Genomic DNA, 120,132 nt, shown 5'->3' on the forward strand with positions numbered 1-120,132 from the left:
ACTTAAACCCGTAAAGCGGGGTAAGTTTAAGCCCGTTTCAAGAAGCGAGGTAATCGAAACTCAGAGTCAGTTACTTTGGCAACTGACTCTGTGAACCAAACCTGGTCGGGAGCAGGTTTTATTTGGGAAACCCAGAATTTCCTTCGGTCTCCGTCCCTTTTTAAAGTGAACAGTGTTTAAATACCTCGTTTAATCTTTCAGTTCATTCATAGATTTCACCTGTTTCCTTCGCGCAGAGACCAAAATGTCCGTTTCTAGAGGATCCTGTAGATGATGACGCTGTATTAATTCACATGGCATTGAATTTAGGCCGCAAGAGGATTTTGACGCCACGAGTTAATTTTCTCTCATATCGCCATGCATATTTATTTGAGCGGTACCGTATGTTTTTCTCGAGACTCCATACATATATTAATAATCTTATTCACCCATACGTCAAACACATCACCCATCGTGACCGCGCTTTTACATCCGGGGAGATTCTTTGTGTTGCGTTACGTTTTTTTTTGCAAACGGTGGTTTTCTTTATAACATTGGAGATGCTGAGCACATTAGTGAAGTCACTGTATGTAGAAAGGTTCGACCTCAAGCACGTTCCTTGACACAAACTCCTTAAAGCCATTAAAGAGGAGTTTCACAGGATTGCAGGTATGTGGTAATTTGTTTCATTGAGGCTAATCTGAAAAATGATGATCAGTTAATAATATCTTGCTGTGATCTGAAATAAACTGATAAATGTGCAGGTTCACTGACTACTCTTTCTAATGGTCACTGTAACTGACGTATCATTGTTTACATCACCAAGATCATATGTGATGCTGCACATATCATAAACGTGAACTCATGAATATATCGTGAGTCAACCCTAAATAACAGCCTGCACTGGGGTAAGTACATGTATGTCCTATACACTTATTTCAATGCATCCACTCACACTCACAGGAACACTTCTATGCAGCACTAAACTAATGTGAACTTTCTTCTAGGAGAGATTGACGGCTTTCTGCTGGAGATAAGGGTTAATGGCAGCCCACACTACTGACCCCTCACCCAGAACCTGAAGCAGGCCCCCAGCAGCGCTTTAATGTGGCACTGCAGAACAAGAGCCCGGGTGGAAATGACCTATGGCCTGTTGAAAGCATGTCTTCAGTGCCTACGTCACCTCAGGGAAACACCTGAGAGGTGATGTGAGAGGAGATGTGTTGTTCTCCACATTATTGCAGTTATTAGAGAGGAGCAACAGCCTGCCCTACAAATACAGGACCCTGAGGAGACTCCTTCCATCACAGTGATCTGCAGAGTGGATGGACAGATTTGCTTTAATGTCTTAATCAACCATCACCACCACCAATAAAATAAACTGAATAGATGTAAATCATAATTTATTTGTTTTTTTTTCATTTCCTACAAATACAAAGGCAATTGTTAGATTTTATGATTCTTCCAATAATTCATACAATTCACCTTTAACTATACACTCATCTCCAGCTTGTGTTTGGGAATTTCAATTTCTAGATCTGGCTTTTCAATCTTGTGGTACAAGTATAACATTTCCTTGAGATTACGTTTATACAACTCTGTAACCGGTAACTTAAAATACAGAAGATTTAGAGTTACATGACATCTTGACATGACATGTTCCTCATTACTCTTACAGAATTGAACTCTGGCATTTACTGAACATCACTGAACTGTGTGCATCTGTGCAGCAGAATGTGACGGACCTCCTCCTGCTGTTCTTCCACACTCTGGGGCAGAGGGGAGATAATAATGTCACTATACTTGGAGATCAAGTTACATCCTTTAAGCTACGCAACACAAACATCAGAAATCATGTGATGTGTATAAACTCTATTAATATTACACTTTATGATACTGCTTATCATAATTTAAGCTTTATTTAGTAGTATACTTACAACATCCTGGGCTTCTGTTGTGACAGGAGGATTCATATATTACCATCAGAATCTGTTAAGACCAACAAAGAACCCAACCCAGACTCTAAGAAAAGTAAAAGAAACTAAAAAATGGATATATCAAAAGTAGCCTATGTAAAAAATCAAATATATAGGTAGACCTCTTACATTTTACACATGCACTTGTATCCTGGGGAGTGACGGGTTCTGATGAATTCCTTCAGCCTCTGCTTTCCAGTGTTCAGGCTGAGTGCCTTCTCCTCTGCATGCGTCAGAGGTGGAGGTGCAGGTCCTCCACCAGTTGTTCTAGCCTCTGCCTTCTTTCTGTTGGCTGAGTAGAAGTCAAATGTTTAACTGTGTGAAAACATTATAGCCATGTTGAAAATGCTGCTGCACTGCTATACTCTGCATGCTATTTAGTTATTTAATATGTCAAATATTGTAAAGTCAGGTAGTCTACACCCATGACATGATGGTGCCTTATACCTGTTTGAATTATGTTTTTACATTCCATTTTTAGCCACGTTCTTCTATGTCTGCAGGATTGCGCCTACATAAAAACTGAAATTAAATTCTTATATTATTACGTGCTTTGGGTAACTTTTAAAAACCTAATTAGATTAATGTAATAATTTCTCTCCATAAAACGTATTGGATTATTAAATTATCATTACTTTACAAATCCCACATCAACCACAACAGGAATTTTAAAAATGCATAGACATAACACTGCACTTTTAATTCATATAAACATCGGTATTTTATGCAATTAATGAAGTAACTCCTTAGATGAGTGAAAAATTACTTTACAAGTCCTTACTTTACGAGTGAAATATAACAACAATACAAAAATTATTTAGTATTTAGTTACTCTGAACACTGTATGATTAAAATGTAAACTTACGCATTGACTCAAGGAGCTATTTTCTTCCAAGCTAATTCTTTCTCTTTCACCGCTGCAGCCGTGTTGCTTTTTCTACGGAATATAGACTCATAGTCGTTACATGCGACTATGAGTCGCATGTAACGACTATGAGGTATCATATCCATTTCCGGATGTACAGTATTTCGTTGTCCTGTTGCCATGGTGACTCGTAATATCTTCACTCCATTGATCAGGGCTTTGTATCGTCGCGGTGCACGCGCTTAACTCTGAGTCAGTCAACTCAGAGTTGCTTAAACCAACTCTTTTCAGCTGTTCTGGAACCGAAAACTCCAGGTTTGCAAACTCAGAGTAAATCAACTCAGAGTTTCGTTTTAACTCAGAGTTTGTTAAACCTCCTTCTTGAAGCGGGCCCCTGATCTGAAGAAAACAAACTTTTAGCAACATGTTTTCAAATAATTAGGCCATTGTTTTATATGTTTCTATGCTGATAGATAATATTACATTTTACATGTTCTATAAAGTTCAGCCTTGATGTTGAAGATTTTGTGAGTTGGCAGATTCAAACTTGGTAAATAAACATTGGTTAAAAAACATATGGGCAGTTCTGACTACAAATGTTTTGTGAAAAAAAAGGACTGCTGCTTTACTTGTCAGGCTTTTGCAGATATCAGACCCACATGCACAGCGCGGACAGGTTGGTGGTTTAAGAGGTGACAGTCTTTATTACGTAACTTAAGGCAAGGCAAGCAGAGTTATACACAGGTGCTCTCAGACGTGAACACCAAAGGAGCAGGCTCTAATCTTGGTCAAACGGTCAGGTACGTTACCAGTCTTTCCACGGCAAAAGTACAGGCAAGGAGCAGGCAGGCTTAGATAGATAGATAGATAGAATACCTTTATTGTCCCGCGATGGGGAAATTACCATGATGCACAGAGACATATAGACATATATACAGAAGAAATAACACAATAATAATTATAAGAAATTAGTGTTATGGCAAAAATTGTCTCTTCCTTATTTCTATGTCTCTTCCTTATTTCTATGCAGTTATTATACGAGTTATGACTTATGTTCTGCAATTAATATCTTATGTTTTGTCTTACTGTATGCATTTGACATTTCACCTAGATTGTTCAATGGTTGTCTCTGCCTGATAGACTCTCAACTCTAGCTCCCAAACCCAAGGTCGGGGAGTTGTGTCTCTGTCTGTTGAGACTTGGTGCTCCTTTCTCACAGATAGTTGGACGTCAGCGATGCAGGTGTGAGAAAGTAAAAATCTTCACACACACTGCGACAGGGAGGAGATGGTGCATGTAATTTGATTGGGTTAGAAAGACATTCCACCCTAGTCGGACAGAGAAGCTAAAAGGCAGAAGCAACTTGAGGATCGTGGGCTCTTTGCATCACACCTTCGTGGTGTGTGCACTGATCTCCCCAGCTGGTTTTTGGTTTGTTGATGTGCACGATCAACATCCATGCTTTTTATTTGCTTTCCCCATTATTTTTATTTTCTTTATTATTTTAATAAATCGCACAAAAGGACAACTCTCTCTCATCTACTTCTTTATGGAAAATTTCCACCACAGAAATTGGCGTTGTCGGCAGGATCCCGCGGCAGGTCGTCTGGACGGTGTGACCAGGGACGATAGTCCTGAGGACTAGGGTCGCTCAGCCTCCAAACCTCTACAGACATTCAGAGCTGGGAGGACTGCTCATCCGTCTGGATCGCCTCTGACGAGATCCTTGAACTCAGATTCAAACTCAAATCCTAATTTGGCTCGGCTCGGTGAGAGAGATTCCTTTGATTTGTGAAAAACAAAAAGATTGGAACTTTTTTTTTAAATTTAGCTGAAACATTTCAATTGGTTGAAAAAAAAAGAAAAAGAAAAGAAATCTTCTATTTGGTTGAAACACTAAATTTGATTAGGAAAATTAATTAGATCGAGAAAAAAAATCCCAATATTACATGTTCTTAATTAGGTGAAAGTCTGCTCTGGGTGGTGAGACGTCGGTTGCTAAGGGTTGGCTCGTGGAACCGAGCTTCCGTCTGTACTGAGGATACAGACATGTTTTTTTGATCTGTGCGTGGTCCACACGTGGGGGACTGAGTATAAAAGACGGCTTCTGAAAGAGGGAGCGCGTTTGCAGAGTGAAGTATTTTCAAGATACGAGGGACCCGGGCCTAGAGGGGCCTAACGTTGAGGAAATACTTCGTGAAAGGCTCTGTCGCCAGATCAGGTTGGTTCCCTTTTTACGGAGACGTCCGATAAAAAGGCATTTTGGGAAGGTTCCGGCCGGAACACACAAAAAATCTAAGGCAGGAAACCGCCGGACTCTGAAAGACGGGTTCGGGGCAATTTGAGTCTTCACCACCAGACAGAAACCGTACAAAACTAAACGTAATTAAAGTAAATATGGTTATTAGTGCGTTTCATGTTTCCATGAGTGGGAAACTGGTTATGGGTTCAAAAGGAGAATCGCTTTGTGTAAGGACATACGCACCTTAAAAGAAAAATTAGAGACAAAAGAAAATACTTGAAAAAGCAAAACTATCAACACTAAAGCCCTAAAAGAAACAAAAGAGAGATGAGAGTAACAGGAAAAAAGGAGATAACAACTCTGGGGAAGAATTGTTTGCACTCTGCCACACACACACCACACACACACGTCATGTCAAGAGCAAATGCTCCCATTGTTTCTGCTCTCTATTCTAATGCAGAACTGAGCGGGATGAGGGTAAATCCGGATCTGGACTCCTTTCCCACCATCAGCAGAAGAACCGAAGGAGAAGAAGCGCCAACCAACAACCAGAACAGGGTGGAAGCTCTGACACCACAGCAGCTGGAGGACACAGACCACAGCATGGACGCCTCAGCGACTCCCACAACGCCTGCAGCCATCACGTTCTGGGCTCATCAGATGAACCAGCTACTACAAGCATGTGTGTCTGACACAGACACCTGCTTATGACAATCAGCAAAGGAAAACAAGCACAGAGCAACAGCAGAGAAGACGTGCTCTGACACAGACACTGGTTGAAACAACAGGAGAGGCTTCAGACGTGATCGGCACAAAAGAGCTGCATCCGAGCATCCAGGAAAGGTCTGTCATCGAGGAACAACTGTCCCATTGAAAGGCTTCACCCACTGGCGCTCACATCAGACTGATGGTTGGGGAAGGAGGAAGGTGACGGTTCCTTTTCACGTGACGTACAAGACGGTACCGCAAACACACACACACATTCATACACGCAATGAAGAAACACGCTTACAGCTGATACACGCTCAAATTCATGTTCATGCTTATCTGCTCGCAATGAAGAATCGCTTTTTGCTTAAAAAAATCCCACAGAGTGATTTTACAATGATGACAAACAGCTAAATGACAACTGCTGCATGACTTTGCAGTCTGATGGGTTCAAACTATTTTAACTTGCAACAAATTCAGTAATAAAATCCTTCATGTTTCTAAAAATACTTGTGCACAATATAGGTTTGTCTGGCCAGACTGTAGAAAAACAAAAAAACAGACTATAGAAAAACAAAACCAGATTGTAGAAAAACAAAACAGACTATAGGAAGACTGAAACTGACTGAAACAGACTATTAATGACTATTAAAGGGAAGACGACTATTAGAGAGAAGTAATAATTACTGTACGTACCAGACTATTAAAGAAAAACCTATTCTTTCACTGTCTTGTGCAACATCTGACAGCAAGACACCTTAACATTCATCTTTGCTTTCAAACTTGTGCCCAGTTAAATTTTTAGGAAGAGATCTCATGTAGTTTAGATATTTGATTGATTTCCACTCCAGACGGAGTGCAGGTTACATCTACAGACATTCTAAATAATCCCTCTTTTGTTGGTGTTAACTTCAGCTCAGCTGTGCTCTTATCATTGGCTGCTGAGGGGGGGCTGTAACTGAGGCCCTCACACAGGCTGCATCACAGCTTGTTTATGATTTCACACACACACACAAACTGACCTCAACTTCCCTCTTTTGGGATGAACACAGGTCTGCGCTTGCGATTTCTTTTACTAACGAACAAAAAGATTTTGATGTTTATTCTACAGCTCCACACGTCCCTCTGTGAAAACATGATGGAGACAGATGCAGGACGTGGGTCCTTTCGTGAACAGATGTGAACGGGGTGGAGACTGGTGAACGACTTCTGACCCCATGTGACGTATTCACCTACTTTGCATACTTTAAAAAAAAAAAAAAACTTTTTTTTATTCTGCCTGTCATGCACAACAAGCAGTGAACCTCCACATTCTAATGACACACTACATGTTTTTATTTTCATTTTTCAGAGGACGCTCTGACCCAACACTCAGCCTTACAGGAAGCCCTGCTTCCCTGTGGCTCACACACAGACATGATGTAGGTTCGATCAGAGGATGTGAACCAGTGGTCATCACACCTAAATCTGACCACAGACCATGTAAACAACAACACCCTCTTAAAGGAAGCCATAGATGGTGTTACTGCAGACACCACTAAGCTACTGAAACATTGGATGCTACAGGCCACAAAGAGAGCCTGTCTAAATTACACTTTGTTCAGACAAAGGTTATTTTCTGGGTCATTGTAATTACAGCTGATGGCAAATCCATCTCACCCAACAGAGTTGAAGCAATTTGAAACCTGCCTAAACCGTGCACGTATAAACAGCTGATGTCTTTTCTAGGTCTTTGTTCTTATTGTAGGACTTTCGTTCCTAACTTTACTGTCTTTGAGGCCCCACTCAGGGTTCTGATGCAGACGTCTTCATCGTCCACTTCTTGTCTCACGTGGACGTCTGAGGCTGAACAACGTTCACCGACCTCATGCTTGCTCTTCAGTCGACTCCTACTTTGGGTCTTCCTGATCTGACCCTATGCGACCTTTCACTCAAACAGTGGATGAGAGATCAGGTTGTACGACTTCTGTTCTTTGTCCTCATACTGTGTCTTTGATTCTTTTGGAAAACATCACATCTTTCCACAGCTCGACGGCTTAGATACAACACCACCTTACTCAACATGCTGAAAATTACTATCAAGAGTCCGTCGTGAAGTCTGGCGCTTTGCTAAGACACTACTCTGCTCAGGCTGCAGAGTTGATTGTGTTGACTGAAGCTAGTAAACTAGCAGAAGGAGAGTCTGTTACCATCTACACAGACTCACAGACGCTCTGTGGAAGCATAGGAAGCTTTTGAAGTCTGATTGCAAACCTATCTCACTTCATGATTAGGTTCTGCTTTGCTGGACGCTGTCCTGCTGCCTACAGCTAATGCTGTTTGTAACTGTCCGACTCTGACACTGACACCATCAGTGACGACTTTGTTTCTGCCGACATGCAGCTGCAGACGCTGCTGCGAAGGTCGCTGCCCAACAACCCCTCCCTCTCCTGATCCTCGTTTCCTCTTGTTCCCTCTCCAACTCTCTCTATCCTTTCCTTCCTCATCTCCCTGTGCTTTAAACATTTTGTACCTCACAGGAACGCAGACTCTGGCTGACGAATGGTTCCACCTGTAGCCATGGAGTCTGGTTTGGGCCTGATGGCAGCCGTGCCGCCCAAACACCTTTTCCCCACAATTCAGGTTTCCAACAGGTGAAAACAGGCGACAGGACCATTACACCATTCAACCAGGGGACTGAGCGATCGTTAAGGAGTTCAGGAGGAAACACTGGAACTCCAAACGGTGGCGAGGCCCCTTCCACGTCCTTCTGACGACCAACACGGCTGTGAAGATCGCAGAAAGAGCGACTTGGATCAACTCCATCCAGGAAGGTCCCGGATCCAACAGACGACCCTCCATCTACACCACACGAGAAAGCCACCACTGACGAAAAGAACTGAGAAGGACGACCCTTGCTGTGCTCACACACGCACTGCGGCGAGGCTGCGTTGACCGTTCAGCTAAAGGTGGGAGCCAAGCGCCGCCTGAAGCTGCGCCGGTGAATCACACTATCAGACCAACATCTACACACACGCTCCTGAGAAAACACACACACGAGCAGCCTTGAGTTGCCAACGCTGGACGACGTGTAGACTCTTCACATCACGGGGAGTGACAGTGACTCAGACGACATTGGGAGGAAACCTGGCGGTGATAACGAATCCCAAATGTCTCTGTGATCAGCTGATCACAACCTGAAGAACTCCAACGAACTGTCAATACTTCAACACACAGGTTGGAAACAATCTAACGCTACTGTTCAACAGGAAGAAGCAGATTGTTACGAGACATCAATTGTAAACATGCTTTGTTAGACTTCATTTTATGTTACTTGGATTATTGCCTTTAGCATATGATGTTTCTATGTAACTTTACACACTACTTTTGAATGAGAAAATTCACAACAACAACAACACTGAGTTTAAATATCCTGAAGTTGACTTGGTGTTTAATTTGCTCACAATCACTTTATTCACTGCTACAATTAGTTCTATCCTTCATCTACAGATGAAAGACAACAGAAGCGGAAATATGCATCATCATTCTGGTTAAATCCCTGAATCTCCTATTCGCTCTAGACGCAAATGTACAATTAAAGATCCGAAAGCATTAAATCTATCTTAAGAATATATGAAACAGAACCCCACCGGAAACGTATGGCTATCATACATTAATTGTCTTTATTACATTACAATTGAATGGCCGTAGACACGTTGTTAGCAGAGAAAAGAGGCGTTTGTGTTATGTTTGGAGAGGCATGTTGTACTTACATCCTGAATAACACTGATTCTAATGGTATTGTGGCGAAGGCGCTACACGGCCTTCAGAATCTCAGCTAACTCTGGTATAGATTCTTCCTCTTGGAATTGGCTAGACGAAATGTCTGGAAAATGGAAATCTGTTCTCATGTCCACAGCTGTTTCCTTTATAATTGAGATGGCTGTGATTCTCTTGTTTGGTTTTTGCGTTATCCCACTGGTTAGAGGTCTCATCATGCGTGCGACCTCAGCAACACTCTCGTATGAGATGGCACAATGCACTATGTTCAAAAACCCCAACTCTAATTTACTTAATGACTTTGACGATGGTCTTAGGCTATCTGACCACAAAATATAATATGATACAAATATGATAATGAGCTTATTTTCTTCACATGCCAATACAGAAGTTATTCTTGTATAACTACCCACCAAAAACAGCTCCCAACCTTTTGTCCCTTAGTTACTTCCATTTTATGTGAAGGTGTATTTTGAATCTTGATGAGTTAATACCCTTATTGTTTCATTTGCAAGGATCTTTTATTATTACAGAATGTGATGTTGACAATTTCTCTTCTTAGTGGTTGATTAATGTGTAATCAAAAGGGGGGAGTGTTATGGCAAAAATTGTCTCTTCCTTATTTCTATGTCTCTTCCTTATTTCTATGCAGTTATTATACGAGTTATGACTTATGTTCTGCAATTAATATCTTATGTTTTGTCTTACTGTATGCATTTGACATTTCACCTAGATTGTTCAATGGTTGTCTCTGCCTGATAGACTCTCAACTCTAGCTCCCAAACCCAAGGTCGGGGAGTTGTGTCTCTGTCTGTTGAGACTTGGTGCTCCTTTCTCACAGATAGTTGGACGTCAGCGATGCAGGTGTGAGAAAGTAAAAATCTTCACACACACTGCGACAGGGAGGAGATGGTGCATGTAATTTGATTGGGTTAGAAAGACATTCCACCCTAGTCGGACAGAGAAGCTAAAAGGCAGAAGCAACTTGAGGATCGTGGGCTCTTTGCATCACACCTTCGTGGTGTGTGCACTGATCTCCCCAGCTGGTTTTTGGTTTGTTGATGTGCACGATCAACATCCATGCTTTTTATTTGCTTTCCCCATTATTTTTATTTTCTTTATTATTTTAATAAATCGCACAAAAGGACAACTCTCTCTCATCTACTTCTTTATGGAAAATTTCCACCACATTAGAACATCATGTACAAATAACAATGAGGTAAGGTGACTGCACCAAACAAAGTGAGCGATATATTAAAGTGACTGGTGCCATTGCTCTGGAGATGTAGCGTGTGTGCGGCAGTGTGGTAGAAATGTGCACCATGTTATAATTGTTCGTTATAACGTCTGACAGAAGCAGGAAGGAAAGACCTGCGGAATCTCTCCTTCCCACAGCGAAGGTGGATCAGTCTGTCACTAAATCTGCTCTCCAGGGCAGACAGTGTGTCCTGCAGTGGGTGGGACTCGTGGTCCAGCATGGATGTGAATTTTGCCAGAACTCTTCTGTTTCCCACCTCTCTCACTGACTCCAGAGTGCAGCCCAGGACAGAGCTGGACTTCTTAATGACCTTATCCAGCTTCTTCCTCCCCTCTCTGTGATGCTGCTGCTCCAGCAGACCACACTGTACAGGACGGCTGATGGCACCACAGAGTCATAGAAAGTCCTCAGGAGTGTCCCCTTCACTCCAAACGACCTCAGCCTTCTTAGTAGGTAGAGTCTGCTCTGACCCTTCCTGTATAGTGTGTCTGTGTTGTTAGTCCAGTCTAGTTTGTTGTTAAGGTGAACACCCAGGTACAGTCCAATTTCTCTGAATGTTCATTCCCTGAATGTTCACTGGAGGAGGGGGTGTAGACTGACATCTGTGGAAGTCCACCACCATCTCCTTGGTCTTCCCTGCATTGGTTAGAAGGTGGTTCTGCTGACACTAGTCCACAAAGTTCTTTGTCAGTTCTCTGTACTCCAGGTACCAGGTCCAACAGTTGCAGAGTCGTCAGAGAACTTCTGCAGCACACAGCCAGATGAGTTGTGTCTGAAGTCTGCAGTGAAGAGGGTGAAGATGAAGGGGGCCAGGACAGTGCCCTGGGGGGCTCCCACACTGCAGGTCAGAGTGTCCGACACCAGTCCTGGACCCCAGTTTGTGAGGTAGTCCAGTATCCACTCTGTCAGGTAATTGTCCACACCAGCTGACTCCAATTTGTCCATTAAAAGAGATACCTATATGGTATTAAAGGCACTGGAGAAGTCAAAGAACAGAATCCTCACAGTGCCGTTGGGCTTCTCAAAGTGGGCCAGGGAACGATGGAGCAGGAAGATGATGGTGTCCTCTACTCTGATGCCAGGCTGGTAGGCAGAACCATTGCTTAGCTCACCATGCAGCGCAGTTGATGTAGAACCAGTCTCTCAGGTATGATGACTACTAAAGCAATACTGAAGGTACTGTAGGTGGTGCAAAATAAAAAGATCCTCTGGAGGCACTCATCTGCTCTGTACATACAGTAACACCTTGATGTTGCGTAACGGATCATCTGATCACACACACTTTGCCACAGAATCTGCCTCACAAAGATGATGCGATGCACATTAGGGCAGTCATGGCTCACAATGAGTTCAATTATTGTGAGGCAGGTTGAGTGGCTGTTATTCTCCCGCAGGTAAAGCAGGCTCTGAGACAGGAAGTCTAATGATGGAGCATGTCTAAACAGTCACAATAAACTGTAATAAATCACTGTTTAGAATACTTGCAAAGATCGGCACAACATTAGAGCGTCTTCCTGGGCATAAGAGCATCAACCGGCCAAGCAGGAGGACGCGATTTCAGTCTCACCATAAACTGAAAATCACCGGAACACCGCAGATGCGCTAAATTCTTCCTCATCAGGTGTCGACAAGGTCGTGATGTTGCTGCAGTCTAATGAAGTAGGATGCACAGAAAACCTAGCTTTGTTAGCAGGTGGTTCTGTAAGTCACCCGACGGTGGCGAGCTGACTGACCTGTCATTCCTTTAGCAAACGCAATGTGTCAAACTTTGTTCTGTATTCAAGGTGGGACCATTGGTCTTTCTGGTTGGTCATGCGCGTCAGATGCACCTGATCTACTTCTGTTTTTAAGCCCTGTGTTTCCTCCTATATGTTCTGTGTTTTGTTGAATCCCTAGTTTCTGGCTGCTCATTTAACAGGTACTGTGCTGTATGCCACCTGCTTGCATTTGTAGGGATTTTCCAAGTTTGTACTTTTAATGTTTACTGTTTTTAAGGTATTTGTGAGTGCAGAAGGAACTGATTCTAAAATATTCAGAAACTTACCAGAATAAACTAAAACACACACACTCTAGTGTAAAGCAGGTAGAATACAAAGACAGTTAAATGGTCTGCACTTCCAGCACTTCACTATCTTGTCTTTACTGCTTTTATAGTGAGGCTCATTCAACCTTCCACTCACACAAGAACACACATACTGTACCTGTGACACTTTTAGGAGTTAGTGTCTTGATTAAAGATGATTCGGCACATGGGGATTAATTTGATTGGCGTCAAACCAATCTGAAGAAGTTGTACAGATTTGACTGTGGATAAAGTAGCTGGTTTGTTTTTCCTATCAGTCTTAGTGTCAGGCCCCACCTCGTTCATTGGCCACTTACAGCATGTGTTACCCAATAATGACCTGTAGGTGGAGATCAGCCCATGTTAGCCCTACTACCACATGCATACATCTAGAAACTGATGCACTAAGGACAATTAATGATAATCAAGACTGGAGTTCTAAATATGACTAACTTTGCACCCAAATCAAAGCTAAATGAAAGCTGGGATAAGTTCCAGCACAGATGCCCATGTGACACAAAGTGGGTCTCTGTATTTTTGTGATGTGACCTACACAGTCTGGGACACTGCTGTGGGTAAGAGGGTGGTGCTGATTAAAAGTGTTCGGTCTATGTCAACGCTCTGCATGATGGTCAGGTTCACAGCAATGGAACAATCAATACGGTCCAGTGGCTGCATGGTGCCAGTGAGGCACTTTACTTTTTTACTTTTGTTCATGAGTTATTCTGTGAAATTTAATTTATAAAATCACAGGCATCACATACATATGTGATAAGTGGATCATTTTTGTTTCAGTGTTTCAGGTTTTTAAACAGCAGTAAAGATGTAAGTATGAACCTCTGAGATGCAGCATCTCTAGTCCACATCCTCTAGCCCGAACACTTTCTGGAAACACTTGGAATTACAAGAAACAATCAACACGTCCTTGAGCAAGGCATCAATTTGTCAGTGAACAGTGAAACTGCTTCTTGAGATGCCAGCAGTCACTATAGCAACCACTGCACAGAAAAGCAGCTATTCTTCTTCCAATGCTTTCATAGCAAATCCATATCCAAACGGTGGACAGAGCACTTCTGGTTCAGAGCTTACTGACACTATACAGCAGGATTAGATTGATGAAGGAGGCCAGAACTGAAAAATACACACATGTCAAGTGAGAACATAGCAGGAAAAGTCACTTTGGAAGTTTGTTTTAAATGTAAAGTTTCAGCAGGAATGAAAAACGTCTTACTTTTATGGCAACTTGTTAATGTAAACATTAGTTGAGTTAGCTGAAGCTCAGCTAATATAACAACAACAACAACAACAACAACAATAATAATAATAATAATAATAATAATAATAATAATAATAATAATAATAATAATAATAATAATAATAATAATAATAATAATAATAATAATAATAGCAGTAGTTCTTATTTTTGTTGATAAAATTTATTACTGCATTTGAGCCATTCCAGTGAGGAAGCAGTGGGCTGTGATGTTGAGTGAACGCCAATTCATCTCGTCACACTACTCACAACGGCCTTTATTTTGACAGCGACCGGAAATGTGTGTAAGTGAACGTAACTTGACACTGTTCCGTTTCTTGTGCGGAAAACGCCGAAGACGAGAAAGCAGTGAAGCAGGGGGTCGTACACCCACCGTGGAGGACTTTTCTGCTCCGTATCCGCGTTTGGCTGAGGTGAACTATTTGAGCCTGCCTTGTGACATCCACCTCTGCGCGAAGGGAAAGGAGAACAGACCTGAATGGACGCGGACGCGGATCAGTAACGTTGCACCGAATATTCTATTGAAGATGGTATCACCAAAGAGCATAAGTAATAGGTAGCTTCGTTCCAGCGATAGGGGATCAACAACGTGTTGAGTGGACAGCAAGGAGCCTAGAGACGCCACAACCGCCGTGTGAACAAGCTTGTCGGATGCTGGTGTGTATTAGCTGACACTTCTGGACCTGAGGTGCAACATGTAGCTAGTGAGGCCTGCAGCACACACTGGACTCCAACATGTAGTCTAGCTTCACCTGGCAAACCTCTAAATTTCACCGAGGAACAGTCGTTCGTTGGTATGCCAGAGCAGCTGTCAGCCAACTTCAATCCTTGAGTTGTCAGTTAGGGAGAAGTGGGCATTGAACTGGCTGCTGGCCTACTACTAGAACTGTACCTGTCCTAAAAATCAGCGTCTCTGACAGTGCATGTGTCTTCCCTTCTCCCCTCTGTGTCCCCCCTTACATCCAGGCTACGTGACACAGCAGTCCAAACCTGTGAAACGATGGAGACCAGAATGGGCTCATCCGGAGCACTGATCAGGAAATCACCTGCGGTGTTCCATCCCAACCAATGGAACGCATCTGTGGACGACCAAGGAGGGAAGGAGCTGGTGCAGCAGTGACGTTTCTGACACCACATGACAGCAAAAGATAGATCACGTTGGTGAACGAGAGTCAGTGTCTCTTGTCTGTGACCACGGCCACAGTTATGTAAGATAACTGGCAGTGCACAGGTCCTGACAATCACACTGTGGTCATACTGGACTGTGGCGGGGAAACATGCTTGTGCATCAGAAAATCGTGCAGAGGATGTTTTCCTGAGCATCCTTGCTGTCCAGGCTTCCCCTGCAGGACCAAAAGGGCTGTTTTTTTTTTAAAGAAACTAAGTGAGGAAAGAGTTCCCAATGGCGCGGAACCGAACCTTTTCTGAGCCAGAGTACTCTGCCGAGTATTCGGCGGACTGTTCGGTGACACTGCCCTCTGACCCCGGCCAGGCAGTGGGGCGAACGCATGAGATCACGGTCCGGAGCTCAGGATGCTGCCTCTGCCTGCCGCGGTTCATGCGCCTCACCTTTGCACCCGAGTCCTTGGAAAACCTGTACCAGACCTACTTCAGACGACAAAGACACGAGACCCTGCTGGTTCTTGTGGTCTTCGCAGCCCTCTTTGACAGCTACATCATTGTCATGTGTGCAGTGGTCTTCACCACTGACAAACTGGCTTCTGTCTTGGTAGCATCAGTTGGACTGGCAGCCGATGTCGTCCTCTACCTGCTCTGCCGCTTCAGCCTGCTGCCAGACCGCGTCTCCAGACGGGTGGTGCCCTATGCCCTGTGGGTGCTAATAGCAGCCCAGATATTCTGCTACCTGGGTCTGAACTATGCCCGCTTCCACCAGGCCAGTGACACAGTGGGGTGGCAGGCTTTCTTCAGCTTCTCCTTTTTTCTGACTCTGCCTTTAAGACTGACACCCATTGTGCTCATCACTACTGTGTCCTGTGCGGTCCACACCCTGGTTCTGGGGGTCACCATTGCCCAGCAGCAGCAGGAGGACATTCAGGGAGCAGCACTTGGCAGAAAGGTAAATATGGGGAGTTATTATTGCTGAACTGTCTGCACAAAGGAAGGCTGGAAAAAAGTATTTGTGATGCACAAAACAGCATTTGAGGTGTTCAGGACATTTTGTCATTGTGACATGTCAGCGGTTTGTAAGGGGTCATTAAAAGAGGGTTAACTCACTACTTTGCAGGAGCTGCTGTGACAAATGAAATGCTCAAGTTAATTGAAAAGTGATTCTATGCTTTTACAAAATTTCTAATGTAAACTAATTTCATGTGTCTTCATTCAATACAAGGGCTTTTCTATAACGTATAGCAACTGAAGTTAATTTCTGGTGGTAACTTTCTATGGTGAGCATGAGAGAATCGGGGTTGTGCAGAATGGTGTATAATCTTTAAACTAGAGGTGCTCACACTTGGCGAGTCTTTTATTACTGGTTTAAATACAAAGGAGATGACTTTTTTGTATCACACATCACAAATATTAGAGTTTAGCTTTCTATATAAGCTAAACTAAGCAGGTGCAGGGAGTCAGAACATCATTAGGGTTTGTCGTTTCTGTTTAACTGTTTAGTACCTTGATAATGAAAACAACTCTTTTCTGTCAGTTCATACTGATCGTTCAGTTAGACCGAGGGATGCCAACATCTTTGTTTGGTTTTCCACTGTTATACCGTTATGGTTTCTTCAAAACCAAAGGTGTCACAACTAGCTCATATCTATAGATCGGCCTCTGAGCCAGATAAAAGCAGCAGCAGAGAAAGTGGGATGTCAGTAAACATACAGTAACACAGTTGGCCAACGCGAGTGCAGATTAGAGCTGAGCCTCTGATGTCAACGAGTACGCTGCTGCCTCCACCCATCCATGAGATTAACGACTCGAACTTGAAAAATCTGAATACTCAAAGGAAAGCTGTCCCAACTTCACATAGTTCAGAATGAGAAACTGGATGGATACTGAAAAACAGACGAGAGAAAGGACCAGAAAGAGCAAACAGTGAAGAACTGTGACAGGACATTAACCAGCTTCTGTTACCTGTTAGTATCAGGCTCCGTCATATACTACACACTGGCTACTTATGTCATCACACAGCATGTGTCACACAGCGTGTGTCACATGTGTTACATCACAGTGACATGTAGGTGGTGATGAGCTACATTCAGCCAACTATGCTAACAAGAGCTGGATAAACAGACAGAGGAAGTAAAACACTGAATGTGGATGGATATTTGCCCAGGTTTTCTGTTTTGGGTTTTACTGCGTTGTCCACAAACCATTATAAAGTACTGTGGTCATGTTTTCTCAACATATTCCAGCCAATAAATAACAATAGTCACTTGTTTCTATTGTTTCCTGATCATTTGTATTGGTTATTACCATGAATGACACCAGAGCCACACAGACACAGCTACCTGTGACACAAACTGTCAGATGATACAGCTCCTTCTGACTCCTTTCTCCCACACAGCATCACACACTGTACTACATAATAGGGTTTGTTTGCTGTATGAGCCATGGTGCTGCAGCATCAGGTTGCTACAGGAAACTGGTGACAATTAGTGGTTATAATGAGAGTTGCATCTAGATTGTTTTTTTTTATTGGGCCTGATTTAAAATAGTTAATCGTTTAAGCGAAGGTGACGTCAGGGTTTTGCATGCGTACAGCAGTAAAGCGTGACAAGTTAAGTGAACAAAGCCAAAACGTGCTTATAATTAACTCAAATATTGAAATTAAGCCCGGTGTTGGTGTTCACAAACTGAAGATGATAAGGCAATCTTTGTAGGTTGACATACTCCTTACAGTGTCTCTCTTTGGCTTTATACATTTCACACTAATCCATCCATCCATCCATCCATCCATCCATCCATCCATCCATCCATCCATCCATCCATCCATCCATTTTCTACCACTTAGTCCCATGCGGGGTCGCCGGGATACAGAAGCCTATCCCAGCTATCTATGGCCGAGAGGCAGGGTACACCCTGGACAGGTCGCCAGTCCACACTAATTCATTTTTATTTATTTATTTTCATTTAAGAATTATCCAGTAGCAATGAGGTAGCATTTCATGTGAAGGTTTTCATTCATCGTATCATGTTTAGCCTGTGGTAACTGTAAAGCCTTTTCCTAATTGAAGGTGTTTCACTCTCTTTGGAGAAGATAAGAAGGCTCATTGTCTATCAGTTTTGCACCCTATTAATCTAAGTTATTAATTGGTTACATGAAAAGCTTTTTTCTTCCTCTATCCTCTTCCTCTCAATTATTAACAGGGTATCATTTGTCATGTTACCATCTATGCCTTCCGTTTGTAGTCCAACTCCAACTCCTGCATTCTGCTTCCTGTTTTAAAGCTGCTGGCCAACATTGTGATCTACGTTTGTGCCATTACCGTTGGTGTCATGTCATATTACATGGCTGACCGGAAGCATCGCAAGGCCTTTTTGGAGGCAAGACAGTCCCTGGAAGTCAAACTCAACCTGGAGGAACAAAGCCAGCAGCAGGTCAGTTTGGTGCACCTTGTCATCCAAAGGTGATCGTGTTTACTACATGAGTGTCCCTGCTTCAATCCAACTGAGAACATTTGGTTCCACTTCCTCACCAACACTAGCAAACAACCTTTGTTGTGAATTGTGGCCTGGAAATAACTGCACTAAAGAAACAGAAAAGTAGAAAAAATTGTGCTCTTAAGATGGTGACATTCTGGCAAGAAACTAATCATTCTAGCAGCTGCAAGAGTGGTGGTGTTGCAGCTCTGATGTTGGAATGAGGCGATTGGTGTCCGGATGCTGTCTAGGCCTGAGCCACACAGCAGTGGAGGTCAACAGGCTTGGACAGTACATACAACATTTATAACCACTTCACTGTAATCTGCACAACATGAAGACCACCCAAACATGACCACTTACCAGAATAAATAAACTTTTCAAAAGTTTTTTAACAAATCACATGATGCTGCTGGCAGTATTGATTTAGCGTAAGGTATCACCTGTGCACTGTAGGTTGTGTTAATTGGTATTTGTCACAGTTTCTGGTCCTGCTCCTTGTTTTATTTTGAAGTCCTTCCCATTGGTAATGTTGTGGGTCTACTTCTGCTATTATTTTGAAAGGACTTCCTGTTAATGTCATGTCACAGCTGTTCCCTGCCATTACCGGTCATTATCCACACCTGCAGCTCATCAGTAATCAGTCACCTAGGATTTAAGCACCACCTCTCACCCCAGTACCTTGCCAGATTGTTGTGTGATTTCCACCACCTTCAACCGTCCTGTATTCCTGTCTAGCCTTGTTATCTTGGACCTTGCTACTGACCACCAGCACCGATTCTGTCTAGCCCCTGTCTGCTCCTTACGCCTTAGATCTTGATCCTGTCTGGTAACGACCCTGCACGCTAGCTTGACGACGACCCTGCCTCTGACAGAACGGTTCTGTAATACTGAGCTCTTTCGTTAACAAACCCTGCCTGTCCACGACATGGATTCTGTCTGATCCTATTTACTACTCAGTATTGCCTACCTGTGTATGACCCTGCATGATCTGAACTTTGTCTCTTGGAATAAATCCTCATTTACCTTCGCCAAGTGTGCCTGAGCTGTGCATGTGGGTCCAGCGTCTAGTATAACCTCACAGAACAATCTGGCCAGAATTGGACCTAGCCGGCTTTCAGGCAAAGACTCAGTTTGGGGATTTTTTCGCTTTTGCTTTTTCGCGTTTGGAGGAGGATTTTGCCATGAAGTTTACATGCGCCGAGTTACCCAGCGATCTCCGCAATTATTTTAAAATTCTTGCGGCGGATTATCAGAGGGCGCCCGACCCGGCGGCCCAGCGGAGTGCCATGGAGGTGGCGGTGTGCACCTTGGAGGACGAGGACAGCGTGCTAGAACGCCCCAGTGTCCGTCGCCTCTACGAGCGAATGTGTGCGCGACTCGGAGAATTAGACAGCGCGCTCCGCACCACACCAGCCCCCACGCCGTCCGCTCGGATTACGCCAGCCCTGGTCGCATCCCTGATGCCCCCGGATATAGCTGACTCCTCTGCTCCTCCTCCTACACCAGGTCAGTCCGCGGTCCCGGTTTCAGTTTCCTTCCCCCAGCCCCGTCTGACCGTTGCTACTGCACTAGCCTGCCCAGCTCCAGTTTTACTCCACTGGAAGGACTTCCTGCACTCGTGCGATCCCCCGTCTCATGCCCCCGCTCTCGCCACAGAATCACAGACAGCTCCAGTCCAGTCGTGTTTCGCTCAGGTTCCAGTCCAGTCGTGTTTCCTTCAGGTTCCAGCCCAGTCGTGCTTCGCTTAGGTTCCAGCTCAGTCGGGTGCCGCTCAGGCTCCCGCTCAGTCGGGTGCCGCTCAGGCTCCCGCTCAGTCGGGTGCCGCTCAGGCTCCAGTCCAGTCGTGTTCCGCTCAGGTTCTGGCCCAGTCGTGTTCCGCTCAGGTTCCGGTCCAGCCGTGCTCCGCTCAGTTTCCGGTCCAACCGTGCTCCGCTCAGGCCCCAGTCCAGCCGTGCTCCGCTCAGGCCCCAGTCGAGCCGTGTCACGTCGCGCTCCAGTCAGATCACGTCACGCTCACACTCCATTCTTGCCCCAGCCAGGTGGCACAACACGCCGGTCAAGCCTGGCTCTAGCCCAGTTGGGTTCGGCGCCCGTCCCGTCAAGCTCAAAGGTCGTAAGCAGCCCTGCCGGCTCCAGAGAGGAGACCGCACGCAGCCCTGCCGGCTCCATAGAGGAGCCCACCGCTGGTCCAGGAGAGACCAGTCTGGTCCTTGTCGGGGTCGTTCCTGTCAGTGTCGGCCTCCAGGCGGGGGTCGTTCTAGTTCCTGTCGGCTCCACCGAGGACGCCGTTCTAGTTCCTGTCGGCTCCACCGAGGACGCCGTTCTAGTTCCTGTCGGCTCCATGCCCGGCTGAGCTGTGCATGTGGGTCCAGAGTCTAGTATAACCTAACAGAAATGAGTGGGTGATAGAGGAAGGCCTATGCTACGTTACTGTATGCCTTTCTCTGCCTTATTGAACACTTTTCTGATTGCCTTAATTCCCTGAACATGTTGGTGTATTTAACGCTGTATTGGAAGCTTTACACCATGGCACAGAATAAAGGAACTCTAGGTACCAGAACCTAGTTTAAAGATTATTTAGACGGCTCACAAGAGAACTTCCTCTATTTAGCTGCTTAGTGACTTAAAGTAATGCTTAATTGGTAACCAATAAAGTTATTTTCATTATATTACAAGTTTTACATTTAGTATGGTTTTCTTGTGATCACGCAAGCACAAATCAATACAAAGATGCCTGCATGTTACAAATACAAGACTTAACTTAATGTTTATATGCTGGAACTGATGGAACTGAACATGAACAGGACAGTGGGACCAGTAGCTTAACACAGGCCAGATAGTGGGAACAGTAACAGAACACAGACAGGACGTTGGGATCAGTAACTGAACACAGACTGGATGTTAGGACCAGTAACTGAACAGAGACCAAGCTGGACGGTGGGACCAGCAACTGGACACAAACTGGACGGCAGGACTAGCAACTGGACACAGACAGGTCGTTGGGACCAGTAACTGGACACAGACAGGTCGTTGGGACCAGTAACTGGACACAGACAGGTCGTTGGGACAAGTAACTGGACACGGAAAGTGGGATAGTGGGACTAGCAACTGGACATAAGCTGGACAGTGGGACTAACAACTGGACACAGACCGGGCGATGGGACCAGTAACTGAACACAAGCAGGACATTGGGATCAGTTACTGAAAACAGACAGGACGTTGGGATCAGTAACTGGACACAGACCGGATGGTGGGACAAGTACCTGGACACGGTCCGGATGTTGGGACCAGCAAATGGACACAGACAGGTCGTTGGGACCAGCAACTGAACACAAAAAGGATGAATAACAGAACAGGCTCGGATAGAACCACATCTAAACTTGAGCTATGTATTGTACACCGCTACAAAGTAGGTGCTGATGTTCAAAATAATTTTCCATAAAGACGTTACACACTGATTTCTAGTAGTACTCACTAGATTAGTACTAGTGTACTAGTGATCATACTGTACATGAGAGTATTGTCTATGTGTGTCTGCAGGAACGTTTGCTGCTCTCCATCCTCCCAAAGCACATCGCTGATGAGATGCTTCAGGACATGAAGAAGGAGCCCAGTCAAAAAGAGATGCAGCAGTTCAACACCATGTACATGTACAGACATGAAAATGTCAGGTACTATGTGGCAGTCTGTCAGTTTTCTAAACATGCTGACAGTTTCCGCCTCTGGAAACGGTTAAAGCAAAAATCAGACACAGGTGAATTCAATCTAGTCATTTTCTTGCTAAGTGGCAGGTAGTAGCAGAATGGGTTCACACACACACAACACACAAGCCGCATTAGTTGTTTTGAAGTACTTGTGCTGCATGTGATGTGACCTCTTTCTGGTCTTTCGCAGTATTTTATTTGCAGACATTGTGGGCTTTACCCAGCTGTCGTCCTCCTGCAGTGCCCAGGAGTTGGTCAAACTGCTCAATGAGCTGTTTGCTCGCTTTGACAAGCTGGCTGCAGTGAGTTTGTCATTTTACAACAGTTATGCCGAACCTAAAATAGCATGGGTATCTGTTAATGGGTTGTTCTTATTGCTAGCATGCCAAAGATTGTACACTATCTATTTTCAGAATTAAACATCTACAGTTACAATTATTTTCTTGACTGGAAACTATGACATGCGTCTAATGTAAAATATAACTTAATTTGAATATTTGAATTGTTTTTAGTTTATATATAATAGTGTAGAAAACTTTTGTGTGCATTTTTTGATTCAACTGTGTCTGATTAAACCTTTAGAAATATCACCAGCTAAGGATAAAGATCCTAGGTGACTGCTACTACTGTATATGTGGGCTGCCAGACTACAGGGAGGACCACGCTGCCTGCTCCATCATGATGGGCTTGGCTATGGTGGACGCCATTTCGTGAGTATTGGACGAGGGGCTCAGCACTTGGCATCTGCATTTTGTCATGATCTGCCAATGGGTTAATCACAGTGTGATCATTCTGATGGACTATAATCCACAGCTGTCAAACTAAATGAGGTTATGAAGCTTGAAGTGATCCTAGATACCTAGATCTGCGTCTTACCTTCTAAATGAGCTATATATTGAACCAGGACCTAGTTTGGGCTGGTCTAGCTTTTTATGTAATGTGGCTACTTTGTAAACACACAGGTATGTGAGGGAGAAAACCCAGACAGATGTTGACATGCGGGTTGGAGTGCACAGCGGTACAGTCCTGGGTGGAGTGCTGGGTCAGAAGCGCTGGCAGTATGATGTCTGGTCCACTGACGTCACTGTGGCCAACAAGATGGAGGCTGGAGGAATACCGGGGTAATATCACGCTTTCCACATACACAGGCTTGAATCCACTCTTGGCACATTTTGTTCCAGCTTTCCTGATGTTTATTCTATTGTCACACAAATCTGGGATCACTGCTTGACCTGTGGTAACTGAAACTGTTTCCACAACTGGTCAACTACTCATTGCCAGCATATACATGGGCGCAACAAAGCATAACCCACTTCCCAAAACTACCAAACATGTTTTATTTTATTTCACTAATGATTTGACTAAAATATCACAGAAAAGAATCAAATAGTCAAAAAAATGGTGTAATTGCTCTTTGTATATAACTGCAGTGATATATTACTGATGTCTGTGGGCTGGAACAACCTCCAGTAGCACTTCCTGAACTGTGCTGTGTTGTTGGCCCTGAAAGATTAGATGGGAGTGGTGGGGGGTTCTGCTAGAAGTCAAAGTATTTTGATTGGTCAAAACAGAAAAGAACAGTGATGATAGTAGGGGGAAGGAGAAGCACAGATAGCAAAGAATAAAGACACAGACTTAATAACATGCAGTATGATGGTGGCACGTTAGTGGATAAAAAGAGGAAAGACGAGGAAAATGGAGAAGTGAATGAAGCCTGGTCTGAATGTAGACCCTGAACTGAAGCTCCTCCCTCACTGTATGTAAGCTGAGCTTAAAGAATACTGATCATACTTTTCATGTTAAAGAATATTGGATGTAAATGTCTGAGTAAGGTAAATTTTCATTCCATAAAACCATTTAGATCATTTATACACACCCCTTTTAATGTGTGTTTTCAGTCTCCCATCAGTAAAAGGTCTGTTTTACAGGCGTGTCACAAGCGAAGCTGCTCGTCACACCTCTATGCGGAAGCGCATACCTTTTTTTTTTTTCTTGGCTTCATGGATGCGAGCCACCGCAGTGTTAGGATATGATAGGTGTCAGTAGTGCGACATTGAGGATGCAATCCACCGCAATCCTCCACAGAAGAAGACCCACTACAGGACTCACGGCATGCATTCTAACAGAATCCAAACCACATTTCGACTGATGACGTGTCTCAATGGTAATGTCGCATTCACTTGATTCATGTAATTTGCAAAATGACTAGCAGTTGCTAATGCTCACACTTATGCTAAATGACCAATGCAGCTTGAATATTCATAACATGACTTACCTGGAAAACGCTGGTTAATAGAAAACTGCTTTAGCTTACATTATACAAATAAATAAAGGTTTAAATAATATAAATACATTTTACTAACTTTTGTCTTACTTGTGCTGCTGCTCTGACATAATTTTATTAAACAATTGTGCATTAATATTCAGAGCAGAAATGTTATTTGATCATTCTTGATAAACCTCACAGTAATATGTCTCTGTATCTGAAGTAGTTACAGGTATCTAGTCTACAGAGGCTAGTGAGCTGGTGCTGGGGATTCCTGGGTGGAAGAATCTAAGTTGTTAGATCAAGGCAGAGTTCCCTGATGGATAAAACACTCACTGTATGTATGTTTAGACCAACTGTGGAATAACACATTTACCATTTGAGTAGAAATGTGGTTTTTGTGTGTGCAATACTCATTAAAAATTAAATTATTTTTTAAAATCTAAAAATTCTTAATTTATATTTACAAATGCTATTTTTTTAATTGTTGGTTCACCTTTATAGCTTACCATATTAGAAAGAGAAAAACATCTAATTTCAAAACTTTGATTTCCTAAATAAAAGTGTTTTCCCCTAATAAAAACAGAGTTTAGTGAAATATGTAGTAGTTAAAGCCAACTTTATTGCCAAACAGAAAATGACCCACTACTCCAAAGATGGAACAAACTGCAGCTGTCCTCCCAATCAAAGGTACTACAATCAGAATTGTAGATTAGTGAAATGTTTAGTATTATGTAAGTCACAACCTTCTCTAATGTAACAATACACAATACCAGACAAAAAACTAAACAAGGGGACAGGCCTGCCTGTGCTAAAACAACAGATAAACAGTTGTTACAATTCAAATATAAAATCTAAACAGTCTATAACAAATAAAATTAAGATCTTCTATTGCCTTACTGTTTGTAAATGTACATACCTTCATTCCTGAGCTGAGCAGCAGATGTCTGTACCAACTGTCTGCAATGATTTCTCTGTTTAACAACCACCTTGCATGTGGGTAACTGCTACAGTGTAGAAAAAGACTATATTACATTTACTGTAAATTGTGTTATTGTTATAGTCCTACAAATATAATGGCTATGGTAAACAAGCTATAGGTAACTGACCAAATAAGCAGCAGTTATTGTAGAGATGTGACTAATTGGCAACTACAGTCGTAGCACTTAAAGGTGTCAGCCTTTATGGCAATCAGCTTTCATTTGCAGCATCGCAGTATCGCCTGGTTTTTAGCGCGTTGGAGATGTGTTACGTCTTGGGCCTATAGGTGGCGATCAGCCCCCACACTGGCCTTTATGACGCTGTCTTATACTCATGTTATGTAGGCCCATGTAGAGTTTCGCATCAACGCGAAATGCTTTGTGTATTGTTAATGCTTTGTGTATTGTTAAACAGCCTTGATGTGTCAATTTGTTGTCCTGGGTTCAAATCTCGGTGGAAGCAGAAGTTGTAATTACTGAACATTTTTATATTTTGGCATACAAGATAATAACAAATGATTAAAAGGGCTGTCTGCCTGTATTATTTAGCAGAGCTACAGCCATGTTCCCAAGAGTTTCACCAGCCGCTTTCGGCAGTGAGTCATAGACGGACGTTGTTCTGCCTTTGCTGTCATGTAAACACGGAACTCTTCACAGTTTTTTCAAATGTAGATTTTCTTAGTTTCGTTTTTCATTTACAACAACATGCAAATGCTAAAAATTACTGAAAAGATGACAGTACACCCATCAAGTTTTAACAAATGTGCAATAAAAAATATGAACAGAAAACGCTTGAAAGCATTTCCGTTTTATATTTTCGTTTCTTTCATTATTTTCCCTTTCACCTGTACCACATAAAGTCATTGCAGAGCTACAGCCATGTTCCCAAGAGGTTCACCAGCCACTTTCAGCGGTGACACACGCATGGACGTTGTTCTGCCCGCTTTCATGTAGACACAAAACTCATCAAAGTAAAAGAGCTCAGAGCAGCATTTGCAATTACATGTATATGAATAACAAAATAAACAGAATGTAAAGTAAAATGCTTTATAGAGTTTTGTGTCTACATAAAAGCGGCTGGTCAACTTTGTCAACATGTGGCACCAATAAGTGGGGGAATAACGGCCCAAAGCAACAGGCTGAAAGAGAAGGCTGTAGCAGAGGAACACAGGTCTTTGTCCTGTATGTTGATGCGCCCAGCCCCACAGTCAGCGCTTACCTTTGCTACGGGACTGATAGCCCCGCCCACTTTTATTTATTAGACAGATATGAAAGTGGGAATAACAAAATATACGGAATGTAAAGTAAAATGCTTTCAAGAGTTTTGTCTACATAAAAGCGGGCAAATCACATCTAAACATTTAAAAAAAATTTTGTAAATAAAAATAATGTTTGCCCTGTTCAAACCTGGGGAATAAAAACGATTCTGATTCTGAAAGCAGCTGATCAACTTCGTAGGAACACATTTCATACGGTACAGGTGAAAGGGACACTAACAACCCAACGCAGCCGAGGCTGTAGCAGCAGAGAAACGCAGATCTTTGTCCTGCGTGTTGATGCGTGTTTCCCCTTCCCCCAGTGTCCCTGCTCTGGGACGTGGATGGCCCCGCCCACTTTCATTCACCAGACGGACATGAAAGAGGGAATAACGAAATAAACAGCTGGTTAACTTCGTAGGAACACGGCTGTAGCTCTGCAATGACTTTATGTGGTACAGGTGAAAGGAGTAATAACGAAATAAACGGAATATAAAACGGAAACGCTTTCAAGCATTTTCTGTTTATATTTTTTATTGCACATTTGTTAAAACTTGATGGGTGTCTCTCTTTTGAGTTTTGTTTTCGGCTAAATAAGTGTAAAACAGTCCTTATTACTCATGCAGAATCAATATATGCAGAACAAACAACTTGCTGCATTAATGAGTTGGAGATCTACTGAGTCCTGGCGTTCTGGCACACCACAGAGAGAGTTTATTACAATTTATTTATTTTTATTATATGATATTCTCTACAAGTTAGCAGAGGTAGTCTGCCAGACCTGTGTGAAATACCATAAGAAGAGCGTTTAAAAAAGTCAAGTGAAAGGTTTTGGCGTCTCACAGCTACGTAGGTGCAGCTGATCACGCGCCCGATCTCCCATGGAGTTTTTTCTTTGTCTCGGAGCTAAAGTATTTTACACCTATTGGCTGAGTGGAGACCATAACTATGTTAATGTCTCTGTGCCAATACGGAGTTAGGGGGATGGGATGTGAAGTTTGCTTTTGCAACTGAATCAACATCAGACGCCGTGTTTACGGCGCAGAGCGAGTTCCAAATCCACTGTGTTGCCTGTGAAATAAAAGTTTGTTTTTCTGCAAATATTGTAGTAAATGTCATTACGGTAAAGTATAATGTTACAGCCTCCGTTTAAAGGACACATTGACTATGTCTTACTGGTTTACCTGTTTAACTTGACCACCTTAAAAGTGGCCAAAGTGGTTTATGCTGCAGAGCAGGAGTTATTTTCGTTTTCATTCAGTAAAAAACGTTAACATTTATCGTGCGTAATAAGCACATGTAAAACAAACAAGCTGCTGCATTAATGCGTTGTTGATCTGCTGAGTCCTGACGTTCTGACGCGCCAGAGAGAAAGATTTAATACAATGTATTTATTTATATTAAATAAAATCCTCTTACAGATTTTATGTGAAAGTCCATAAGAACGGCGTTTAAAAGCAGTGAAGTGAAAGGTTTTTAATGTCAGTAGTATAAGAAAAAGACCATTGGTTTTAGAAGCCAGATGTTGTTTAATTAGTAGGAGATCAGATCAGGGGACTCTGCCGGTGTGCGCACCCAGCTGATTCATTCCGCCTCCAGACAGGCTCTTGCAGCGATATGTTTGGGGTCATTGTCCTGGAAAAACCGATGCCGTGTTTCAATATACTTTCTAATATATGGCCCCACTGCGCGTTTCATTATGGACTCCTCGAAAAACTGTCTATCCATAATCCCCTCGAAAATAATCATCGGTCCTGGTCCCCACCTAGAAATCATTCCCTTAAACGTGGAGTTTGAGGGGATGCTTAGGTCGCTGTTTGGAAACCAAGTGTCCTTTCTCTGCGAAGCTCATTCTGGCAAAATGCTCCAATGCTACAGACGATTCGTTTTTCCCCGAAACGATAAAACGGGAAACGGCTTTAAATCCATTAATGTGTCTGGTTTTGAAAACACAGTTTTAAGCTTGTTTATTCGTTTTTAACACACTGCTTTAAATAAATGCCGTTTGTCCTTTTTAAACAAGATGGTGGGGGTCTCTCGTTACAATATGAAGTTACTGGACTTACTGGGAGCGTGTCCAGACACATTAACAGGTTCTCCAGGTTTAAAACGTTCTAAAACTACGTGTTTTCTCGTCTTCCCAGCTTTTATTCTGGAGGGGGAAATCAAACCGTTAAAACGTACACGGACCCGACACTTAAACACGAGGGCATAAAGACAGCAGCAACATCAGCAATTGACAACAAACACTAGACAATTTGATCCAAGTCATCTGCCTATGAATAAGTGGCTCCTCAGCACCATCGTTGGAACGTCACATCACAGTCTGCTTCAGACGGTGACGCCACTTCCTGATTCTCTTGTTGTCTGCATTTGACAAGCATACATTTCTGGTTAAGCTCTACCTGGACACATCATCTGTCATTCGGGCTCTTACGTTTCATTCAGAATCAGAGCAAACTATAGGTCATTGCGGTCTGAGTAAATTTTAAAAGTTTGGTTAAACTTAAAAGCTGCTATAACGAGAGAACGACTTAGTTTTTCGTTCTCTGTTTTTTTCTCAAAACGAAAAATCAGCTTTAAATCCAACTCCGTGCCTTGTGTCAAAAAAACAACAACACTTGAATTCCGTTTGTTGCTCATATCAGGAGAGGATGAAACAAAAAAAAATCCAGTTTGTTTTGTGTTTTTTCCTCATGATCAACAAACCAGAAGACAAGTACAGATATACACATAAAATACATTTATAACACAGATTGATGAATAAATATAGATTCCTATTTTATGTTATTATACGTATATTAATATATTGGATTGACTGGAGGAGGGACTGTGTCTCTCGGCTGGCCTGGGAACTGTGTAAAAACATCAGCAGCTTCGGCAATTGACAACAAACACTAGCCCACACTAGCGAGCAAAGACGCATAATATTCTATAATATTTAAAAATGAACTACTCTACATTTAATGATACAATAAACATGACATTGTTTTTTGTGCTTAATGTGCAGACACAGAAATAAACAGTCGGACCTCACATCCTTGCGCCACCTGGTGGATAAATTGAGACTAGCACCCTGTTTTTTTTCAGCTTGCTGCAGGATTAAAAATCCTTAGTCAGGGACGCACCCGTTGCGCGCTGGCAATGCGCATGTACTGCAGTAAAAAAGGTGGTCGCTTTGGAGTGCTACGACTGTAAGCTTGCAAAACAACACAGTTACCGTATAATAATAGACATAACCATATTCATCTGCAATTTCGTGTTGTAGTGATCACCCAGCTGTAGCTCTAAAGTGCAAAGAGCTAACGGCATGCTAGCGGCAGCACATTTCCATGGGACAAAAGCTCTTCAAGCATGTACTTACTACAGCGAGCTAGATCCACCGCTCCCTGCCTGTAGTTGCTCGAAGGCCAATAGCCATAAGCTTTTCTCCACACAGGTGTTTGATTGGAGCAGCCCACAGCAGCACATTTCAAGGGGAAAAAGGCTTGGTCAACTGGCTGTATCTGTTAGCATAGCTAGCTTTTAGCTTGCCTGACACATGGTTACTACATTTTAAACAGACAAACTGACATATTAAGACATCATAAGTATGAAGATTGTACTTACTACAGCGAGTAGATGACGGATTGTAGGAACAGATCCTTTCTTTAATCGGAGCAATGAAGCAAACCCAGCATTGTAGTACCTTTGTTCTCTAAGCAGTCTGAGGTGAAATGAAGTCTACATACATGCAAATGCTCAGGCAGTGTTGCCGGCGCTGGTCTGTTTAAAATAAAAGTAACCCACAAAGTCCTCACTAGTTGATCCCTTGGTAGAGTGAATAGACTTTTAATTGAAACATCCAAGAACGGAACACTTTCTATGGTAGGAATTGGGCACTGCCATGTTCGTCTTCTCACAGTGACTGAGAGGGGGAAAATGTCAGAAGTCCATTTTTTTCAGAACAGAAGAAGCATGTTTGTCTCCATTGGATAGTCACAAAATGTGAAAAAGGGAGAAAGTGCACTTCTCACACCGTGCTCAATGTGTGTAAACGTGACCCATAGAGTCATAGGAACGCTCCAGAATGTCTAAAAGGTGGATTAGCAGCTTGTTGGATAAAGGCACCATGAAGGATTTAGTGGTAGTAAAGGCTCTGATTCAGACAAGCTCACCTGGATGACTGAGACTATTCTATTCTTTGAATAGTCTCAGGAGACTGAGATGTAAAGACTGTGATGGCTCAATTTAACCAAATGATCACAGAACCTCCCCCAGTAGCTTTGTTTCAACATTTAATAGACAGGTTCGCTACCAAATTTAAAAGGTATTTGTTGATAGGGTTGTAGCAGCCCCTAAATAACTGGCATCTATAAAAAGCCTGTCTGGCTTTGCTGTTCCTTTTGGTCTACCAGCCAGTGTTGGGGATTTAATCGACTTTTGGCTTCACCACAAGATCCCCGTTTCTCATTAAAACTCTTTAGTAAGAAAAACAAATTAAATTCCAAACAGAGCTTTTATGTCTTTTCCTCCGTAGGCATGACTTTAACCTTGAGCGCTTTTGAAGTATTGCATTTGATTAATGATCAAGTGAGACTGCTCATCTAGAGACATTCGATGATTCAGTGACCTGTCTAACTTTTGTGTATGGATTAGCCGAGTCCACATCTCGCAGAGCACCATGGAGTGTCTCCATGGTGAGTTTGAAGTGGAGCCGGGCAATGGAGGGGACCGGTGTGACTACCTGAGGGAGCGCGGCATTGAGACCTACCTGGTGGTGGTTCCTAAAGCGTCCATGAGGAAGAATGGCATCAACGGAGTAGTGAGTCAAACCTGTGTCTGACCCTGCAGATAGTTGTCTCATAGCAGCAGAGTAATGCACATTAGGAATTCTTAGGTTTCAGCTTCAATAATTTCATTTTAATCAGCAATGTGTTTTCAAACATGAAAAATTCTTGTGTTTTGAACTGTGACCCTGATTTCACCTCCTCTGGTTCAAACCCAGGTACTGGTACTGACCATCCAAAGTCACGCTGTTACATAGGTGCCTGTACCGATAATTATAACTGTATAACTTTATATAATTTAAATATTATAAAATAATAACGAGTGCGTAGTTCTAAAGTGAACATTTGTGTATACTGTATGTAATATATTGTATAAGTTGTGAATATTTTTCGCTTTTAATAATGTTGTCCTAATTTACTGTAGACTACGCTATAAACCGTGTGCCAGTCAGCGTGTGTGTCCCTTAACAGGAATCAAAGGGTCTGTGTTAATAAACAGTCAGACTTTGTGCAGTAAGGATGTTGATCTCTCTTTCTGCTTGTTTGATGTTAGAAGCTCTCTGTAACCTCGTCCAATGGTAGCTCTCCGCTGCTAGTCAACACCACTGAGTTTAACGGTAACATCAACACCGCCTGCACTACACCGGAGGATCCAGAGGAGCTGGATACAAGGGTAACCAATAACTATAGTACCGTGTTCTGTACGAACAATAGAACTAACTATAGCCTAGGAAAAATCAGGAGCGATGGTCCAGTCGAACAAAAGAACATTTATTTAACAACAAGCAACCTCAGAAATACAACAAACTGTGAAATTGCACAAGGCAAAATATGACTATTAGAGCACAGAACAAAACTAACTACCAAACCAAAAAAGGAAAAACAGAAGCTTAAATTTGGGGTTTCTAACAAAAAAAGGGAACAAAACAAAACAAAAGCTAAAGCATTAAATAATAAATGGCACTGGAGAAATAACTTAGTGACTTCATAAAACCAATGATCAAATGAGACTGAGGGTCTCAGTAATGAAAAGACCACCAATGCCCCAGCAGCTGAAGGAACGACAAGCCAACACCAGGGCAACAAGATGCAATAAAAAACAGATGATAAAACACACATTAACCTGTGTTTTGTTACTAACAAAAATAGTAGAGATGTAAAATATTCTGTGGAAAAAGATATTTGACTTTGATTAAATAGTCTCTACTGAATTTGATGCTTTGACTAAGTGTAGAAGCAAAAGGTGCCAACAGTATTTTTTTTCATTAATTTTCATTTAAGCTAATAATAAAGCTTTGGCGACACCATGTTCAGAGAACAGAGGAGTGTAGCTCTGAAATGGTTATGTTTCCTGTTCCACTTCCTGCACCAGGCAGAGGAGCAGGGGACCATGAAATCCCAGCTTTCTATTACTTACTGGTCATGCGTCAAAACAAACAAGTGGACTTTTCTTTGATCTAAATCCTACTGAACAATTGTAGAAAGAGCTGAGACATTTAAACCCTGGACAGCTGCTGCCAGAAACCTCAGTGGCAGTTACAGGAATCACTTGGTTGTAGTGACTACCTCCTCATCACATTGTTGGAGTTTGTGAGCAGCATATTAGTTCAGGCCAGTTTCAGTAGTTTGTTTTTCTGTTGACCCACATTTTAGATGCTCAGATTGTCCATTAGTTCATTTTGAGCATTGACCTAACGGGGTTAGCTGGTTCTAATTGATTTCCAAAAATAAGTTCTCCACCTATGCAGTTGTGGAATGTGTTCAGTGATGATGGTTATAGAACATGTTCCTGAATCCATGCAGCAGTTTCCATTGTTTTCCTACTGACTGTATGTGATTCCAATGAACTGTCCCCAAAAGTGAGTGAGTGTCTGTGTCCTGTGCAGGGCGTTGGCCCCACCTTCACCCCATGACAGCCAGTGATGGCCGCTTTGGACAATGGCTGCATTAAAGAATGCCAAAATAATAGTTTAAATAGCTTCAAAGTGTAGATTTTATTAAAGTTTTCATGTGTAAGACCATCAGAATAGCATTAATAATGTAGGTATTGTAAGGCTACAAGTCGGAATATGCAGCAGATTGCATATGGCAAATATTGACCCACTGCTCTGACATATGAACATGTGCCCAGTAAATTCTAAACCATTAAAACCAGTAAACCACTAGCTGCTGCATAGTTGTATTCCATTTGTGCCTTTCTCTGTTGCTGGTGAAACAAGATAATAGGTCATGTTGTCATCTGTTGGGCCTAAGGTGGTCAATCCCTCTTTCCCAAACCCACGGAGGAGGCTACGGCTACGCGACCTGGCTGAGCGGGTGATTGATGCTCAGGAGAATGAACAGGAGCTCAACAAACTTCTCAACGAGGCTCTGTTGGAGAGAGAGACTGTCCAGGCGTAAGGGAGCTCAGAGTGATTGTTAACTTCTGCCAGAGGACCTGATACACGTCAGTGTTGTTGGTTGTGACCTACTGCAGAAAGATTATTCAAAGAAACAAGAGCATGGTGGAAACATCTGCACCACATTGCTTCCTTAGCAGTAGTTCCCCCAGCTTAATGTTTCATCTACAGATGATTGTACTGCTACTTGTAATGCTACAGCAAATAAGATAAGAGGAACTTTATCCTCCCACAAAGGGGATATTCAACATATGTACAACTCACACACACAGTACTCATTTCTGCAGAATTAAAAACATGTAACAGCTCTTCATCTCACACATATACAGTAGTACAGTACATAAAGTAGGCTCTACAGTACCTCTCATTCCTACATTGGGGATGGATCAGTCTGACATTGAAAGAATTGAAGGAGGCTCGCAGACTACACTGTCTGATGCAGTGGATGAGAGGAATTGAATTAAAGGAAATAAAATATTCCATATTCATGTGGTTATTGTGATTACTGAGCAATTGGCACTCTGTTCCGGTAATATAATGTGTTAAAACCCATAAAAACATCAGAATATGAGACAAATGTCCTCTACTCTGACTGCTGCCAGGTTCTTCTTGGCCATGGATGTACTGCTAATAAAATAGGCCCAGATGCGTTCAGCATCCTTTCTGTCCTGTATATACTCCATATATTCATATATCCTTGATTATTAATTCTGCTTCTGTGTAACACCCTTAGTTTGAAGGGGAAGTACACCAACAGGCTGTCCCTGAGGTTTGTGGATCCAGATCTGGAGACCCGTTACTCGGTGGAGAAGGAGAAACAGAGTGGAGCTGCATTCTGCTGCTCCTGTGTTGTGCTGCTCTTCACAGCAGTGATGGAGGCTCTTATAGACCCCTGGTAGGTTCACCACCATCTTCCCTCCCTCGCATTAAGAAATAGAAGAAAAGAAAATACATAGGGGCGGCACGGTGGTGCAATGGGTAGGACCGTCGCCTCACAGCGAGAGTAATAACTGTGCAACATTGTTCAATCGTGAAACATTACTAATAGTACAAAGCTTATGATTAAACGAAATACTAACAACAATTTGCCACTTACTGTATAAACAGACTTCTAATAACAAATTTCTTCTATATACAGCATTATAAATAATTGTGCAAGAACAGGGTATTATGTGCCCTACATATTCACTGTGGCAGATAAAAACACTGTCATGTGGATGAATGAGACCTGAGACACTACACAACAATGGATTGTGACAATTTTGTCTCACTGCAGTGATGCATTGTAGAGTCTTATAGTAGTAGTACTTCTTGCACTGTAGGTGTAACAGTCTTGTGCTGAAGGAGCTGGTCAGAGGCTCTACAGTGTGGTGCAGGGGGTGGGAGGGGTGATTTATGATGGATGTTAGTTTAGCCAACATCCTTCTGTCCGCCACCCCTTCAATGGACTTCAGTTTGCTGGTGCTTAGAAACAGGTTGTTGTCCTCACACCAGCCCACTTGAAGTCCGATGTGTATAGTGTCAACAGGAAAGGGGAGATCACTGTTCCTTGAGGTGGCCCCGTGCTGCAGACTACCACATCAGACACACAGTCACGCAGCCTCACAAGCTGTGGCCTGTCTGTAAGGTGGTGATGGTTCAAGCAGCCAGATGTTGGTCCACACCTGCCACCTCCAGTTTCCTCCTCGGCAGTGATGGCTGAATGGTATTGAAAGCACTGGTGACATAAAAAAATAGTTCCAAGTGAGACAGGGCCTGATGCTGCAGGTAGATGATGTCGTCATCCACCCCGGTTGCCTGGTTGATATGCAAACTGCAGTGGATCCAGTGTTGAGCTCACCTGGGTGCGCAGGTGACTGAGGGTGATCCCCTCCATAGTCTTCATCAGGTGGGAGGTTAAGGGAACGGGTCTGAAGTTTTAGAAAGTTCTTTCTAGTTTTAGAACTGGAACCAGGCAGGAAGTCCTCACAGAGCTGGTCTGCACACTCCCTGAGGAGCCAGGAGCCAATGTTATCAGGGTCTGTTGCCTAAATGTTGACTTAATGTTGTTTACATGTTTCAGAATAATCGAGGAATAATTAATAATCAAAATAATCATTAATTGCAGCCCCCCTAATGCACAGCCCCATGTTGGGATCTGTACATGATTCCTGAAGCTGAAAGCGTCTCAGTTCTCAGTTCAGGAGCTGTGGCTTGTGGGCCATTTGTTGCGGTCTGAGGAAGGGCAGAGGTGGTACTGAGTTCTGAAGAGGTGTGAAGAGGAAGCCGTGTGGATGGAGACTGGAGGCTGAGCAGAATCAAATCTGTTCAAGAACATCTCCTTAATTCATCTTTTTAGATTTGTGTTTTTAGCCTTTGCTATACTGAAAACATATGCTATTTTATAAATGCCAGTTTTCCAGTCACTGTTGTTCATGTTCTGTATGTTTGTGTCTTAAACAGGTTGATTGCAAACTATTTCACTTTTGCAGTGGGAGAGGTCTTGCTCCTCGTTCTGACTGTCTGTTCCCTGGCTGCCATATTTCCTAGAGTAAGTTTAAACTATTTGTACATTGATGGAACTGAAATGTGATTGTGGCTCACAGTAATTGCAAAAAAAGAAAACTACAATGACATAAGAATACAGTTGCAAGAAAAAGTATCTGAACCCTTTGGGATTACGTAGATTGCTGCATAAATCTGTGATAAAATGTGTTCTGATTTTCATCTAAGTCACAACAATAGGAAAAAACAGTTTGCTTAAAATAATACTGCACAAACATTATATGTTTTTATGTTTTTATTGAACATATGAGGGCGGTCCGATAAGTGCTTAGCCTCACCGCACGATGGTGCCACTATCGCAAGAAAAAATTACTTTCAGGTAGTACATTCTCTTAGATGGCTACTGTTGAAATTCTAGCCGAATCGGACTCGTACTTTTGTTTTGACAGCGTCTGGAAGTGGGTGTGTCCGTGGATTTTAGAAAAATGGAAAATGAGCAATATTGGTCGGTGATCCGATTCTTTTTTTTTTGGAGGGGAAATTGCGCAGCAAATGCAAAAAGCGATTGGATGCTGTGTACGGTGACTCCTTCAAAAATTGGTTCAACAACAACAACAACAAACAACATTTCAATGTGGTCGCAAAATCCACGATCTCACATTGGCAGACCGCCGATTGAAGGTGCGTAAGATAACTGAGACAGTATGCATCTCAAAAGACCGCGTGGGTCATATCCTGCATGAAATGTTGGGCATGAGAAAGCTGTCGGCGCGATGGGTGCCACGTTTGCTCACTCCGGACAACAAGTGCAACCTTGACCACTTCAGAGCAGTGTTTGACGCTGTTTTGTGACTGTTGACGAACCATTGATCCGCTGGTACACACCGAGAGACCAAGGAACAGTCTAAACAGTGGACTTCATCCGGCTAAGACTGTCCTATCGGCCGGAAAGGTGATGGCCACTGTTTTCTGGGACTCACATGCTGTGATCTACATCGAGTACCTGAAGAAGGGCAAAACAGTCACAGGGCTATACTATGCCAACTTATTGCTCGGATTTGACGCCGAATTGCAGAAAAAACTGCCCCATTTGTCGAAGAAAAAAGTGCTCTTTCACCATGACGATGCGCCGGCTCACACCTCCGCCCTCGCCGTGGCCAAATTGGTCGAATTGGGCTACGAACTGCTGCCCCATTCATCATACTCTCCAGATTTGTCCCTGGAAGACTTCTTTTTGTTTCCAAACTTGAAAAAATCACTCGCTGGGCAGAAATTTGAGTCGAATGAGGAAGTTATTGCCGCCACGGAAGCCTACTTTGCAGACCTCGAGAAAACATATTTTTCTGACGGGTTAAAGAAGTTGGAGCATCACTGGGTCAAGTGTATCAAACTAAAAGGAGACTATATTGAAAAATATATTTTCCAAAAACTGTGTGTTTTTTTTGTAGGCAATGTAAGAAATGTATAAATGCTTATATTAATTTTCACATTAATTTTTCTATTTTTTTAAAGAAATATGAACCGGGTGTGTCTTAACTGTGTCACTGCACAGTCGTTTGTCAATTTCTAAAGCGTTTCCTGATCAATTCCTCTCGTCTAGACCCTGGGTGAATGCCACAGCAATGCATCAGCAGCTACAGTTTGTTGCCCTGGGGTCGAAGTTGCTGTAAATGAGATGTGAGCATACGCAAACAACCAATAGTATTACACAGAAACCTCTGTTCTGTGCATCAAACCCATGGGGATCAAGCTTGTCAAGTCAATCTGCCACTTTTCGCAAGAGCTCAGAAGCTGAGCAACGTTCTGCCATCACGCAAACAAGCACGAATCTACAGCGTTAGCGCAAGTGGGTTCATCTACGTCCTTCAGGGTGATTCGATCGCTTTTGACGAAAGAGCAAAAACACGCCCCATTATTAGCACATGGTCAGTGAAATAGAAATAGAAATAAATGTGGAAATAAAGAAAATTATATATGCGTGTGTGTGTGTGTGTGTGTGTGTGTGTGTGTGTGTGTGTGTGTGTGTGTGTGTGTGTGTGTGTGTGTGTGTGTACTCATATTGTGTATACAGGGGTCCCCGGTACGTATCCCCGTTAGGGCGAATAGGCATCCAGTGTGGGTCTTTGGGCAAGACCCTTCAAGCTACTGCCTACCTCATAATGATGAGAGACAATGAACCACATGAGATACCGGCCCAGACGTCGCCTGGTCTAACAAGGTCTGCGTCAGGTGTTGGGGAACCAGAGCACTTGACGAGAAGTGGGCTACTGGAACAATAAAGAAATGGCTAAGATGCAAGAACAAGGCTCTGTTGGTGTTGGGTCTGAAAATACCACAACAGCACTAATACACACAGAGGCGTGAACAATATAGCACACTGAGAGCCAACCAGAGATTTTACTTGGCCAAGGGGAGCTCGCCTGAGATCTTAGCGTTGTAAGCGCTTCACTCAGAGACCAACCTACTCCAACGAACTTCCCCAAAGCACAACATTTTATTGAAGCTTGTACACGCCTTCATCATCACATCATTGCTGAACATGTGGAAACACACACATTAGGCATAGCAATACTCCTCCAACCCCTCTTGTGGTTTATTGATTATTTAAATCATGTGTGGATCTCGTGGGGTGGTCTGTTAAACTCTTTGGGAGTTCTAAAGACTTTGTCAGGGTGGCTAGGTCTACGGGGGCACTGTCTAGCGTAGTGCCCTGGCTGGTCGCAGATGAAGCATCTGCCTATTGTTCGGAGGCGCATCCTACCCTTCTCCTGTTCTCACCCATCTTTCTCTTGTGGAACTGCTTTCCACGTACTGAGTTCTGATAGTGTTGAACTCTTCTCCTTTGCCTTCATCTGACCTCCCAAACAACCCAAACACGGCTTCTTTGGCTTTCTGTTTCTTTCTTTTGATGATTTTAGACGCATGGTGGGCATAGTTCATGTTATTGGGGACATGTGCGGTGGTTTATGCCATGCTTTCGAATGAAATCAGCTATGGTGTGGTGAAAACCCGCCATCAGCGCTTGTTTGAGCTGCTGCTGATAGGGTGAGTCATCAGCGGTGTCCTCGGTTAAACCGCTGTGGTTTCGGAACACTTCCTCTAACCGCGCTCTGTACTCAATTACATCTTCACCTTCTTTTTCTGTCTGTGTTTTTTTTTCCACAGCCTTTTCATGTTTTCATGCACCATCTCTTCTTGGTGTTTCAATGCACTGCTTTTAGCTGGAAGATTTGTGTCACGTACATCTTTTCTAGTAAAGTCACCTTTCACTCTGCCCCAGTTGAAGTCAGAGACTTTATGAAAGTTTGATCAACTTCCCAGCCATTGAGTCCAAATGAATCAATGAACTGGCGATGTTTATCAACCCAGGCATCCACATCTAATTTTGGATCACCTAAGCTTTTGCACGCTTCAGTGCAGTCTGCTTCGGTCCAGGGTCGGAAGACATAAATTGTCTCTCTGTCATCATGTGCACCTGTGGCTGTTGTTGCCTCATAATGCGGGTTTGCAACTTCTACGAGGGGGTAGAATTCTCCATGTGCTCCCCCTGGGATGGGTGGATTGGGAGCTGGATTTCAGATTTTCGATCTGATCTTTGTCTTCTCTCTCCACTAATTCTCGCACCTTCACTAGCACAGACGGTTTCTTCGTCTGGCTTCACCACAACAGCTGCCTGCAGGGCAAGCCGTTCACGCTTCATATTTAATTTTTTCTGAATATCCTGTCTCTGCTTAAACGCTAGCTCTCGCCACTTCACAGCCTCCAACAATTGCAGGTGTTTTTCTTTGTTTGGAGCTCTGCGAGTGTTAAGAGCTTCAACCTTGAATCTCTCAACTAGTTTCTCACACGGACCGTACATCAGTTTGCCCTCAAACCCGTACTTCTTTTCCCACAGTTTCAAAAATCTAGTACTCCCAGGTAAAAATTTCTCCATGTTTTTAGAGTCACCCTCCATGGTGGCAGGTTTGCTTTTCCCGTTACCCATTCTGAATAATCTTTTTGACATTCAAGTGTAAACTGGTCAGGATCAACGATCGGTCACAGTGTCTGCAAGGATCATCGACTACACTAGGCTTCTGCAGAAACTAGTTTTCTGCGGATGTAGCAGTCCCAACGAGCCAACCTCTCAACTTTGGTCAAGCGTAGAGTTTGCGTTAGCACCGTTAGGTTTCCACTCTACATAGACCCATTCACACAATCATTCACACGTTTTGTTAACGTCTTAACAAGTACGCTGGAATTACGGCTCCAGTCAACCCAGTCGATCCAACACGACTCTGGAATAGTCGATCCAACACGACTCTGGAATTACGACACTTAGTCAACCTTCAGTTATTTATCCTGGAATTACTGGCCCAGTCAACCCCTACTTATTTATCCTGGAATTCCGGGCCCAGTCAACCCCAATCATGGCATTACGGACACTCACTTATTGTTGCTGTATTGCTCGTCTCCTGGAACTCGTCATCAACGCCGCTGGAGGGAAGATCAGGATCTATTTCACCGACCCAGCGACGAATTCACGCCCCAGGATTTTGTGTCGGACGAGTAGATGTCCGGCTGCCGGCAGGCTTCGGTGTTCCATCACCCTCCTCCCACGACATGGACTGTTGAGATCCGGCTCGAAGGACCAAATTATGTTGGGTCTGAAAATACCACAACAGCACTGATACACACAGAGACGAGAACAATATAGCACACTGAGGGCCAACCAGAGATTTAGATAGGAGCACAGAGCAAATGGCAAATGTGACAAAATTGTTCTTCGTATATGACAATACTTGAAAACATGTGGTTAGAAGTCTGTGCACCTGTCAATGGGGTTATAAGGCACAGCAAATGCAAACCATAAATGGAAAATGTAAAAAGGTAAATGATACATATAAATGATTAGATGAATATAATAAATGAGATGAATAATAGGTGAAAATATATTTTCTCCAACAGTTGGAATGCTCAGTTGTGATAGCAACTGCTATCACAACTTAAGATTGACGGGATACAACACAAAGGGGGAGCCAGGACGCCAGGTCAGAAAATTGGGTACGAAGCCCCAATGAGCACAGATACGCTGAGCGAGGCAGCGACTGACCTGAATGATAAGATCATGGCGAGATTGAACAGGCAACCCCGAACCCCACTACAACGACTAAGTGAAGTACCATCAGAAAGTCTCATGGAAGATGTGAATGCAGCATTGAGAGCGATCCCTACCACAACAATCACAGAAACCAATGAGCTGATATACGCTTCAGCATGAGTGATCCTAGAGGTGTTTGGCTATAAGAGCAACCATGGGAGCCATGAGAAACAATACCCACCACGGAAACAAAGGTTGGAGGCAAAAATCAAGGCAGCTCGGAGGGAAGTGAGCCAAATGACAGAGGCCCAGAGAGGTGCAATGAAAAGACCGATGCCCAAGAGGTACCGCCAGATGACCATACCTGAAGCACTCGAAACTGCCAAGCAAAGGCTACAAGCCTTGGCCAGCCGCATAAAGAGATACACCAGAGACAACGAAGCCAGGCGAATAAACCGGCTGTTCGCAACACAACCTGCGAAAGTGTACTCTCAATGGCAGGGTAATAACAGCAGAGCAGACCCACCAAGGCTGGAAACTGAACAGTACTGGAAAGGTATATGGGAGAGGGAGGCGTCACACAACAGTGATGCACAGTGGCTGGTGGATCTGAGGGAAGACCACAGCAACCTCCCTGAACAGAATCCAGTGACTATCACAGTGGCAGACATCCAACAAAGAGTCTCATATATGAAAAACTGGACAGCACCCGGCCCTGACATGATCTATGCCTACTGGCTAAAGAAGCTCACTGCAATCCATGACAACCTGGCAGCACAAATGAACCAGCTGCTAAGGGATGGGACTCACCCTGAATGGCTAACCGAAGGGCGAACGATCCTGATAATGAAGGATCCCTCAAAGGGTACAGTCCCATCCAACTACCATTCAATAATCTGCCTCTCCACAACATGGGAGCTCATGTCAGGCATCATCGCACATAAGATAAATGGGCACATGGGTCAATACATGAGCGAAGCACAGAAGGGCATTGTTAAGGATACCAGAGGAGCCAAACACCAACTCCTGGTTGACAGAACAGTCGCCCAAGACTGCAGAGTGCGACACACCAACCTGTGCACAGCCTGGATCGACTACAAGAAAGCCTATGACTCAATGCCACACACATGGATCACTGAATGCTTGGAGCCGTACAACATCAACAGAACTCTAAGGGCCTTCATTGCAAACTCGATGAGGTTATGGAGAACCACCCTTGAAGCCAATGGGAAGCCACTTGCCCAAGTATCCATCAAATGCGGCATATACCAAGGAGATGCACTGTCCCCACTGCTGTTCTAAATAGGTCTGAACCCCCTCAGCCAAATAATAAACAAGACTGGCTATGGATACCGACTCCGGAACGGGGCCAACATAAGTCACCTCCTCTACATGGATGACATCAAGCTGTACGCCAAGAGCGAGCGAGACATCGACTCACTGATCCACACCACCAGGATCTACAGCTCGGACATTGGGATGTCATTGGGACTCGAGAAATGTGGGAGGATGGTGACAAAGAGAGGCAAGGTTATCCACACAGAAGGGGTCTCACTCCCAGAAGGAACAATAGCAGACATTGAGGACAATTACAAGTACCTTGGAATACCACAGGCAAACAGCAACCTTGAACAGGCAACAAGGAATGCGGCAACAGCCAAATACCTCCAACGAGTAAGGCAAGTCCTAAGAAGCCAGCTCAATGGCAAGAACAAATCCCGGGCAATAAACAGCTACGCTCTGCCAGTGATCAGATACCCTGCGGGAATAATAAGGTGGCCAAAGGAAGAGATACAGACCACAGATGTTAAGACACGAAAGCTCCTCACCATGCATGGAGGGTTCCACCCCAAATCCAGCACCCTGAGACTGTACGCTAGCTGCAAAGAAGGAGGCCAAGGACTAGTGAGCGTGAGAGCCACTGGATGAAACATCCAAGATCCATAAGTACATCAAGGATAAGGCCCCGACAGATGATGTGCTGAGTGAATGTCTCAAGCAGTGGAGAACAGAGGATGAGATGCTGGAAGAGGGACCATCATGGGAGGACACCCCAAATCCAGCACCCTGAGACTGTACGCTAGCCGCAGGGAAGGAGGCCGAGGACTAGTGAGCGTGAGAGCCACTATCCGGGATGAAACATCCAAGATCCATAAGTACATCAAGGATAAGGCCCCGACAGATGACGTGCTGAGTGAATGTCTCAGGCAGTGGAGAACAGAGGATGAGAGTCCTCCCATGATGGCCCCTCTTCCAGAGGGGCCATCATGGGAGGACAAGCCCTTACATGGGATGTACCACCCGAACATAACTGAAGTGGCTGATCTCAGCAAATCCTACCAATGGCTTGAAAGGGCCGGCCTGAAGGACAGCACAGAGGCACTCATCCTGGCTGCACAGGAGCAGGCCCTGAGCACCAGAGACCCAGATCTACCACACCAGACAAGACCCAAGGTGTAGACTGTGCAAAGAGGCCCCTGAGACGGTCCAGCACATAACTGCAGGGTGTAAGATGCTGGCAGGGAAAGCATACATGGAACGCCATAACCAAGTGGCTGGCATAGTATACAGGAACATCTGCGCAGAGTATGGACTGGAAACCCCACGGTCAAAGTGGGAAACACCTCCCAAGGTGGTACCTGACAGAATGGTAACATCAGGAAAAAGGAACATGAGAAACTAGAGAAATACCAAGGGCTCAGAGAAGAACTGGAGAAGGCTTGGAAGGTGAAGGCCACAGTGGTGCCTGTGGTGATCGGAGCACTGGGGGCAGTAACCACCCGCAGAGGGTGAGAATAGTGTGTGTGTGTGTGTGTGTGTGTGTGTGTGTGTGTGTGTGTGTGTGTGTGTGTGTGTGTGTGTGTGTGTGTGTGTGTAATGTAATGTAATGTGTATATAATGTGAATGCCACCCCTATTTTTTGTTCCTTTGTCTATCTATCTCTTCTCTATCTATCTCTCTCTATCTATCTCTATATCTCTCTCTAAGTCTTTCTTTATTTCCTTTTTCCTTTATATTTGATTATGGCAGTTTCGGTTCTCCATAAACAATGTTTAAACGTTCACCGTGCAAGGTAGAAAAAGTATGTGAACCTTTCGACTAACCTCAACCAAATGTTTCCTGTAGTTGCATATCAGACCTGCACAACTATCTGTAATTTTAGATCACTTCTCTTCACAAAACTGTTTCAGTGTAGCAATGTTCTTGGGATGTCTGGTGTGAATTACTTTTGGGCTTGGGTTGTTGTCCTGTTGCATTACTTATCCTCTATGGAGCTCTAGTTGGCGAGCAGATGGTCTTAAATTAAATAAACTTAAACTTTGGAATTCATCTTTCCATCAGTGACAACAATTCGTCCAGGCCCTGAGGTTGCAGAGCAGCCCCACATCCAAGGTGCTCTTTTGCAGACTTCAAGCTTGCAGCTCTAATGCACGGCCCCAAGTAGGGCCTCATGTTGGGATCTGTACATAATTCCTGAAGCTGAAAGCATCTCAGTTCTTTAATGCCAAGCATCCTCATCGGACATGTTACCACCCATGGAGTGTGTTTGGATGCTCTGGCTCAACATATAATGTTGAGCCAGCCAACACTATAATTGCTTGTTCCACTTCCTGCCAATATCCAGCCACATGGAACAGCCTTTGAAGAAGTGGACCGAGATTTAACAACCTGGTCAACTCTATGTTTTGAAAAAGTCTTAGACTTGTTTTGTTCAGTGTCCAAACCCTGGAGGGTATTGTGTTAAATGTGTACAGGCTGCTCTCTGCGTTACTTGTGTGTGTGTGTGTGGCATGGAAAACACTGACGCACTTGCTCATTGCTCATGGAAAGTCAGATGTATTGACATGCAGGAGATAGAACAGGATCGACTGCTGCTGTCAGTCAGCTATAGGCACACGCCGATTGACTCAGGACTAATCAATATTACTGTAGTACTTTTTCCACTGGTCGGTCCAAAAATAGACACGTGTGTACGGTTGTGCGTGTTAGACGGTTAGTTTCCATCTACTGTATGAGGCAACTACAGATGGAGCCAGCACAGAACAGAGGAAAGCCGTAGTGGTGGATGTGGCAATACCAAGCGATGGCAACTATATATATATATATATATATATATATATATATATATATATATATATATATATATATATATATATATATACACATACACACACACACTCTCACTCTATTCTCACCCTCCGCGGGTGGTCTCATCCACTTTCCAAGCTCGGGTCCTCTACCAGAGGCCAGGGAGCTTGAGGGTTCTGCGCAGTATCCTTGCTGTTCCTAGGACTGCAATTTTCTGGACTGAGATGTCGGATGTTTTTCCAGGGATCTGTTGTAGCCACTCCTCCAATTTGGGGGTCACTGCCCCCAGTGCTCCAATCACCACAGGCACCACTGTGGCCTTCACCTTCCAAGCCTTCTCCAGTTCTTCTCTGAGCCCTTGGTATTTCTCTAGTTTCTCATGTTCCTTTTTCCTGATGTTGCCATCGCTTGGTATTGCCACATCCACCACTACAGCTTTCCTCTGCTCTTTGTCCACCACCACAATGTCTGGTTGGTTCGCCATTACCATTCTGTCAGTCTGGATCTGGAAGTCCCACAGGATCTTGTCTCGCTCGTTCTCTACCACCTTGGGAGGTGTTTCCCACTTTAACCTTGGGGTTTCCAGTCCATACTCCACGCAGATGTTCCTGTATACTATGCCAGCCTCTTGGTTATGGCGTTCCATGTTTGCTTTCCCTGCCAGCATCTTACACCCTGCAGTTTTGTGCTGGATCGTCTCAGGGGCCTCTTTGCACAGTCTACACCTTGGGTCTTGTCTGATGTGGTAGATCTGGGCCTCTATGGCTCTGGTGCTCAGGGTCTGCTCCTGTGCAGCCAGGATGAGTGCCTCTGTGCTGTCCTTCAGCCCAGCCCTTTCAAGCCATTGGTAGAATTTGTTGAGATCAGCCACTTCAGTTATGTTCGGGTGGTACATCCCATGTAAGGGCTTGTCCTCCCATGATGGCCCCTCTGGAAGAGGGGCCATCATGGGAGGACTCTCATCCTCTGTTCTCCACTGCCTGAGACATTCACTCAGCACGTCATCTGTCGGGGCCTTATCCTTGATGTACTTATGGATCTTGGATGTTTCATCCCGGATAGTGGCTCTCACGCTCACTAGTCCTCGGCCTCCTTCCCTGCGGCTAGCGTACAGTCTCAGGGTGCTGGATTTGGGGTGTCTTAACATCTGTGGTCTGTATCTCTTCCTTTGGCCACCTTATTATTCCTGCAGGGTATCTGATCACTGGCAGGGCGTAGCTGTTTATTGCCCGGGATTTGTTCTTGCCATTAAGCTGGCTTCTTAGGACTTGCCCTACTCGTTGGAGGTATTTGGCTGTTGCCGCATTCCTTGTTGCCTGTTCAAGGTTGCTGTTTGCCTGTGGTATTCCAAGGTACTTGTAATTGTCCTCAATGTCTGCTATTGTTCCTTCTGGCAGTGAGACCCCTTCTGTGTGGATTACCTTGCCGCTCTTTGTCACCATCCTCCCACATTTCTCGAGCCCGAATGACATCCCGATGTCCGAGCTGTAGATCCTGGTGGTGTGGATCAGCGAGTCGATGTCTCGCTCACTCTGGGCGTACAGCTTGATGTCATCCATGTAGAGGAGGTGACTTATGGTGGCCCCCTTCCGGAGTCGGTATCCATAGCCAGTCTTGTTTATTATTTGGCTGAGGGGGTTCAGACCTATGCAGAACAGCAGTGGGGACAGTGCATCTCCTTGGTATATGCCACATTTGATGGATACTTGGGCAAGTGGCTTCCCATTGGCTTCAAGGGTGGTTCTCCACAACCTCATCGAGTTTGCAATAAAGGCCCTTAGAGTTCTGTTGATGTTGTACAGCTCCAAGCATTCAGTGATCCATGTGTGTGGCATTGAGTCATAGGGTTATATAGTAGTAGTATCATCATCCACAATATCCAGCAATAAAAGGACATCTGAATACATATATGTGTTACCAGAGCTATGCCAGCTGATATTCTTTCAGTTCTGTGTCATTTCAATCTTTGATTGTGACGGTTAACTCACAGACCTTTCTTAAAGTAAAAACATTACCAAAAGTGCAGGAACCTTCAGTCTGAGTAAAGTTACGCATTATCCTCGATTTACAATAGGCTTCCCTTCACACCTGTAAAGAACTGGCTCATCAATTGAACAAAGGACTGTGAGAAGGTGTGAAGACCACGTCACCCATGAAGGACGTATTATGTAGAAGCTTGAGAAACATTTCTGCTCGAAAAGAATGTAGGTGCAATGACCCAACTTCCAGACAACCTAGTTTAGAAAATGGTCAAATGAACTGGATGTTTATCAAATCTGTAAATAAAACTTGTTAAAAAGAAAGCGTTAAGTTTATGGCTTCAGGATATAAAAGTTTCTTATATTAACTCACCAACTAACAAAAACGGTTTGTTTAAAAACTGTGGGTGGGAAGTTGTGTGCTTTAACCACTAGGTTTGAAGTGATGGATCTCTAAAGAATCTTCTGTTTAAGTAGTTCACAAATGAATCTGGTTACATCACATCAGGTAACAGCACTGCAGGACTCTGATGCTTTGGGGAGAAGGGGATGGTGTGAAACCAGTCTAACTAGTGCTGTCGATTGGTCGTTTTGTCTGAAAAGAGGCTTTCTATTGTTATGTTCATCTAAGCTTGATTAGAATATTCAAATGCTCTTATTTTAATTCTCCCAAAGCAGACAAACTGACACACACTACATCCAAGTGAATATGGCTGAATATATAGAATGAGAATTTAAGAATTCCATTAGGTACATTTGTAAAGTCCAATTCAACCTAATACAGCCAGTAACTCATAAACCTCCAGAAGGTAGTTTGGCAGCTGTGGCAGCGTGAGCTGCCGATGCTTATCTAGATCTTATCTACAACATTCAACTCTGACATGAAGTCAACTTTTCAAGTTTTCTCAACTTTTTACTTGACTGTTTAGTCAGACTATTGTCTGTCTGTCTGTCTGTCTGTCTGTCTGTCTGTCTGTCTGTCTGCCCTAGCAAATAGTGTAGAACTGACATTATCGGATCTATGTCCTGTTCTCAGAACTGTGCCTATACTTACAGATATAGATACTAAAGCGCCACCTTTTGGTCTTACCCTGGAATTGCGCCTTTGGTGCTAAAAATGGGCATGGCCTCATGAACATTTTTAACACCTTCCCCAGACAGACCAAGGAGGGGGACTGCTGACAATCGGCTCATGAGGGTGTGATGAGTGTGTGATCAGCGCCGGAAAGGGCACTGAGAGTCGACTGAAATCAATGAAAACGAACCACTCCATCTGTAGGCCGAAGGTCCTTATTTAACAACATGAGCCAACATGGACACCTTGCTCTCTCACTCCTCCCTGTTTCCTCCTTGGTGTTTGTGTTAGGTCTTTCCCAAGAAGCTGGTGTCCTTTTCCACCTGGATCGATCACACCCGCTGGGCTCGTAACACCTGGGCTATGGCGGCCATCTTCATCCTCATTCTGGCTGATATCCTGGATATGGTAGGCTGCTGTTCCACAACCAGGTGACATACATGGACACATATACTAGTTCTAAGCTGTTGTCTGTAGTATTAGTGGAATGGAGGCATGATATGGATGTTATATAAGGCTGTTTTCTGTAACACTTCTTTAGGCCCCAGCTCTCCCCAATTTGGGAGAGATGGTCCAGACTGGGTCCCTTTGACTGACTAAAGACATGCCTAATATCAAATTAAAAAGTAGAGCCTGGGCTACAGCACGGTATAAATGCCTTTAGGTGTATCAAACACAGCCTTAGTAAAAAACAAAAACTTCACTCAATAACAACATAAGAACATTCAGCATTTGCAATTGTTAGCCAACATCTGGCTCTACCGCTGTGATACTTTATCCAAACCTAATGGCTCTTTGGCTCAACTGAAAGCTAGGATTCTAAGGACTCTAAAGATTTGTGCCAAAGAATGCTAAACAGTACAGGTGGTGGGTTATGAGCAACGAATGATGAATGCTAAGCATATCGCTTACTAAATAAACAATGTAAACATTCAAATATTGTCAAAAAAGTTCATATTACTGGCAAACCAACACCATGTTTGTTATTACCATGTTCTGGTAATAACCCAATCACTCTGTGACTTTCTAGCCCTCCCGCAGAGCTTGTCTGGAGTGATTTATTGGTCCGCCATTGGGTGGTTCTCACTGGCTGGCAGTCCTGTCAATCTTGGGTTGGTGTTTTTAGGCCAATTGCATAACTTCTAATGAGTAAAAATGACAAGCATTGAATAAAGTCAGTTTGTTGCTAGGCACCCAACAATGCACATGAAAAAGATAGTGTCTGATTTTCAACCATTGTCTGTTTGAGCAGTTTGTTCAGTGACCAAAATGTGACTGTTGCCACTGACCTTAAGGTTCCAAATATTAAAAGGAAAAAACTGCAGTGTCATCATTGACCTAATGCACATATAAGGTGGTAGAATTAGAACTAGCACACTGTTGTTGGCCTCCAATCTTCAGATGCTACCACTTCTACTTCCGCCTCTCGAGGAGTGCAGACGTGTTTTCTCTCTGCTCCCACTCTGCTTCTGCTTGCAGTGTCCTTGTCTTGTCTTTTTCTGAGCACCCTGATCTGCTATTCTGGAATAACATTTTTGAACATGGAGCTAATCAACTGGTCACTCAGCGCATTGGACAAAATGTTTTCACAAAGGAAAGAATCTCCGGGAGAACCACTCTGCCCCTTGGGGACTTTTGCCTCCGGCTACGTGTGGGACGCGTGGGATTCCTGGTGCCCCCTGTGTCTGGAGCCTCTGTCCATCGAGGATGCAGAGGATCTATTCATATTTTGGACGTTGATAACTGGGCTACTCATGATTGGCTTTGGTGGTGCCCTGCTTTATCGGAAGATTGGAAAGATTGGAAAATCTGTGGCCGGCTCATTGGCGTGTCCACCGGCTGTGGAGCTGCAAACGCCGACGGGGGCCATGGTTACTCGGCTGACGGAATTACACCAGAGGATTGCCCGGATTGAAGGACTGATCTGTAACATCTCAGCCCGTTCGGATGCCCGGATTACAGGACTGACTAATAAGATCTCAGCCCGTACGGAGGAAGACAAGAGACTGAGGGATAACATCTGCAGACAGACTGAACACTTGGTGAATATGGTGACAGCCTTGTCTGACAGGCTTGAGGAGATGTCACGGGTGACCATGGTCCCACAAGAGGCGAAGAAGCCCTGAGTTCTGACCGATTGGAGTATTGATCTAGACAAATTAGTCATGGATTGTTAAAATGTATTAAATTTGGCTGTGTATTACTCTGTCCCTTCTCCCTCACCCCCCTCCCTTCCCGGGTCCAATCTAGCTCACCAGCTGTGCCTCTATCTATCCTCTTCCCCTTATTGTGACTCCCTTCAAGGACAACTGTTGGACTGACCTGTAAACATCTTGGTCGGCCTCGGTCATACTTCTATAAACAACACTTCACTACACTGATTCAGATACACCCCCCCCCTCCCCTCCTTACAGTCTCACTGTCTGCTCTCCGACCTTATCTATCTGTCCTGATGAACCCAAGGAAAAAATTCCAGCAAGGTTTCCACTTGTACTGTGTGATACTGTATGTGTGTGCGTTTTATTACTGTTTGTACTGCAATTTGCTTCCACTGTCGGACTAGCGCCGGGTAACCTGGCTGCTGATGGGAATTTCCCCGCTGTGGGACTAATAAAGGCATTCTTAATCTTAATCTTAATCTTAATCTTATTAGCTTGTTAGGACGTCAATGTTAAATCGTGAAAAGCCAAAGGAAACCGCTAGAGTGATAACATTCTCTCCTCTGCATTTTATAGTTGAGTTGTTCACTTCTGGTCCGAGACTCAAGCACCACCACAGCAGCTCCCTCTTCCTCTTCTTCCTCCACTAAGTGGTCTGGTTGCATGGAGAATCCTAAATACTACAGCTACATCGCTGTGCTGGCTCTGATGGCCACCACCATGCTGGTTCAGGTTAGTCACATGGTCAAGCTCACGCTCATGTTGGTGATCACTGTGGCCACTGGCATCGTGAACATCTACAGCTGGAGGGAGATTTTTGACCACTACGACATGGCACGCTTCCAGAACTACAGGTGAGGCAGAGGAGCAGCAGCTTGATGTTTGGTAGCAGCATCCGCTAAATGAAGTGACATGTCCCAGTGTTGTTCTTTGCAGGTCGTATCTGGTGCCATCCAAGTTCACAATGACAATTATGATCTTCATTATGATGACCAGCTTCTATTATTTCTCCCGACACGTAGGTTTGCTTTTCACTTAAAAAGCAGAAACACTGAACACTGTCATGTTTGATAATGATATGAAGATGAAAATGATGATGATGATCATGATCATGATGAAGAACTTTATTGTTTGATTGGTCAAATTCTTTGTTGTTCAGCAGCAGAGTAGTAATCACAGTGATTGCTTCCAACTACAGAAACCATTTAAATATCAAAGTACTCCTGTCCTGTGGGACTTTTTGAGGAGACGACTGCTATTACTTTTTCACTTATACTTTTTCATATATTTCATATTTTTTTAAATACTATGCTTTTTTCAACTTTTTGCCCCATTGCAATGAATACAAAAAGCTTTTCAAATCCTGTTCAGCTTTGTCTTTTTTCAGTTTAATCATGTATTAAGTTACAGACACCATTTATACTACAAAACAACCTTCAACTCTTTCAATTTATTGTTGTTGTGGTTTTTGGGAAATTCTCAGCTTTTCTGTTGTGTGTATTGCATGATCTAGAATGAGTGATGTCACAGCTAAAGTGTGAGGACATGTTTTTATAACAATAATATTGCTATTAAAGCTAATTATTTTGCTTGGTGCTTTTATTTTGAAAGGATTTATAGGAAGTGTGTGCTTAATTACTACACAATCCAATAGTGTAGTTGACTAATCTGTAATAAGCATGGAACTGCTGTCTACACTGAGCATCAGCAGTTTGACCTGTCAGTCAAATCTGCAGCTGCGCCATCGCCATGGAGATGAAAGGCGGGAAAATCAGGCTCACTTTGAAGTGAAGTCATTTATGTCATAACTAGTATGGTTTTACAGGAATAAGCCTATTTATTAGCGTTGAAACTCACAGAGCAGAGTGTGACTGATTTCCCCCGCCTTTTGTCTCCACGGCAACGGCGCAACTGCAGATTTGACTGACAGGTCAAACTCCTGATGCTCAGTGTAGTAACTCTATGTATATTACTGATGAGTATTCATTACACTGTTTGATTGTTTAATAATTAATCACACGCTTCCTTTAAATCCTTTCAAAATAAAAACACCAATCCATTTTTTTATAGCGGCCAATGACAACAAGGTTATCTCAAGGCACTTTACATGGTATAGCTCCTGTTCCAAATTTTGAGCTTTAATAGCACTATTTTTGCTTTTGAATATGTAATTGTGACTAGGCAATGAGACTATGTTACAGTTTAGCAATTACCTGCACATGCTTCCTTTCAAAATGAAAGGATCAATTCAGATCTTCAGCTAAAAATAGATATATTTCTGTGTTCAACTGATTTATTCTGACTAGTTAATAAGACTATTTTGCTGTTTAGCAATTACCTACACATGCTTCCTTCATAACCTTTCAAAATAAGAGCACCACATTTTTTGCTTTACTACCACTATCTGTCTAACTGAATGTTTAATTATGACTAATTAATGACACTATTTTATTGCTTAGCAATTTCCTGAACGTTCCCTTCAAAGCGCCAACTTTTCTCAATTTGAAATTCAACCACTTCCTTCACAGCTAATAAAGCTATATTGTATATTTTAACAACTTTAAGCTATTCTTTCAGCTCTTGAACTCAAAACATTTTAATTATAAAAATTTTAATACATTAACCTCCATCCAACTAAGCAAACCTTTATACACTTTTTTTTTTTTTCAAGGAAATGCTTTATCTAGTCATTCTTATTATTTTGCCAGTTTTTCGGTCACTTTCATCGTCTCAACGCTTCTTCGTAGAATTGTCGTCTAACTTTCTAAATGTGTGTCATCTTTAGGAGATGCAGGCTATTACTTTTTACATTTGTAGCTTTTTAACTTGTGACGTTATTCAATGTTTTTTGTCGTTTTTTTAACAGTTGTCTTTGGGAACCATTGTTCAACTTTTTGTCAACTTCCTTCTTTTCATCCTCATCTGTCATCATCATACTTTGGCGTAGAAACGTCATTTCAACTTCAAATTCTAATGTAAATCAGCGCCGTCGTAGCTTCCATAGTTTTCAACTTGTAATTTAAATATCGGAAATTATTTGTTAAATTTCCAGTTCTTCTATTAGTGTGTATTGTGTAAGCTAGAGTGCGTGATGTCAGAGCTAGAGTGTGAGAGATCATTTTTTAAGCTAGAAATTCTGTCTTAAACTGGCCACTACAGCCACAATTTTCTCTATATCAACTTTTCACTAAATTGTAGTGATACTTGTCTTCTTTCTAATGATGTGTCTAGCTAAGCCCTCAGACCTATACTTTATCAACCTCAAAGCTCAGAAAGATCCTGAATTTTCCCCTTAGACTCTAATGATAATTTTTGGCAGACATTTGGAAGAAACGCAAAAAGACACACATTTTGAAATCACGACTGTGGCTACAATCTTTTGTCTTCAAACATAGATCTCACACCAGTCGTTCAGTGAAGCCTTGGGATTCATAAAATGGAAATATTTTTGTGATAACTATTAAATTAATTATTTTGCACACTTTGATCGCTGTCATAGATGGAGATACACACAAGAAGGAAGGGAGATTAAAGATAAGAACGCTAACACATCTACACAACACATCTACACACACTCACATCTAGTCTAATTACTATTGTATAATTACATCTAATTACTAGATAAAGGTTTATTATATATGTAATTGCATGGATGAAGTTCAACCCTTACAGAGAGAGGAGGAATTGTACAGGCTGATGGCCACCGGTGGGAAGGATCTCTGGTGGCGTTCTGTGGATCACCTAATACTGATGAGCCTCTGGCTGAAGGTGCTCCTCTGTCCAGCCAGCACACTGTGTAGGTGGTGGGAGGTGTTGTCTAGGATAAAGAGTAGTTTGACCAGCATCCTCCTCTCAGCTACAGCATGTAGGGGGTCCAGCTCCACCCCCAGAACAGAACCAGCCCTCCTGATAACTTTGTCCAGTCTGTTACTGTCTGCTACATTCATGCTGCTGCCCCAGCAGACAACAGCGTAAAACACTGGACCCACAGACTCATAGAACATCCTCAGTATGGAGCTGCAGACGTTAAAGGCCTCCTCAGGAAGTGCATCCTGCTATGATCCTTCTTTTTTCAGTTTATTGTCCAAATACCACCTCCACCTCTTCATTTTTAATAGTGAGAGGGGTGACAGTACTTACAGATTTCCTAAAGTCTACCACCAGCTCCTTAGTTTTGATGTTCAGTTGGAGGTGGTTCTGTCCACACCAGTCCACAAAGCTGTCCACCACTCCCTGGTACTCTGCTACTGTAGGACGTATCCAGGGTGGTGACGTCACAGAGTCATCAGAGAACTTCTGGAGATGACAGGACTCTGAGTTGTACCTGAAGTCTGAGCTGTAGAGGGTGAAGGAGAAGGGAGACAGGACTGTCCCCTGTGGAGCTCCCACGGTGTCAGACACACAGTTCTGCAGGCGTAGGTACTGGGGGCAGTTGGTGACGTAGTCCATGATCCATGAGATCGGGGGGGGGGGGGCTCAACCTGCATGCTTTTTAGTTTCTCTCCCAGCACCTCAGGCTGGATGGTGTTAAATGCACTGGAGAAATCAAATGATCCTCACTGAGGCGCCAGGCTTGTCCAGGTGGTTGTAGGTGCGATGGAGCAGATGTATGATGACGTCATCCACTTCTAGTTGTGGTTGATATGCAAACTGGAGGGGTCGACTGAGGGTTTGACCAGAGAAGGCATGGAGTCCAGGATCAGCCTCTCAAAAGCCTTTATGATGTGAGAGGTCAGAGCCACGGGTCTGTAGTCGTTGAGGACTCTGGGACATGGCATCTTATTCACGGGTACAATGCATGACTTTTTCCACCAAAGAGGAACAGCTGCAGACTCAGCATGTGTTGGAGGACACCACAAAGCAGGGGAGCACAGACTTTCAGCACCTTTGGGCTGATTCCATTCGGTCCTGCAGCCTTTGTTGGATGAAGATTGTTCAGCTCCTTTCTCACCTGATCTGCTGTGATTGTTTGAGGTGGGGGTGGATGAGCCCTGTGGGTGATGTGTACTGGGGTCTGTCATAAGCAGGTGGGTTTTTGGGCCCAACCTGGAATCTGTTAAAGTTATTAAGTTTGTTGGCCCTGTCCACAGACCCCTCGGTCACCTGGCTGCTGGACTTGTAGCCAGTGATGGTCCTCATGCCCTTCCACACTTCCCTGGTGTTGTTCTAAAGTCTGTGGTCCAGTCTCCTCCTGTAAGCCTCCTTCTCCTCCCTGATTTTGACTGACAGCACTCTCTGGACGCTCCTAGCTGCCTCCATGCCCCCGGACCTGAATCCTTTCTTCTTTTCATTCAGGGTGGCTTTTGTGTCACGAGTGACCCATGATTTGTTGTTAGGAAAGCAGCGAAAAGTTTTATCAGGTACATGGATGTCCAGGCAGAAATTAATGTAATCTGTGATGCAGTCTGTCAGTCCATCAATGTCCTCACAATGAGGTCCACAGAGAGTCTCCCAGTCAGTGAGTGCAGAGCAACACAGCCCTCATCTGTGTACCTTTTAACAGTTTTAATGGTGGCAGGCTGCCTTTGACCCTGAGGTGTGTATTGTGGCAGCAGATGAATCAAATTGTGATCTGATTTTGGGGGGGGGGAGTGGAAGAGTAGGCATCCTTAACATTAGTTTACATCAGATCCAAAGCCTTCTCACCTCTTGGGACAGCTCACAAACTGGGTGAATGTAGGAAGTGACTTGTCGAGGCTGGTGTGATTAAAGTCACCGGAGATCATAAAGAAATGTAAAGAAAAGTATGACATAGCGATCAAAGCGTGCTGCAACAGGGTTTGCACCTGCGCACTGTAAATAGTAACATTTTTTGGTTCTGACTGGTTAATTATAACTATTTAATAAACTATTACACAGTTAAGCAATTAATTACAAATACATTCTTCAAATCCTTTCAAATTAAAAATCTAGTCAGCTTCATATCATGATTGTTAACAATGCACCTTGGTCACCTTTTGAACCGTTGTCATCTTTTTAATCTTGTCATCGTTTTACCTTGGTCATCTTTTTAATCGTCATCTTTTTTTTCAGTGTCATCGTTTTAACCTTGTCAGCATTTTGTCATTTTAATGGTTATATATTACACTTCAATTTAATATTGGCTGAAAAGATAAAGGTAAGCTTTTTTGTGTGTACAACAGCTCCCTGACAGCTGTGTGGAAGATGATTCCACACAATGGCTGTTGGCTAGACACACACACAAACATGTCCTGCTATTTGAATCCTAACCTCTTCTGCCTGAAGGTGGAGAAGCTTGCCCGCACCCTGTTCCTGTGGAAACTTGAGGTCCACGAGCAGAAGGAGAAAGTATATGAGATGAGGCGCTGGAATGAAGCACTGGTGACCAACATGCTCCCTGAACACGTGGCACGACATTTCCTAGGCTCCAAAAAAAGGGATGAGGTAACATTGAGTGCTTAGATCCACAGATATGTAACTTTGATTCCAAAGGTTTGGGGGTTTTTTTGTTAAATTTTGTGAGTTGTTAGCACAGTCAGTACGATCTTCTCAAACCTTCTGATGTTTTGTTCTGATCTTTTGTTTACAGGAACTGTACAGTCAATCCTACGATGAGATCGGAGTCATGTTTGCTTCAATACCCAACTTCTCTGACTTTTACACAGAGGAGAGTATTAACAATGGAGGAATTGAATGCTTACGTTTCCTCAATGAGATCATCTCTGACTTTGACAGTGTAAGCTGCTTGACTCCTGCTTTTGTGTGTTAGCAGCAGCCTGAAGGCAAACAAAGACACAAAGACAAAACAAAGATTTCCTACTGCCAGGATGAGCCTTCTTCTCCTCATGTACAGGTATGTATGTACCCTCAGGCTCCTAAAAATCACTTTTCCTCTTTTCCTTGTCAGTTGCTTGATGAGCCTCAGTTCCGTTGCATCACAAAAATCAAGACCATAGGCAGCACCTACATGGCAGCATCTGGTGTCACCCCAGACGTCAACAACGGATACACCTGCATCAAGGTCAGAGTGGTTTCAGTACTTGTCTCCTCATTACACCGTGTAGCAATCAGGTTTCTGCCGTAATTGAGCTTTGACCTGATGTATTTGTGTCCAGCAGAAGGAAGATCAGTCCGACAAAGAGCGGTGGCAGCACCTGGCAGACCTGGCAGACTTTGCTCTGGCCATGAAGGTCACACTCATGAATATTAACTACCAGTCATTTAACAACTTCATGCTACGCATTGGTAGGTACCTTGTCTTTAGGTGTCTCTGTTAGTGTTGTTTTACTTCCTCAAAACCAAGAATTAGTGAAAATCCTCACTACGTCTGGACAGATGCTGTTTAACCATGATGTAAGCCTAAAATGTGAGGTTGGTGGAGCAGTGGTGTGCGGTGAGGTTCATGGCTGGTGAGGCACAACGTCCTCTGGAGTCCGATTATACAATCATAATACCTTAAAAGAGTGTATTTTTAGCTATTTAATTGTCAGAATGCGTATTAATACTGGCCAAATTTCACATTTTATCATCATTCCTACCTCATCAAAAGGAGCATATTTGGTCTTGAAGGGACATATATTTTATAAAAGAAAGAGACCTGAGCTGTAACCTCCATGATATATCACAATTCATACTCATTCTAAAGTATAGAGAGGTGTAAATTTAAAATCTTGACCCTCGGTGAGGATTTAGGTTGTTTTTAAAACTTTAAATATTGCGTTAATCAGTTTTACAGGTTTGCTCTTCATTAGGATAACATAGAATACTTCAATCAAGGTTCAAATTTACGTCTCAAGCACTTGAATTGTTTTACTTAGTGTCATTCAGTAAGTCTTTTTAGAAAATTGAAAACCATTCATGGGGATACCCTGCTTTAAAGGATGGTAGCAGCGCCCACTTCTGGATGAGATGCAGGCCTGTCCAGCCTCCCCTTGCGATCAAAACAGTTACCACATCACAAAAACATTGATAAACAAATTAAGCAGGTTGTACAAAGTCATGGTGTAGATTAATTTTGTCGGAAGGCTACAAACATTACAGATGGAGCGGTTTGTTTTCGCTGATTTCAGTCGACTGTCATTGCCCTTTTCAGCGCTGATCGCACACTCATTACACCCTCGTGAGCCGACTGTCAGCAGCCCCCCTCTCTGGTCTGTCTGGGGAAGGTGTTAAAAATGTTAATGAGGCCACCCCCATTTTAGCACCAAAGATGCAATTCTAGGGTAAAACCAATAGGTGGAGTTTTAGTATCTGACCTGTATAGTTATGGTCAAATACCAAGTATAGGCACATTTCTGAGAACAGGACATAGATCTGATAATGACAGACAGACAGACAGACAGAGACAGACAGAGACAGACAGAGACAGACAGACAGACAGACAGACAGACAGACAGACAGACAGACAGACAGACAGACAGACAGACAGACAGACAGACAGGCAATAGTTTGCCTAAACTGGATTGGTGTAGGGGGGCTTAGTGGAATGGTACCTAAGTCATGCTAATGTCATGAAGAGATCAGCATGAAAATCCGGCAGGAGCGAGGCAGCAAAAATTTGCCACTCCAATCTGTATACTGGAGACAAAAGTGTGAAACAGAAACGGATTACACCTTGTATCAGCCCATTTATGGATTTCAGCATCAGGGCTGAGGCTCCCCCCGCTGAAGTCTCACTTCCAGTTTTTCGACATATTAGATCAGAAAATGCGCAGATTTAGTGATTTAGATTTTTACTCAGGAAAAATTCAAGAAAATCCAAGAAATTAAATTATAGAAATACATATTTTATCGTTTTTTTGTCATGGTATTTGTCATGGTATGGTATTGTCTGCCTGCCCCGACCGCATGTTATTGCGGGGGAGGTACATGCTCAGATGTTGAGACTCTCTGAGACTCTACTGTTTGCTGTGCCAGCTCCTTGATCAGACAAGCCAGTTTCTCCTTCATGGGCTTAGCAATGCTGTGATGGGTTTACATGGGCTCAGCATGTGGCCTGCCATCTTATGTATGATGACTTACCAAATTAATAGATAATTTTCAACCTTCTCTGATTTTCATACTTTGGTTCAACTGCTGTACTTTCAGCAACACTTCAGAACTAAATTCAACATTACAGTATCATCATCTGGCTCAATAATCCTTTAAGAAATGTTTATGTTATAGCATATATTACACTTAAATTAATATTGGCTAAAAGGATAGAGGTACAACTTCTCCCTTGCAGCTGTGTGGAAGATGCTTTCACAGAATGGCTGTTAGTTACACACACACACAAACATGTCCTGCTATTTAAATCCTAACCTCTGCTGCCTGAAGGTGGAGATGCTTGCCCGCACCCTGTTCCTGTGATGGGTTTACATGGGTAATCATCCCATTAACGGCTAACTAAATTTGCTTAGACATCCCTCAACTGTAGTCTTTCTGCCTTACCTACAAATCAAGATTATTATTCAGTTGTTCTTTGCCATCATACATGTTCTTCAGGTTCAGCGTTAATTTTGTTTTTTTCTGGTACAGGTCTGAATAAAGGTGGTGTATTAGCAGGAGTGATTGGTGCTAGAAAACCCCACTTTGATATATGGGGCAACACTGTGAATGTGGCCAGTCGCATGGAGTCTACCGGGGTTATGGGAAACGTTCAGGTACAACCTAAAATTCACTTGACAACACTTTATAGAACAACTCAGTGCTCTTTTTATCACTATAAAACTCTATCTGCTCCAATAAATAGTTAATACAGTTTGACTTTTGTATGCATAGTATGAACCGCCATCAGCAGAATATCCTTAGGGGTATTAGGGGGGAGTGATGTGAGACAAAGATCAGTGAGTAATAACCGACGTGACTAGTTCAAAGGACAAACAGCATTGTAACATATACTACTTATTGACTCCTGGTGAATTCACAGTCACCCATAGCATGCATGTTTTCTCATTGTGGTCTTGTTGCCCCAGGTGGTGGAGGACTGCTACAACATCCTGAAGGAGTACAGCTTCCGCTTTGTGAGGAGAGGGCCCATCTTTGTGAAGGGGAAGGGGGAGCTGCTCACATACTTTCTGAAGGGGAGAGACAAACAGGGCTCATTCATTAACGGCTCCTCTGTCACTCTGCCACACCAGGTGGTGGACAACTAAGGACCATGCAAGTGCCTCCTTGTACTTGCATTGAAGTGAGGACCTCCACTGACATAATGCCTTCCCTAGCCCCTTACCCTAACCCTAACCATCAAAACTAAAGGCAGACATCTAACCCTTGCCCTAATTCTAACCAAGTATATTCTAACCTCAGCCCTAAAATCACATCTTAACCCTCAAACAGGCCTCCAAAAAGTGAGGATTGGCCAAAATGTCCCCACTTTGTCAAAATGTCCTCACTTTTTAGGTTATAACTGATACAAGTACAAGCACACACACACACACACAGACACACACTGGACTGTTTCCATTAGAGTGAAATGTCCAGAGTTTGTCCATCACACATCAAGGTGTTCTTGTAAATCAGATACTCACTGAGCACTAAGTGACGGTATTACATTGCCTTGTAGAATTTGAGGACACATCCTGAGTTCTAAATTTAAAACCGGATGTGACTACTTGCACGTGTTCTGTCTTCATATTCTGGCGAAACCTCCACACACTTACTTGGTGTCTGTTGTTGGTTGTAGCAGGTCAGTGTGATGCTTGTGTGGGAATAGCTACGTAGGTAGGTTTTCCCTTCCGCGTGTAGCTCAAAGATGAAACGACCTGCAGACTAGAGGCAGGTGAGATGCTTCACCCAGGACAAGTAGAAATCAGTTAAACCACTGGCTTTCTGTTGCATGCGTAGAAGCAGACACAACATAAATAAAGACCTTAATTCTGGTGAAACATTGTGTAATTTGTGAAGAATCCAGTCATGAACTTGATTTTAACTTGAACCACAGTGTTTTTCTTACTGCGGTACAGTGGAGAAGTGTGGTCACCACGTCTGGACAGAACAGCCTTTTGTACATTAGTAACTCTTTGATTCAAACAAACCTTTTGAAAAACATTTTCTACAGTTGACATTGCTAAAATTTACTTTCATTTCTTTAAGAGTGTTTCAACATGAAAGAGGACTAATTCATACTTTCCATATATACACACACAGGGTTTAGTGACATCTCCAAATCTTAAGGCTGGGTTTGTCATCACATTAATCAATGGTAATTTAATCTGACCTAATATTCTGTCTGTGGCCTGAGAGTGGCTCCTTCCTCTGCTGATTATAAACCCATTAGTGTCTCTGTAAAATTGGATTAAAGTGCAATAGTGTCTTCAACAAGCGTGACAAAGTCCTCTTTTAATTGCTTCCCCTTTAATTTCTGTTTGTATGATGTAATGTTTTATTTTAGGGGTGTTCCTTCTTGTACCTGTACATACATAGAAGTTAGACTGTGTTACTGTTCAGATTGGTTTTGTTATTTCTAACATGGATGTGAAAGTGCGAATTATAAATTATGGTTTCAGATGTGAGGCTACCACAGTGATCAGAATTACTCTGATTTGTACTTTAAAAGAAACTCAGGCTTGAGTTAGCACTTTGTTTAAGTGCTGTTAAACTCTGTTTGTGATTCTAGTTTAGTTGCAGTTTTGTGCTACCACAACAGTAAATGCTGTCCTGAAGCCAACGCTACCAAGGCAACAATAAGTAAAACTCTTTCAATCCACTGGCTCTAGTTATTATTGCTGTTCAGATTTTGATTCCAAGGTTTTGTTTGTCAGGTTTCATATATTTACTTACAAACCCGCGAGGTCTACTTCTTTGTTCTGTGCACACTTCATCTCCATTTTATTTCTGTGGACCCTCTTATCTAAGGCAAGTTGAATAAACTGATCTGATAAAGACAAACCTCTGTGCCCTGATTATGGTAAAACCGCATCACAGCATGTCTAAAGGGAAAAGCACCCAAACTGATGTTTTAATACATTTAATACAATTTGTTATATGTTGATGTTTTACATTGGGACACAACTTGAACTGATCCTGAATTGAGTGATATTGAGTGCATTAATAAAATGCAAACTGTGAAGATAAATAGGGTTCATGACAGCAGACGTGATTCAACCCGTGCTCTGTGTAGAGCAAAAGAAAATGCGCAAAAGAAAATGAAAAGGATAGTTAACTGTGGCTTACATTTGCAGAGCAGTGTCTGCAGCTCTTCTGAATCACACGTGTTTACAGACTGCATGTCTTACACTAGCTACACTAGGAGGACGCTGCCACTCAGCTGACAGCTGACAATAATTGAACCTGGGGCCTCATGTACAACAGGTACTTACACACAAAAACATGGTGTACTGTATATAAGTCCATATCTACGCAGATGTACAGATGTACTGTATCAATAGCTATGTGACCATGAAAATGTGTGTAGATCTACGGTAGCTCCCTGGCTGGTTTAAGTACTTTTCTAAAGTTATTGGTCTGTTGGTGATACTAAGAGGTGAAACTGAAAAACTGTTAATCATGTAAAGATGATCATTACACCAGAGAAAAACAATAAACAGTTAATACAGATACGTATCGGAGAATATAGAGAATATAAAAACAGTGCAATACAACAATGCAAAACAGATCTCAGCAAAACAGTCCCATTGTTTACACCAGGGACGACGCATCTTATCTATAACAATGACTCTAGCGCTGTTAGAGGATCAGGTAGAGGCATCCAGAGGGAGCTGCAGACCTGTGGAAATACAGTATGCCTGTGGACCCTGTTGTTGTTGCTTGTTTTCTCTCTCTCTCTCTCTCCCCTCACCCCAACCGGTCGAGGCAGATGGCCACCCACATCCAGCCTGATTCTGCTGGAGATTTTTATATATCTCCAGCAGATAGATATATATATATATATATATATAATAATAAAAGGAAAAAGGAAAAAAAAACATCAGCATTAGTTATTTATAGCAAAAGGATGATTTTTATTTTAAATTTCGTTGATCTCAGTTCCTAATTCTAAAATGTTTTCATTACTTTGTATTAAGTGATTGGCATTGTGTAAATATTGTTACTTTTTCATACATATCAAGACAGTATATATATATATATATATATATATATATATATATATATATATATATAGGTCTATAGTCCAATATAGGTGCCTTGTCCCTCAGGAAACACTGCCCTGATCCAGAACAGGAAACACTGCCCTGATCCAGACCAGGGAAGATGGGATGACAACTTGGACTCTTCAACCTAGACGTCCCCAGCACAAGCTAACAACACTTCTCTAGGCTAGATACCTGCAACTACTTGAGATACACACAGACATAGTACTGTCAAATTTACGAAGAAAAAAATAACTACATTTCTAATATATATTAGCACTTGATATATCATACACCTTACTAAAAGCAATAAAAATATATTAGGGTCAATATGTATTTAGAACCAAAACTATGTTTGTAAACCAGAGTTCCCAGGTATGTTATGATTAATCTGTAAATAGTAAAATGTTCTAAAATTGTTTAATTTCTCAGATACTGATTTATTCCATGCATGTGTAATTGTCTGATATACTGTATATTAAATGTGTTCTGTAATGAATACACATTCAATCATACTGGCTCCAGTCCTGGATCATCAACCATACATGACAGTAGGTTTGGCAACTGGTTCAGACGTCTTGAGGTAAGATTTATCGAAATTTTAATTTAATTAATTAATAAAAGTAATAAACACATGCAATATCTTGACAGCAATACAGTAGTTACTGTCACACCATGCTTCTGTATGAAAAGTTACAGACACCTTACTGAGACATCAAGGTCCAATTATTTAGCATTGTGGAGCATGAAAAAGGCGTGTGCATGGACCTTTAATATTGACGAGCTGATTAAAGGTAGAACATCTAAAAGACAAGTGGACGACTTGGAAGAGTTGATTATTGAGGTTAACTCCATATGAGTTATGCAGCAAGAAGGTCCTGGGTTGGATTCTCGGAGGCACCCCAGGTGCCTTTCTGTGTGGAGTTTTTGAGGTTGATTGGCCTCTCTCCATTGCCCATAGGCGCAAGTGCATGTGTGCATGATTGTTTGTCTATGTGTTGCCCTGCGATGGACTGGCGACCTGTCCAGGGTGTACCCCGCCTCTCGCCCATAGCCAGCTGGGATAGGCTCCAGCCCCCCTGCGTATGGGATCAAGCGGTATGGAAGATGGATGGATGGAGTGATGGGGAAGAAGCTGTCTAGGTAAGACAGAAGATTTGGTAAATTAAAAGTTCATGGATCTAGACAGTGCTTTCTGTCATTCGGAGGAAGTCGCTAATAAATGTCTTAGTAAAGTAGTTCATAAAGTCATTGCTGCTGAGATTTAAGGGGATAGTAGACTCAACACAGCTATGACTTTTAGTCAGCCTGGCTACAGTGCTGAAAAGAAACCTAGGGTGTTTTTTGTTTTCCTCAATTAGGGCGGAATAATATGTTTTTCTAGCAGCACAAAGTGCTTTTTTATATATTATTAGACTGTCCTTCCATGCAATGCAGTTTACATTTATTTTGTTGGAACGCCACTGTCTTTCTAGTTGTCTGGTCCTGTGCTTTAGGCTGCGGATTTCTGAGTTATACTGTATCTATCTGTCCTGAAAAAAATAAATAAATTCCATTTTCAAAAAGTTTTCCATTTGTACTGTGTACCACTGTATGTGCGTGTGTTTTTTTTGTATTGTACTGCAACTTGCTTCCACTGTCGGATTAGCGCCGGTCAAGCTGGCTGCTGATAAAATTTCCCCGCTGTGGGACTAATAAAGGTCTAACTCTACAGGTCAGATACGAAAGCTCCACCTTTTGGTTTTACCTTGGAATTGCGTCTTTGGTGCTAAAATGGGGGTGGCCTCATTAACATTTTCAACACCTTCCCCAGACAGACCAAGGAGCTGCTGACAGTCTGCTCATGAGGGTGTGATAAGTGTGTGATCAGTGTCAGAAAGGGCACTGACAGTCGACTGAAATCAGCGAAAACGAACTACTCTATCTGTACATACTACTGGAAAAGTGACAGTTTCTAAAATTTCTTTATCTATAATGTAGATTACTAATATATTATATAGAAGTATAGTACATGTATATAGTAATATCACAATCCGAGATTTTGTGTGCTTGTATTTCCTGTTTTATTTTGTAGTTTCCAGTTTTTTGTTTCACTAGGTCCTGTGCTCACTTTACTGCCGCTCATTAGTCCCAGCTGCTGTTCATCATTACCTTCGACTTGAAGGTAAAGTACTGTAGGCACGGCGGTCACCACACTCACCCTCAACCCTTTGTCGCTAAATGCTTCAATGGTCGCTGCAAGCTTAAACAATTAACACACGTTTCTTCCTCTTTTAACAGCTTATTAACAACAACATAACACGCTGAAGAACCTATATTTACTATAACTGGACATTAGCGTGGTGGACTGAATATGCATACATATCATTTGACTGTTCCATGTGGATCAAAGAATAGGACATAGCTCCCAAGGCCAGGGAGTTGTGTCTCTGTCTATTCAGACTTAGTGCTCCTTCCTCTCTGATAGTTAGACGTCAGCGATGTAGGTGTGAAAATGTAAACACCTCCACACATACATGGCGACAGTAATAAAACAGTGCATGCAGTCTGATTAGGCCACACAGACGTTCCACTGTAGTCAGACAGAGAGGTTAAAAGGCAAAAGCAACTTGAGGATCGTGGGCTCTTTGCCTCGCACCTTCGTGGTGTGTGCACTGATCTCCCCAGCTGGTTTTTGGTTTGTTGATGTGCACGATTAACATCCATGTTTTTGATTTGCTTTCCCATTATTCTTATTTTCCTTTATCTTTATAATAAATTACACAAAAGACAACTCTCTCATCTGCCTCTTTATGGGACATTTCCACCACATTGCTCAGTTTCGAGCTCTAGCTTATCCTGCTAGAATTTTAAACCTGGGCTTGAATGAAATCAGGGCCATTCTCACACATAGTGACCGCTGGAAAAGAGGATCTAGAATCTGGTACAGGTGTCTGTTCTTGGATCGAGATGATTGAGTGAGAAGATGCACAGCCAGCGCACATCCAGTGGCCCCTGAGCCGAGCCAGCTCAGTGGGATGCAATTATCCATGTCAGCCAAGCATCATATCTCCATACAACGGTTGATCAGGGCAACATTAAAGCGCAGTTTGCAGCGAGAGCAAGTTTACCTAATGTGATTTGACTCATTGACTGAACACATTGCTGTAAAAGCACCGTCACAGGAGTCAACAAGAAACATTTTTATTTCATCAGTGTACAAATAATAAGTGACACACAAATTTAGCTACAGTCAGCAACATTGTAGCAAGGTGTCTGGTTTAATGATGATCTATTCATCATATCAGATTTGAAGCTGGTACCAGATCGGTGGCTTCATGGTCAGTAAATAATTTAATGGCTTTAATATTGATTCCATTTGTGCATAGAACCTGTGCGCAACCAAAGTAGATCCTGTCTTCAGCATCAGCATTAGTCGGTGGTTTAATGTAGAGAATTTATATTAGTAGCTGAACACAGTGTCTTCTCCTTCACTTCTGCCTGTTTTAGTGACGCTTTGGTAGTAAACTTTGCTTCACATCCACCTTCATGTCAGACCACTTTTATTTTTTTATTTCCGTTCCTGTGCGGAACCTGCAGCATTAACACACGGTCCCGTTTGGCTACTGCGCAGATGCAAACCGTCCTTTAAATAAATTAACATGTTTATATGTAGGCGTGACACGGGCGGAGTCTGCTACTCATTCACCTGCGCTCAATTCTACGTTGATTGGTAAGTACGAAGGAAACATGCGTAGATCCGTACTTAGGGGACATTGATACATCTGTACTTATGCCAGATTTAGTAGGAAATCTGTGCAAGTCTTTGTACATGAGGCGCCAGATCTTTCGCTGAAAATAGTAATATTTCTGTTTCTTAGTAGTTTCTTATGACTAGTTAATAAATAACACTATTTTATAGTTTAGTAATTGCCAACATAAAAAAAAAACAATCCAACTGTTTAGGCTAAATAGCACTTTTTTTCTGCCTTCTGCTGACCAGTTAATTATGAGAAGTTAATGAGACTGTTTTACTGTTTAGCAATTACACACACACACGCTTCTTTGAAAGCTCCAACTTTTCTCGATTTAAATGAATAGAAAACCATTTTCAAATAGTCTTCAGCTTTGTCTTATTTCAGCTTTAATTACTTCAGCATACTTTAAGATACAGACACCATTCAAACTTTAAAACAATCTTCAACTATTCAACTATTTATCTTCCGTTCAGCCTTTTAATATCTTTAATTCTGATTTATAGCAGTTTAAGTATTGTGTGGTTTTTGAGGAATTCTCGGCCTTTCCATTAGTGTGTATTGCATGAGCTAGAGTGCGTGATGTCACAGCTAGAGTGTGAGGGTGTTTAGCAGGGGTGCAACTCTGCTTGAGAATGAATCTGCTTTTCCCGCCCCTTTGTCTCCATGACAACGATGCAGCTGCAGCTTTGACTGACAGGTTAAACTCCTGAAGCTTAGCATAGCAGCTCTATGCATAGTACTTGTAACATGGGTATTAAAAGCATTAATATGTTATAAGTTAAATAAATATAATTCATTTATTAAGAAATGTGTTTAAAAGACTTTCAGAGCACCTGAGAATAGGTTAAAAGCTGTACGATGTGTATTGCTGTCGATGCATTTTAAATTTGTTTATTTGGAAAGTCCACAGGAAGTGCGGTGTGTGTGTGTGGGGAGAAGGATAGAGCGGGGAAGAAATGAAGAGGGCATGCGGTCGAGAGCGCTAGGTTAACATCGAGAACTGCGACCGTGTCTGGTCAATTCAGTAGTGAAAATAAGTTTCTGGACTTTAACTCCACTGTCCGCGAAGGAGGCTTGTTTGCATACGTTTTGGAGCATGTGTGGACAGTTTTCAGCCCGAAGACGGACACACAGATAAGTTTACAAGTTAGTTAGCTCAGCCTAGCAACCACTGGCTAAGTGGCTGCTGCGGCATTGGACTGAAGCGAAGTTAAATCAGCTTGCTAGAGATTCCTGTTGCTCATGTTCTCGGCTTGAGACGTGACTATTTTAGTTTGAGGAGCTAACAGACAGTGACAGATAATTCGGGGATTTCTCGACGGTTGCTTGCCGGAACGAGAGTACGGAGAAGCAAGAAGATCAGTGGATGTGACCGCGCCAGCCTGGAACAGCACAGTGAGGACCCGGACACGCGCCGCTATCGTGGGACACACCAGGGGTTTTCAGATGTGGGAGTATTACACATCCAAACCAGGTACCTGTTGATATTTTATTTGTTGGCTCGGAGAGTGAAGTGGCCAGTAAGTTTCAGGCCTCCCCGCTCACAAGCAACGCTCAGGCCTGCATCGTAAGGGTTAATGCAGTACAGATATAAGGTCTGTGAGTGTTTAGTTAGTGGGCCCACTTTACTTGGTACATTATTTCAAACACTGTGGAAAGCATTTGTGGAATGTCATCTGTTTGTTTAATGGAAGTTTGCTAACCCAGTAAATTTGGCATTTTCTACTTTTCCCTGGTTTTATTATTTCTTACTGTAAGTGTGATATTAAATGTGGTATTAGGTAGTGAATAGGAGCCCTAGAATTTGTGCAGTGAGTATCTAACTTCTATTAGTTTGGTTGTAGTTTCAGTAGAGAAAAGAACTCAGGGCCCTTACCTTTTCACGGGGTTTAGGAGGGCTACATAAATGGAGGCACCGCTGGGATAGATCTTATTTACTTACTGCATCTTGAGTGTGGGTAATCACACTTCGTCACATTCAGAGCTTTATCACACATTCGCAGGTTAGCACCAAACATGGCAAACACGCTAGTTGATAAGCTGAAGAAGTGGTGTCGTGGAGAAGCTCTGGATGAGAACCACGCCCTGCTTACAGTCGTCCCTGAAAATACAGAGGTAGCCCTTATTGAAGAAACTTTGCAGAGTATCAAGTGTCTGGAACGTGTCCATGTTAGAGGACGTAAGCTGAGCGACACCGATGATAAAGTTCTTGTGCTGTGTGAATGCCGAGGGAAAGTAGCAGGTGAGAACGTTCCACCGGAAGCGTTGGCATCTGAAGGCTCAACCAGATGGCCAATAATCACAGCTTTTAACTCACCCCCTCCAGAAGACGACTTCCATGTGAAACTGAAAGCTCTTCTATGGGCAGAAGGAAAATCACTTGATGATGTGCAGGCATTGTTTACAGAGTCGCAACCACCTACATCCTCTTCTGCAGAGTCACTCATTCGAGCTGTCACAGATCTACTGGACAAGACAAGCAAACCTGCTGCAGAGGGTGGAGGCTATCGTCGCCTGCGCATCTTTTCTGGTATTGTGCCTACTCCAGCTGGAGAGGAACAGTTCGACCACTGGCTAGAACAAGCGTACCTGATGGTTGAAGAAAGTGACGGATCTGACAAAGACAAAAGGAGAAGGATTATGGAAAGTTTGAAAGGTCCAGCCTTAGAACTGATCAAAGCAATACGCCTTTCTGATGCCGACATAACTGCAGACAAGTGCCTAGGAGCCCTTGAAAGTGCTTTCGGTGTATCAGAGTCTGGTGATGACCTATATTTCTCCTTTAGATTGTTACAGCAGTCACCTGGCGAAAAGTTATCAGACTTCTTGAGAAGACTCGAGCGTTCCCTGGCCAGAGTGGTACAGTGTGGTGGCCTGTCAGCCAGAGACATGGACAGAAACAGAGTGGAACAGTTACTCAAAGGCGCAGTAAATGCTGACTTAATGCTGCTGCAGCTCAGACTAAGAGAAAGAAAAGCCAACCCTCCAACTTTTCTAGAGCTACTAAAAGAAATCCGGAAAGAAGAAGAGTACGAGGCTTCCAAAGTAAGGCTCAGCCAGTCAGTCCACGCTGTCCATGCCAAAGTTCAAGCGGAAAGCAAACCCCCCCGAAATCCAAAATCTGAGAGCTGAAATAAAAGAAGTCAAGTCTATGTTTGCAGCTCTTGCAACTCCAACTCAACCTGAAGTGGGAACTTCGGAAAAGTACCCAACCTGGTCTGAAACAGCTGCAATTGGTGATCCTGAAGTACAGGCGTTGAAAAAACAAGTCAAACACCTACAACAAAAGGTGAACGCAAAGACAAACAAATGTCAAAGTCCCAGTCAAACTACAGTGATGGCAGTAAACGCCCCTGTGAGATCTTCAAGTGAAACTGAAGAACGTTTCTGTTACCGCTGTGGTGAAAATGGTCACTTGGCTGGAAAATGCAACAGACCAGAAAACCAGACCAAAGTTATCCAAAGACTTCTTCAAGCACTCAAGAGAGCCAAGACCAACAGTCCCCAGCCCAATGCTGAAAAGTCATCACAAGACCCTGCTTGCACAGTGAGGAAAAGTGCTGTTGACGTCACGCTGTTAGCAGGCATACCTGAAGGCTTAATTGGCCCGTCTTCAATCGAGCCAATAAATGTGAATGGACACCTATGTGATGCACTATTAGACAGTGGTTCTCGAGTGAGCATTATCTTTGAATCCTGGTACAGAAAATATCTCACAAGCACTCCCATCTACCCTGTAGCCAAACTTGACATTTGGGGTCTCAGTGACTCAAGCTACCCCTATCTTGGCTATGTAGTTGTGGACATGGAGTTCCCAAAGAAGGTGGCTGGAGCCCCGACGACCATGTCTGTTTTGGCCTTGATCTGTCCAGACCCGCCGGGTCCTGACCAAACACCAGTCATTATAGGGACTAACGCGAAAGCCAGTCTATCAAAGAGATTGTCTCAACTATGCACCGACACACCAGGTGTTCCTGCTCATGCCTTTGGTGTACAAGGGTTTTGCTCAAAGAAAGAGACAAGTGTCCTCAGTCTCACGCAAGAAGAAGAAGATGAGGGAATTGGATTTGTGAAATGGGAAGGCCCTGGACCTCTAACACTGCCAGCTGGTTCCAGTCTCAAAGTAAACTGTACCGTCGTTCTGGATCAGCCACTCCCACAAGAAATCCTCGTGGTCGAGGCGTCGACAACCAATCCACTTCCGGCAGAGGTTTTGCTCCAACCCATGGTCATACCAAGCCATGCCATTGAACACAGTCAATGCACAGTTTTGGTCCAGAATGAAGCTCTCAAGAATGTGACACTACCGGTTGGCACCATCATTGGCCGTCTCTACAGTGCTGATGTTGTCACTTCCATCGCTGGCCAGGAATCCAAGCCAGAGGCTTTTAACGTAAACCAGATTGACTTCGGAGAGTCGCCTGTGCCTGAAACCTGGAAGGCCAGACTAGGCCAGAAACTAGCAGAAAGAGCATCTGTATTCTCCCTCAACGAGTTGGATGTGGGGCTGGCTAAAGGAGTGGAGCACAGTATACGCATGTCAGATACAAGACCTTTCCGTGAACGCTCACGACGCATTGCTCCTGCCGACATTGATGACGTGCGTCGCCACATTCAAGAACTGTTAGCCGCAGGCATTATCAAAGAGTCCAGGAGTCCTTATGCATCTCCAATAGTGATTGTAAGGAAGAAGAATGGTGGCGTCAGGATGTGCATTGACTACCGCACTCTCAATAGTCGCACTATTCCTGATCAATATACCACCCCTCGTATTGATGAAGCCCTCGACAGTCTCTCTGGTAGCAAGTGGTTCTCTGTCCTCGACCTGAGAAGTGGCTACTACCAGATTGCAATGAACGAAGAGGACAAAGAAAAGACAGCCTTTATCTGTCCCCTGGGGTTCTATCAGTTCGAAAGAATGCCCCAAGGCATCACTGGCGCCCCCGCAACCTTCCAACGCTTGATGGAGAAAGCGGTTGGTGACATGAACCTCCTTCAAGTTCTGGTTTATCTAGATGACTTGATAGTGTTTGGAAGAACACTGGAGGAACACGAGGAGAGGTTGTTAAAGGTTCTCGATCGGCTTCGGGAAGTTGGGTTGAAAATCTCGCTTGATAAGTGTCAGTTCTGCCAGACCAGAGTCAGGTATGTGGGTCACATAGTCTCCGCAGATGGCATTTCGGCTGACCCAGCAAAGATAGAGGCCGTCACCAATTGGCCCAGACCCCACAACCTGAAGACCCTCAGATCTTTCCTCGGGTTCTGTGGGTACTATCGACGCTTTATCAAGAGCTACTCGTCGATTGTACGCCCACTCACAGACCTCACCAAAGGCTATCCACCCAAGCAAAAAGGGAAGAGCCCGACTAAACTACAAAGGACTACCTACCTTGATGAGCGAGAGCCCTTTGGATCACGAGTCCTGCACTGAGGCATTTGAAAGAATCAAGCATTGCCTGACTAATGCCCCAGTGTTGGCTTTTGCCGATCTAAACAAGCCATATGTGTTGCACGTAGATGCAAGTCTAAGTGGAGTCGGGGCTGTCCTTTACCAAGACCATCCGGAAGGACTAAGGCCAGTGGCATTTGCAAGTCGCAAACTGAGCTCATCAGAAAGAAACTACCCCATCCATCAGTTGGAATTTCTCTCTCTCAAGTGGGCCATAGTGGAAAAATTCCATGACTATTTATATGGGGCATGGTTTACGGTCCGCACTGACAATAACCCGCTGACATACGTTCTTACCACGGCAAAACTTAACGCAACTGGACACCGTTGGCTGTCGGACCTGTCAGTGTATGACTTTGACATCATCTATCGCCCTGGACGAAACAACAATGATGCTGATCTGATGTCAAGGATGGAGCTTGGAGAAGATCCTGTGTGGCAGAGTATCTCACACTCTGGTGTCAAGTCAATCTGCCAGCGTGTTGGTGCTCTTGATTCCCCCAAAGAATCTCCCAAATACGTGGAACAACTTGGAGCCCCTCCTGAATGTGTTCCTGAAGTGTATGTTTACCCAACACGCATGCAAATAAACTCGCTCAGTCAACTGTCAAGACAAGAGCTAGTAGCCGCACAAAGTCAAGACACAGTGATCCGGACAGTCGTGCAGGCAATGAAATTTGGCAAATGGCCTGAAGATGTCAAATCGAAACCTGACATGCTGGCCATGAAACGAGACATTGGAAAGCTAGTCATGAAAGATGGGCTGCTTCATCGTGTGACTACAAGCCATACTGGAAAACAGGTCAACCAACTTGTATTACCTGCTGAGTTTCAGTTGGCTGTGCTCAAGTCTCTACATGATGACCTTGGTCACCTTGGAGTGGAAAGAACTACCGATGCGCTCAGAAGTCGGTTCTTTTGGCCAAAAATGGCTACAGATGTGGAACAGTACATAAAGAACTGTGGGGAATGTGTTCTACGGAAAACTCCAAGTCATAGAGCAGCACCATTGCACCAGATTGTGAGTACAGGCCCTATGGATCTTGTGTGCATAGACTTCCTTTCCATGGAACCTGACTCGAAAGGGATCAGCAATGTGCTAGTGGTAACTGACCACTTTACACGCTATGCTCAGGCCTTTCCCACCAAGAATCAAACTGCTCTCACTGTCGCCAAGATCTTAGTAGAGAAGTACTTTATTCACTATGGCTTGCCTACACGCATTCACTCGGATCAAGGCAGAGACTTCGAGTCCAGACTTATAAAAGAGTTGCTGAAGATTCTGGGGATACGCAAGTCTCGCACAACCCCCTATCACCCTCAGGGCGACCCTCAGCCTGAGAGGTTTAATCGTACATTACTATCAATGCTGGGTACGCTAAGTCAAGAGAAGAAAAGACAATGGAGTCAGCATGTTACACATCTTGTGCATGCTTACAATAGTACAAAATGTGACTCTACTGGATACTCCCCATACTTCCTAATGTTCGGGCGAGAAGCAAAGCTCCCTGTTGATCTATGCTTTGGCACAAGTTGTGACAACAATGGGGAAGCACAGCACTCAGCGTATGTCATGAAGCTGAAAAACGACCTTCAACGTGCTTACAAAATGGCAGCTGAAGTCTTGAGCAAGACACATCTGAAGAACAAAAAAGCCTACGATAAAAGAGTGGGATATCAGAATCTTGAACCAGGAGACAAAGTCCTGGTAAAGAACCTTGGATTGAGAGGCAAACACAAGCTTGAGAATCGGTGGTGTGAGATTCCTTACGTCATACTTCAGCAACTGCCTAATCTTCCTGTTTACAAATTGAAACCTCAAAACGGCAATGGCAAAGTTAAGACATTACACAGAGACAATCTATTGCCAATTGGGGATCTCGTGAGGATTCCTATGCGAGATGAAGGGGAAACAGTGCAAAGAAAGCCTTGCACCAGAAGCAGTGTAAGAAGGAGGCGAAGTCACGACTCTCACTCGACACAAGCAGAAAGTAAACTGTCATCGGAGTCTTCAGATTCTGAGTATGTCCAACCTCGAAGATCCTACAGAACTTACCTGGAACAAGTGTTGAGACAGAGACAAGAGACAAGTCGTGACATACCTGGACAAACAGATGAAAACGATACTGTTCCAGAGGAACCTCTACCCGATAATGTCCCTGAATCAGAATCGGATCCAGAACCCACCTCAAGCGACGAGGATGCTAGACAGAGTCCTCCGAACATGGCACTGATGCAGACACATAGGGCGAGACGAACAGTTAAACCTGTTGTCAGACTGACTTATGATCAACCAGGCAGATCTAAAGATCAACCTCTTACAATAGTTCATAGAGGTGTTACCATACGTATTGGTAAAAGTTAATTGCACCCTACACATACTCTTGTATTGTCCGATGAGGACATCAGACGTTTGGAAGGGGAGGGTGTAACATGGGTATTAAAAGCATTAATATGTTATAAGTTAAATAAATATAATTCATTTATTAAGAAATGTGTTTAAAAGAGTTTCAGAGCACCTGAGAATAGGTTAAAAGCTGTACGATGTGTATTGCTGTCGATGCATTTTAAATTTGTTTATTTGGAAAATCCACAGGAAGTGCGGTGTGTGTGTGTGTGTGGCTAGAAGGATCGAGCGGGGAAGAAATGAAAAGGGCATGCGGTCGAGAGCGCTAGGTTAACATCGAGAACTGAGACGTGTCTGGTCAATTCAGTAGTGAAAATAAGTTTCTGGACTTTAACTCAATTGTCCGCGAAGGAGGCTTGTTTGCATGCGTTTTGGAGCATGTGTGGACAGTTTTCAGCCCGAAGACGGACATACAGATAAGTTACAAGTTAGTTAGCTCAGCCTAGCAACCACTGGCTAAGTGGCTGCTGCGGTATTGGATTGAAGCGAAGTTAAATCAGCTTGCTAGAAATTCCTGTTACTCATGTTCTTGGCTTGAGACGTGACTATTTTAGTTTGAGGAGCTAACAGACAGTGACAGATAATTCGGGGATTTCTCGACGGTTGCTTGCTGGACCGAGAGTACGGAGAAGCAAGAAGATCAGTGGATGTGACCGCGCCAGCCTGGAACAGCACAGTGAGGACCCGGACACGCGCCGCTATCGTGGGACACACCAGGGGTTTTCAGATGTGGGAGTATTACACATCCAAACCAGGTACCTGTTGATATTTTATTTGTTGGCTCGGAGAGTGAAGTGGCCAGTAAGTTTCAGGCCTCCCCGCTCACAAGCAACGCTCAGGCCTGCATCGTAAGGGTTAATGCAGTACAGATATAAGGTTTGTGAGTGTTTAGTGAGTGGGCCCACTTTACTTGGTACACTATTTCAAACACTGTGGAAAGCATTTGTGGAATGTCATCTGTTTGTTTAATGGAAGTTTGCTAACCCAGTAAATTTGGCATTTTCTACTTTTCCCTGGTTTTATTATTTCTTACTGTAAGTGTGATATTAAATGTGGTATTAGGTAGTGAATAGGAGCCCTAGAATTTGTGCAGTGAGTATCTAACTTCTATTAGTTTGGTTGTAGTTTCAGTAGAGAAAAGAACTCAGGGCCCTTACCTTTTCACGGGGTTTAGGAGGGCTACATACTGATTAGTTCTTTACCGATTTACTGATTAGTTCAGCACACATGTTTTTTTCCAAATATTTTCAAAATAAAATTCAAAACAAATCAAATCCTTAGCTTTAATAACAATATTTCTGCTTTCAATTGGTTATTTTTATAACTAGTTAAGGCTATTTTAAATTTAGCAATTACCCAGACACTGACTCAATATCCTTTCAAAATAAAAGCACCAATTCAATTTATTAACTTTTTTTCATAATTTTAAAGCCTCTGAATAGTTAATTCTGACTAGGTAATAAGACGTTTTTATTGTTTAGCAATTGTCCATACACCTTCTCCAAATCCATTCAAAATAAAAGCACCAATCCAAAGCTAACTTTTATAGCAAGATTTTGGGTTTTGTGTGGTTTATTGTAAGTTGTTAGACTAATATTAATATAAAATAGTCTTATTAGACTAAGACTATTTTACTGTTTAGCAATTGTTCTCACACTTCCTCTTAATCCTTTCAAAATATCCTTTCGAATACTTTATAGTTTAGTAATTATCTGCACGTTTCGTCCATATCTTTTCAAAATAAGAGCACCAATCAGGTGGACAATCAGTTGGTGGTCGACAGTCGGTTTGATTGATATGTGGATTGATTCGTGGACATTCTCTACAATGGTTCTATTGTTTGTTCTCACACTTTATAAGTAAACATGCGTAACTGTTTGAGTTCCGCACGTTAGCTAATGTAAGCTAGTCTAAGATAGTACTACTGTACTTATACTGTATTTGTACTGTGTTATATGTTCACAGAAGACCAGACAACATGAACACAATTAAAGTCCGTCATTCTTTAAAGGGAGTGGTTGTACTGTATGGATGGGATATTCCAGCGTTAATTATTAGCACATACAGTCCATCTAAATGTATAACAAATACAATCATCTGTGCTTTACATGCTTCAGCTATTTTCAGCTGTCTTAAATGTTTTAGCTACTTTCAGCAATTCTCCAGGAATACATTTACCATGGCAGCATTCACTGTACATTTCCTATGGAAATGCTTTATCTAGTATTAATACTGAAATATTATATAAAAATATGCAACATAATTATTTCCTCATAAAAATGTCTGTACCCTGTGAAGGAGATGTAGATAAACACTTTGGAGCAGGTTTTTGACCAGTAGGTCCTATGGTTTGGTCACTATTAAATTATTAATTTCTTGAAAATCTGAAAAGATTATCAACAGTCCCTAATTCATCGTCCTCACATGCAGAGCGGTCCAATATGCATTTTGAAAATGCATTCTGCAAATGGAAATGCATTGTTAAAAAGTGTTGATACAATACCCAGTTTCATTAATTAAACATTTAAATAAAGACTTAATCAATTGCATTTCATTTTCTAGTGGTTTACAGGTGTCTTTATTCCAGTGCGACAGCAGACAGTTGGAATGCATTGAATGATCTGTGAACACCTAGCAGAGCTCCTTGAACTTAAAATCAGAGAGAAAGAAGTTTTCAGTAAATAGATATTGGCTTAAAACTGTCAGACTCGGGCAGGCGGCGGACCCACATGCACAGCGCACAGGCAAGGTGATGATTAAACACAGGTTTATTTTGAAATGCGGGGTCAGACGGTCCAGGTCAAACACAAGGCTTGGTAATGAAGCACAAAAGGGAGCAGGCAATCTCAAGTCCAGTAAGCAGGCAAGGTTCGGTACACATGAGGTCTCGGTAAAGGTACAGGCAAGGGCTAAGCAAACTCACGGTCAGTTGTTCAGTCAAGGTTCTTTCTTAGGCGACGGTACAGAAAAGGTTCAGGCAGGATACGACGGTCAAGGTAATCAGGAACGAAACACGAGGGACTAGACATGAAACACGGGAATGAGGTATAGAACTAAACAATCTGGCAAGAGACTATGGGAACAGGTGGTGGCTAAATACTGGTAGGTGATTACTTAATTACTGACAGGTGTGGATACTGAGAACCGGTAAGTGAACAGCTGACTGAAACAGGAAGTAACAAAATAAAACAGGACATGGCGTGACAACAAGACATGGCGTGAAACATGACAAAAACCAGCATGCTGCTGGTTCTACTGGTCTTAGGCAGGAGCAGACAAAGATCAGATGGACTGGATATTTATTACATCTATAAAAATACATCTACATCTATAAAAATAACAAACAGAAACAATTTTATACTTTGTAAAGTTTAAGTTAAGTGCACTGCAGTTCACGCTGCCTGCGCTGAGAGGAGGAGCCAGGTTACCGCAGCATGTGTGGCTGATGGCATTTTGTTTTATTGATGACAATACAAAGACCAGTGAGACAACAAGGTTGCCAGTGTCTTCTCTGCAGCAGCGCTGCTAATCTGAACACAACGCAGACTACGTATTAGACCACGTCACGAGTGTGTGTACAGGTAGTGGTCGGCTACAGTATACAGCCGTTACAATGGTTCCCGTGACCTTTTCAAGGATTCAATTGAGTACAACGCCAGTTTGTCCACCGTGGGAAGCTGCAACGACTAACGGTGGAGGTACTTTTTTGGACTGCCCACAAGCCACTTTTCACCAGGACAGTTTCTGACTTTTTTTTTCTGCACTACTGCTGTACACAGAACTGTGTTTGGTTTTCTTTTATTGCTCATAGACTTGTAGTGGAGTAATTTGATTTTTTTTCCTTTATCTATTTGTTGTGAGGTCGAATCTCATACTGTTAAACAGTACACAGTCAATCCTGCTACGTTATTGTCTGTGGGATGTGTCTTTCTGTTTTCCTTGCAGACTGATTTTGAATGCAGATAGTGACAATATGGCAGAGGGCAGGACCTATTCTGTTGGAAACATGGGGGATGATTCCTTCCAGTTACAATTTGGTATGGGGGCATTAGACACCCCCAGTTCTGACCTCCAAACATTATGCGGAGCCAGCTATACATGGTCAAGATGAGCAAAGTAATCAAAGCCTGGCTCACACATTACACAGTTAGCTGATAAAATAGGACAGTCCATTTTGGAGAAGCTCCATTTTGAAGGGAATACGCACATGGGTGATAGCCCACAAAGACCCGTGGAGAGGACATTACCTGATGTGAAACTCATCACGCAGTCTGATGCTAAGGAACCCCCAATTTTTAAAGGTGACAGCTCAGACAAATTCACAGTGCATGAATGAGAGAGTCTGATGACTTTGTACTTAAAGAAGCGCACCATCCCACTCTCTGAACAGTCACAGCAGATTATGGATAGACTGATGGGCAAAGCAGGGGATGTTGTGAGGATAAAACTGCGCAATGACAAATCGATTGACCATTTTCAGCACCCTCATGTGATTTTTGACATCTTAAAACAACATTTCAGTCAGCTGAAATACTCAAATATGCCTCTAGCTGACTTTTACAACACACTACCCGTGCCTGGAGAGGATGCTGTAGAATACTGGATCAGGCTTAACAAGACTATGGATGTTGTGTGTGAGTGCCTGAAGAGACAGGGACGTAACATTGATGATTCCAGCCATGAGGTCACTTTGATGTTTGTTAAACATTGTCCAGATCAGTGTCTTGCAGGTGCATTCAAGTTTAAGTCCGCAGAGAAATGGTCAGCATCAGAAATCCAGGAAAGACTTGATGAGCATGCACGAGAGACTTAAAGTTGCACTCATTTCACAACAATCTTGCACCGCTGAATACAAGTCCCACTCCCAGAGTTTTCAACCACGGCTTAAGGATGCATCAGAGACATCGGGTGCTCCGCCTTCGGTGCACGACAAAGAACCCACAGTCCATTCCAGCTTGGATAATGATTGCCTTAGGAGCTTGGTGACCTTGTTGGGTCGCTTGGTCACACAACAAAACCAGGTGCCAGCATCTGGTGGCAGACAACCCGTGTACTCACAGCCTCATCGCAGGGTGTGTGCAGTCTGTCATGCTCCTAATCATTCAACTGTGTCTCATTGCAGAAGAGAGAATAGATATATAAAATGCCTTGCTCCTGGTCACTGGACGAAAGACTGCCCCCAAAATCAGCACTTTCCTCAGACTGATGTCAACATAGCGACAGTTAAACTAGGTGTCCCACATCTGGAGAGAGGAGGTGTGGGTGATGCAATTGATTCCCTCACTGTAAATACTGATCTGGCCCAGTTGTATGAGAAATGTTGTGCTAAGGCTCCAAAAGGTAGCAAAGTAGTTATTCAGGCGGTTGAGAAAGTGGAAGCCACGGGCGAGCTCTTCATGTCCCAGTTCTTGTTAATCGTCATGAGACACTTAGAGGTATGTTAGACTCTGAATCAATGGCTTGCACCATTAGCAGCAGAGCTGAAACAAGGCTTAATGCCGCTGGTGTTCTACCAAGAAAACAACAACCAAGGGAGAACATTATCTTGGTTGGCTGTGGGGGACTACGGACCCAACCTGAAGGCTTCTATGATTTTGAAATGGGACTCTTCGGCATGTCCTATGTTGTGCCGACGTTGGTTGTGCCCGGGCAACAGGATGATCTGATATTGGGCTCAAACCTCATCAAACAGCTGATCCACACTCTCAAGGGAGATGACCTTTACTGGAACATAGCATCTCGACACGACTATCAGTGTAGCCCCGACGTCGACACATTTCTGTCAATGTTTACTAATGTGCAGCGTTGGAGAGGGGATAAAGTTCCAGATAAAATAAGGACTGTTAAACTCACTCAAGCAGTCACACTTTTGCCTAGACATGAACACCTGATCAGGGGGCGACGCCCCTCCAGAGTCCAGGTGTCGTTTCGTAGTACTGTGGTAGTTGAGCCCACTATTTCAAAAGCAAGACCAAGGGATGTTTTGGTTGGTCGCCTCGTCACACCTCTTTGGGGCAACAGGTGGGTTCCTATGACAGTGGTGAACCTCTCAAACAAACCTGTCACATTGAGGAGAAACATCAAGTTGCCCGATGTGTATCCATGCCTTGCCATTGAGGACTTGGATGTTTTTCAGGGCTTGCAGTCTGTTTTAAGGACACCACCAACAGCCAAACCACAAGACCCCAGTCATGCCCTCGATCCAGTCAAGGCTTTATCTGACTTGGGGTTGGATGACATCAAGATTGACCCATGTCAGGTTAGCGATGCTTATAAGTCAAAGCTAGTCCAATTGTTGACGGACTACCAGGACACGTTTTCAAGACATTCATTAGACTGTGGGGAAGCCAAGGGACACATGCACCGCATTCATCTCACTGATGAACGCCCCTTTCGCTTACCATACAGGAGGGTCCCCTCAGGCCATTACCAGAAGCTGAGGCAGGTTCTTTCTGACATGGAGGAGAGAGACATCATCCAAAAGTCGTCGAGTGACTATGCATCTCCCTTAGTGATGGTGTGGAAGTGTCATGAACCAGGCTGTTCCGGTGTCTTCTAGGTGGTAATGTTCATTTCCTGTCTTATTTTGTTGTTCCCGGGCTTGGTTCCTGTCTGCTTTAGGTTTGGTTCACCAGTCATGTGTTTACTTCCTGTTTTATTTTTATGCACTTCCGGTTCTGTCCTGTCTTGTCTAGTTCACCTTTGTCTCCTGTCACGTCATCACCAGCTGTGTCTCATTATCAATCACCTCCCCGCATTTAAGCACCTGCACGTTCCTTTGTTCTCTGTCAGTTAGTTGTTCGTCGTGTGCTCAGTTGTCACGAATGCCCGTGAGGAGGTGGTGGCACTTCTTCGGAGGATTCCTGTACTTAGGGAGGCACTGGACAATACAACACCGTAGCCTGCCCCAGCACTGCAGCCAGCAGTCACACCAGGCCCTAATTCGCAGCTAGCTCAGCCTCGCCACGCTCCGGTTCCAACTCAGCCTCGCCACGCTCCGGTTCCAGCTCTGCCTCGTCACGCTCCGGTTCCAGCTCTGCCTTGTCACTCTCAGGACCCAGACCAGTCAGGCCCGACGTCTACTCAGTCGAGCTCGGCAGCTGCAAGTAGCCCTGCCAGCTCCGGAGAGGACGCCGTCCCTATCCCTGTTGGCTCCAGTGAGGAGTCACAAGCGGAGTCAGCCCCTGTGCTCCAGCCTGCGTCAGCCCCTGTGCTCCAGCCTACAGGCACCACAGGCTCTTCACCTGCCTTGACCTCTGTTGCTGCCCGGTCAAGCCCAGCTCCGGCCCAATCTAGCCCGGCTTCTGCCCCGTTGAGCTGTGCTGCCGCCCAGCCAAACCAGGTCTCGACCCCTTTTCCTGTCGGTCCGGGGAGAGACACTCCTGTCGATCCAGTGAGGAGGCTGTTCCTGTTGGCTTCAGAGAGGACGCCATTCCTGCACTTGTTGGCTCCAGAGAGGGCGCCATTCCGGCCCCTGTCGACCCTGTAGAGGTCGTTCCAGTTCCCGTTGACCCTGTAGAGGTCGTTCTAGTTCCTGTTCCTGTCGGCCCCTGTGAGGGTGCCGTTCTAGCTCCTGGCCCTGTCGGCCTCTGTGAGGACGCAGTTTCTGTTCCTGTCGGCTCCACGGTGGATGCCGCTCGAGTTCCTGTCAGCCTCGGAGGGGCCATCCCCGCTGCAGCCCCTGGTGCGCGTCTTGCCGACCTCCAGGAGGAGGTCACGCCTGTCGCGGTTCCCGCTGCGGTTCCCGACGATCTCCAGGAGGAGGACGCGCCTGTCACAGTCCCCGCTGACCTCCAGGAGAAGGTCGCGCCAGCTGGAGCTTCTGCCGCAGTCCCCGCCGACCTCCAGGAAAAGGTCGCGCCGGCTGCGTTTCCTGCCGCGGTCCCCGACAACCTCCAGGAGGAGGTCGCGCCTGCCGCAGTTCCTGCGGCGGTTCCCGACGGCTTCCAGGAGGGGGTCGTTTTTGTGGCAGTTTCCGCTGCAGTTCCTGCCGGCCTCCAGGAGGAGGTCGTTCCTGTTGCAGCTTCCGCTGCAGTTCCTGTCGGCCTCCAGGAGGAGGTCGTTCCTGCTGCAGTTCCTAGTGGTCCTGGCGGCTTGGCGTCTCCCACATCTACATCCGTTCCTGGTGATCTGGCACAGATCACATCTGCCTCAGCTCCTGGTGGTCCGACCGTGTCTGCCTCAGTTCCTGGTGGTCCGACCGCGTCTGCCTCAGTTCTTAGTGGTGATCTGGCACAGATCACGTCTGCCTCGGCTCCTGGTGGTCCGGTCCCGGCCACGCCCGTCTCAGCTCCTGGTGGCCCGGTCCCGGTCACGCTCGTCTCAGCTCCTGGTGGCCCGGTCCCGGTCACGCTCGTCTCAGCTCCTGGTGGCCAGGTCCCGGTCACGCTCATCTCAGCTCCTGGTGGCCCGGCTCCGGCCGCGCCTGCATCGGTTCCTGGTGGCCCGGCCCCGGCCACGTCGCCACGTCTGTCCTCGTCTCCGGTACTGGTTTCGGCTTCTCGTCCGCCATTGTCTCTGGTTCCGGCTCATCGCCGGCTCTCATGGCGTCCGACTGACTGGTGGTCTCGTCTTTGGCGCAGCCTGCCGCAGGGGTGGCGCTGCCTCCTGCGTCGTCGGCCACCTCGGTGGTCCAGCGTCTGGGGCAACTCACCGCCTGGAGGACACAGTCGCCTGCCGCGACGGTGGTACGGTATCCACCGTCACCAGCCACCTCGACCCCTTGGCCTACGGATGCCTCGACCGCCTGGAGGACGTCGTTGGTCATGTTGGGTCATGGGAGGCATCTGGGGATGTCAACTTCCTGGGACGCTAGCCCAGTCTTCAAGCACTGGGTGGGCCGCTCTGCCCCAGCGGCTGCTGGGCAGGGTCTCTCTGTGCCGCCTTCCCCTGTGAGAGGACTGTTTGGACCTTGTCTTTCATATACTGTGGACTTGTGTTGGTCTGAGTTATGTTTTGTGGTCGGGTGGGTTTTTCTGGTCTGTCTGTGTTGAGCGTAATTTTCTGTTTTTGTGGGGAGTTTGTTGGTTGTGCTCTCCTCCAGTCCGCCCTGCACCCGCCCCGTTGATGTCTGCGCGACGTTGTTCTGAGTTTTTGCCCTCCACCAGTCCTCCCTCCGCCCACCCTGCTCGGCTGTCGGAGTGTCTTTTTTGTTTTGGGCGTCTGGAATACGCCCTTAGAGGGAGGGTTCTGTCATGAACCAGGCTGTTCCGGTGTCTTCTAGGTGGTTATGTTCATTTCCTGTCTTATTTTGTTGTTCCCGGGCTTGATTCCTGTCTGCTTTAGGTTTGGTTCACCAGTCATGTGTTTACTTCCTGTTTTATTTTTATGCACTTCCGGTTCTGTCCTGTCTTGTCTAGTTCACCTTTGTCTCCTGTCACGTCATCACCAGTTGTGTCTCATTATCAATCACCTCCCTGCATTTAAGCACCTGCACGTTCCTTTGTTCTCTGTCAGTTAGTTGTTCGTCGTGTGCTCAGTTGTCAGACCCACCGTCCGTATCCATGTAAGTTTACTGGTTTTGTTTTGACTCGTGCCTGCCCTGACTGCGCTTTGCCTTGTCCCTGCCTGTACCTCTGCCTGGATATCGTGACCCTCGGTTTTTGACTACTGCCTGCCCGACTTCTGTTTTGCCTGCCGTTCTTGGATAATATCGAATAAACTCTGTTCATCCCTGATCCTGTCTCCTGAGCTGTGCGTTTGGGTCCTTCATCCCTGTCTGCTCGCGGTGAGCCCTGACAGGAAGAAAGACGGTGGTTTGCGGATTTGCACAGACTTTCGATGGTTGAATGCCCAAACTATGAAAGATGCACATCCCTTGCCACATCAGTCGGACTGCTTAGCCGCTCTTGGTGGAAACTGCTTTTTAGGTGTGATGGACTTAACTTCAGACTTCTATAACATCCCAATGCATGAACTTGACAAGAAATATACAGCTTTTACCACCCCAATGGGTCTGTATGAATACAACCGTATGCCTCAGGGTCTGTGTAACAGCCCAGCATCCTTCATGAGGATGATGATGGGAATCTTTGGGGACATGAACTTCACAAAACTCTTGTGCTACCTGAATTACCTCCTTGTTTTTGCACCTTCAGAGGGTGAAGCGCTGTCTAGGCTGCGCACAGTATTTCAGAGGCTGCGTGAGAATAACCTGAAGTTAGCTCCTAAGAAATGCCATCTGTTGCAGAAACAGATCAGGTTCCTTGGGCATATCATTGATGGTGGAGGGGTGTCTGTTGATCCTGACAAAGTTGAGGTCATCACCAACATGCAGGTGTCGTGAATTCTCTTTGTCCCTCAATCACGGCAGAGATTCACACGAACACAACTTTGAAGTTTAAATCAATAGCATACAGGTTTATTATATGACAAATTAACACAATCAGATAATAATTACAAAAGAGTAATAGCAAGAGAGGCAGAGACCGAATTCACCTGCTTGTTCCTCTGCAGAGGGAACCGAGAGGTCGGAAAAGGTCCGCTGTGTGCTACCAGCGGACCCTCTGCGAAGCGCTCTGAAAACCCCAGCCTGTGAAGGCCTGCTTTTAACCACCACCTAAAATCTTTCCACATGTCCAAATAAGGACGTGTAGATGTTTTTCTCGGCTGCTCGGAAAGTCCTGGCGCTGGGCCGTGTTATCTGTCCAGCTCCTGGATGCATCTGGCCCACCATCAACCTCCCAGTTCCTTTCCCAGGTCGGCGTGACATTTTGAATATTTCCTTAGGAACAGCTCGGATAAACAGTTTACGCAACAGATTCTGAGAACACAGATTCTGCGAACCCAGTTCAAGCAAACTCTTTCACCCCACCTCACACAAACCCATCTACTCTCTGTACTTCTCTCATAAGCAATGATCAATTTTCAGATGCTCCCCATTTCCAGATGCTCCCCAGACAACGACCCTGCCAAACTGCAAGGGTTGAGGAACAGTCACTGCATCTTAACCTGACCCGAACAGATTGTTCACTACCTATATAATAATATATGATATGATACATAAATACACTACACAGGTAGTGGACTTAATGGAGGAAGATCCGTTAGGAAAGTTAGATCATTCCTTCGCATGGTCTTCTATTATCAGCATTTCATCCCTAACAGCTATCGCAAAGCCCTTGTTTGCACTCACCGCAGGCCAGAAAAGAAAAGGAAAGGCAAGCGGTATAAAGCCCCACAATATGTATCGCAAGCTTGTTGCTAAGGACTGGAGTCCTAAATGTGAATCAGTATTCACAAATCTAAAGAAAATGTTAGTGTGTCACGATCTGGAGTTTTGGTTTCTTGTTGTGTCCTGTGGTAGCGCAGTATTTTCTCATTATCCACACCTGTCTGTAATTAGTAATCACCCTGTGTATTTAGCCACCACCTGTTCCCATAGCCCCTTGCCAGATTGTTTAGTTCCCTACCTCGTTCCAGTGTTTCGTGTCTAGTTCCCTCGTGTATTTGTTCCTGATTACCTCGACCGTCGTATCCTGCCTGAACCTTGACTGAACAACTGACCGTGAGTTTGCTTAGCCCTTGCCTGTACCTTTACCGAGACCTCATGTGTACCGAACCCTGCCTGCTTACTGGACTTGAGATTGCCTGCTCCCTTTTTGTACTTCATTACCACGCCTTGTGTTTGACCTGGACCGTCTGACCCTGCATCACAAAATAAACCCGTGTTTAATCCTCACCTTGCCTCTGTGCTGTGCATGTGGGTCCGCCACCTGCCTCAAGTCTGACAGAACAATCTGGCCAAACTTGGACCCAGCCAGCACTCAGCCTCCAGCCAGGTCAGTGACTGTTTCTTCTTGTTTTTGTTTGACGGCAAGTATTATTCACCCGAGGGAGAATGGAGTTTACCTGCGCCGAGCTACCCAGCGACCTACAAAATTATTTTAAAATCCTCGCGGAGGATTACCGAAGGGCGCTTAACCCGGAAATCCAGCGCAGCACCGTGGAGGTGGCGGTATGGACTCTGGAGGACGAGGACAGCGTCTTAGAGCGCCCCAGTGTTCGTCGCCTCTATGAGCGATTGTGTGCCAGACTCGAAGAGTTAAGCAGCGCGCTCCGCACCACACCAGCCCCCGCGCCGCCCGCTCGGATTACGCCAGCCCCGGGCGCACCGCCGATGGTTTCGGTTTCTTCCTCCCAGCCCCGTCGGACCGTCGTGTCTGCTCCAACCTGCCCAGCTCCATGTTTGCTCCGCTGGGAGGACTTCCTGCACTCATGCGGTCCCCCGTCTCCAGCCCAGCCGCGCGCTGTTCAGTCTCCAGCCCAGCCGCGCGCTGTTCAGTCTCCAGCCCAGCCGCACGCTGTTCAGTCTCCAGTCCAGCCGCGCGCTGTTCAGTCTGCAGTCCAGCCGCGTTCTGTTCAGTCTCCAGTCCAGCCGTGTTCTGTTCAGTCTCCAGTCCAGCCGTGTTTTGCTCAGGTCTCAGTTCAGCCGAGCTCTGCTCGGTGTTCAGCCCCAGTTCAGCCATGCTCCGTTCAGACTCCAGTCGCAGCTCAGCCTCGCCATTCTCAGTTTCCAGTGCAGCCCTGTCACGCTCAGGTTCCAGTCCAGGTCCAGTCGAGCCCTGTTCGGGCTCTAGCCCCAGTCCAGTCGAGCTCTGTTCGGGCTCTAGCCCCAGTCCAGTCGAGCCCAGTTCGGGCTCTAGCCCCAGTCCAGTCGAGCACAGTCCAGGTCCCAGTCCAGTCGAGCCCAGTCCAGGTCCCAGTCCAGTCGAGCCCAGTCCAGGTCCCGTTCCAGTCGAGCCCAGTCCAGGTCCCGTTCCAGTCGAGCCCAATCCAGGTCTCGTTCCAGTCGAGCCCAGTCCAGGTCCCGTTCCAGTCGAGCCCAGTCCAGGTCCCGTTCCAGTCGAGTCTAGCCCAGGTTCCAGCCCAGTCGAGTCTAGTCCAGGTTCCACCCCAGTCGAGTCTAGTCCAGGTTCCAGCCTCGTCGAGTCATGTTCCAGTCCAGTCGAGTCACGTTCCAGTCCAGTCGAGCCACGTCCAGGCCCCAGGTCAGTCGAGGCACGTCCCAGTCCAGTCCGGTCACGTTCAGGTCCAGTTGAGTCACGTTCCTGTCCCAGTCCAGTCCAGTCACGCTCAGGCCTTGTCCCAGCCAGAGGGCACCATCCGTTTGACGAGTGTTAGTCCCACCCAATTAGGCCCGACGTCTACTCCGTCGAGCTCGGCAGCTGTAAGCAGTCATGCCGGCTCCGGAGGGGACGCCGTCCCAGTTCCTGTCGACCCGTTAGGGGTCGTTCCTGTCCCTGTCGGCTCCAGTAAGGATGCCGTTCTAGTCCCTGTCGGCTCCAGTAAGGATGCCGTTCTAGTCCCTGTCGGCACCAGTAAGGACGCCGTTCCAGTCCCTGTCGGCTCCAGTAAGTACGCCGTTCCAGTCCCTGTCGGCTCCAGTAAGGACGCCGTTCCAGTCCCTGTCGGCTCCAGTATGGACGCTGTTCCTGTCCTTGTCGGCCATGTTAAGGCCGTTCCTGTTCCTGTCGGCCATGTTGAGGCCGTTCCTGTTCCTGTCGGCCATTTTGAGGCCGTTCCTGTTCCTGTCGGCCATTTTGAGGCCGTTCCTGTTCCTGTCGGCCATGTTGCGGCCGTTCCTGTCCCTGTTCCCGTTCCTGTCGGCCATGTTGCGGCCGTTCCTGTCCCTGTTCCCGTTCCTGTCGGCCATGTTGCGGCCGTTCCTGTCGGCCATGTTGCGGTCGTCCCAGTTCCTGTTCCCGTCGGCCAAGTAGAGGCCGTTCCAGTTCCCGTTCCTGTCGGCCGTGTAGCGGTCGTTCCCGCTCCCGTTCCTGTCGGCCCTGTAGCGGTCGTTCCCGCTCCTGTTCCTGTCGGCCCTGTAGCGGTCGTTCCCGCTCCCGTTCCTGTCGGCCCTGTAGCGGTCGTTCCCGCTCCCGTTCCTGTCGGCCCTGTAGCGGTCGTTCCAGTCCCTGTTCCTGTCGGCCCTGTAGCGGTCGTTCCAGTCCCCGTTCCTGTCGGCCCTGTAGCGGTCGTTCCAGTCCCCGTTCCTGTCGGCCCTGTAGCGGTCGTTCCAGTCCCCGTTCCTGTCGGCTCCCGCAAAGATGCCGTTTGTGTCCCTGTCACCCTCTGAGCTGCAGCTCCCGCCGGCCTCCAGGAGGAGGTCGCCCCCGTCGTGGTTCCAGCCGACCTCCCGGCCGCACCTGCATCTGTTCCTGGCGGCTCGGCCCCGGCCGCACCTGCATCTGTTCCTGGCGGCTCGGCCCCGGCCGCACCTGCATCTGTTCCTCGCGGCTCGGCCCTGGCCGCACCTGCATCTGTTCCTGGTGGCTCGGCCCCTGCCGCACCTGCATCTGTTCCTGGCGGCTCGGCTCCGGCCGCACCTGCATCGGTTCCTGCCGGCCCTGCCCCGGCAGCGTCTCCACGTCTGTCTTTGTCTCTGGTTCCTGCCTTGTCTCTGTCTCGGCTGCCGGACTGGTGGCCTCACCCGCGGCGCATCCAACTGTTTGGATGGCGCTGCCTCCTGCGGCGACGTCTGCCTCGACTCATCAGCCCCCCGGATCAGCGCCCGCCTGGAGGGCGTCGCCATTCGGGGTGGTTCCTGGGAATGTTGGCCCAGCTCAAGGGCACTAAGAGTGCCACCCTGCCTCAGCGGCGGCTGAGCAGGATCTCGTCACGTCTTCACCCTCCGTGAGGGAATCCCTGGACTTTGTGTTTTTCCCGGTCATGGACTTTCCGTTTCGGTTTTGTGGACTCTCCTTTTGACCCTCCTTCAGTCCTCCCTCCACCCACCCTGCTTGTCTGCCTTGTCGGGGGGGGATTCGGTCCCTCCTCCTGAGACCACCCTCCGCCCGCCCTGGTTTGGGGGGGGGGGGGGGTACTGTCACGATCTGGAGTTTTGGTTTCTTGTTGTGTCCTGTGGTAGCGCAGTATTTCCTGTTTTAGTTTGTAGTACTTCCTGTTTTCAGTCAGTTGTTCACTTACCGGTTCTCATTATCCACACCTGTCCGTAATTAGTAATCACCCCGTGTATTTAGCCACCACCTGTTCCCATAGCCCCTTGCCAGATTGTTTAGTTCCCTACCTCGTTCCAGTGTTTCGTGTCTAGTTCCCTCGTGTATTTGTTCCTGATTACCTCGACCGTCGTATCCTGCCTGAACCTTGACTGAACAACTGACCGTGAGTTTGCTTAGCCCTTGCCTGTACCTTTACCGAGACCTCATGTGTACCGAACCCTGCCTGCTTACTGGACTTGAGATTGCCTGCTCCCTTTTGTACTTCATTACCACGCCTTGTGTTTGACCTGGACCGTCTGACCCTGCATCACAAAATAAACCCGTGTTTAATCCTCACCTTGCCTCTGTGCTTTGCATGTGGGTCCGCCACCTGCCTCAAGTCTGACATAGTGGAGTGTGATGTTCTTGCTCATCCAGACTTCAGCATGCCATTCATTCTCTCAATATACACATCACTAGGCCTTGGAGCTGTTTTATCACAGGTTCCCCAGGGAGAGGCCAAAGCTAGACCAGTTGCTTTCGCAAGCAAGACTCTCAACACATCTCAATGACGATATCCGGCTCATAAGCTGGAGTTTATGGCCCTGTAATGGAGCGTTTGTGAGAAGTTTAGCCACTGACTAAAGGGCCATCAGTTTACAGTGTGGACAGATAATAGTCCCCTAACATACATCCTGACAAAACCGAAGCTTGATGCCTGTGAACTGCGCTGGGTGGCTAAGCTGGCATTCTAAACATTTGACCTAAAACATCTGCTTGGGAAAAGTAATGTGATTGCTGACACCCTGAGTCGGAAGCCCTTTGCCAAGCCTATTCGACAGAGGTTGTTGGAGGAACCATATTGTTCCCTAGTTTGCAGTGCCAAGGAGGTTCCCGAGGAGTCTGTGCAGGATGCTTTCAGAATCACCAGTCAGCCTGATTTTCACAGAAAAGTTCCTTCTGCACGCCTGATAATTGAATATGATGCAGCAGAGATTACTGCGCTTTGTGGGTCCCACTGTGATTGGGCAGATGCTGCACAGTCCAGAGCAATACAGTTGGTTTAACACATCCAACAGCCACTTTGTGGCCAGACTTCATTGCCCATGTTCTCAACCCAAGATCTTCGGCAGAGCCAGGAGCAGGACCCCTGCATCTCTATGGTGCTGCTATTCATTGTGAACAAAAAGCGTCCATCGAGACGAGAGAGGTGTGAGGCTAGTTCAAAGGTTCTGCGATTGTTTAAGCAGTGGGATAGACTGGAAGTTCATGATGGTATTTTACATCGGGTAATGAAAGATCCTCAGTCGAAGCTAAAAAGACTTCAATATGTACTCCCACAGGCTCTAATGGACAAGGCATTGTCTGGCATCCACGATCTTGCAGGGCATCAAGGTCATGATCGTACACTTTCTCTTGCTAGGCAGCGTTTTTACTGGCCTGACATGGAGCGGGACATCAGGACATGCATCAAATGTTGCAAGAGATGCACCTTTGGTAAATCACCTGAACCAGCAGCTCGTGCACCATTGGAAAACATCAGGAGCTCTGCCCCAATGGAGCTTGTGTGTATAGTCTTTTGGTCAGCAGAAGACAGCAAGCAGAGGTCTGTAGATGTTTTAGTGGTCACAGATCACTTCACAAAGCTTGCTCACGCATTTCCCTGTGCAAATCAAACAGCAAAGCAAGTCGCAAGAAAACTGTGGGATAATTTTTTTTCTGTTTATGGTTTCCCAGAGAGGATACATTCTGACCAGGGCACAAACTTTGAGAGTAAGCTAATAGCAGAACTCCTTCGCTTGTCTGGTGCCAATTCTTGCACTACAGCATATCATCCCATGGGAAATGGTGGCACTGAACGATTCAACCGCACACTGGACAGTATGCTAAGGACCCTTCCTCTGGCTGTAAAAAGTCAGTGGCCAGAGCAAATCCAGACCCTCACGTTTGCTTATAATGCCACTGTCCATGAGACTACAGGTTATGCACCCTTCTACTTGATGTTTGGGCGTGTCCCAAGACTGCCAGTTGATGTTATGTTCTCACAGGTGTGACCCTGAAGTTGTTGACTATGATGCCTATGCCAAGTCCCTACTAACGTGCCTTAAAACTGCAACTGAGATTGCCCAGCGGCACACATCTGTGGAGCAAAAGCATCAAACCACACAGTACAACAAGCGTCTGTTGGTGGTCGCATTTTAGTTGCAAACAAAGACGGACGTGGCAAGAGAAAACTAGCTGACAAATGGGTAGATGAGGTGTACACTGTCGTGGATGTGTGTCCGGACATTCATGTTTACACCATAAGGGATAGAGCTGGCCATACGATAGTTGTGCACAGAAACCTGCTGTTGGAGATCAACTTCTTACCACTGCTTGATATGATTGATGATGACCCGTCAGTGGCAGGTGATCAGTCTGCTGTTGGCGAAGAGTCTGTTCAGGAGGACTGTGACATTAAACGTGTCATAGGCTCCCCATCAGCTGTGCAGTCTTCAGACGATGGCATTCTGCCCCCTCGATGGTGACATGCCTGTGGCTTCATCTTCTGGACATCAGCTGGATGTGGAACTGACCGAAACAGAGGACGTGTCCCCTCTCTCTCCTGTGCTAGACCCAGTTTCTGCTCCTGTTGATCAGTCATTGACTCTAAGTCCAATATTTTGTGTGGTGACAGTTCTCAGTTTTCCCTTGTTATTTCAAAACGGGTAAATGCCTAGAGTGTGTGGTGCATGTATTTTGATGGTATTGTAATACTCTGAATGTATGCTTTGGGGCACAAGTGTAGTGTGGCGTAACAGGCGTCACACTTAGCTAAGGGAATTAAAGGGCCTGATCACCCTCTTTCTTCTCTGAACTTTGCATGGAGTAACTTCCAAGTTGCTAAGTGGACTAGGTCTTATTTTTTGTTGTGCCAGATTGTAGCACTGTCCTGAATAGTGTTGTATAGTAGTGTCAAGAGTTTGGTGAGTTTCAGGAGAGGTGAATGTAACCAGTGTTAAAATGCTGGTATCCAATCTAATGGTTTGGTATTGGTATGGTGTTACATGAAACTTCACCAAAATCCTGATGGATGTAATTGTTCCATTGTGTTTGTTGAAGGTGGGTTGTATTGTTGACACTGGATATTACTGTACGTAGGTACTGTCACTTTGAGGAGCTGCCGCAAGGTGCTGCTGGGTGTGTTACCATGCTGACCCTCTCAGTTCCCGCTGCCTGCGCTGAGAGGAGGTACGTAATACCAAGACAGTGATAACAGCAGTCATAATTAGCAACAAATATGCCACAATGAGGTCGTAGATTGCTAAGTAAAGTTGCCAGTGTCTTTCCGTTTCTAGAATGCATTTTCAAAATGCATATTTAACTGTCAATTGGGTCCGTGCATGAAGTGCAATTCATTATTTATGTTTAAAATGAACATTGAATAACATATTTTAACGCAGTGTTTCGTTAGTAAGTCGGTAAAACACATTTGCAACATGCGGATTTACTCATTCTCCTTTTCTCCACTTGGAAAACGAAATAGGAAAAATGAAAACCAGGTGGCCAGTCGCCGGACTTTGACATTAAAACACCCAAGAGCATTTGAAGTGTAACATCAACGATCATTTGTAGCTCTTGAAGGACTGGCGGTTATGTTTGGACACACACGGAGACCCATATTGTTAACATTAATAAACGTAACAATGATTTATTTAGCCAAAGCCCGTCTCGTATATATGGGAAAATCCTCGCCTTATAGAGATCTGTGTACTTTTACTGGGTATTTTAGGATTTATTAGTTTAAATTTGCATCTAATGCTACTGTAAAAACAGTACTAGTTTGGTTTTGAATACAATGATTTTGATCCATAATGCCAGACTCACACCAGTATGTCCTTGTACTAGAGGTAGTATACTATAACTTAATGGTCTGTGTACCTTTGCTGTACAGTTTAGGATTTATTAGTATTTAAAAGTACCATGTAATACTGTAATACTGTATGGCCCTTATAGTCAAATTTGGTAATTAATAACTTGACTTTGGTGCATAATCCCAGGCCCAGATCAGATGCTTTTACCAAAGTAACTTGGAAAGCTGTGTTAAAAAAACATTAGACAATCTTCCTGGGCATAAGAGCATCAGCCGGCCAAGCAGGAGGACACGATTACACGGTCTCACCAAAAAATGAATTTTGAGTCTGAAAAACTTCCATAGTATTCTGGCTCATACAACTAACCACGAAGATCAGACTGTGCTGAAGAAATTGCTGTTTTCTGAATAATCTACAGTGGGACCTCTGACCATTAAATATTAGTGCTGTATGCATATGGCAGGAAAAACAATGGCGGGCTGAGCAGTTGCGCCCCAGCAGGCTGGCCCCGCCCCCTCCCAGTCTACCCGTTGCTGGGGGAGGTACAGAGGAAACCACAAAGCACTAGTTGTAGTTTTAGAGCTCGCGGCAAACCAGGGTTTACCGGAGGAATAAATGATAACTTCTCTGCATAGAAATTATGGAGCAATCTGAGTGTCCCTTCATTCATAAATATTACCCGAGGTCGTTTTGGTCAACCCCCATTGAAAATTGGTGAAGTTTTCCTTTAAATTCGCATTGTTTACAAAGTCCACAGTCAAATCGCTTACGCGTCCATTTTGGCCGCTACCAGCAACCGTACTGTGATTCCGATACGCGCTACGCAACGGAGCTGGGCCAGCAATTAGCTTAGAAACAACTTAACCTCATTTGACCGCAGTTACTCGTTCGGGGAAGCGGCGATCCATCACGTTAGCTTGTTGTCCACTGTATCCGCCAGGAGACACGGTTCATAGCTACTTTAAATGGTGACGTAGTTGGAGCTTCAGGGGGACGAGACGTACACAGTGCGGTGTCAACTAGAGGAGCGACTGGAGCTAGTTTGAGGTTTTCCACGGCTCCCGGTCACGTAACAGATATGTGAACCTAAGTAAAGTTGCTTTCGTTGGTGTGGTGATGGCGGCGATGAACTGAATTAACGGTGGCTCGTCCTCTCCAAACTGTCGACGCTAGAGTCAAGTCGTGTCCTTAGTCTTTAGCTTTAGTCGTGGTCGGAGTCAGAGACGTTAGGTTCTATCGTTGCGCGCTTCTGTCGTTCTGTTCTTAATTTAATTCACTGCAGATGGTCTGACAAAACTGACCTCACTCAGTGTCCATAGAAATGTCCGTCAACTCCCTGCTGTGGTGCACCTTAAGGTAACACTGACAACATGCAGATAAGTGCTTCAGGATCCAGTGATATAATTAATACTGGAAATTGAAATCAACTATAAGCTTTCAGTGACAACTGTGCATTCAAATGTTCACCTATGTTCAGTGGCAGGATCTGCTCATAATACTGTAATGTTGGTGTAATGAGCAGGTTTACAGCCTGCAGGGCAAAGGGAAGATGAAAAAGGCTCCCCTACCTTCTAGTACATCTAGTCACCTTTAACCTTTTCTGAAGGTATTGCAGGGCAACCTCTACACAGGGTAAATAAAGCCTGTGTCACAGAGTGATATCAGCTCCCTGGCTCCAGTAGATCTGTTGAAATAGCCCAGAAACATGTTTGTAGTAGAAACTTTGATCTTCCTTTTGTGGGCAGGCTTTCAAAACATGTCCTTTTGTCTTTGTGGCAGGTTTAGTGGGCTGAAGGTCTGGTGTGTGTATGTTTAAGGACAGTGTAATGTGGTCATGTTTGCTTACAAAGCTCCACCATACAGTAGTTATGGTGTTAAAGTGTCTCACCAGTTTTCCCTGTTCTTCTAAGTTCGTATTAAGACATTTCTCCTTATCTTTGTCATTAGGCTGAGGAGAAAGTGCATGGCCACACATTTAGTCCTGAACAGGGCTCTATCAGGGGAAGATGCTGTCAATGCACTCAGACCATTTTATTTTGCTGTCCATCCTGACTTCTTTGGTCAGTTTCCTATAGAACGGGTATGTCTCCTATTTACTTGTATGATAGTTCACAAGTGCAAAAAACCCCAAATAAAATCAAACTGATCTTTGCTTTGCTCTGCTTGTTTAACGTTGCCTCAGTGTCAAACTGACTACATTTTAAAACAAACACATCCAATAAATAAATATTTATATGTTCAATTTTCTTGTGTTTGACAGAAAGTGAATGAGAATTCATTAAAGAGACTAAATGGGTATTTGGAAAACCTGCAGAAGCCTGGTTCAACTCAGCCAACAAGGCTTACCTTCTATGTGAGGGAGACGAAGGCCAGCAGCGAGCAGCAGTCAGACCTCATCAGCCCCGGTACAGTTTGGATTCAGTCCCTCATAATGTTAAGTGGTATTTCTGTTTAAAACCTCCCACTTGGTTCTCAGGGTTCCGGTCGGTGAGTTTCGTCCTATGCACAAACGATGTCCTGACCACAGTGATGAATATTTTGAAGTCCTGCAGCTTGCCTGTGGAGCACATAAAGGGGCTAAAGGGGACTTCAGAGCTGTCTCAAGGTTCACCCAAGGCGGAGGTTCCATTCTACAGACCTGTCAAATGGGACAAAAGCTACTACACTTTCACTGGCTTCAGGGACCCTGAGCAGGAGCTGCAGCAAGCCAGGAGAGTGGAGGCTACTTTAAGGTTAGTAACACAGAACACTTAAACCCGAGTGCTTCCGTGATAGGGACAGAAAAAAACACAGCTACTGTATAATCGGTTGTACAGGATTAATAACCAAGACACATGTTCATCTATGAATTGTAAGCAACAAGCTAGTTTTCCCCTGCGTTCAGTCTGCATGCTAAGCATAGCTCACCCCTAAAGACATAATTCTTTATTCAAGTTTTTCTCCATGCAAACCCAGTACAGTACTTTAGACCCTTGCACATATTATATTGTTAGAATATCTGTATATCTACGGTATATGAAGATAATCTATTGTGAAAAATTGGTAGCTTAATAAAGAAGTTTATAGAAATCCCAATTTATTTTCTCTGTTAAATCTACAAAGCAAAGCTCGGTAAAATGTAAAGTGTAAAAATGAAAAGCTTGTGATCATTAAGTGGCCCTCTCATTGACAGCCTATGGTTGAGAAACAATGAGCCCGAGGCAACGAAGAAGCTCAGTGCTAGTCTTCCTCGGAGAGAGGAGCTGACCAGACTGAGGGAGGAATTGTGTTACAAATTCAACCTGGCTGATATCAGGTAAGATTGATCATTTCCTCCCTTAGGCTTCCTGTAGTTTTAACCTAATTGTGTGATCTTAGCCATCAGAGCTGTATGAGGAGTTTATACCGGAGAAAAACACATTTTAAGTTACACAGCATGCTTTACCTGATACAGTGTACAGGCACCCTGGCTGGTAAAGTTACTGTGCAGGGCTGGTCCATATTACTGAGGCAGTGACAACATGTTGTGCAGGTGGCAGCGGAGCTGGGGAGTCGCCCACAGGTGCTGTCAGCTTCAGAGCCTGAGCCGACTGTCTCACCAGAACCCAGAGGCCTTGATCAACCTGCAAGGTACAAAGTCTCACCTGTTGCTGAGTTTCGGGGAACAAGCGTTGTGACTGTGCATCCTGTTTCTATATGATAGACATCTGGAAGTTTGTCCTGTGCACACCACCATACAGTACTGTATGTGCCTCATTCCAATGTTACACTGAATAGCTACCAAATTCTCCAGCTCAAGTCGTGATATAATGAAGGAAGAGCCCACACCTTGGCAAGGTACATCTTATTTATGAAACATCTGCCCTCCAATTCAGACTGACATTGAACAGAGTGATGCCAGCAAGGGTCTGTGCCTTGAGAAGTGTCAGAGGGACAGACCATTTAGGATGGAGAAGTCCTATAGGATGAGAATGGGCTAAGACAATGTAGATCCCCGTTGGCACAGACAGGAGAAACATCTCCATCAGTTTAGTGATTTATATATTGAATATATATTGGAGGCTCAATGGCAGCGCATCGGCCAGTAATGCAGAACGTTACTGGATTGATCCCCGTCTCTTTCACCAGGTGTGTCCTTGAGCAAGACTTTTATTTTCTTTTATTATGAGCAGAAGTGATCAGGTCTTTGTTGAGCCTGGAATAGTGTGCTTGCTGCTCGGATGCTGCGTGAAACCACACCTATTGTCAAGGATGTGCCATAAACAGTCATGATCTCAGCAGTGACCTAGGGTCCGAACTAAGCCACACATTTAATTATGTTAAAGTGCACTGTGTCTGATGAATGTGTGCCCCAGCTCATCTGACCCTCTAACCACACAGAACATAGAACGCCATTATGTGTTCTAGAAAATGATTTTAGTGATTAATTGGTAGTTAATTCATTGGATTCTGACTCAAACATATGCAGATTAGGCTTCTGCTGTAATTTGATCTCCTCTCTGCAGGAGACACTGTAGTGTTTGCTGACCAGTCAGGAATCAACGCCTCTGGACATGTCATGCTGGGGACCATGGATGTTCATCACCAGTGGACCAAAGTAACGCAGTGCTATTGCTGTCACTTTGTCCCATAGTTCTACCTCAGTTTTGTTTGCTGAGCTATTCTGCCTGTGTATCCCCAGTTGTTGGGGCAGCTCCCCTTGTACCACAGCCTGCAGCAGCAGGCTGACTGGCTGAAGGAGAGAATCAGCCTACTGTTGGGTGGCACACAAGTGATCCACATGGAGAGGCTGGCACCAAGTCAGATGATTGCCGAGCACTACAGCATGCTTAGCATCCTCTACAAGAGCTTGATGTCCCAGAGTCTTTGCCTACATCCCAGGAGCTTGCAGGGCCTCACCATGTTGTTGGAAAAGTAAGCTATGTACAGTGGGGCATAAAAGTATTTAGTCGTCTTCCACTTAAAACAATGAGAGAGGTCTGTAATTTTCATCATAGGTATACCCTAACTATGAGAAACATAATGAGAAAAGAATCCAGGAAATCATATATTATATTTGGTCTTTACTCTTTACCTCTAACTATAACCCAGAGCCACCAGGGGCTTTGTTAAAGGTCCCTGCACATGCAAAATTCACTTTTTGGACATTCTGGTACGTTTTTTCGACTCCCTGGGTCACGTTAAGACACTCCTGGTGTGTTAGAAGTACGCCCCCTACTTATTTCATATTTTTGAGAGTTTTTCCAATCCGGTTCAAGAACCATCGTTTCATATTTGGCGGACTGGATACGTCTGCATTCGCGCTGACCAATCACAGAACCAGCTTCGCCCCCCCCCCCCCGACAAACCTGGAGCCATAAATGTACCTGAAACATTTTGTTTCAGTCCCTCCAGTCACAGACAAAAGAAGAAGTCACTCACTGTGCAGTCTACCATAGGAGGTGGCGCTAATGCACCTTTCAGTTGGTTGCCACCCGCCATTTAAGAGACAAAAAGAAGTCACTCAGGTTGAAGAAGCGCCCCGTTCCTCAAGAAGTTATCCACCTGCTGCTTCCCCAAACGTAAGTACATGCTTGATTCTTATTTGATGTATATACTCCAGACGTTTCTCTGTTTATAATGTAGCTTCCCTCCTGTGTAAGGAATGCTAATTGCTAGAACCGTTGAATCTAACAGCTACAGCGACAGAGAGAGACAGTGTTGCAAGGTGCTGACACGCAATTTGGATGAGTCCAAGCCTCTCCAGCATTTGTCCGGTTCGAATCGTGTGATATATGATACTGAGGTCATTCACTCAGCTCACATTATAGCTGCTAGCGCGATAGTAGCGCAGCGTTAGCGGCTAGTGGCTAGCGCTAGTAAGTTGTGAGAGTCACTACCGAGCCTGTCGTGTGTATATTGTAGCCCGAGTAGACCCGTGAATTTGGGTTATTGCAAGTTCTATCTAAGTCTAACGTGTGTTGTTGCTTATCTAGTCAGCTACTTTAGCTGTAAACGTGACATGTTTTTTTATACAGGCTGACGCATGCCAGCTACCGAAACGCGAGGAGGTTGCTTCTTAAACTGACACGCGGCTACTTTGTAGAAGAGTAGAAGAGTGCTCACCTCAGGAACAAAGGTATGTACATTTAACAGCAGTATAGTCATTTGTTGGCCAATATGCAGTTTTATTTGAGAGATTTTGCATTTCACATTTCAGTAGTTGTGGTATTCATAATCTGATCTATATTATTGTCTATGTATTTACTCTGTATGCAGTTGGTCAACTTAGTTTGATATTTTAGTCTGTTGACGGGTAATTTGTAACTCTAGTGTTATGGTGCAGATTATGTGGAAAATGTAATGGAGACCATCTTCAATAAAGTCCTACTGGACTCAGGTTGTTCTATGGAGGACCTTGTAAACATCCCTGTCCTACCGGCCCTCTGAGCAGAATTTGAGCAACCTGACAGAAAGGAGGTCATTAATCTCATGCTAAGATTTAAAAAACCAGCACTATAAAAGAAGTTGAAAACGTGTTTGCTCGAAACACCATTAAAACTGATCTAACTACCTCTATTTATTGTTTAAATCTGTAAAGGTTGTGAGATACATAGGAAATACTGGTCATTTCATTAATCTGCTATTCTTTTCTTATACCTTCTAGAGTGGTGTCAAGGAAAACAGCTGCATCCTCCATCTGTACAGCAGCTGCACTGCTTCCCGATGTCTTCCAACATCTGAAGACAAAAAAGATCCTCACATCTCCCCAGCCAACTGCCCATGACTGTACCTGTTCCACTCCAGAAACTATGCTTTCAACATAACTATGAATCCTACCCGTTCATTTTGTGGTCTGCACATTGAGCTGTGAAGGTAACTTATCCAGCATTATAGTGCTGGTGCATTGGTTAAAAATAAAGTTGGCTTTGACTATTGCTGTTTCACTGAACAATTTTTTTATGTATATACCTAATGAGGGAAAACAGACAAATGTTTTATAATATTTCAGCTTTTATTGAGGTATTGCCAAAAAAACAATAATTTAGGTATTTCACAGGTGGTCTAAGTCCAACATAGGTGCCTTGTCCCTCAGGAAACACTGCCCTGATCCAGACTAGGGAAGGTGGGATGACTTGGACTCTTCGCCCTAGAAGTCCCCAGCACCAGCTGACAAGACTTCTAGGCTAGATACCTGCAACAACACCTGAGATACACACAGACAGTACTGAAAAAAACAACAACTACATTTCTATTATTATATATTAGCACTTGATATATCATACACCTTACTAAAAGCAATTAAAAAAATATTAGTTCAAAATATATATTTAGAAACAAAACTATGTTTGTAAACCAGAGTTCCCAGGTACATTATGATTAATCTGTAAATAGTAAAATGTTCTAAAGTTTTTTATGAATTTCTGAGATACTGATTATTCCATGCATGTGTAATTGTCTGATATACTGTATATTAAATGTGTTCTGTAATGAATACACATTCAATCATTACTGGCTCCAGTCCTGGATCATCAACCATACATGACAGTAGGTTTGGCAAATAGTTCAGGCGTCTTGAGGTAAGATTTATCGAAATTTAAATTTGATAATAAACACATGCAATATCTTGAAAGCAATAGTTGCTGTCACACCATGGCTCTGTAGGCATTCACTGTTCCTACATTGGCACTTAATTACAGACAAATACGGCAAAATATAAGATGCAGCTGAAGATCCCATTATAGAAAAAATATTTTCACACAGCAGCAGAACTAGAAATAAAAAAACATGTAAAAATGAGTTTATTTTAGTTCATCAAGCTATGCTCCCAAACAAGCTGTAGTCCTGTTATGAATATTCTGTTGTATTAATTCAGGCTGCTAATTTGCAACCATTAGTATTAGCATTAGCAGCTATTCAAGTTGCGTATTATATAAATCAAATTAAATCAAACGTGAATCTGCCAGTTAGACGTACCTTGCGCCAGTCGAACCTTGCGCCCATTCGACTGCAGTGTCAGATTTTGGATCAAACGTATGGTTGAACTCCACTAGGAGGACGAGTTAGCCAGTGTCACTGTTACAGTGGATTCAGTGACCGTGACGTTTGATTCCCGCGGCGGATCACGGCTATGCGCTTCCTCCAAGGGGTGTGGCGATCAGTTTAGCTTCCGACACACTCCGAAAATAGAGCGTTGAGGACGAGAGCTTAAAACACACATTTTCAGACGGGCGTGTGGGCGATCTACAGCGCTTTTTGGCATGAAAAGTTACAGACACCTTACTGAGACATCAAGGTCCAATTCTTTAGCAATGTGGAGCATGAAAAAAGCGTGTGCATGGATCTTTAATAGAGTGTCCCGTAATCTCAGTCAGTAAATTGTGAGGACATGGGAATCTGGTCAGACTTGGTCAGGAAAAGAACACCTCAGACCTGAGTCTCCAGAAAACTTGAAACCAAAGTTCTCCTTCCAACAGGACAGTTGGGCTAGACTAGAGTTGGCCCATCCAGGTCCTTCGTTTCCCTGGTCCTTTTTAACCCCTCTATCCAACCTGATTCCACTTACTAGGATTCTTTGTGTGCAAATTTGTGTTTTTTCAGGAGCACCTACACACTGCTACAGTTTCAAGCGCGTTCTGCTTTGTCTCATGTATCTTGTGCACATGTTCTAGTTCAAAGTCTGCTACTTGGTACTTTGTGTGATATCGAACTAGATGTTTGTCAACCACAGGGACTGCTGTAACCCCCGTCTCCATGAGATGGGGCACTTCATTATCCCTATCAACTGTGAGCCTCACAACCTGCAAGTCTTCCTACAAAGCCACGTGTTGGATGCCAGGCGTCGCACCCAGCTCAAAAACCAGTGAGTCAGGCAAACGTTACACTGCACAGCTCTGTCTATGTTTCACACCACTTCATTTATTCAGCTAGTGCGCACACATGCACATACATGTTCATACACCACAGCTCATGCTGCTCCATGAGCTCTGCTACTATTGTCTATGTTTGTATGGTTTCCCAGGCTGGAGCAGGAGGAGGAAGCTGCCATGAACCTGTGTCTTCAGACACTCTCTCTGGGGAGTCTGTCCAAGGAGCCCAGCGTCAGCTCCACTCAAATGATCCTGTGCTGTAAGAGGTTGTTGGAGCAGCAACCCCCCTTGATGCAGGGCCTCCATATATGTGTCTCCCATTTCTACTCAGTCATGCAGGACGGGGACCTGTGTGTCCCCTGGAACTGGAAAAGCTGAGCTGGAGATAACATTGTGTCTACTCAGTTCTAACTGTTGAATGTCATTCAGGTACATGTGACGGGACCTCCTGACCTTTTAGAGGAAAAAAGCAACTTAAACAACCAGCAAATACGTTGTCCAGCAAACTACTGTAAGCTGTAAGCCACGCAGGGTATCCGTGGTTCCTGGGCAGGGGGCTGGAACCCGTTAGTTTTATTTATATACGTGTGTGTTTGTGTGTGTGTGCGTGTGCATGCTATGGTCTGTTTGAGGGTCACTATTTTGGATAGTCCTTCATTTACGCCAATAAAAGTGATCAACTTGGGTGTTGAGTACAACTACAAATGTGGAAAAGCACTGAACTGTGGCTTGATAATGTGATCTGTTTGTCATTATGATGAAATAGTGATGTAACATTTACAGGGACAATGTAATGTAGATCAAATGTCACGTAACTAAAGTTATAGAGGGGTTTGGACCTATGGTGATTATAATACAGGGTCTGCCTCTAGACGTGTTGTGAACTCAGTATATGCCAGTTCAGTGGCAAGTCTTAGTCTGGCTATATTCCTCGGTTAACTGAGCTCTACCATATGTTTGGTACAGGAACAAAAGAAGAGGGATGAACGGTTCTGGCTCTGGAGTTAGACATTCTAAGGGGGAAGGAGAGGCACATACAAGAGCTCAACAACCTGGCCAGATTTTAGGTCTCCAGCATCAGTGAAACATCTTGACATGACCTATTTCACTAAACGCATCCTGATTGACTGCGTTCAGTGAAGATGAGAAGCAGCTGCTACAGTATGTGGAGCCATATGTGTCCATCACAGAATGTCTGATTAAACATAGACTCAAGTGATGAATGATGCTGGCTGGGCTACATTATGATGTCATGTTGAAAAGCAGAGGTGTGTCTCTTGCTGCTGTAGTCTTTTGTATGTCAACTGTAAGGTTGTGTAAAATATAACGACTGGCATTCTTACTGAGACTAAGTAGAAGAACACAACAGATTATACCTAGTGGGTAGCAGATCTGTCTTTGCTAGTCATTGACTTCTTAAATGACCCATTTTCAGATTTAAATTAAGTTTTAAATTTGTTAATTGCATCAAGACTTCTTTTTCAGTAACCTCTATTTCAACAAAATAAAGTTCTCAAATTATTTTATAATTTAATGAGTCAGGGTCAGTTTCAACCAAGTTATAAAAATAAGAATATAGAGCAGTAATTAGAGCCCAACATTAATCATATGTGAACTGTAAGCCTAAACACTGACAGCCAGGTCCTCTACCAATCATACGAGTCTTAATAATTTAATAATAATTTTGCTGTATTTTCCTGTATATTTCCTGGACAATAACAAACAAACAATGCTGGGTGTGAATTCAGTATAGAATTGGTCACTTGCAGAGTACACACATTTGCAGCATGTGAAAATGAGAAAAAGACTTGAGCCAGTGAGCAAGGTTTTGGAAATCATTTTTGGTAAAAATGAGGAAAAGAACAAAAAGCTAACAAAGGGACATAAGTGAGCAAGTTTCTGAGGATGTGGAGTTTCATCCAAAAGACATAGACCCAATCTGATGAGTCTAATCTGATCAGATCTTACGAACTTGCCCACATCAGTGATGTCTGAACGTCTTGTCCCTCGCAGAGGAAAATACCCCTTTCATCAATACATACCCAGTAAGCCAGAGACGTATCATATAAAAACCTGGGTGGGCAGCCTATCTAAAAAGCATGTCTGGAACCTAGAGCTTCACATAGGCAAAGCTGCAAGTGGCACCCTGAGAAAACCAAGGAAAACTTGGTCAGATATGACTACTGAACAGCAGGGTCACAATATGAGCTGTGACAACTTCTTTACCAGTTATGATAAAGAACGTATTAGGAGGAAACTGTCTTCTGGAATCTTGCAGGTGAAGGACAGGGTCCACCTTCCTCATGTGGAGGAGTGGATAAAAATGGACTCAGAAACTGATGTTTAGTATTCCTGCTAGGCAGAGCTTAATATATCCTGGTATATTTGCTGTCAAAAGACATAAACCCTAAGGGCAATAAACAATATTTATACAGAGACATTTATGTTTGACTGTAAGAAGGCAGAGGAGTTTCAAGGTGTCTGTCCCACAGTTTGTATAGCCGTCAGTAACATTTTTGTCAACTTTGTATGGAAACTGAAAAGTGTCATTCTACAATATGCGACACATTTAAAGAGGAGGAGGATTGGAAGACTTAAATCTTCATCTTTAGCTGCACCTTCAAGATCAATTGGTAAAAATGCCTGGAATCTCCTGAATCAACCTGGAGCTCATCTTAGAGGAAGTGGAATGTAACAAGATATAAAAGACTGCCAATGAAGCTTCATGACACAAAATGAATTGTTAGCCTGGAATCTTCAAGCTTTAGATGTGATCAACTTCACTACAATAACCAACCCAAACCCTTGTACAGGCATCATGTATAAGGGTACATGTTTAACAGAAATAAACTCAGTCACACTTTTTTATAAGGTAAATACAATTTTTTATTGTTCAGTCAACACAAATTCTTGTCAAATAAAAAGTCAACTGGTTGTAATGCAGCTGACATTCTCCTTTGTCTGCAGCCACACATGCATTACTATGGCTCCTGACATTATGGGGAAGTAGCTTCATAAATACCAGGTTTCCTGGGGCTATGAGGGAAATGGGAGCAGCTTTGAGTGGGATCACTTGCGCTGAACTTGCGTGAAAGACAAAGGTAGCTGGATGGGCTTCTTCCGGCTGTCTGGGGAGACCCGGTGGACTTCCAGGGGCAGCAGCTGATTCCGTTTGATGATCTGCAGAGCCAGCTGGGTGTTTCCTGGGGACACAAACCAACTGGGGTCATTTTACAATTCCAATCCTTCACATAAACACATCCACATTACTCCACAGATTCTATATCTGGGGTTTTGGGCTAAAAGTCAGACTACACAAACACACCTGCATGTCATGCATTAAAGGCACACATCGACATATTAAACCTTTAGTAAAGGAAAAGTCACATTCATTTTCACTGAAATTATCTGTACCAATATTTTTGCATTCTTAGATTTTGGTCCTGTTGCTTCTCGGGGCATATTGGACCTGGACACCTCAGAAAGGAATCTACATTTTCAAGTTCTGTGTTGATTACCTAATATCATTCTACAGCATCCTCAGCCTAAAATACTCAACCAAGACAATGTCAGGTGGAACTCTGACCATTCTGTAGTTCCAAGTACACTCCCAGCAGGATGGCTTCAGGGGGAATCTCCTTGGCATTCACCATAGACGCAGCCTACAGCACAACACAGCAGGTCAACAGTTCACTAATCAAGGACATAACATAACAGGTAGAATATGATTATGGCATGACTAATAACAAATGAGTTGTAATTAGTCAAGTAGAGATACAGTAAGTTGTTAAATGTTTCAAGCAATATAAACAAACCTTTATCAGGTTTATTAGGCATAGCACAGTATATTGCATCTGATCTATGTATTACTACTGTTGCTATAGTTACCTGATGCAGGCACTTGCGGGCCTTATCATACTCGCTTCTTAAGCAGTAGGCACTGCCCAGGTTGAAGAGCATCATGGCCCGTGCGGATGTCACGCTGCTGGGGTAACACAGAGGCATCTGCTTCCCTGCTGTGCACGTGCACACAAGAAAAGAATCATAAAATATACAATATGATTTATGAAACTCCACTGATCGGTCAGATTATCTATGTGACTCGACCTTTATCATTTTTATTTTTAGCTGACATTTAGAATAGTTCCTAATTTTGAAGCAAGAATACTCACAGGACTCAACAGGCTCATCTCCTTTATCAGACGCTGTGGGCAAAAACAAATATTAAGGTAACAACATTAAATGTTTTGTAGTGTGCATCAGTTCATCAAAAACAAACCTTGATCGTGCTCGCTGGTCAGAACTCCCATTGAGACATCAGTGACGTTCTCTGGGTTGAGGTGAGAGATGGCATCAGAGATCCTGTCCAGGGAGATGAGGGCTTCAGCAGCATAGAGATGACCTAGAAACCTTAAGGCCCAACAGAGAGTGAGGACAAATCACAGTGTTGACCAGCTATGCAAGACAGATGGATGGAGATGCACTCACTTGAGGGATCCAGACACCTTTGTCTGATAAAGCAGTTTCTCAGCATGGTTGAGAGCTATTAGGTTATCTCCCAGCGCCAAAGCCACATAGGCACTACATGCCAAGATGGAGCACCTGGACAGATAAGACATTTACTATAACTGTGCAGGTGTAGATATTGCCCTTATTGGGTGAACTATGGTGACAATGGTGATTACCTCAGGTTTTCAACCTCCTGTTTTCTGAGAGGAGAGGATGGAGCTGCAGACAAGAACTTATCAGCATCTTGACCTTTCCCACTGAAAAAAAACAAAAATAACGGTACCATCATGTCCAGTTCTACTGGTTCTACACAACACAGACCACAATGCATTTACACAAAACAACAGCTTGTTGAGTAATTATATCAACATCCACTTCAATGAAAGCTCTATCCAGTCATTAATCATTTGATGTCTGTCACTTCCTACTTAGTTCCATGTAGTCTATTTAACCCTTATTGTTTCCATCCACTGGTCAGCTGATCACCCAGCACCAGGGCTGTAGACAGTGATTAATCATCATTACAACTGTATAAAAACATACTTTATGTATGTTAAAAAAGCCACAGAGCCAACTACTAAAAACCATCATATATTAATGCTGCCGTTAGATTGCTGTGTCTGACTTTGCACTATTCTCCAAAACAGAAAGACGGAGGCTCCAGTTCTCTAGCAGTGGCCTGTAAGGCTGCAGCACAGTGGCTCATAGGTCTATTCTATAACACAGCACAACTGTAAAATAAAGTAAATCCTGTTTACTTCAAATGATCCAATAAAAATGTGTACCCTGTATCACGTCTCCTGTCATAGCCTGTACTTGTTCTCCAAACATCTCTGTTGCTTCCAAAATGTGATTAAAGCTAAAACCAGTGTTTGTATTGTTTCTACTAATTTTCTACTCCAAACAGAAAACCTGGCCAAACACTGGTCCACATTTAGTCTTTTACTTCCTCCATCCGTTTGTCCAGCTCCTTGCTACCAAAGTTGGCTGAGTGTAGCTGATAACCACCTACATGTCACTGTGATGTAACACATGCTGTGTGATGGCAAACATGAGGAGCGCGTGTGTAGTATATGACGGAGCCTGACACCACAGGTGCTACTGTATCGTAGGTGTAAATTAATGCACTGGAGTCCTAAAAGGTGCCAGGACTGTACACAGGGAGCTGCATGGGTGAACACCAGGATTCTTCCAGCAACTATTTGTGCTTCATTTTAGTTGTATTTTGGGAATAAGCATGGGAATAAGCGGTAGAAAATGGATGGATGGATGTATTTTAATAATTCACAACAAAATTCAACTCAAGGAACTTTACCAAACAAAGGCAATTCCACGTGAGCAAGATCTGTAAACTTAGCAACCAAGGAGAGTAAAAACTTCACGAAGCATCTTTGAAAGGAAGTTTCTAAGCCTGGTCTGAAAGTAGAACCTGAAGTGAAGCTGGTTCCACAGAGGAAATGAGAGCTAAAGGCTCTGCCTCCATTCTACATGTAGAACCTGATAAACATGTAGTTATATAGAATGAAACTGTCTTTGATGCTACTCAGGATCCATGTCATGTGTTTGAGCCACTGTGTTTAGTTTAGGTCGCAGATCTGAGTTCTACCATGGAGCAGACCTCCTGTGATTCAAGAGTGAAGTTGCAGCATAATCAACCAGATAATCAACCTGTTGATGCGTAGGATTAAGGCGACTGCTCTGCTATCTATTTACATGACGATAAGATGCTGGAATTGTCTGCTTAAACCTGGCAACAGCATTATCATAAACATCTGCTGTAGCTTGTTAGTTTACCACCTCACCTGCAGGCATCGCTGTTCTCACTGCCGCTCTCAGTACTTCCCGACTGACTGGAGCTTTTGGAGCCATTCTCTGTCTTGGCATCCTGGTGCTGATGTTCAGGCAGCAGCAGCAAAGCGTTCCTCAGGCAGATTGCAGCAAACTCCATACTGGCTACTGGAATAGCTGCCGATTGGCCCTCGCTTAAAAAAAAAAAACAGATTAAAAGGAGCATCAGGACAAACTGCGACTGATATTTTCAAGAGGCATTCAAACAAATGTGTCACAATTCTTCCCTGAGGGAAAGCGTAGGTGATGGCCTGCTGGCTATGTACTGTGTAAGTGATAGTGGTACTGATAGTGAAGCCTGGTGATGCTTTGGTTTCCATTCATTTCTATTTCATGCAATACTGGTCTAAACACAACACAGGGAACTTTTAAAGGGCAGGTTGGTTACTAACCTGTAGATGGTGTTCTGGGTAGTCTGAGACGCCAGGACTATCTTGCGATGGTAACCCTGCCCAACAATCGACTGTACTATTCCTTTTTTACAAGGCAAACCTTTGCTTTCCTGCTCCGAGCCCTAGAACAATGACCACGAAAAGCTATTTGTGACTGTCTGTTCAGTTTGTTTAAGAGCTTTAGTGTTTTTAATGTTTTAAGAACTAGTTTGGAAGCATAAGGTTGATTTCTTTAACAAGAAAACACAAAAAGTCTATATATCCAAAAATAAATCTTATATAAACATATATTTGAAAGAAAATTCAGGTGGAATAAATCCTTAACTGAAGTCGTACCCCTTTGTTGGCAGAGATGCAGCACTCTGCGAGTCGTAACCAGAGTCGAGGGTTAGAGTGGTAAACCTGCACAGCCTCCATCAGACACTCGAATGCTGCTAGCGGCCTGCCAATGTGTAGCAACTGAATCCCACAGTTGTACAGCAGCTCATAGCGCTTATTAGCAAGCAAGGCACACATGGGGATGCCTGTGAACTTTTTAGCTGCGAAACAAAAAGAGCAGAAGAACGATTCTCGTTACTGCTTCTTCGTTAGAGAGGGAGTTTTTCCTCTTCACTGTTGCTGTCAAATAAATGCTTGCTGTATGTGGGATCTGTTGGGTTTAGTTGTGTAAGGTCTTAAACCTTATTTTGTAAAGTGCCTTGAGATAACTTTGTTGTGATTTGGCGCTATATAAATAAGATTGAATTGAATTGAATTAACTATTACAGTCAACCGAGGTTGCACAGTTAGAACACAAAGCTGAACCTACACTGCCCGTTACCACCGTCTCCCAGCTGTGCACAGGTGTGGTCGTTCTCTTGAAGTGCCTTCTTGAAGTAGAAAATGCCCAGGTTATGCTTCCCCATTGCAAAGTGAATGCAGCCCAGATTGTTCCAGAACATACATCGAACACATTCACCTGAATGGAGCAATTCACAACACATGCACAATCCATCAGCAAGCCCATACAACACTTACAGATTTGATGTTCGGCAGCAACTTTTCCATAAAACGGCCTGATGTCAGACCATTCAAATCTAACCCCGCTGTTTTAACAACTTGCTTACGGAGTTGTGTGAGGCACAGTAATGGTCACCTGTCTTGATAGGTCCAGGATGCTCTGCAATGTTGGAGCTGTTCAGCAGTTTTACTGCTTTCCGGTAGTTTCCCCTCAGGTACTCAAAGTTGCTCTTGAGGAAGAGTGAGGGTGCAGACTGATGAAGACAGGAGATGGGTCAGACACAGTTTTCTTATATTCCTAATTCCCCAGCATTAGCTTAATACACTCACATTCCCTGATGTGTTCATCACTGACTTGATCTCTCTTTTACAAGCCTTTGAGGACTTCATTTGGATGTAAGCTCTCACTTTGTACTGTAAACCAAAAGCACAGGCATGAGGCAGAGTCAAGACACCAAAGACATACATTCCAATCCATGAGCACAGCTCTTGCCTGGTGCATCTTTGACTTGGCTGCATCAATCATGGCAGTAAACTCTGCCTTCTGGTTCGCTCCATCTCTGCTCTGAAATCATCGCAACACATTTAAAGTCTTTCACAGAACAAAAGTTACAACACCATGGCTTCCAGTGAACACCCACTAAGTAAACAAAATTATCCACAGTAGTCATTAAGTTCCCTTTATACCTCCGCTTTGCCATTCTTGTTGCTTCCTTGTACAGAAAGTTTATCCAGAACAGCAAGCAGATGGAGAGCCTTCTCTGGCTGGAAGGTAAGAAGGTACAGGTCCACCAGCAGGAAGCACAAAGCCAAAGCAAACTTCTCTTCTAGGACAAACAACAGGACAACTGCATAAAAACACTCACCTGGATTTTTTTGAACTGTTCAGATCAATAATAATCTAAGTTATGACTCCTCTGAACTTACTCCTCCTAACAAGTACATCCTCTTACCAAATGGTTCCAGAAACTGATAGAGTTTTTCTCCTATAGAAATTGCTTCAGTGTACTGTCGCATATGATAGTATATGATGGCTTGGTTATAATACAGCAAACTATTTTCAACATCATCCAACCCATCCACATCCTCTGCTGATGTATGAACCTGGAATAAGTCAAGAGGATGATACAATGAAAAACAATATACTTTAAACCATAACCTGCAAATAAAGCCATCATGGAAAATATTTCCAAATAATAAAAAAGGTACCTGATTCTTCATTGCCATCAATATTTGCCTGAGAGTCCCAGTAGTGGTTTGAGCGTTTTTATAAAACTCCACTACAGCTTTATTCATGGCTATCTTGTAGTTGTCTTTGTTGAGCTCTTGCAGGGCATCCAGGTGTTTGAAGGACTCGTCGTATTTCCCAGCCTGTGACAGATGCAGGGAAACGTTTCATTAAATTTGCAACATGCCCTCTGCAACCAAAGGTCCAAGTTTCAACCACAATCTTCATGAATTGGGTAGCCACAGAAACATAAAGCTGCAGGGTTCGGCAGCCCATTAATCTAAGCATCAGATTCACTCAACATGAAAGAAGGTTCATTGTTTGAGTATTAGTCCCCAAACGTATAGCATATGTAACGTCAGCAACAGTTCAGACACTATCAAAACAGCAGCGAATCTGTGACTGTACCAGCCGTCACTCACATGTCCTTCAGTTAAATCGGGTGCCCAAACTCAGACCTCGAGGGTCGCTGTCTTGCTGGTTTTCCAGCTCTCCCTGCACCAGCTAATACTGACTACCTGGATCAGGTGTTCTCAGTCAATCAGCATCTAAGTGACACACCTGATCAACGTAATCACTAGGGAGAGTTGGGAAACCAACAGGACAGTGGCCCTGGAGGACTGGAGCTGGACACCCCTGGTTAAAATAATTTTTTGGAAGAGACTACAAATAAAAATGTTATACACAATGTAATGTAAGTCATCAAACCACCAGAATTCAATATAAATTCAATTTTCCATAGCGCCAAGTAACAACAAACTTATCTCAAGGCACAGAAATAAACATCCAAGGTGACTTCACTCAATCTGCTTTTGGGCTACTTTTTTGGGCCAAATCAACAATGACCCTACATTTGTGCAACCAAGTCACGAATAAATTCTACTAGGATATTATATATATAATGGTGCCTTAATTTCTTATGTACCGACTGTGCACCGCCTCTCTGGCATCGAGAGGTTACTGAAGGTAAGGATGGCATTACTCACCAAAAACGCCTCATATGCACAAGCTGCCATTTCTTTTTCCTGTTCTGTCATTCCAGGGGATGATGAGCTGTCGTGCTTCGGTTCGTTTTGATCTGCTCAAATGGGAGGAAAACGGAACTGTTTATACAAAACTGATCTTGTGAGCTGAGCTTCATCCAGACATTAAGAAGTCCGAGTAGAATAGAAGGATGCGCATAGTGAACAACACACAGAATGTGTTGAGAGGTAGGTCAACAAAGATAAACTGTGTAAAAACAAACTGTTTTCATCACCATGCTGGTGACACTGTGAGAATGTGAATTCATTGGTGTTAATAATCAAATATAACATCATATTACGGGTACAGATATAAACCGCTTTTTTCTCAGCGGGTGAGCTGTTCACCGTGACCGTCTGATCTTCTGAATATTATCAGTTTGTTAGGAAACGGATATCCCTGTCAGGCTAACGCTAACTGATGCTGGTGTCTTGAATATGCGAGTGACCACGTTCATTGATGACCCACTTCCGAAAGCAGCAACAGTTGCTCGTAGTTACTGTAGTTGTTGGAAACAGGAAGACAGTGCGTTATCTGCCCTTGGCAATGTTGACTTGTCGTTTAATGGTCTTAAAAAATGGATATAAAGAACCACAGAGTTTTACTAATTTTGTCTACCTCTGTTTAGATGTTTCTCGTATTGTAAAATTGGGATTGAGTAAGTCTGTTTTAAATGGAATATAAAATGTCTAACCTGTGCTTTCGTCGTTGTGGGTTTGTTTGGCCTAAATGTGTCACATTAAAATGAACTTCCTTTGGCACATGATGCATGAAGCGCATGTTTTAAAAGAACCCAGCTGTTTAACTACGATAAACTAGCGCTGCATTCCGAAGCAGGTCACTAGTTGACGTGGTCACTCGCAAATCCGAAACACTGGCGTTGTCAGTGGCGTTAGCCGAGTTATCAAGCTAGGGTTACTTCAGGGTCAAACCGAGCTTCAAACGAGCCCGACCACTTAGCCCGTTTTGAATTTTGAAATCTTGTTAACCTCACAACCATTAACGTGTTGAGACCAAGCCAATTTAACCTGAACTATCGATAGCTGCTCAGCTAGTGTCCGTTCCAGCCACTCACCTGTACTTTCTGCCATTTTGGTGTCTTTCCAGATAAAATTGGAAATCGTGTATTTCTAGCTTTGAATAGAGTCGATGAGAATACGTTGTATAATTAAGGAACTGTTAAAACGACAAACAAATACTTAAGCGCCAGTGTGTCACACAAATGCATGTAGCTGAAAACTGTGGCTCGGTTCTTCTTGGTGTTTATTGACGGTTGGCAAACACCTTGTTGGGACATTACCGCCACCTACTGGGACTAAGCGACATTATTAGTTATATATATATATATATATATATATATATATATATATAGAGAGATATATATATATATATATATAGATATATATATATATATATATATAGATATATATATATATATATATATATATATATATATATAGCCATGTATATCTGAGCTGAATAACTTAAATTATATATATATATATATATATATATATATATATATATATATATTATACACACACACACACACACACACACACACACACACACACACAAATATATATATATATATATATATATATATATATATATATATATATATATATATATATATATATATATATATATATATAATTTAAGTTATTCAGCTCAGATATACATGGCTCCGTATTAGCTTCTACGCTCAGTGTTGTATCCATGGGAACCATTGTTAACCTTTCCACAGTCATTTCCACTTTGTTGTTTTCTATTTAAACACACTGTTTAGATCTTTATGTCCAAGTGTTCTATCCCAGTTCTTCTTGTATTCCATGTATCTTCAGCTTTTCTTTAAAACTTATCTAAAAAATGTCTGTTTTCTTTTCTTCCTGACAAAATTTCCGTCCTCCTTCGTTCATGTCATTTTTTCAACAAAATGTTACTGTTACGGTTTTCACTCAGCCAGTCTCAATCTGATGAACTTGGAGTTTGAACTATGTTAACATTGAAAGACAGAAGCACTGTTTTACCTACCTGTGCTGTCATGTGCTACTTAGACACATGTATGAGGACTGTTCTGTGTCTACATAAGCTAATATTGTGCCATTGCTTCGTGTTGCGTCACTGCCTTTGTTCCTAGTTTAACACGACCGCGTGCTTAAGTCTTGTGCTCGTGCCACGGCAGTGATCGTGCCCTGTCTGGTGTCTTTTAATCTCATGTTCTGAACTCACGATCTACTTTAAGTTGTGCCGTGCACCGTCTTTCTGGATTATTGCTTTGTTTTTGCCTTGGCATTATTATTGACCCTTGTGGGCCAGACAACATGGAAACCGCTCTGAGGCTACATATACACATGTACGTTCTACTGTAGAAACCTTGGTGTTGTCTGTGATCAAAGTCATATCATATCACACAGAAATCTCTAAAACGTCCTACTTCTAAATAACATCACTAAACCAGGAGCCTCCTCTGTCAGTGTGATGCTGGAACATGACTCCATCATTAGTTTCCTCCAGGCTGGACGACTGTAACTGCCTATTTACAGTTTGTCCAGTGACTCTTTTTAAATGCTGCAGAGTCTGACTGTACTAAGGAACAGAGATCACGTTTCTCCTACATTACCTTCTCTACAAAGCTCCTAATGATCAGCCCCATCTTGTCTTTGAGACCTCATACACTGTAGCTCCTCATGCTTCTCTCTGAATGGTCTACTGGTGGTGTAGAGGTTCTACGTGTAGAATGAAAAGCAAAGCCTTTAGCTACCAAGCTCCTCTGTGAAACCAGCTTCAGTTCAGCGTCTACTTTAGGAAACGTCCTTTTAGTCAGAGATCCTTCAGGTAACTGTGAACCATCTCTTAGTTCAGCTGCTGCTGCGTCCTTCATGCACTGAGCTGCTCTAGTTTGTGTTTTAGAAAGAATAGCACAGAAATGATGACATTTGCTTCTTTTTTATAATGAAGTTTTACGCAAAACTAAGATTGAGGAAATGCCAGTTTCTCGTATTATTGGTTTAGAGCCTTTAGTGTTTGAGCTGCTTTCCTGTTTTTGAAAAGCCGCCCACTATCAACGTAACAGTAACTTCCCTCTTGCTTCAAAACGAAAGCATCATTTTAACAACTTAGTATTTGGCTACTGAGCTGCTGTCATAAGAAGTTCTCACCATGAAGCTCTATCATGTCAGCGCAGCATGTCACAGATTAACTTGTTTGGATGCTCTGTGCATCCAAACTCAACTTGTGAGGTTGCAGTGAAGGGATGCAAACATTCACAGAGTGTCTCCTACGTTCATCTGGCAGCCTCTGTAAGTGTCCTTCTTAGTTTAGGGGGAGGGGTGATAATGGGCACACATGAAACCTGGAAGTGAAAGTTTGAAAAGAGTCTCTTTCACAGTCAGGGATGGAGAAGTTTAACACAGCTCTGAACATTGCCAAGAAGCAGCCGAACCTTGGTGTGGGCCTGGTTGCGTTGCTTACAGCAGGAGGGGAGCAGATCTTTTCCTCGGTGGTGTTCAGGTGCCCCTGCAGCGAGCTGAACTTCCTGTATGGCCTGGTGTTTCTGCTGGTGCCTGCTCTGGCTCTGTTGCTGCTGGGCTACATTCTGAATAAGAGGACGTGGAAACTGTTGACGGGGGTTTGCAGCCGCGGGGCCAAGTGCACATGGAGAAAGCTGGTGGCCGCTGTCTTGGTGCTGCTCCAGATCAGCTGTACTGCGCTGGTGGCTCCTAGCAGTTGGATAGCTGTAGCCCTGCTGAGCGGTAACTACTATGAGTGTGCAATGACGGGGACCAACGTGAGTACTTTCAACAAGCATCTGTGTGAGAATAAGATGCCCCAGTGTGAGAAGCAGCTGCTGAGCCTGCCCTGTGGGAGAGGCAGCCTCGTACCGCAGGCGGACAGGGAAGACATTCTGCTCCTGCTGAGAGCTCAGTCACAGGTCAGTGATAGAATGTGTTTTACATATCATATACTTGACCAAGCTAGTAGCATTGACTAACTATTTAGCAAGCGGCACAGAGGAACATGCAACAGAGAATACAGAGTAGAGAAATGGGACACGTGTGCTGATGAAATGCTGCTTCAATCATTTACTTTGTCCCTGATGTGACTCATGCATCAGAACCTTCAATGTATGTCTGCATCTCTACATCAAGCGATGACAGGTACTTATTATGGGCTGTAGCCGTAACCGTGATGTTGGGAAAGCCTAAACTTTCCTTTAGGCTACTTTTTGTTCTGAGACCTTTCACATGATTTGTGTACTGATGTGACCACAGATCCTGGGGTGGCTGCTCATTGCCTCCATCATGTTGTCCAATCTGCTGCTGACCTGTGTGGCTCGGTGCACGTCCCCAATCAGTTACCTGCAGCTTAAGTTCTGGAAGGCATACGTTCAGGAGGAGAGCGACCAGATGGACTCATACACCACTAAACATGCCAAAGATCTGGCAGAGAGAAACCTGTCAAGTTTCTTTAAGCAGATGGCACCTGCCAACGTCACCACCCCTTCCAACAAGGACTGGGAGAAGATCTCTGCCCTCTATAAGTTTAGTACCAAAGACCAGTACTATAGCACCTTACACCAGTATGTGGAGCACCACCACATGCCTGACGGTGGCCTGATGAGGATGGTCTCGGTCAAGTCAGTGGAAAGCAATGACAACAACCCTGCTGTTCTTACCTTTGTGGACGAAGGCGCTGCCGCACTGTAACCAATGTTAAATTACCTCCCCAAAGGCCAAATTTCAGCTTGTTTGAATGTAGGTGAAAGTTTTTAAATAAATATATTAAACACATCTTCAGTTTGTTAAACTACTTCTTTAATTAAGAAAGAGTTGCTGTGATAAGTGCCCTTCTACTTCAGGTGAAAATACCTGTCACACCTAATGCTGGATCGACACTGGACCAGATTTCAAAACGGTGTTGAAATACTGCGGTACAACTTTAAGATAGCTGTGCAAAACCAGTGACCTGAAACCAAGCTGTAAGAAGAAGGGCCACAAATCCTCCACAATGAGAAAAATACAGGGAACCAGCAGAGGTGGAAGCTGCTGAGGTCAGAGTTGTGCTGGCTCCTGCATGACAGTAAACATCTGCATCAGAACCAAGTAACACGACACCTACTGTCCAACCCAAAGCGTGATATGTTTCTGGATTTTCACGGCTTCCTGTGTAGCACAGGTTTGCGTAGAAGAGGAAACCACCGACAGGATATGATCAATTCTCCGATCTGCACACGTGTCCTTTTGTTCACTTGTTTTTGTTGTTGACGTCTTCATACATGAACATGGCACAGTTTCACTTCCCTGTGTCTGTTTGTTTTTTTACACCATTGTCAACTGACACAGAGCAGTAATGAGAAAAACCCGCCCAGCAGGATTCCTGGCCTGTGGCTGTACAGGGTGGAGTTAAGCAGGGTGGCGCCCAGACACGCTGAGCAGATGCACTTAGTCTTGCATCGTCACACTGACAGAGTAGAACCTCAACGCCAGCACCATGGACAACTTCCAGACGGTCCTGCGTTTCTTCATGAACCAGAAAACTACAATTGGCTACAGCTTCATGGCTCTGCTGACTATAGGAGGGGAACGGATCTTCTCTGTAATTTCTTTTCAGTGCCCTTGTAACCCAGACCAGAACTTCGCCTATGGAATGACCTTCCTGCTGGGCCCAGCTGCAGTGCTACTGATCTTTGGTCTGTTCCTCAACAACAAGTTGTGGAGGCTCTACACTGGTTGCTGCCTTAACCCCATGAAGCTCTGCCCCCATGGGAACTGCTTTGGTTGCATCAGGGTGTCCATCAGCATCCTGACAGGGGCCTGTGTGGCCCCTGTGATGTGGCTGTCTGTGGCTCTGCTTAATGGCACCTTCTATGAGTGTGCCGTCAGTGGCCTTGATGATAAACTGGTGTTGGATCTGTTTTGTAAAAACAAGACCTGGATATGTGAGCAGGAGCTGGCGCGAGTCCCCTGTGGCCGGACCAAGCTGTCTGACAATGAGCGCACGGATCTGCTGCTGATGTTCAGAGCCCAGTCGCAGGTAAGACTCCAAAGTCTCAGCTGGTTTCATTGCTGCAGCCAGAGAGACTCCTCACACTACAAGTCTACAGCATCTTGAACAGTTTAGGAAAGCTTTGGTTTTCTGTCTTATTGCAAAAGCTGTCACAAATAATAAATGTACATGGAAGCAGGGCTGGGTTTTATATGAAGGTTAATACTGTAACAGAAGGAACACTACAGGCCGCATGCTGCTCATGTCCTCCTGACCCATCATGCCCATTCCCACTTAGTTTCACTATGTGTGAGTCATTTAGCTTGAATAGTTCCTGTGATCCTGTTCGTGTGTAATGTTTAGTATGCTGGATGTTTAAGCTTTGGGCAGGATGCAGAGTTCATCCTGGACAAGCTCCACTAATGATAAAGCTATTGTATTGTCTGATCTCTCTACAAGTTTGAGTACCAGGCTAATGTTACTCCAGGCTGTAGGCACATATTGACCCTGAGGACCTTGACAGTGCAGCCTGACACATTAGTAGTTCCAATTTAAAGTCTTCATCATTCTGTGTGCTGATGTTGTGCCCCATTAGGTCTTGGTCATAGAGAGTAATAGTGAAGCCCAAGTTAGGATTATTGTACTTGGTGGTTCTCACCACAGATTTATAGTAAGGATGAGATGTATTTACTAACCAGGAAGGAAACAACCATCCATGAGGCACCAATGGTCAGACATATTCAGCTCAGAAGGTCCTCACTTGTCTTCAGGTCCTGGGCTGGTGTATCATCATTACGTCTGTGTTTGTGGGCCTCCTGGGAACATGCTACAAAAACTGCCGCTCCAAAGTAAGCTACCTGCAGCTCACCTTCTGGAAGCGCTACATGGAGAAGGAGATGGAGCGCTTTGACGCCTTCACTGTGGATTACGCCACCA

The 120,132-nt window shown here is 44.1% G+C and overlaps 6 protein-coding genes and 2 long non-coding RNA genes across 22 annotated transcripts in view; 7 read left to right on the plus strand and 1 right to left on the minus strand.

The window, feature by feature from the left end:
• The first annotated feature begins 2,940 nt into the window (after positions 1-2,940).
• Positions 2,941-10,679, plus strand: LOC129603223 (uncharacterized). Its single transcript, XR_008692943.1, has 2 exons — positions 2,941-6,989; positions 7,122-10,679. It is a non-coding gene; the product is annotated as an uncharacterized LOC129603223 (long non-coding RNA).
• Positions 10,680-14,410: 3,731 nt separating this feature from the next.
• Positions 14,411-62,796, plus strand: adcy3a (adenylate cyclase 3a). Of its 7 annotated transcripts, XM_055503467.1 has the most exons (22): positions 14,411-14,779; positions 15,089-16,199; positions 18,530-18,679; positions 22,265-22,395; positions 22,619-22,730; positions 23,011-23,138; positions 23,391-23,549; positions 31,569-31,734; positions 32,253-32,372; positions 33,953-34,095; positions 34,832-34,993; positions 36,541-36,628; positions 49,097-49,213; positions 51,541-51,818; positions 51,886-51,982; positions 57,211-57,369; positions 57,515-57,661; positions 57,833-57,946; positions 58,044-58,170; positions 60,445-60,569; positions 60,688-60,752; positions 60,882-61,022. In XM_055503467.1, exons 2-21 carry the CDS (start codon positions 15,525-15,527, stop codon positions 60,715-60,717), a joined length of 3,228 nt encoding a protein of 1,075 aa, XP_055359442.1. In that variant the 5' UTR covers positions 14,411-14,779; positions 15,089-15,524; the 3' UTR covers positions 60,718-60,752; positions 60,882-61,022. The 7 variants fall into 7 exon arrangements, with proteins under 7 accessions (XP_055359442.1, XP_028984191.1, XP_028984189.1 ...); XM_029128358.3 differs by having other exon boundaries at positions 60,688-61,024; XM_029128356.3 differs by lacking the exon at positions 60,688-60,752 and having other exon boundaries at positions 14,412-14,779; positions 32,256-32,372; positions 60,882-62,796.
• Positions 62,797-69,751: 6,955 nt separating this feature from the next.
• Positions 69,752-70,867, plus strand: LOC114843020 (paraneoplastic antigen Ma1 homolog). The gene has a single exon (XM_029129201.1). The coding sequence runs from the start codon at positions 69,752-69,754 to the stop codon at positions 70,865-70,867; it is 1,116 nt and encodes a 371-aa protein (XP_028985034.1).
• A 24,262-nt stretch (positions 70,868-95,129) lies between these two features.
• Positions 95,130-104,551, plus strand: tcaim (T cell activation inhibitor, mitochondrial). 3 transcript variants are annotated; one of them, XR_003783493.3, is made up of 11 exons: positions 95,130-95,737; positions 96,329-96,461; positions 96,642-96,786; positions 96,858-97,113; positions 97,554-97,676; positions 97,893-97,990; positions 98,866-98,957; positions 99,042-99,274; positions 103,071-103,202; positions 103,362-103,638; positions 104,176-104,551. XR_003783493.3 is itself a non-coding variant. In XM_029128611.3 (10 exons), the coding sequence occupies exons 1-10, from the start codon at positions 95,703-95,705 to the stop codon at positions 103,585-103,587; spliced, it is 1,473 nt and encodes a 490-aa protein (XP_028984444.1). In that variant the 5' UTR covers positions 95,132-95,702; the 3' UTR covers positions 103,588-103,894. The 3 variants fall into 3 exon arrangements, 1 of the variants encoding a protein (XP_028984444.1); XR_008692791.1 differs by having other exon boundaries at positions 95,132-95,737; positions 103,362-103,720; XM_029128611.3 differs by lacking the exon at positions 104,176-104,551 and having other exon boundaries at positions 95,132-95,737; positions 103,362-103,894.
• LOC129603136 (uncharacterized) lies at positions 99,281-103,064 on the plus strand. Of its 2 annotated transcripts, XR_008692793.1 has the most exons (4): positions 99,281-99,921; positions 100,378-100,478; positions 101,007-101,215; positions 101,436-103,064. It is a non-coding gene; the product is annotated as an uncharacterized LOC129603136 (long non-coding RNA). The 2 variants fall into 2 exon arrangements; XR_008692792.1 differs by lacking the exon at positions 101,436-103,064 and having other exon boundaries at positions 101,007-101,277.
• Positions 104,552-106,070: 1,519 nt separating the features above from the next.
• cnot10 (CCR4-NOT transcription complex, subunit 10) lies at positions 106,071-114,488 on the minus strand. 5 transcript variants are annotated; one of them, XM_029128607.3, is made up of 19 exons: positions 114,284-114,488; positions 113,172-113,263; positions 112,167-112,328; positions 111,911-112,061; positions 111,645-111,781; positions 111,451-111,522; positions 111,288-111,371; positions 111,094-111,211; positions 110,767-110,916; positions 110,295-110,497; positions 109,959-110,080; positions 109,521-109,700; positions 107,895-107,975; positions 107,698-107,811; positions 107,489-107,619; positions 107,382-107,414; positions 107,098-107,225; positions 106,796-106,871; positions 106,071-106,412 (listed from the first exon to the last, which is right to left on the minus strand). In XM_029128607.3, exons 1-19 carry the CDS (start codon positions 114,297-114,299, stop codon positions 106,279-106,281), a joined length of 2,184 nt encoding a protein of 727 aa, XP_028984440.1. In that variant the 5' UTR covers positions 114,300-114,488; the 3' UTR covers positions 106,071-106,278. The 5 variants fall into 5 exon arrangements, with proteins under 5 accessions (XP_028984440.1, XP_028984442.1, XP_028984439.1 ...); XM_029128609.3 differs by having other exon boundaries at positions 107,098-107,222; positions 111,645-111,784; XM_029128606.3 differs by having other exon boundaries at positions 111,645-111,784; positions 114,284-114,487.
• Positions 114,489-115,264: 776 nt separating this feature from the next.
• On the plus strand, positions 115,265-118,002 carry calhm6 (calcium homeostasis modulator family member 6). The gene is made up of 2 exons (XM_029128612.3): positions 115,265-117,142; positions 117,483-118,002. Exons 1-2 carry the CDS (start codon positions 116,606-116,608, stop codon positions 117,915-117,917), a joined length of 972 nt encoding a protein of 323 aa, XP_028984445.1. The 5' UTR covers positions 115,265-116,605; the 3' UTR covers positions 117,918-118,002.
• Positions 118,003-118,154: 152 nt separating this feature from the next.
• LOC114842764 (calcium homeostasis modulator protein 5-like) overlaps positions 118,155-120,132 on the plus strand; it is a 4,385-nt gene continuing 2,407 nt past the window's right edge. For both annotated transcript variants that reach the window (XR_003783494.3, XM_029128614.3), the window contains exons 1-2: positions 118,155-119,244; positions 119,967-120,132. The exon at positions 119,967-120,132 is cut by the window's right edge. Coding sequence is in view for 1 of the 2 variants with exons in the window: in XM_029128614.3 (XP_028984447.1) it covers positions 118,702-119,244; positions 119,967-120,132 (709 nt within the window). In the remaining variant the exon portion in view is untranslated. The remainder of the gene's footprint in view (positions 119,245-119,966) is intronic.

This window comes from Betta splendens, chromosome 16 (assembly GCF_900634795.4).
Source record: "Betta splendens chromosome 16, fBetSpl5.4, whole genome shotgun sequence".
NCBI lineage: Eukaryota > Metazoa > Chordata > Actinopteri > Anabantiformes > Osphronemidae > Betta > Betta splendens.

Excerpts from the sequence above, each read along its gene's own strand:
- adcy3a (XM_029128355.3), top strand. The coding sequence starts at position 15,525 with ATGGCGCGGAACCGAACCTTTTCTGAGCCAGAGTACTCTGCCGAGTAT. Across the intron at positions 16,200-18,529 it reads GAGCAGCACTTGGCAGAAAG|CTGCTGGCCAACATTGTGAT; the intron begins GTAAATATGGGG and ends CCTGTTTTAAAG. Across the intron at positions 31,735-32,252 it reads AGAATGGCATCAACGGAGTA|AAGCTCTCTGTAACCTCGTC; the intron begins GTGAGTCAAACC and ends GTTTGATGTTAG.
- LOC114843020 (XM_029129201.1), top strand. The coding sequence starts at position 69,752 with ATGGCAAACACGCTAGTTGATAAGCTGAAGAAGTGGTGTCGTGGAGAA.
- tcaim (XM_029128611.3), top strand. The coding sequence starts at position 95,703 with ATGTCCGTCAACTCCCTGCTGTGGTGCACCTTAAG. Across the intron at positions 95,738-96,328 it reads CTGCTGTGGTGCACCTTAAG|GCTGAGGAGAAAGTGCATGG; the intron begins GTAACACTGACA and ends CTTTGTCATTAG. Across the intron at positions 97,677-97,892 it reads TTCAACCTGGCTGATATCAG|GTGGCAGCGGAGCTGGGGAG; the intron begins GTAAGATTGATC and ends CATGTTGTGCAG.
- cnot10 (XM_029128606.3), bottom strand. Across the intron at positions 107,415-107,488 it reads GACCAGCGAGCACGATCAAG|CGTCTGATAAAGGAGATGAG; the intron begins GTTTGTTTTTGA and ends TTTTGCCCACAG. Across the intron at positions 106,872-107,097 it reads CCCGCAAGTGCCTGCATCAG|GCTGCGTCTATGGTGAATGC; the intron begins GTAACTATAGCA and ends GTTGTGCTGTAG.
- calhm6 (XM_029128612.3), top strand. The coding sequence starts at position 116,606 with ATGGAGAAGTTTAACACAGCTCTGAACATTGCCAAGAAGCAGCCGAAC. Across the intron at positions 117,143-117,482 it reads TGCTGAGAGCTCAGTCACAG|ATCCTGGGGTGGCTGCTCAT; the intron begins GTCAGTGATAGA and ends ATGTGACCACAG.